The sequence below is a fragment of the Elaeis guineensis genome, chromosome 8 (assembly GCF_000442705.2).
Source record: "Elaeis guineensis isolate ETL-2024a chromosome 8, EG11, whole genome shotgun sequence".
Lineage (NCBI taxonomy): Eukaryota > Viridiplantae > Streptophyta > Magnoliopsida > Arecales > Arecaceae > Elaeis > Elaeis guineensis.
Window position 1 is genome coordinate 119738403 of NC_026000.2, and position 144179 is coordinate 119882581.

The following is a 144179-nucleotide window of genomic DNA, read 5'->3' on the forward strand; positions in this document are numbered from 1 at the left end:
ATAATTTTTTTTTGCAAATGTAGCTACTACTTCAACCAAAAAAGGTCATGGAAAAATAAGAAAGTAGGCCTAAAAAAGTTGAATAAAATAAACAAGAGAAAGTTTGCCATAGATGTTCCCAAGGAGAACGAAAAGCCAGTTCATTCTGTGCAATCAGCCAAGCTATCTTCTAAGCTAGATATGAAGCTTTATTCCAATATCAGAAAAATGGAAAGATATGAATCAAGATGATCTGCAAGTAGCTTTTCATAGACTCGAAGTGAAAAAGATTATCCTATTATTTTCTTTTGTTTACTTATTTCATTTTTATGTATTCTATTTTAATCTTCTTTATTATATTTTTAGTCAGCATTTGAGATTAATTTGGATGAAAGCACTTTAGAATAGCTGTGAGGAGATAATTGAAGTCAAAGAGTAGGAATTAGTGGCATAAGCTGCATAAGAAATTCAAGAAGTGGAGTTCTATGAAGGAAGCATACGAAATAAGGCTGAAAATGATAGCAATTAGCAGTGGAATAGTCTTTATGACATGTGGGCAAATCCATATTATCGAACATAAAATAATTATATCAATTATAATTATTATTATTTGATACTTGGATAAACTTGTATATCAGATATATTTATTATGATCTTGTGAATTTTATTGCAAACAAAGTGTGAAACAAATAAATAAAATAAATCTAAACTGAAAATTAATCATAATAATGGATTAAAGGCATTTGTGGCAACTTATAATATATGAAATGATACAAAATTATAATTATATAAATGATTATTAATCTTTGAAGTTAAAAATTTACCTAATAATTTTGCAATGTACAACGTGATGATGAGATCCAAGAGGAGTCTATTAAGATTGAATTCTTTTGATTTACTCATTACAAAGAAGGAAAGGGATGAACATCGATAAAGATGGATTTGAAATACATAAGAACTTATCATTTATAATAATATTATTATAATATATTTTTATATTTTTAATTTGATATTTATTTTTTTATTAAATAAAAAATTAAATGATAGAGCTACAATTATAACTGATGCCAGAAAATAAGGTCCTAGTGACATCAGACAAGATAGCCAATCATGTACTTGATACAAAGTCAAGATATATATATATATATATATATATATATATATATATCAAAGTTCTTGAATATAATCTAAAACCAAGGACTTCAAGGTCTACTCAGTACTTATTGTTAGAGTCTTAACAGTCATAGATAGAAGCTCAAAATTGGAAGTTACAATTTCAACCATCAAAATTAGAGAATCAACAATCACAAATAGTGACTCAGAATTTCAAGATATACTCTTCGCTATCATAGATTGACAATTTGAAGTCATAACTAAACTTAGTGTTAACCAATCAAATTGAGATACTTTGAGCTTCGTGCAATGGTTAATTTATCTCATTGTTAGTCATTGATAATATACTTATATTTTAATTACATGCTAGGATATACTTTTAATGAATTTTTTAAAATATTTTATGTTCTTTATCTACTTGTTTATTAAATAAATCACATAATATATGATATATACTATTGACTAATTAAATCTTATCACTCTTATACTGAAAGAGCATGAAGAATTTGTTGAATTATGGACTAGTTATAATTGTGATGTTTCTATTTATGAGCTTTAATTTTATTTTAGGAATATAATTTTAGTGAATAATACAAGGTGAATGGATGATTGATGTTCTTGAATTATTTTAGAGCTGATTTTCTATTTAATAAATTTTATAATTTTAGATTCAAATGTATTGTTGTATGTGATATTGATAAAATATACTGATATATCTAGCAATCATATATTACAGGAGCAATGAAAAAAAAATATTTTTAGAAATAAATTAGTTTTATCAATAAAATAAATTATCTATAAAAGTGATTCAATGTATGATGATCAATATCAATATCATAGTAAGAAGATCGATTGCTTTACAACAAAATATAGTTAGTCACTCCAAATGAAAAATAGGCAATGAAAATACTGAAGGATATCACACATCCGGGATATGCATGCAGAAATTTAAAACTAGCAGCAAAAAAATTTTAGATCTAGATTAAAATACTTTTAATCTATCATGCACACAATAGATCTAATCTATTGATGCCCTACAATGTATCACATGCAAGATCAAGATTTTGAAAAATAAAAATCAAATTTAGATTAGATCATTACTTTTGCATGGGTGGAAAAATATCGCAATCCGATGATCATGGTATACTTCGAGGTTCCTTGATCAGCCACACATGCGTCCGGTCTCTACAGATATGCACACAAAATCTTGATCCAATCAGAGGCTCTTGACTTCATCAAGATGCTAGCTCTCTTGCAAAAAATATCTCCTAATAGTTGATGAAGAACTTCTCTGTTGTTTTCTCTCAAACCCTCTCAGAGATGATGAAGAACAAGAGGAGGGAGAGGAAGAAAAAAAGATCCTCTATCTCTTTTCTTTTCTAGAACCTACGCCACAAGGAGAAGAATAGGAAGATGAAAAAGAGGAGAAACACCTTTTGCTCTCTTTCTTTTTCTCTCTTCTCAAAACCCCAATGTCCAAAGGAGAGCCCTAAGAAGACCTCACACCTCTTCGGAGAAAAGCCCACACCCTCTTCTTATTTTTCACATTAAAAATTGATTTTTCTAATTAGTTTTTATGCCCCATATTCCCTTTCAATTGGCATCCAAAAAGGGTGAAAAGATAAGGTAAGTTAGGGTTTTGATAAGATCAAAAACAAATCAAATTTGAATCCCAATTCAACTTGAACTCATCCTTATCCAAAAGGGGAGAAAAGGGAAGCCGTGGAGAGGGAGTTAGCATGGAGATATCTCATGCAAAAAATCAATTTTTGCATGAAGAAAAATATGGCTTTCTCCTTTGGCATGGTGATGATGTGGGGTGCTAGGAGAGAGAGTGTCCCATTAGATTGGGACTCCTCCTTTTGGTGCTTAAATAATTCATAACCAATTTAGGAATTGATTACACCCAAAAAAGAAAATAATCTTAGTCTAACAAGGAATCCAATCTCCTCAATAAGATCCTAATCTAATTAGAAATTAACTAAATTCAAGTTCTGATCAAATCAGGAATTAGTCTTCCTTGTAATTGAGTTATCTTATAACTCAATTAGGCTTGATCTAATCAAACCATATCGAATTCAATTTAATTAGACTTGATCTAAACCCCATTGCTCAATGAAATTTAGTCAATTAGCAAATCAATTACTAATTAATCCTCCTACAACTTACTAACACTTAGTAAGTTTGACAATTGTAACAATTGTATTAGATCAATCATTAATCATATTGACAATTAGATCCCTCTATAATTCATAATCATAGATCAACCATCTGATGGATTGGAATGATTCCAACTCTGCCCATCAAGGATCATCGTTCATCAAGATGACACTCGACGAGTCTCACAATTTATCAGTAACATCTAGCAGTATATAGTGGCAACCTAATAGAATTGAATATTGAATCTCTAAGTGTAGTTATTATGTAGTTCGATTATTCTATCATGGTCCCAACAAGATGCAGATCAAGAAAAACTCATCAAACTCGTTCGTCCCTCATACGTTAGATTCAGTCGACTCGAGTCCATGTGAAACTTTATGAAACTTCTTTCCATCATTCACCTACCATGGTCATAGATTTTAAGACTCAGTCTTATGAACTATATAGGATCTCTCCCTATCTACTAGGATCGACAAATTCCATCTTGATGTACACCCTATTTCTACAATGGACCTACTGTAACCAATATATATTGCAAAATTTCGAATGGCTAGATAACCAAGTAATTATACAGTCAAACTACAGCAATCCCACTATGCATAGCTGAGGCACCGCAGATTAAGAACTATCTACACAACTGTAACATTGAATAAGTCACTGACAAGTAAGTAGCCATCTAAGTGACTTCTCATGCTGGTCATGCTCAATATTCTTGATCTCTATCAAGCACCTGCACTCTCGCTCTAGTATCTCTATATTGTAGACTCGAGACTCATCTATTCAAGAAAAAAAATGATCCGTGTATCAATCTATCTGGATCATTCACCATCTCTGTGATGATCCATCAATCGAGAGCATGTAGAAATTGATCCCAAATGATCCATACCTCAAATTATCAACTCTTGAGAATACATGTCATTATTAGATCAATCCCTTGGACAATTCATGGATACAAAAATACACATAAAATGAATGAAAAAATAATTCAATTTTATTTATTTCAAAATTTTAATTATAAAATTATGTTCAGAAAGTGTACATGTGTCAGTCAATTTAGTTTCTAAGACATACATATAACAATCACCCACTTGACCTAAAGCCAATTGACCATAAACCTAAATCTCATCTTCTCAAGGTGAGCTTCAGTATTTTGTTGGCTTAACAGCTTGGTTAGTGGATCAACCATATTATCTGTGGAGTCAACTCTCTGCATCTTGATGAACTTCTTCTCAAGGTATTCGCAAATCAAATGAAATCATCGCTCGATGTGCTTGAACTTCTGATGAGACTTCAATTTCTTAGCAAGCACTATGGCACTATTGCTGTCACAGAAGAGTGGAATGACATCTGATGGCCAGTTCTACAATGAATTTTTTGAACCAAAATTCTTCTTTAGCAACCTCTGACGCAGTGCTTCCATGATGAAATCTACAATGATCGGTTGTTTAGAACTCTTCCAGCTAACGTACCACCATTGCATAGAAACATAAAATCTATTGTAGACTTCTATCATCAATGTTAGGTATGAAGTCTAAGTCAGTGTACCCCTACACCTACAAGTCTGCTCCTTCAGAGATCAAGAATAGATCTTTAGTCTTTCTCAAGTACTTAAGAATATTCTTTACAGTAATCTAGTATTCCTCCCTTAGCTTCAATTGATATCTACTCATAAAACTTGCAGCAAAAAAAGTATCAAGTCGAGTACATAGCATAGTGTACATGCGACTCCTTATAGCAGAAGCATAAGGGATCTTGCTCATACGTTGAATCTCCTCAGGTGTGCTAGGGTATATTTTCTTGGAGAGATGAACTCCATGCCTGAAAGGCAACAGATCTCTCTTGAAATTTTTCATACAGAACTATTTCAACAATTTCTCTATATATAGTTGCTGTGATAAACCTAGCATCCTTTTAGATCTAACTTTATAGACCTTTATGTTAGAAATTTTGCGTAGGGTGCATGCATGTATGTTTCAATTTTTTTTTTTTAAATAATATAGCAGAATTAAGATTAAAATATCTTTTAATCTAATTTATGTATGTATAAAATAAAGAACATAAGGATCTACTTTATATGCTGAAATTGAATATATGCTAAATTTTATACTGAAATTAAATATGTGATCGAATCAAATATCTGTTTCATAATTTTTTTTCTCGAATCTAGATTTAAAAGAAGATAGATTTTTTCTTAGCTGCATAAATATCTAACCTCTATAAGTATCTACTCGAAATCAGTCTAATTAGCTCTTTATAGTGTTAATCTATCTTCTCCAAGAATGATCACCCTACGAATCTGAACGAAGCTTGAATCGCAATCAACTCTTTGATCCTTTTCTTGATCTTTTTCTTCTCCTCTTTTCTTGACTCCTTTCCTTGATTTAGCAGCAACCAGGGACTTGAGAATCAGCAAGGAAGATAGCCACCCAAATACTTTTGGGTGTTGGAAGAAGATGGGCGTCCAACCTTGTTGGATGTTGGAACCAAGAAGGAGAAGAAAGGGAGGCGTGGGGAGGTTTTTGGAGACTTGAAGCTTGCTGGAAATCTAATGTTAAGATTCTTAGAGAAAGGTCCTTTAAATAGATAAAAGATTTGAATCCTAATCAAAGCCAAACAGCCGCTTAATGTAAGTCCTACTCACATTAGGAATCCTTGGAGTCCCACTACTTTGACAACGCCTAGGAGACCAAAGGGGGTGCCAACCCTTGGTGCCCTCTACGGCATTCTTCCACATGCTATAAGGAAGATATGGGATGCCCCTTGCTAGTCCATCACGCCATCTATATGTGGGCACGCCCTAACTTGATCAAATCAAGTAGTGCCCTACTAAAAACAATCAAGAAATTAATCAAGGGTTTGAACCCTTAATTCATATGATCCAAAATCCTAGGTACCTAACTATTAGAGCCCAATGAATCAATTTATTTAAATTATTAGCAAGTAATTAACTCGAATTAATCTTATCAAATAAGTAATTCAAGTACAAAAAAAAAAATTGAGTTCCACCATGTGCTAGCAAGGTTATCTTAAATCCAATAGAATTTTTTTAAATCTAATTGAGACTTCATAAGCATAATTGCTTATTTCAAATCTAATCTCTTTGTTATGTGACCTTATAGGATTGATCTCACCAACTTGAAGTATTTCATCCTTTATCAAATTTGATAATTTCATGATATTATCGTTAGAATATCATGATTATCAAATTAATTCTGATTTTGAACAATATTAAAAATATGTAGAAAGTAGTAAGTCGAATTGAATCCAAAGAAAAGATAGTATTTTGATTTGATAACTTTGATTTTTATAAAAAAAAATAATTTGAGAAAGTAATTTAAATTAAAAATAAAAATAAAAAGTAAAAAAAATAAATTTGATACTAAGATCTACTATGTAAATCCTAACTTTTACTTACAATAAAAATAAATAATAAGAATTTAAAAAGTATAAAAATAAATTGATACTAAGATTTACTAACTAGATTTTAGTATCTACTTGCAATAAAAATAAAGAGTAAAAATTTAAAAATATAATAAAATAAATTTTATATTAATTGAAAGAGAAGTTTAATTATAAAAATTTAAAAAAAATAATAAAATAAAATAAAATAAAACTGTAACAAAATCTGAAGTTGATCGACGTAGTCACATTGGGAAGATGATTAACGACCTCTCTTTTTTCTTCATACTCTATGGAGCTGACAACTCTTCTTCTTCTTCTTCTTGGATCCCTAAATTTTTTTTTTATTTTTTTCTTAATTTTCTATAATTTTTTTATGCTAAAAAGATAAAAAAAATAAAAAAAATAGTAAGCTATATTCATAAGAAAATCAAACATTAAAATTGATGCCTTTTCCAGGAACGGCACCAAAATTTAATAATTTTACGATATTATCATTTGAACACCATGATTATCAAATTAATTTTGATTTTTAAAATAATATTAAAAATATATAGAAAGTAGTAAGTCGGATCGAATCTATAGAAAAGACAGTATTTTGATTTGATAACTTTGATTTTTATAAAAAAAAGAAAGATTTTGAGAAAGCAAGTTAAATTAAAAAATTAAAATTAAAAAATATGAAAAATAAATTTGATACTAAGATCTACTATTTAGATTTTAGCTTTTACTTGTAATAAAAATAAATAATAAAAATTTAAAGAGTATAAAAATAAATTAATACTGAGATCTACTAACTAGATCTTAGCATCTACTTGCAATAAAAATAAAGAGCAAAAATTTAAAAATATAATAAAATAAATTTTATATTAATTAAAAGTAAAATTTAATTATAAAAAATTTAAAAAATAATAAAATAAAATAAAACTATAATAAAGATCTAAAGTTTATCGATGCAGTCTCATCGAAAAATGGTTGACGACCTCTCCTTCTTCCTGTGGAGAAATTCAGTGCAGAGGTAAAATGGTAATTTTAAAACTTTTTTAAAATTATGATTTTACAGCAGAAAAATATTAATTAATCTAATTAATTAATATAAATTTATCCTACACTAGGATCTAAAATGATATATAGCATACATGCATTTAAATTTGAAATTCGAATCTGAACAATAAACACTTTATTGTAATATGTTCAGAACACAATACCTTTATGCGGGAAGTAGATCGCCGCAATCTAATCACCGTCGGAAGAGTCTGATCATCGTGACACAGCCACATAGCGTGTCTGACCTCTGTGGATCGTCCACATGAAGTTTCGATCTGATCGACTCATCACGAGTGCTAGCTCGTTGTAGAGCCCTTTTGACAGCCGATGCTGATCGAACTCCTTCGATCGATGTCTGTCGATTTTTTGGATGCTCTGGATCATCAACAAATGTGCTTGAGAGGATGTTGAAGATCTTCCTAAAATTTTATGGGCTCACGACACTCGTAGCTCACTTTCTCACTTTTCGAACTCCAGGCTAAAACTCTAGGGAACTCACCGAAAACCTTGCACCCACTTTTCTTTCTTTTCTTTCTTTTTTCTTGGAAGGATATGGACTTTCTTCTCACAAATAAGACTTCTCACGCCCCAAAATTTTTTCCAAAAATTTTCATCTTGCACGCCCCACTCTTCTCCTCCTTTTATAACAACGTCAAACATTTTATCCAAAAGAAAGGATAAAGATGAGTAATTGCACATTTGAATTCAAATCAAATTTTGAATTCAAATGGATACCAACTCATCTCTTATCCACTAAAGGTGTGAGGCATGGCTTAAATTATGCATGGAGTGATTTCATGAGAAATATTTTCTCATGTAATAAATGGGACGTAAAAAAAGGGATAAGGCGCAAAGATTGATTGCCCATTCAAAATCAAACTTTATTTTGAATTTGAATGGCCAACCAATCATCCTTATCCATTCATATGGCACATTAAAGTGGGGCGTGGAGGGGCTTGGTGTGAGAAAAAAATTCATGAGAAGTTTCTTCTCATGAATTCAAATGGGTGCAATGGAAGTGAGGAAGCGTATGGAGATTGGGTCAAGGTGGTTTAATTATTTAAACCAACCTAATTGAACCAAATAAGTTAGGTCCAATTAGACTAATTTAAACCCAACTTAATTAGGCTTAATTAGGCTCAATAAAATTCTAATCAAATCAGGAATTGACTAAGCCCAACCCTGATCAAATCAGGGACCAAACCATCTTGACGATTAGGTCAACTCTTAACCTAATCGGGTCAAATCCAACTGAATCCAATTCAATTGGACTTGATCCAAAAATAATTACTCAATCAAATTGAGTTAATTAGTGATCAAATCACTAATTAAATCTCTCATAAATACTAAGTTCAAATCCGATGGGCAATCGGGCATCAGAATTCATCAATATGTAACTCCGATCGAAAAGTCCCAACCAATGGGACTCTTGACCCCGGTACCCATAATGTGTGGAACTCGGATCAGAGAATCCTGATTCTCGATCACTGAGTCCCAAACATGTAAGATTCTATATCAACCATCAGATCAGATTGGAACCTCTAATGTGTGTGACTCCGCAGGTTCGAACCTAAGCTGGTAGCACAGGAACCAATTCCTGTACTAATTGAAGTGACCATCTAGCAATGGTATCCGACGTTCGGATAGGTCGAAGAGTCACAATTACAACACTCAGAACCTACATGAATATGGTTACTGTATAATTCATCCTTTTGACCCCTGTGTTTAGGACGACTCAGGGTTAAATTATCAACTCAAATAGTCCTGTGACTCCTCACAAGGACTACCCTGGCCAAGGTTTTGCTAAATTGAAACACGACTGTACACAGCTCCTAAACTGGAGTGGTCAATCCCATCTTGACACACGCACCGACAAGTCAAGAACTTGACTACACCCAGCAGCCTTCCATCACTGAATTAAGAATTCAGGTAGTCCAGTGCCTAAGTGCAGTGAGTTGCTTGCAAGTCACCATGGTGGTCTCAGGTCGGAGGGATATTTATACCCATATTCCATCAGAGCAAATCTTGACAGCAGAAATAGCTCCGGAGTCGGTCACGTTCAGTGCAGATGTACTCTTACATCTCACCTATATGCCATACCGGTGTCTCCACACTCATTGGTTAAGAGGACAACCAACCTATATGGCGCACAACGACCTATGCTTGATAAATATTATCGTCCTTGGTAACAACGTATCATTTGTCGCGAACAGATTTAAGGACTAAATGACAAATCCTCCTTGGTCGAGTCTAAATAGTCCTAAGGACTTCACCACAACATAAGAATTCATTAGAAGATGAAACATTTTGTGATGAAAAATATCAAAATAATTTTTATTAATTCATAATTCATGTACAAATACAAAAATGAGCACAACCGTCAATAGACTGACGATTGGCTTTGGGATACTATTTCCAACAATCTCCCACTTGGCCTAAAGCCAATCGGTGCAGTATCTAATATCCATCTTCGACTTGTAGTTGTCGAACTCCTTCACCGCAATGGCTTTAGTGAATGGGTCAGTCAGGTTCTCCTTCCCGTCGATCTTCTGAAGATCGACGTCACCTCGATCCATAATTTTTGGATGAGATGGTAGCGGCGCAGAATATACTTCATCCGCTAGTGTGCCTTTGGTTCCTTCGCTTAGCAATGGCTCCAGAGCTGTCACAGTAGAGCAGAACTGGACCAACAAGGGAGGGTGCTACTCCGAGCTCGGTGATAAATTTTCTCAGCCACACCATTTCTTTGGCAGCATCTGATGCGGCGACATACTCCGCCTCACAAACTGAATCAGCCATTGTGTGCTGCTTGAAACTTTTCCAGCAGATAGTCCCACCATTAAGGGTAAAAATAAATCCCGACACATTTTTGCTGTCATTGTGATCAGACTAGAAACTAGAGTCTGTAAACCCTACAAGTCTCAAGTTCGATTCACCATAAACAAGCCACTGGTCTTTAGTATTTCTTAAATACTTCAGGATGGTTTTAACAACCTTTCAGTGATTCTCCCTTGGATCAGATTGGTATCTACTCACTACCCCTAGTGAGTATGCCACATCTGGTCGTGTACATGTCATGGCGTACATGATAGATCCCACTGTGAAGCATATGGAATCCTACCCATACGCTCTCTCTCTTGAGGTGTTGTCGGACAATCCCTCTTTGAAAGAGAAATTTCATGGCCTATCGGAAGATAGCCTTTCTTGAAATTCTCCATGCTGAATCTTTTCAGCAAAGTATCAATGTACGTGGACTGAGATAAACCAAGCAATCTTTTAGATCCATCCCTATAGATCTTCATCCCTAGGATGTAGGAAGCTTCTCCCAGATCCTTCATGGAGAACTGTGACGACAACCAAATCTTTATTTCTGTAATGCAGGGACATCATTCTCGATTAAGAGAATGTCATCCACATACAATACAAGAAATACTACTACTGGACCATTAGCCCACTTATAAATGCATGGCTCTTCTCTGTTCTTAACGAAGCCATACGTCTTGATCATCTTATCAAAATATATGTTCCAACTCCGTGATGCCTGCTTAAGTTCATAAATGGACCTCTGTAGCTTGCACACCTTAGACTCATCTGTAGATGTGAATCCTTCAGGTTGTATCATATACACCTCTTCATCCAGCTCTCCATTTAGGAAAGCTGTCTTCACATCTATCTGCCAGATTTCATAGTCCAGATGGGCAGCTATCGCAAGCATAATCTGAATGAATTTGAGCATTGCCACAGGAGAAAACGTCTCATCATAGTCTATATCATAACGTTGACGATATCCCTTGGCAACCAGACGGGTTTTATAGATTTTCACCTTTCCGTCTACGCCTCTCTTCCTCTTGAAAACCCACTTATACCCTATGAGTTTTACGCCTTCGGGTGGGTCAACCAATGTCCACACATCGTTGACCTTCATGGACTCCATTTCGGATTTCATGGCCTCCAGCCATTTCTCAGAGTCAGATCTCTGCATTGCATCCATGTAGGTGATCAGATCCTCATCATTTTTATCAAGTTCGATAGGATCGCTGTTCGGACCAAGAAACCATAGTATATGTCCAGTTGACGTGGTACTCTACCAGATCGCCTTAAGGGTGCTTGAACAATGGGCTCCGGATCTGATCTAACCAAATCCGATTCAGGTTCAGCAACTTGTGTCAGTTTTTCCACCTGTCGAACTTCGTCAAGTTCGATCTTAGAGGCAACAGTCCCTTCACCAAGAAACTCCTTTTTCAAAAAGATTGCCTTAAGGCTGACAAACACTATTTGCTCATCAGCTAGGTAGAAGTAATATCCTTTGATCTCTTTTGGGTACCCTATAAAATTATACTTGTCAGACCTAGGTCCAAGCTTGTCTGTAATTACACGTTTAACATAAGTCGGACACCCCCAAATCCTAAGGTGCGAGAGTACTGGCTAACGTCCTATCCATATCTCATATGGCGTTTTGGTTACAGACTTACTCAGAACTCTATTCAGAAGGTAACAAATCGATTCGAGCGCATATCCCTAGAGAAAGATCGGTAGACCAGCAAACCCCATCATGGATTGAACCATGTCCAACAAGGTCCGATTCCTCTTTCAGATACACCATTATGTTGTGGTGTTCCAGAAGAAGTCCACTGAGAGAGAATCCCATTCTCCCCAAGATATGTCAGAAAATCATTGGAAAGGTATTCACCTCCTCGATCAGATCGAAGAGTTTTAATACACTTTTCAGTTTCTTTTTCTACCTCATTTCAGAATAGTTTGAACATTTCAAACGACTCTGATTTATGCTTCACTAAATAGACATACCCATACCTCGATAGGACGTCTGTGAAGGTTATGAAGTAGAAATATCCACCTCTTACACTTAGCTCATGGGTCCACATACATCAGAATGTACCAAACCCAAGAGTTCACTGGCTCGCTCACCTTTTCCAGTAAAAGGTGATTTGGTCATTTTACCAAGAAGACAGGACTCACAGGTTGGAAGTGATTCACAATCACCTACTTCAAGAATTCTTCTTGAGCCAACCTATTTATCCTGTTCTTATTGATATGACCTAGCCTACAGTGCCAAAGGTGGACTTCTGACACATTATCTATTCTAAGGCGTTTACCATAGGTTTGAACCACATTAACAGGTTGTGATAGAAAGTAAATTTCATTATTAAGTTGTCCAACAAACATTGTAACACCATTCAAAATGATATTGCAAATATTTTCTTTTATTAAAAATTGATAACCGTTCATAGCCAAAAGACCTACAGAAATAATATTTAATAAAAAGCTTGGACAATAGTGACATTCACTCAGAATTATATTTCGAGAATTGATTACAAGGTTCATGATTTCTAATGCTAGAACTGAACTTTGCTTCCATCTCCAACGTTCAGGAATCTATCGCCTTCATCAAATCTCCTACTGACCTCAGACCCTTCATCGAATTGCAAATATGATAAGGGCTTCCGGTATCCAATACCCAGACAGTAGTATCACAAATAAAAAAGTTGCAAGGTGTTATCATATAAGTATCTTGCTTCTTCTTCGGTCTGTCGGATCCAGGGAGGCAATGTATAGAGGACAGTGCCTCTTCCAGTGCCCCTGCTTCTTGCAAAAGAAGCACTCCGCCTGGCTCTGGACGGGCTTGCGTTTCTTGGTCTGACCCTGTGCAGACGTCCCAGCATGCAGCTGCACCTTGTTATTCTTCTTCTTCTTGTTCTTCTTCTTTCCTTTCTTAAAGGGTCGACGACCAGAAGAAGACCCTCCCACAACATTCACCGACTCCTTATGGAGCGGGTGATCCTTCTCAAAGTTCTGCAGCAACCCCAACAAGCCGTGGTAGTTCACTGCAGGCTTTGTCATCCAAAAATGAGTAAGAAAGGGGAGGAAGGACTTGGGCAATGAATTAAGGATCGCATCCTTACCGAGCTGCTCGTGCAGAGAAAGCCTAGTTTACTTAGGTGCTCAATCATTTCGATCATGTACAGTACATGATCAGTGACTGAGGCTCCATCCTCATCCGAGCATTGAAAATGGTACAATTAATTTTGTGCCTTTCAACGTCGTCAGGCATGCTAAAGGAGTCGTTCAACATTTGAAGCATCTCCTATGGCTGAGCATTCTCGAACCTGCGGCTGAACTCATCATTCATTGCCCCCGCATAATGCACCGAACGGTGGTGCGATCGTTGAACCACTTCTGATAAATGTCTCGGACCATCCCTCTAACGTTCGAAGCTGGCTCCTCAGGTGCGGATCCATTACTACATAAAGGATCTGCTCATGCTGAAGGATGATTTTTAATTTTCGATACCAGCTATCAAATTAGGTCCCATGAGCTTGTCATTATCTAATAATGACCAGAGGGACAGGGTAGTGGCCATAGCTGCATAAAGGAAAATCAGACCTCTATTAGTGCATAAACTATAAATACTAAAGACTTGGACTTTAGTCTAAAGTTTCTCCCAGTATTTTTACGAACTGTAGCCTCAACCTCCAATTTGAGGAATTACTTTAATTCCTTAGTGGGTACTAGAATCCACACAGACTACACATGAGTCCAACTTTGGTTGGTCAACCCATGTGCATCTATGGGTATGTTCATAACCAGTTGTTTCTCTAAACAACTTCAAGTAATTGATTTTGCCCCAGAACCTAATCAGTAGGCTTTGGCCTCCATTGAAAAGATCTGGTTAGGTCCAACCATTAACATGATTTGATTTGATGAATCGGACCAATAAATGATCAAGCCCGACTTTGACCAGCCAACCTGATCACCATCAGAAAGACTCAAACCAAATTATCATATTATGAATGATAATTTCATTAGTCAATAAGCACCAGCCTTTGGGCCTCCAATATTATTAAACTAATGGACTCATTATCACTCACTTAATAGGAGGCTATGACTTAGTTATCAATATAACTTAATCATTTTTAGGGATCTAATAATTTTTTTGAGATTTTATTAAAGGATAGATGAGAAAAAAATATCCAGCCAATTTCAATCTTCCCACTGACTTCACCAAGTCAGATTAAAAAAGATTTAATTAAAGCTGGCATTAGGAGCACCTAAATCAGTCAAACTGATTTACCTAATGACATGGGTGAGCCCTCATCACCAAGTGATCTAATCAAAACTAATTCACCAGGTTGGCCAAGTAAGTGAGATCAGTGGTGGGGATAAGCCATTAACTCGTCAGAGATCCAATCACTGCGAGTAGCTCCCGCTTAAAAATCACTGGTCAAACTTACCTTAGACACCAACCAGTTCATTAGTTTTAATTTGATCAACTTAGTAAATAAGGTTCCACTGTGTAGCCATGAATTAAGTCCATCTTGGTTAGTTAAAGATATGGACCCATTCAATTACAACTATTGGAGTTGAGTCTAGAGTATCCTTGACCTAATCTAATTCAACTTTTGATTAGATTTGACCAATTACTCTAATTTAGTCCATTTCTTTAAGCTAACCTTAGGTCTAACCCAATTATGGACCTAATCCATCTAACCCATTGACCCACAAGTTTATGCAATTGTCTTAGGTCTTAATTCACAATTCTAGACCTACTAGACAACACTTAATTCTTTTAATTAAGTATTTGGGCTGATGGGTCAGGGTTTGGCATTTTGAAAATAATTTTCAAATTTGAAAGGTTTTATTTTTTGTTCATCAAATATGTTGGCTCATTTCACAAATAGATCAGCACATTTCATAAATAGCAATCCTATTGCTAATTACATAACAGAAAATAATCAATCAAAATAAATCATGAATATTCCTTTAGATCTAATCTAACACATTCATGATAAATTTCACAATTGAACCTTTACAATTAATTTCTTTCGCTGCTTCATCTGCATGGGATATAATTGCAGCAGCACTCCTACCGCCATAGGAGACCCCATCGAATGGGAGGAGAGGGCCTTTAAACCCTATTTTCTCCTATGACCGAACGGCCATGGCAACCAATCCAATTCGATGACTTGCTACTTGATCAAGTATATCTAAATATACCAATTTCAAAATTTAAATTTCAAATTTTAAATTCTAAATTTTAAATTTTGAATTTCAAATTTTAAATAAATTTTAAATTTTAAATTTTTAATTTCAAATTTTGAATTTTAAATTTTGAATTTCAAATTTTGAATTTTGAATTTTAAATTTAAAATTTCAATCAAATTTCAAATTTTAAATTTTTAAATTTTAAATTTTTAATTTTGAATTTCAATTTCAAATTTCAAATTTCAATTTCAAATTTTGAATTTTAAATTTTTGAATTTTGAATTTCGAACAACTTTCAAAATTCAAATTTAATTTTTGAATTTCAAATTTAAACTTTTAGATTACAAGTTAATTTACACTTGCAAATATATATATCATATCTAAGAACCCACTCTGATATCATTTTTGTGGAGAAATTCAGTGCAAGGGTAAAATGATAATTTTAAAACTTTTTCAAAATCATGATTTTACAGTGGAAAAATATTAATTAATCTAATGAATTAACATAAATTTATCCTACACTAGATCTAAATATGATATATAGCATGCATGCATTTAAATTTGAAATTCAAATTGGAACAATAAACACTTTATTGTAATGTGTTCAGAACACAATATCTTTGTGCGGGTAGTAGATCGTCGCAATCTGATCACCGTCGGAGAGTCTGATCATCGCGACATAGTCACACAGTGTGTCTGGCCTCTGTGGATCGTCCACATGAAGCTTCGATCTGATCGACTCCTCACGAGTGCTAGCTCGTTGTAGAGTCCTTTTGACGGTCGATGCTGATCGAACTCCTTCGATCGATGTCTGTCGATTCTTTGAATCTTCGGATGTCAATAGACGTACTTGAGAGGATGTTGAAGATTTTTCTGAAATTTTGTGGGCTCACGACACTTGTAGCTCACTTTCTCACTTCCCGAACCCCAGGCTAAAACTCTAAGAAACTCACCGAAAACCTTGCACCCATTTTTCTTTCTTTTCTTTCTTTTTCTCTTGAAAGGATATGGACTTCCTTCTCAGCACAAGACTTCTCACACCCCAAATTTTTATCCAAAAATCTTCATCTTGCACGCCCCACTCTTCTCCTCCTTTTATAACAACGTCAAACGTCTTATCCAAAAGAAAGGATAAAGATGAGTAATTGCACATTTGAATTCAAATCAAATTTTGAATTCAAATAGACACCAACTCATCCCTTATCCACTAAAAGTGTGAGGCATGGCTTAAATTGTACATTGAGTGATTTCATGAGAAATCTTTTCTCATGTAATAAATGGAGGTAAAAAAAGGGATAAGGCGCAAAGATTGATTACCCATTCAAATTCAAACTTTATTTTGAATTTGAATGGCCAACCAATCATCCTTATCCATTCATATGGCACAATAAAGTGGGGCGTGGAGAGGGCTTGGCGTGAGAAAAAAATTATGAGAAGTTCCTTCTCATGAATTCAAATGGGTGCAATGGAAGTGAGGTGGCGTATGGAGATTGGGTCAAGGTGGTTTAATTATTTAAACCAACCTAATTGAACTAAATAAGTTAGGTCCAATTAGACTAATTTAAACCCAACTTAATTAGGCTTAATTAGGCTCAATAAAATTCTAATCAAATCAGGAATTGACTAAGCCCAATCCCTGATCAAATCAGGGATCAAACCATCTTGACGATTAGGTCAACTCTTAACCTAATCGGGTCAAATCCAACTGAATCCAATTCAATTGGACTTGATCCAAAAATAATTACTCAATCAAATTGAGTTAATTAGCGATCAAATCACTAATTAAACCTCTCATAAATACTGAGTCCAAATCCGATGGGCAATCGGCATCAGAATTCATCGATATGTAACCATGATCGAAAAGTCCCAACCAGTGGAACTCTTGACCCCGGTACCCATAATGTGTGGAACTCATGATCAGAGAATCCTGATTCTTGATCACTGAGTCCAAACATGTAGGATTCTACATCAGCCATCAGATCAGATAGGAACTCTAATGTGTGTGACCCCGCAGGTTCGAACCTAAGCCGGTAGCATAGGAACCAATTCTGTACTAATCGAAGTGACATCTAGCAATGGTACCCGACATTCGGATAGGTCGAAGAGTCGCAATCGCAACACTCAGAACCTACATGAATATGGTTACTATATAATTCATCCTTTTGACCCCTGTGTTTAGGATGACTCAGGGTTAAACTGTCAACCCTGATCAGATCATCCGAATCGTGCTCAACTCAAACAGTCCTGTGACTCCTCATAAGGACTACTCTGGCCAAATTTTGCTAAATTGAAACACGACTGTACACAGCTCTTAAACTAGAGTGGTCAATCCCATCTTGACACACGCACCGACAAGTCAAGTACTTGACTACACCCAGCAGCCTTCCGTCACTGAATTAAAAATTCAGGTAGTCCAGTGCCTAAGTGCAGTGAGTTGCTTGCAAGTCACCGTGGCGGTCTCAAGTCGGAGGGATATTTATACCATATTCCATCGGAGCAAATCTTGACAGCAGAAATAGCTCCAGAGTCGGTCACGTTCAGTGAGATGTACCCTTACATCTCACCTATATGCCATACTAGTGTCTCCACACTCATTGGTTAAGAGGACAACCAACCTATATGGCACACAACGACCTATGCTTGATAAACGTTGTCGTCTTGGTAACAACGTATCATTTGGTCGCGAATAGATTTAAGGACTAAACGATAAATCCTCCTTTGTCGAGTCTAAATAGTCCTAAGGACTTCACCACAACATAGGAGTTCATTAGAAGATGAAACATTTTGTGATGAAAAATATCAAAATAATTTTTATTAATTCATAATCATGTATAAATACAAAAATGAGCACAACCGTCAACAGGCTGACGATTGGTTTGGGACACTATTCCCAACACTTCCTTCATACTCCATGGAACGAATTGGCTTCTCTCTTTCTTCTTCTTGGATTCCTATATTTTTTAAAATTTTTAATTTTTTTTAATTTTTCTTGATTTTTTTTTTTTTTTTTATTTTTGATCTTTATTTATAGATGAATTTTTTATCTTTTTCTAGTAGAAAATAGAGTCTTAAAACCTCTCAAAATATGTCCAACCTGCGTACAATATTTCTGACTATCAAATTTGAACCAACCATGAGATCTCATCAAAAATCCTCTTCATGTCTTATTACAATCGGATTTGATACCAACCATCGGATCGTGTGATGGATTTGATTTGGATCGTTGATCAGCAAAAAAATCTCCTCCGTTAACCGACAGCAAACCAGGATCGTTAGATCTCATCCCGGATCAAAACTCAACCGTCGGATGGTGCAATGAAGCTTTTAGAATTCTTTTTTCAGTCAGATTCTTTGCTGGCCATTCAATCAAATACCAAAGTGAACCATAGCCGTTAGATCGTGCAGTTGATGTGGGCCCCCATCAAAGCATATAGGATAGCATGTCCTCAGCCATCCGATCCCCTATTTCAATCGATCTCAGCCGTTGATCAGCGCAAAAGCCAGCAATCGCCCTGTGGACTGCGATGTGGATTGAGCAAATTTTTGTGGATCGCGTGGCTGACTCCGTGGACCGAGGCTTTTTAAAATTGATTTTTAGATATTTTTGCTTGATTTTGCTCGGATTTTATGCCTGTAAAATTAAAAAAAATATATAAATTAAATTTTTATTAATTCTTCAATTATTTTAGTGCTTAAATTGCTTCATTAGTCTGACATCTATTTTTCATAAATATGCTCTAATTTTATTTTTTTTTAAATTATTTATTTTTATAAAAAAATTAATTTATTTATAAAATTAACTTTTTTTAGAAGATGTTAGCATCATTAATTATCAAAAATATCTAAAATAAATATACAAATATACAACTTATCATGGATAAAAATGGATGACCTTTAGGTTGATCCCTTCTGAATGGCACACCAACATGCATGATTTTTGGAGTGGCACGCAAAAGGGGTGATCCCTGGGATGTCTCATATAAAAAGGGCAACCCCTAGGTCATTCCACGCTGTTTCTGAGCCGAAATAAAAAGTCATTTTTTTGACTGAGAAAAAAGAGGCAACCCATGGGGCGACCTTTTTTTAGGGGTCGACCTAAGGGATGCCCCCTGCTATAAAAAAATCTACAATGGTGATGCTGTAGTTTTCCAGGCCAGTTTTGGACAGGATAGCGATATTTTTGGGCTTTGGGCTCTTCATAAAAATTGTAGCTCATGAAATTTATTTGAATTTAGACATTTGGACCACCTCATTTGGACTTTCTGGAAAGATTAAGATGTCCACGACAACTTTCTGAAGACCATTTCTTCCGATTCAAATATTAAGCTCATCAAAAACCTGCAAGAAGCCCAGAAGGTTGAAATCACATAATGCTGGAAATTATGTCTCATACATGAACATAAGCATTAATCATCATAATAAGATACTAAACATGCAAAATAGACTAAATGTAGGGAAAAATAAAATGTAGAATTATGCCTCTATCAAATTCCCTCACAGTTAACTTTTGCATTTCTTCGAGCAAATTAGGCTAGACAATTAACTAAACAAAACCAAACACAAACCACAATTCACTAATTCCCCCAATGACACCATACAGATATTATACACCATAATTCTTAAACAAAATCAAGAATTTAAACACCATAACACATCACGAATTAAACACACTCAACAAAATTAAGCTAAAAGAAACAAGAAGCTTTCATTTAAAAAGCAATTAACAAGTATGGTAGACACTCACACATCGCTCTTAATTCATTCAAGTATTTGAAAAGTAGAAAAGATTCACTCAAGATTCAATTCAAGCTAAATCACTACCATAAGCTTGCTTGCTCATCCAATCTCCATCACTTGTATCACATGCCACACATAGATCCAATGGTCTTTCATCAGGGTTGTAATGGGGCTTAGGTTCAAGCAGGAATCAAAGGATAATGAAGTTAAAACCCAAGAAACTAATAGAGCATTAAGACAAATTGGGTAAATTAAGACATTAAAGGCCCAAACATTCAAACATTCTAGTTTCTTTTTCTCATTCCTTCCTCTTGAAAACTATGTCTTGCAACTTTATTTTCTTTCTTTTTTTTTTTTTTCTTTTTTTTTTTTTTTTTTTTTGAGTAAATACATAGCAAGAACAACTTACTCCCATTACATTCCATTTTTCAAAATACAACATAACAATCAATAATAGCACCCCCACACTTATTCAATACACATTCTTGTCTCAAAATCCATTAAACAGTTTCCAATGCTCTACTAGCCTTGAGGTAGGTAAATCATAAGGAAAAATGCTTCAAGGCTCGTAAATAAGGGTTTCAATCAACAAAAGAGTTTAAAAGCTCAAAGTGGTTTCACTAAAGTCAGTTGATTCAAGGTTGGCCATTTAAGCTAAGTGGTTCAAAATCCTATATGCCATTATCATTTCTATGTGTGCAAATGAATTTAGTAATTTTGACTAGCATTTACAAGCAAGTTCTAGAGTAACCTAGCATGAATGAACACACTCACAAAGAAAATATGAGGTTGACATGTATGTTTCAATCTAAATCGGCTCAAAAGCTCACCCAAAAATGTTTTTGATCTACCAAAACAAGTTAATACTCTTCAAAATCAAGCTCAAGTCAAATTTAGCCTAAGTATGCAAGTGATTTGTTCAATCATGTTATGGCACTCTCATCTCAATTTAATCTAAGTTTATAGCACATGAATCCATAAACATCATTAGGGAAACAGCCTAAAAACACTCAAATACGAATTTTTTTTAAATTTTTTCTTTTTTTTCAAATAAATCAAAAATATGCATAATCCTCTCCCCCACACTTACAACTTACATTGTCCTCAATGTAAAGCTCAAATGCCAAAAATAAAAATAAAAACAAACACAATGCATACGAATATAAAAAGAGAAGGCATAAAGAAAGCAAATCCGATCATGGCCAGTTGGCCACTCTTGGGTTACCCCCCAAGCAGTGCATTTATTTAACGTCGTTAGCCTGACATTGTAATTCTCCTCAATCTGAATAAACTAGATCCTTCAGTTGCACTTCATTTATCGTATGCTCCTGAAAACCTTCATAAAATGGCTTGAGTCTATGTCCATTTACCATGAACATCTTGTTAGTTTCTAAGCTTTGAACTTCAATTACACATAAGGAAACACATTAGTAACCTTAAAGAGTCTAATCCAATGAGAATGTATTTATCAGGTATAATTTAAGTCACAAATTGTGAAGCAAGACTTTCTGTCCAACCACAAATTGCTTCCTAGCAATCATCTTATCATGAAATGCCTTGGTCTTATCCTTGTAAATTTTGAAATTCTCATATGCCTCAAGTCGTATCTCCTCTGATTCTTGCATTGCAGCTTCCTTTGCATACTGGCTTCATCCATATCCACGTTGCAACTCTTCACCGCCCAATAAGTCTTGTATTCTAGCTCGACGGAAGATGACATGACTTACCAAAGACCAACCTATAAGAAGACATCCCAATAGGTGTCTTATATGCTGTCCTATAAACCCATAATGCATCATTAAGTCTAAGGCTCTAGTCTTTTTTGTTCAGCTTCGCAGTCTTTTTCAAGATGGATTTTACTTCTCTATTGGATATCTCAGCTTGACCATTTGTTTGGAGGTGATAAGCTGTAGATGTTTTATGAAAAACACCACACTTCTTCAATAAAGCTTCGACTGTCTGATTGTAGAAATGAGTTCCTTGATCACTAATCATTGCTTTTGGTATGCCAAACCTGCTAAAAATGTTAGACCTGATAAAACCTACAATAGCTTTAGAGTCATTAGTTTTGGTGGTCTTTGCTTCCACCCATTTCAAAACATAATCCACTGCAAGCAATATATAAACAAAATCAAAAGATGAAGTAAATGGACCCATAATATCAATACCCCACAAATCAAAGATTTCACATACAAGTATAGGGGTTTGTACCATCTCATTCCTACAGGTTAAACCTCCATTCCTTTGACAATGTTCACAATTCTTGCAAAAAACATAAGAATCATGAAATAGTGTAGGCCAATAAAAATCACTATCTAATACTTTCCTAGCTGTTCTCTCAGGCCCAAAATGACCTCCACAAGCATAAGCATGACAAAAGATAAGGACGGACTGGATTTCAGAATCAGGCATACATCTTCTAATAATCTGATCTGAACAGTATTTCCACAAGTATGGATCATCCCACACATAATATTTTGCCTCGCTCTTAGGTTTGTCTTTCTTAGCTCTACTTATGTCATTAGGTAAGGTCCTACCGACCAAATAATTTATCAAATCGGCATACCAAGAAACCATACCTCACAGAGCAAATAATTGCTCATCAGAAAAAAAAAATTCTCGCAATGGCTCAAGATTCTTTTTCTCACCAATCTACTCAAATAATCAGCAACTAGGTTCTTAGCTCCCTTCTTGTCTTTGATTTCAAGATCGAACTCTTGCAAAAGAAGAATCCATCTGATTAGTCTATGTTTCGACTCCTTTTTTGTGAAGAGATGTTTCAAAGTTGCATGGTCAGAAAACACAATAACTATAGAGCCAAGCAAATATGATCAAAATTTATCTAATGCAAACACAATAGCCAAAAGTTCTTTTTCGATCGTAGAATAATTGCACTGAGCCGAATTGAGTGTTCTAGATGCATAATGAATCACATGAGATTGCTTGCCGACTCATTGCCCTAAAATAGCTCCTACTGCATAATTACTGGCTTCACATATTATCTCAAATGGCAAAATCCAGTCTGGAGGTTGAATCATGGGAGTTGTAGTTAATGCAGATTTTAACTTATCAAAAGCTTCCTTGCACTCTTAGCTGAACTCAAAGGACACCTCTTTTTGTAGTAATCTAGATAATAGCAGGCAATCTTCGAGAAGTCCTTAATGAATCTTCGATAAAAACCTGCATGGCCAAGAAAAGAATGCACTTCCCGCACACTTGTGCGGTATGATAAATTCACAACTAAATCAATCTTAGTCTTATCTACCTCTATACCTCTACTTGAAACAACGTGACCTAAGACACTTCCTTGTTTCACAATAAAAGACATTTTTAAAATTCAACATAAGGTTTGTCTCAATGCAACATTCAAGAACACAAGATAGATTATCCAAACAAGCATCAAAAGAATCACCATACACAGTAAAATCATCCATGAATATTTCAATGTAATTTTTTATTAAATCTGAACAAATACTCACCATGCATCTTTGAAATGTTCCTAGTGCATTACAGAGCCCAAAAGGCATCCTTCTAAATGCAAAAGTTCCAAATGGATATGTAAATGTGGTTTTCTCTTGATCCTCAGGTGCAATCACTATTTGATTATAACCAGAATATCATCAAGAAAATAGTAATGAGACTTACCTACTAGCCATTCAAGCATCTGATCGATGAATGGTAGAGAAAAATGACCTTTTCTTGTCACTGTGTTCAGCTTGTGGTAGTCTATCCACATACGCTATCCATCCTGAATTCTTATTGAACTAGCTCATTATCTTGACTCCTAACCACTGTTACTCCAGACTTTTTTGCACAACTTGAACTGGACTCACCCTTATGCCGTCTAAAATTGGGTATATGACTCCTACATCCAACAATTTCAAAATCTCTTTTTTGACCACCTCCATCATCATAGGATTCAATCTTCTTGGAGCTTCTCGGCTTGGTTTGACACCATCTTCCAATAGAATTCGATGCATGCATATTGATGAACTTATACTTTTAATATCTGCTATAGTCCATCCAATGGCGTTTTATGGTCCTGTAGCACTCTTATAAGCCTCTCTTCTTGCATCGAGGTCAAATCCTTTGTGATGATAACTGGTAATGTCTTATCACTTCTCAAGTAAGCATACTTCAAGTGAACAGAAAGAGGTTTCAGATCTAACACTGGTACCTGCACCACAGTAGGTAATAATTTTGAGTAGGATAGTGGCAACTCAATTTTACAAACATCATACCTTTTAGAAATTGAAGGCAATGATTGCAACGCCATAATCATCTCTTTAACTTCAGAACTCAGTTGCAACACTTTATCAGACTCCCTCAAATTTTGACTAAGCACCACCTCCAATTCATCCTCATCTCTTAATTCAAAATACTCTTATGTAAACACATCAACCACATCAATAGAAAATGCAGATTGAATATCACTAGGGTACCTCATTGCCTCAAATATATTAAATTTGACAATCTCTCCATCAAACTTATTGTAAGGGTACCATCATGAACATCAATCTTTGTTCTAGCTATTTTGAGAAAAGGCCTTTCTAACAAAATTACAGCAGGATTTGGAGAGGTACTGTCCTCCATATTCAAAATATAGAAATCAGCAAAAAAAATCAGCTCATTCACCTGCACCAAAACATCCTCAACTACCCCCTCAAGGTATGCATTAGAACGATCAGCTAACTGGATAACTACACTTTTTCTTTCAATGGATCCAATTTCAAAGATGCATAAATTGAATGTGGCATGACATTTATGGATGCACCTAAATCTAACATGGCATGTTCAAACTTAGTATTACCAATCACACATGGAATCGTAAATGTACCTGGATCCTTGCATTTTGGGGGTAATTTATGTTGAATTACTGCTAATATATTTTCTCCCACACTGATCTTCTTATCACCCCATAGCTTTCTTTTTGTAATGCATAACTCTTTAAGAAACTTAGCATACCTTAGGACTTGCTTGATGGCATCTAGTAAAGGAATGTTACTTCTACCTTCCAAAAAGTTTCAAGGATCTCCCTCTCTTGATCTTCCTTTTTAAATTTGGATAACCTACTAAAAAAAGAAAGAGGAACAGAATTAGTAAAATTATGCACAACAGGTTGAGATTTTACCTTGGAAAAATTCTTAGCATCATTTTTGGCCTCCTCCACTTGATTTTTTTTAGCCAAATCTAAAGGGTTTTGAATGGGGGCTTCATTTCTTTTCCACTTCGTAGTGTAATGGCACTTGCATTTTCACGTGGGTTTATGATTGTTTGAGAGGGCAATTTTCCAGAGCCTTGAGCCTCAAGCTTGGTCACTAATGTTGCCAGTGACTAATTTGCTTCTTCAAATGTTGAATGTTATTTTTTTGTCTCATATTGAAACTGTTGTGTATTGGTTGCTAGCACCTTAACAATCTCATCACATGACATATTTGGAGCCTGATTTGCTTGCTGCCTAGCTTGAAATGAAGGTTGGTACTGATTCCGAGCAGCTTGATTCTCATAGCTCAAATTTGGATGATCTCTCCATCTAGGTTGTATGAATTGGAATATGGATCATATTTGCGTTGGGGCTGTCCTGGAAAGCTCCTATGGCATTGGCTTGCTGGACTGATTATTTTTCTTGCAAAGTTGGACACATATCCATATCATGATCAATAATCGAGCAAATACCACATGCCTTGACTTACTGCATATTTCCTACAACAAATTGATGCATAAGAAAGGTTAGTTCTTCCACTCTTTGTTCAAGGGAAGATGTGCTTACCTCATTCACTCTCTTAGGTGTAAGATCCATCTTATCTCAAATTGTTGAGAATTTACTATAACATTGGAATCAGATTTTTCGCAGCTTCGATATTTTGTCCACCAAGGCACCTCCACTAGCTGCATCTATCATACTCCTATCCATTGGTAGCAAACCTTCATAAAAATATTGAATTAAGAGCTGATCACTAATCTAATGATGTGGGCAGCTCGCACATAATCTTTTAAATCGCTCCCAATATTCATACAATATTTCTCCATTATTTTGCTGAATACCACATATCTCCTTCCTTATGTTGGCAGTTCTGGAAGCAGGAAAATATTTTTCTAAAAACAACCACTTCATCTCATTCCACGAATCAATGGAGCCCGATGGAAAGTAGTACAACTAGTCCTTAGCCAAGTCTACTAAGGAAAATGAAAAAGCTCGCAGTTTGATTGTCCTTCTGAAATTCCTTATGATTTCATATTTGAACACACCACATAGAACTCCTTCAAGTTCTTGTGTGGATCCTCCCCTGCAAGACCACAAAGGTGGGTAATAAATATATTAATCCCGATTTTAGTTCAAAAGTAGCATCTAATGTAGGGTACTCAATACACAAAGGCTGTTGATTTAAATTATGGGCAGCCAACTCATTTAAAGTTCTATTATTTGCAGCCATGACTTCCTCTACTTCTGAACCACTAGAGGAACCGTTAGAAACTGATTCAAGAGCTATGTTGATACCTGATGAAGAAACAAGCGCTCTCTTAGGTGTTGAAGCTTGTTCTGCCGAATTTTGCCTAGCTTCTCTCCTTAATCTGTGCAAATTCTTTCAATTTCTGGATCAAATTTTAATTCACCAGAATGAGAGGTTCGAGTCATAAAGCATAAACACTCAGAAAATTTGCCATTGAAGTGCTTAATTTAGACCTGCAAACCGCAAATCTTCACAAACATAATTAAGGCAGCACTATTTATTAATAGGAATCACCAAATTAAATTATAGAATCAATGAGAACACACAAATTGATCAAAAATCAGTCCCCAACAACAGTGCCAAAATTTTGATGCTGCGATCTTCCATACCAGTTTTGGATAGGATAGCATGTTTTTGGGCTTTGGGCTCTTCACAAGAATTGTAGCTCATGAAATTTATTTCAATTTAGACTTTTGGATCACCTCATTTGGACTTTCTGGAAAGCTTAGGATGTTCACTATAACTTTTTAAAGACCATTTCTTCCAATTCAAATATTAAGCTCACCAAAAACTTGCAAGAAGCCCAGAAGGTTGAAATCATATAATACTGAAAATTATTTCTCATACATGAACATAAGCATTAATCATCACAATAAGACATTAAACATGCAAAATAGATTAAATGTAGGGAGAAATAGAATGTAGAATTATGCCTCTATCAAACGGTTAGTTTTTCTGTCCGATTTTGACGCATTAAATGCTTTATAAATCCTCTCCAACGGCTCTAAACAACTAGTAAACCCTCTCTAACATTGATTGAGGAGATAAAGACATTCAAATAAGGAAAAAATCAAGACTTATTAAGAGAAAAAAAATTATTCAAAAGAGTTTTCAGCTTTAAGTCAAAAGAAAGCTTTCAATTCAAGTTCCACCATCTCTCCAAGACTCGTTCAACTCTCCATTCCATCAGAGGGTGTTCATAAAAGCTTCTTCATTATTGTGTAAAGTATTTTTACTATTTTATTGTGCTCATTGAGGAACTAATTTATGTTTATCATCGTAAATCAACTTTCTCTTGCTTGCTATTTTGAGTTTGAATTTTACGGGATTTCAAAACTTGAGAAGGTTGATCCGAATTTGAATCAAAATGTAAATAGGCATACAAATGGGTCGGGTCAAACTGGATCCTGAGTGATCCCGCTCGGATCCGATTTTTTGATCGGGTCTTGATATTGGATCTATACCCATCTCGATAAAAAATTAGATTGGATCAGGTCCATGGTTGAATTTATTGACCCATTAGATCATTCGAATCGGGTCAGATCTATATATAATTTGGTCCCAATCAATGAAATGCGGATCCAGTTTGGGTCAATCGGATCACGGGTGTAATTTATTTGAAACCTACCATCAGGAATACTAGTGCTAGATGACAACTAAGAAAAGCCTCTTTTCTTTTTTTCCTCCAATCCTCTAACTGTAGCTTCTAATAATTAATTATATTGGAAAGCAGAGGAAAACAAGCATTTTTTAGATGAATCAAGATTCCAAAAGTCCACAAAAAAAAAAAAAAAATATATATGAATTTTATATAATCATATAATTGTCCCAATCTAAAACATCATACAAGGAGAATACTTATATATGGTTAAAAATTAGACTGCATATATTGTGGATGACACAATATCTGTGCACATTAGAGCATGCTCTAAAATTTCTTAAAGTCAACAAAACAAAGTTAAAATTCAAGAAGCCCTCTTGCTTTTGTACCTCATGGCACAGTAAACATAAACCAAAAGGTTTAGAAAACTAAGCTCAACAAAAAGTCAGAAGAAGTAATCGAGATGCTTTTCATTTAAGTTATCAGGAATCCATCTAGTATTTTCTCCTCGGTTGTTATAGATATTACAACGGTCAGAATAAAAGAACTGAATGTTTCGAAAAATTTTTAGTTTTAGAGATTTTTGGTTTGAAAATTGGATGGGGAAGACGGAAGGATTTGAAAAATTTTGGCCCAAGCCCAAATTTTATTTGGGTGAGTCACTCTAAGTGGGTTCGAGTCCTATATTTAGATCCGATCGGGTCGGATTGGATCGGGTCATATATCTTAAGATCCAAATTAACCCAAAAATCTCATGGCCGGACCAAGTCGGGTCGGATCAGGTCCAAATTCAGAAAATCCACACCCGACTCAGAAAAGGGAACATGTCCAATTTTTGAACCCAACCCGGCTCCATGGATCTTTTAAATGGGTTCGAATTGGATCTAACTGGATCGGATCTGGTCAGATCACAAATCAACTTGACCCATCTGCAGCCTCAAGTGTAAAGGGTTGGCTTGTATTCAAAAAATAAGTGTCTAACTTGGGATAACTAGGATTGATGGGATCTGATGGTGTAATCATTGAAAATGATTAGTAAATTGAAATTTTCAAGTAGGAGCTTGGAGAGTGAATGTATGTACAAGATTGACACCGAATCAGTATAAACCTTCTTGTTTGTGATGTGTTGATCTTTCTTATTATTTTTTTACATTAATTTCTTACTTAATTGTATTAATATCCGACATATCTTTTGCTTTTGTCTTTGCACATCACATATCATATTCAAAGCATAATTTTTGTGATTCACTCCTCACTTAAATTTTTAGTAACCCAACTCACCTCCCCCTGGGGTTGCATAGTTGGACAACATATGTAAATGATCTTTCAACAATTAATTCAATCATATTACTCAATCTTTATTTTAATCTTTTATTCTACAAGTAGTTATAAATTTTCAATCATAGTCTATACCATACTCCTACCGTAGTTCAATATTATATCCTATTGTAACCCAGTATTTTATCATTCTATTATAGTCCAGCACTATACCATATCCAATTCCATCTCCTTTGATGCTTTGAACGATGGTGTAATGTAATAAAAGTCCTTAAAATTCAATGCATAGACGCATGCTATTCTCTATCTTCCATTCAATCAATATCTTTCCGACTAGTACAATACTGATGGCACACTTATGCATACATCCACCTGTTACTAGAAAAAGTTTGGTAGTGCATCCTCTACCAATCAACTGAGTTTCTTGGAATTCCAAATACATCCACCTGTTACTAGAAAAAGTTTGGTAGTGCATCCTCTACCAATCACTGAGTTTCTTGGAATTCCAAATTCTCTGACTCATGTCCGAAACAAGGCGGGAAGGATGGCAATAGGAGATCAGAATATCTTAGAGACATCAAAGAAAAGGATGTGATTGCCTTTTGCACCACCTTATATGCAAGTTTTGAAGCTTGATGGCGCCTAGTGGGACCTTACAACTAGTTCCATCCCCACCACATCCCACTTCTTCCGAGTGATGAAATGTCTCACCAAGAAAGAAGATTGCACCGGTCCATACCCACCGCTTCCCGATTTTTTCAAGTGACGAAATATTCCACCAAGAAAGGAGATGGCTACCTCCCTCTCTATATCCAATGCCACTTCTGTCACACATCCAAACTTCCCGTATCCCACTCTTGGAACCATCCATGGCACTAACTCCATTATTGCTGTTGGTCAAAGTATTTTGTAATTTGCCACCATTTGGCATAAAAAATCTAGACCAGCGACTGATAAAAGTCTTTTGCTCTTCATGTGACATTCAAAGGTGCTATGCAAAAGATAATTTTGCGCTTTTGAAGCAAGCAGTTCACTGATGATCAAGGCTTGGATGGTGAAAGTATTTGAATAGAAGAATTCTTATAGTCAAGATGCTTGGATTATCCACAGTAGAAATAACAAATTGTGCATAAACAGGTGATCTTGTCATTTAGGGCTTGTATCTGTTTGTTTTCATGCTTGCAGGCCTCAACCTCACAAGAAAACAAAGATTTGTTTAGAAGCCATTATATTACATGGAGAGATGTTTTCTTGAGAAGGGCCAGTTTTGGCAATTTGAAACTACAGTGCATCCTGCTAAGAATTGCAGATTAGCTCTGATGAAGTTCAATTTTAATATTAAGATATATTCTTTCTCATCTACCATTTTTTCTTTTCTTTTTTTCCCTATGTGCTACTCCATATAATGAAAAATATGGATCTACTTACCATATAATGAAAAATATGTGCTGCTCCATTATGAAATGGATTTTGAAAACCAAATATTAATGCTAGAACAACAATTATTAGCCATCGAAATAAAAAATAGCAAACAACAAAAAAAGTTACTTATATAACAATTTTAAATAAAATATTAAATTTGAAACAAATACGAAGGCTCTAACTATTCTAATATCATTTTAGTTAAATATGAAATGGATTTTTTGCATATATACACCCTAGATGTTTGAATTTATGAGAATACCCTTTTAAAAATGATATTTATGTATATATCCTGTGAAACTTTTGTTTAATGTATATATCCTTCTTTTTCGCTCTTCTTGCACTTGTGCTCATGCTATCTAATATTGTCAACAAATTAATGATTTAAAATCAAAATAAGTAAAATACCTTAGTGGGTAGATATACAAAAAAACATTTACAAGGTATACATGCAAATCGCAAATTTGTAAGGATATTTTTATAATTTTCTATATTTAGTAAGGTAAATATGTAAAATATTTTAATTATATTTTTATCTATTTTAATTTATTTAAACACTTAGACTAGTAAAGTGCCTACTCCTCAATCACTACTAGAAATCAGCCTTTCTACGAGGGACAAAATCCTTGGTGAAATAAAAATCCCTTGGTAAAGAGATTCACCGAGGATTTCTAAAGAAAATTCTTCTTGGAATATATGATGTTGGTGAAATCTCCCTCAAAATCTCTTGTAATTACTAAGGAACCGAAAAATTTTAGCGAGGAAATTTTTCTTGGTGAAACTAAAGATCATTTGCCAAAAACCATCATTTTCCAAGGGATTCACTAACCAAAATGCACTCAGAAATCCTTCAATAATTGCTAAGGGATTCTTCGAGGGAATATCCCTCCCTAAAAATTGAGCAATTGGATGATTTGTGAGAAAATTATCCCTTGCAGATCTCTTAGTAATAACTCTCAACAGTCCTTAGTGATGGTTTGAGATTCGTCAAAAATCCCTTGGTAATCCCTTGGTAAAGTTTTTATTTAATATTCTATTTTTCTTGCAAATTCTTTAGTATAACTTTCACTTGGAAGACTATTTTACAAATACATTAGCAAGCTTGTATATATCTAATTCTCAATATATCAACCGCAACCCAATATTTTATGACACAAAATAACTTATCAACACATTTGAGCAAATACATTTCTATAAAACTTCACAAAACATAAATTTAGTATCCATCAAGATTTCAATTTATAAATAAACACAACATAATAAAAATTAAACAATTCAACTTCAATTAGTATCTAGCATTAAACATAAGACTACATCTAATAAGTTCATAACCAAGCATCAATCACATAGAGGATCAGTTGGAGGGATATCTGATTGGGTTCCTTCTTATGGAGGAGATGACAACTGCTCAAATGATGTAAAATCAAGATAAAATTAGAGATCGCAGCATCTCTCTATTGACGATTCATCAAAGCCGCTACAATATGCTTCTGTATCATCTTCATAGCTCTTGGAGTAGTAGAGTAGCAGTAGATGCACTCTTGAAGGACCACCTATTTAGAAGTAGAGCATGATGTAGGAGTTCTTGCGAGTACACTAGATGAATGTGCATTCGGCCCAAATCCATACATTTTATTCTTAGAAACACCTCTCGTGGCTTCCACCCACATATTAGCATCAAATGAAGGCTACAAATCAGTCTTTGAGCCATACTTTTCTGTAAGAACAGTCTTATATACCTCCTGCAACCATACATTAAAAAAATTCAGACTTTTAAAAAAAATAAATAAGCGAATATCTCTATTTTATGAATGATATGCATAAAAATAAGATAAATAGAATAATAATAATTTATCTGTTAATGTAATATCCCAACTCTATAAATTTAAATATCTAAAATCTATTAGATATTATTTAAAAAATTTAACAAAGTTTATCTTAAAATTATGACTTTCTAAAATAGCAAATATATAATATGTTAATAATACAAACTAACCATTCAATTTAGTGCCCAACTATTCAATACTTATTGATATACTTATGGTATATACATATGTCAATATATATTAATATATAAATATACTTAGATAAAAAATTGAGAACCTATGCTAACTTTTTGGATTTTGCATCCACGAACTCTCATGTCTCTTTTTCTTATGGGTGGATCAAAAAGCATGGCAATAGTAGGTTTTGCACCATTCTTTACGTCTACAATAAGTTATTATATCATAAATATATGATTGAATACAAATATCAAGAATAAAAAAAAATAGTTAATAAATTACCATCCTCCTCTTGTGCATCACAAAACGAACAGAACCTCCTAAATGCTTGGTAATAATCCTCCTTTTACTTCATTCAATTTTTCCTACCAACTTTAGACTTCTGTTGTCATTTATCTTAAGCCAATGCCTATAACATAACTCATCCATATCTCTTACTTCATCCAACTTGGATGAACTTTACCGATCGTGTCTAAATATGGCTTGCAGATTTGTCCTTTTAACTTATCAATATATTTTTTCACTCCTCCTTTCTCCACATAAATAAATTGAAAGATTTAGATTAAAATAAAAATAAAATAAAAACAAGAAAAGAATGTTGAGCAACAAAAAACAAGATAAGTTATGAATATATGAGGATAACACTTTGATGAATCATTATCAACACGTAAACATTTTGAAAAGGCTGAAAAGTTGAAAAATAGAGAAAATGAAAGAAAGTCGGTTGTAGTATTTATAGGCATTGTTTCTATTTTCTATCACATACATAATATTGCATCTAAATTTGGTTTGTGTTAATTTTAAGATTTTCTTATCAGTTTTAATTTGTTATTTAATATCATTGATCATATTAGAGGGCAGACCTTCATGTACAACAAATGGCTTGCGATAGGAACTAGATTTTTTTTTTTTTTGGCATGAGCTAGCAACTCCCTATATCCATTTATTGGCCTAGACCAATGCATGATCAAGGGTGGATTGATATCAGGATTTTAATAATGCTATTCTATCCATATGTGAAGCCTTCTAGCTTATCTATCAAAATTTTGATTAAAAAGATTCATCTTTATTGTTGTTAAGCTATTTGTCTCAGAAAAGATCTTAAATTAGAGATTTTTTGAAACATGTTGTAGTTAGCTAATTCTCTAAGTTACAAACAAAAATTAAATTTGTACCAAAAATAAACAACCTTGCAGTAGGTTTGGTCTCATATGAAAGGACATAAAATTTGGAATTCTATATAGGAAAATAAGCTACTCACCAACTCTCCTTAACTAGGGCACAAAATTAAGTACAGATTTTATCTTCTAAGGTTCAAGATAGTGGGCAACCTTTTTTTCATAAAGATATACCAGTTCCATTTAGAAACATCAAGTGTTATATTAAATTAGAAGAATATCTCAATAGTAGAAGACTATGCATTCCTCGGGAGCTTGTTATATGATACATTACCTTGGACTAATTCTATGTAGAAAAATAGCAATAAGTTATGGAATATATCTTGCACACTTAGATTTCGATATTATAAGATATATACTTCATAACTTTGACAGTGCTGGCACAGATCTTAAATATGAATCTAAGAACTGCATATGCTTAGATAACTTAGGCAGCAGACAATCAGGAAAACACTAATCGACCTCAGACACTAATAGTTGCAATCCATCATCTTTTTTCTTCGGCATGACCATTTACTTCATTACATACTTTATCAGTTTCAAGAGCACATAATTTTGTAGCTCACTTTCTTAGACTAACATAACTGTCCACCCTCTTGAAAGTTATTCAACATCAATATATTTGGAAATCTCCTCATGGCTCAAAACGTATCATATATCTTCAACCAAATGAATCATGATTTCACACAAATTTGCCCATTTATTTCTTTATCAAAAAAAAAAAGCAACAAAGAGCCCAGAGCCCCTCCATGAGAAAGAGCAATCAAAGTTCAATAAGAAATCCCTCCCATCTCTCGTGGGTGCTCTGCTTTCCCATAGATGCTCTGCTTTTCCACAGATCTCCAAAGATAAAGAGGAATGAAATTAAAAAAAATGAAAAAAGGAACAAGATCAATCCATATGGGAAAACTAGTATTACTCAATGTCTCAATCCATGGAGGCTTAGAGCTCAATCAAAACTTTCCCAAATCCCACAAATATCATGCTTCTACCAAGATTAAGCTCTCAAAATCTAAAGAGACCAACCCACACGCCACAACTCCCACAAAAACCCATATACTGAAGAAAAAAACTTAAACGAAAATCTAAGAAACCCCTCCCATCTCCCTTTGGTGCTCTCTTTTACCAGGGATTTCCAAAGAAAAGAAAAAAAAACTAAAAAAATAATTAATACACATGGAAAAAGTTCTTACCTCTCGATTTTCTATTTGTCCTATGTTTTTCAACCAATTTCTGCTGATCTTCCCTCCATTTTCTACTGGTTTTTCCTAAGTTTTCTCCATCTAAGAGTCTCAATCGGTGGGAAGCTTGCAACGGCTGAATAGGGAAGCACGGATGTTAGGATTTCTATAGAAATGCGAAAGAATTTCATTGGGTGGAGGCTTAAGCGGCTGAAGAGAATAATCAGAAAAAATATAGTAAAATTGGATGCACCAGTCCAAGTGAGCGGGGCAAATCTTGGAGCACATGCATGCCAAATAGCGTGCAATCAAGAATTGGTAAAATACAATGGTTAACGTGGCTAGTTATCCACCTTGGGATTTGGCACGATCCAATTACAGCTGGTGTATACAATATCTAGACCATTTTTTTTTGAAGATATGGAAATAGTATGATTTTTTTTCAAAAATAAGTGATGGACACAGAATAAGCATTAATCAGATGGATAAAAAAAAAAAATCAATTTTCATATGAGAAATGGGCTCAAACCCAAATTAAATCACTTTAAATATTGTGTTCAGTCTGATTTAAATCTCCTATAGATAATACATAGAGATATTACTAAAATTGATAGTGCTAACTCCACCCAACAAGATAGAAATACCTCAATTAACTCTATGGATCAGTACTAATATAAATACAAGACACCTCTACATGAGCTATATTGAAATTATGAAGATGAATCTGGTCAAGCTTAAGTAAGGACATGTTTTGTCCCATGAATATAACTATGTAACTTAATTGTAAATGAACCATAAAATTAAAGAGGATATAAAAATTTTTTTTTGCCAATTCTTGTATCTTTTTCTTTTTCCTAATTGGATCATAGGATTTCTTTAGTAAAGGGTTAAATGCCTCATTTGCTCTATATCTTATATATATCTATGTTATGATAGTGGATTAAATGCCATAATTTTTTCTATAGAGGTAGAATATAATTTTTCATATAGTGAATTAAAAATTAACTATAAAGATAGAATATAATTTTTTTTTATTTTTTTCTGAATATGATATAATTTTAAAATTTAAAATTCATCTTCACCGTTCATTATCTAAATAATTATCGTTAGAGTATCGTCAAAAAGATCATCTTGATCTGACAGCCCTAGGTACATCGATCATTAAAATTTATTTTGACGATCACGAACGATCGTGTGATGATCTGATAGATAGAACCATCGATAGATCCAAAAATTTGTAGATGATCTTAGTGATATTTGTATCATACTATCAAACTTTTACTTCAATCAGACATCATTATCATGATCAATTTAGTATGAGATGATTTGAGCCGTTAAATAAAAAATGAGTGATCAAAAGGCCAAATGGTATCTGATTATAAGATAATTTTTTAGGTAAATAATCTTTATCACTATTTTGATCATTTGTACGATGGTAATCATAAAATTCAAACCGCATATATATAAACGATTCAAAACTATATGTCTCTTGATTCTCATTCTTAAAGTCTTAAGTAATTATACTTATACTTTTATAAGATCTGCTTAACATGGATGGTTCATATATATATATATAGTTTGAATTTTATGATTATCATCATATAAATGATCAAAGTAATAGCAAAGATTATTTATTTAAAAAATCATCTTAATGGACATCGTTTGATCTTTTAATCACTCATTTTTTATTTAACAACTGAAATCATTCCGTGCTAAATCGATCTTGATAATGATATCTGATTAAATCAAAATTTTTATAGTATGCTACAAATATTACTCAGATCATCATTGTAAATTTTCAAATCTATCAGTGATCTCTATCTTTTAGATCATCACGTAGTATTCGTGACCGTTGAAATCAAATTTTATTAATTGACATAGCTAGAGCTACCAGATCAAAGCGATCTTTTGTGATGATACTCTAATGATAATTATTTAAAAAATAAATGAAGAAGATAGGTTTAAATTTCAAATTTATATTATAGAGACAGAATATAATTTTTTTCTATTTTTCTCTGAATGTGATATAATTTTAAAATTTAAAATTTATTTTTACCGTTCATTATTTAAATAATTATCATTAGAGTATCGTCATAAAAGATCATCTCAATCCGACGTCCTACATATATTGATTAATAAAATTTATTTCGATGATTACAAACGACTGCATGATGATCCTCATTTGCTTTGTGTCTTATATGAATGTATGTTATGATAGTGGATTAAATGTCTCAATTTTTTATATCTCACTATTATGTCATCACTAATACTCTCAATTCTTATAATGCCTGCATGTCATATTTGCTTGATACTAAATTTTAATATCACTAAAGAATTTCTAAGAAAAAATCCCTCTCTAACATAATTTTTTTAATTTAAAAAAATCTTAACAGCACCATTCCTTGGTAAATCTCTAAGGGACACAACTTCCCTTGCAAATCTCTTGGTAAAAATTATTGAAGTAATCACTTATTGATCTCTTGCAGATTATTGAGGGATTTCCAAGAGATTTACCGAGGATAATAAATCCCTTGTAAATCGCTTAAAGATTCCTTAGTGAAACTAGATTTTGAAAGTAACTGAACATCCTTTGAAAATTTCCTTCTAATCCCTCAGTGATTTTCTGAGGGATCGATCTCTTGCTGATATCCCTCACTGAAAGGCTGATTTTTAGTAGTGAATATTATAGAAGGACTTCAAAACCTTTCGAGCTTACTAACACTAATAGCCTCCATGCCCATATGATAGAAGGCCACCTTTTATCTTAACCTACGAGCTTCAATTTTATGGAAGTAGAAGATACCTAATGTGTGGGACTTGTCTTGTTATAGCGACTCTAAATCAAACACCTATTTATATACGATAAATTTTCTAGTTCAAAATAATAAATATTGTAAATTTATACACTAAAATTTTTCATAATATTTTTTTCCAAAAAATTTATAAAGATAAAGACAAGACCTATCATTTTCATGTAAAAAAATATACAAAAAAACTCTCACAATAATAAGAGAGATTTGAATTTTGATGATGAGAACTATGTAAAGAAAAGAGAGAAAAAAATGGATGTAGTTTTGATCTTAGATGGAGATCAAAAGAAAGAGATTGAGAGAGGTTTAAAAATTTCTTAGAGGGGATAAAGGGATTAGGATGAATTTTGAACGAAAGAAAGTGATTTGTATGAAAAAAAAAAAAAAAAAAAAAAAAAAAAAAAAAAAAAAAAAAAAAAATCGGAAAAGTTCTCAACAGAATGTATTAATCTGTTGTCCGCTCTCGAAATCGAAAAGCTAAATTTATGTCAACATATGATACTACAATCTCCATAGCCATAGCCATGATGACCCTGAATTGGCTACCAGAAACCTACCAAGTCATGTACCCAAAAAAAACCTACAAGTCATTCCGGTGGGTACTACGTGCAATAATGGAGTTAATCAAGGACATAGCTGTAATTGAAGTAGTACGGCCCATCGTACATCGGAACGTCACCAAACCTCACGTCCTCGAACGGGTCCACCGATCAGGGCCACTCGATCGATGTGCCCGCAAGAGAAAGTTTAGCCGGTGGGGTAAAGCTGAAGTAGGGACGATGCTGTCACATGGGAACCGGGCTACAACATATACAGCGATAAATTTAATATTTATCCGATCTGGTCCCATCTATCAGACGGTCCAGATCTCTTGATTTTCCGAATTAGAGACCGCTCTGCGACGGTGGGTCCCGCGTACTAAAAAGAGGAGGGAAGCCCGAAAACCATGAACCAGAACAAAACCAGGAGGGTGGAATGATTTCGTCTAGGTGGCTGACCGACGTACGTGACGCACCCCGATTGACACCCACGCTCGAAGCGTGGTGTGGGATCCGGGTACCACCGAGCGGTGGGACTGTGGGTGTTTCGCGGCAGGTGTGTTGGGAGACGTGGGGCCCGAAGACGGTATCCTGGAAAGGCGCGGGGGACATGTTTTCTTTGAGAACTGCTCGCTCCGTGGGTTGTATCTTTGTACTAAAAGAAGGATTCGCCTTCCTTCGCCCGAATCCACCGTTGAAACGTGTTATGGTAGCTTTCAGATCTGTGCCAAGCATGATCTAACGGTTGACGTCTTGGGAAAAGATCGATCATTCTTTCCGGCGATAGATGCAACCCGAACCCCACCATCCAAACTGTCAGGTCGGGACTCGGGGCAGTGTGCCTTTCATAAATAAACTACAAATTATTATAATTTCACGTCATAATTACGGTTTGGATCTGCTCACCTTCACCGGTACATGTACACTCTTATTCTCTCTTTTACCACTTATTTATTAATACTAGTAAGTATCAATATTTTAAAAAAATAAGAAGGAAAAAATGTTACGTTTTAGTTCGTCCACAATTAATAGTTAATGTATTTTAAAAAAAATTAAAGAGGAGAAGATAAATTTTTTTTCAAGAGTAGCATTATTTTAGATGAATTCCAAATTACTGATGTATATTATTGAATTTTTTCACAATATATGCAAATGATCTTAAGCCCTTCAAATAGTTTTATTTAATTTTTTTAGTATGCTTTAAAAATCTATCTCTTTTCAAAAACAATCTAAGATTTAAAATATAATTGTATTTCACTCAAAGGACTTCGTAGCCATCAAGACTTTAACATGTTATCTAAAGAAAAATACTTATTTTTTTGAGCCATTGATTTTTCTAAAATATTTTTTATAAAAAATTTTAAAAAATTTATGTTTCTATGGTCATAAAAGTTAAACCTTAGATTCTTCAAAAAACAAAGAAGAAGATCATGATTTGTGATAATCATCACTGGTCATGACTTTTTGATATATTTGACTATTAGCTTTTCTTTTTTTCTTTTGCTGTTGCGTAAATACATGGAAAATAACCAACAGTTTAGCTATTTAAAAATAATACATTCCACTACATTACTTATGTTTGGATTGGGGCTATTTTATTTTTTATGAAAGTATAATTTTTCATATTTTTATTAAAAAAGTAGCAACATTAAACCAAAATTTGACGTTTTAAATATTAGTCCACAGGTCTTTAAATGCTACAATTTTGATCATTAAATAGTGCAAGATTTTCAAGACAAAGAACCCTAGGTGCTACCTATGTATTTTTTTCTATGATCGAACAAATTATAGCAATATCCATTTCTCCTAACATTTGATCTCTATTGATGGTATCCTATCACTGAAACATGTGTATAAAATTTGACTTTTTATATAAATTAAATCCTATATCTTGCATTTAACTTATATGAGATTACATCTTTTATGCAAGTATATCATCCTATAATATCATGTGTATCTCTCTTTGTATCCTATGTGCTACTGTTCAAATAATATGCACAAGCATTGAGCATTAGCATGTAAAATGTATGAAAAATTAATCATAAAATATTCATAATCATCTATTATCATATCATTTGTAATATGATGAAAACACTTCTACATTAAACTGATGCACTTGTGCTCTCTAACAAAGATTATAAAGGATTTATTTATAAAAATCAGGAAAGTCTATACATACATGAAGGCCAATTTATTAAAAAGGTGAGGAAACCGGCAAATATACGAAGAACAAAGGCATAAGGATTTGATTGTTAGATCGGATAAATCAATATTATAATAATAAAGATAATTAGCTAGATATCATTTAGTTAATAAAAACATCATTAGAATACATACTTTGGAACATTATCATATAAACATGACAAATATTTATTATATTTTTCCTATCATCTGCAATTTTTGACCACTGTTCATTTGTATAGCTACTCCTGTCATGGTATTATCTAATCTTTAATAAAATAAAGCATTTAGCATATAGCATATATGCAACACATGGGAGTTTTTGAGTAGAGAATAAGAAGACAATACGTGAGGAATATTTTAGAAAAATAAAAACAAAGGCATGTAAACTTATGTTTGACGAAGAAGGATATTGGATTAATTTTATTTTGACAGTAGAACAGTTAAATATATCTATTTATATTTTTATAATAAAATTTTTTATATATATAAAAATATAAATAATAAACAATATTATCTATCAAAAAAAATTGGTATCGGCTATGTCGGAGTCGCACAGGATAATTAAATCCGAACATATTACCATCACTATGGCAAAATTCCTAACAAGTTGCCGCTAAAGAAACAAAAAGGAAACAGGAAAAGCTATCTACCGTTTTCGGAACTCGCTCACCGGGCGGTGACCGCCTTCCATCCCCACAAATAATCAGCGCCTAGAAATGGCGGTCGGGACGCCCCAAAGCCTCGACGTTTAAGAGCTAAACTCCCCTCTAAATTCAGTTAGTAAAAATAAATTCTTCCCTCCAAAAAAAAAAGTCCCTTTTTTTTTCTTTTTCTCTCTCCTCCTTTTTCGCCTCCCCTCTCTCTCTCTCTTAGGTTTCTCCCTAAACTATTCCCTTCGATTCCCCAAATCTCTTCGATCAGAGCTGCGTTTCTTCCTTAATCCCCTCATTTCGTCGTGTTTTTTCCTTTGTTTTTCTCTCTTTATTCGAATTTCTAAATTTTCGGAACCTTGAAGCTGAAGAGCTTGCCTTCTGTAGGTAGGAGGTAGAGAGACATAAAATCGAAGGGAATGCTGATGGGCTTCGCCGGAAGAAGCTTTTTGTGATGATCGGGGTGGAGAAATTTGAGTGGATTTCGATCCATGGTGGGTCCGGATCTGACGGAGCGGGATTGATGCGTTGGGAGTTCGGTTTCCCTGGATTCTGTGCTTTCTGAGGGATCGGACTGGTTGTTGATTGTCCGGGGTTGGATTGGAGGTCGGATTGGGCAAGCTGGGGATTGGAGGGTGGGCGTTGATGAGGATTTGGTGCGGGGAGGAGGAAAAGTTTGCGGCTTCACCATGTATTTCACCAAGCTCGATGATTCTCCCATGTTTCGAAAGCAGGTGAGGGGTTCTCAGCCGAGTCTGGCTCAATTTTTTCGTTTTTCTTTTTTCCTTTTTTTGAGGCCTTTAGATGTTTGCATGATATTTTTCCTTTTTGTCGATGTAGATGTTCGAAAGGCCATTCCTTTGGTTTCAATATCTTAATAATTACTATATTTTTAAGCATAATCTGCCAGACTGCCACTTTATACGCATTTTAACTTGAATGATGTGCTTTTTGGAATGAGCCTGGTTTTTGGAGCATGATTTACCTGTATTTTCGAATTTTGTTTGGAAATTAGATGATTGTACTCTTAGGTCATTTACAGGCATGAGTACCTTGAGAGCTGCTGCGAGCACTTACATGATACTAGTCCGCTGATTATAGAGTAACACATGGAATTCCTTTGACTAGATACTAGTGAGAGAAGTTAGCAACCCGTTGGGAACATGTCCTATGGGTCACCTTCATTCTTGCAACCAATTGTATTCAGTACAAGCTGCAACAAATTGGCTATAGGGTTTTTCTCGCAATTTACAGCATGTTGTGACAAAAAGGTGGTATTTTGAAGTCCAACATGTTCATGCACGTACACACATATTGATCAAGGGTAGTTGTTGGTTTAATTGATTGTGAGGTTTCATCATCGATAATGACCAATCTTTTGGAGAGAATATTCACCAAGTACATTCTCATGTCACATGAGAAAGTAGCATGATGTGTAAAATTCTTTAAAAAATAGTAATAGCTTCTAAAATTGGTCCAAAACCATACTCAAGCAAACTCTGTTCTAGACAAATATGTGCCCTAATTTCTTATTAACAGTAAAACACAACAAAAATGTGTTAAACTTATGTTTGAGGCTAGAATAAGTATTTAATTGGGAGCCCAAGGAAATGCTGCTGGTAGTTGTGGGCCACAACTTTAGCGTGAGAGAGTTTTTCCCAAGGGAAATTAGTGTCATACAGCTATTCACCTCTTAGAAGGAGTCAACTAATTGTTGGAGCTAATGATATCTGTTGACGTAGAAATCTGTCTCAAGATCAGCTCGGCTGGAGTTGGGCGGTGACGGTAGGACCTGCAAGAAAAGTTCTTGATCGGAGGTAGCTCTGGCAGAGACCCTTCGACGCTCAAGTTAGAATTCTGACAACAGATGGGAAGGAGTGAGCATGTTAGGAGCGAAGAGTTTTATACCTTGAGGGTCCCTCTTAGCCCTTTATTTATGGGTGGAGGCTGAAGAGCCGCTTTGTAGGTCAGTAGGCCAGATCACGATCTATTAGGTTGTTAGGATAGACTGTCCTTCCACTACCTGATTGTTAGTCGTGGGTGAGCACAGGAATATTGTCAGAGATTCTTGTCTCCCATTAAATGTCCTAAAAAATCAGGCCTGGCAATGTCACCCCATGGTATGTGGAGGGTCCATCTATTGATGGCATGGGCTGACAAGCAGGAGCTGAGAGTGTGGGAGGGGCTTGCTTTACTCTTGATTACCTCCATTTATTAATGGGGTGATGTGATGGAGCCATAAAGAGGTTTTCTGGGGGCTCAATGGCCAGAGCTGAGAGTGGAGGCCGATGCTGGGATGTGGCCGAGGATTGGTTGGCTGAGAGTTGGTTGGCAGCAGATGCAGGGGCCAAGGCCGCCATGGGGTCAAAGGCCAAGGCTGAGGACGGATGCGCGAGATCAGAGGCCGAGGCAGAGGACGGATACGTGGGTGCATTCTCTTCCCCTTTCTCTCCGCCACCTTTTCTCTGTCGTCCACGTCTTCCTCTCTTTCGCTATGATGTGATGCCCAGGGAGGATGGAATGAGAAGGGGAGGCAATTAATGCCTCTGTCAGGTCTAAATGACCCATGGCATATGCTTGATAGTTGGCGTGGTTTAGAGTCTTTATCCCACATCTTCGGCCAGTATAAAATCACCCCCAACAATATCAAACCCCAAGGGTGGGTGGTTTGATGTTCCAACGTCCAAGAAGATCCAATACATTTTTGTGATATGCTAGTTATGATGTAAAGATTTTTGATTTAAGGCAATTCTACTAAATTCTAACCTTTTTCCCAAAAACCTAAATTCTAATTTCAAAATATTGAAAATTAATCAATTATTAACTTTTAGGAAAAATGGGTCTTGGGAGTAAAAGGATCATGGGTTTCCAAACCAATATTATTGAAGAGCTTTTAGAATTAGTGTTTGTGCAAGGTGGAGAGCGATCAAGGATGCTAGGTAAGATGATTGTCAAGGACTCCTAGTGAGAACAGATCTAGGACTAGGAAGATTATGCCAAGGTTAAGAGCAGGGTCGCTAATGGAGAAATCTAATTAGGGATATTATGGGAATTGAGAAGTTGGGAAATATTGCTACTTTTATGTAATAATGTCATAATAACTGATTTGTTGTACACCCTTTTAAACTCATCGAAACTTATGAACAAAATAGTTTTTGTCGAGTGTTGGTTGCTATACATATGAAGTGACAAAGTATTATGGAGATGATGTGGCTTCCATTATTCATGAGTCTTCAGATTTCAATCCTTTTTTATTCAACATTATGGGGTGCCACCATGACTGGATTAAATGATGATTAAGAATCCTACTTTACAAATGTTTTGATAATTTTTTTTTTAAAGCTGAAGTTCAGTTTTTTCCTGTTTTCTTTTTAACATGCTTGGAAGCAAACTAAAGCCAACATTGAGAATAGGTGGGATATTTTGATGGCAACCTTTCAAAACTTGATAACTCAACTTATTCTAATCAAACAAAATAATGTGGCCCATCAGCCTACTAACTACAGTGGTTTATCAAGCAATGTCCCAATCAATCTAGGTTTAGCTTTATAAACCCTTCGTTGCAATATTTGTTGTTGAAAGGTACATCACAAACCTCTGCAAATCTTTTGTCACTATGTTTTTTCTCTTAGGTCTTCAGTCTTTCCTAGGCCTTCTTTTACAATTTGGAGAATTTCTCTCTATAGGAGCTTTTTTCAAATCTTCATTGTACATACCCTTGCCATTGTGCTTGATTCTTCATCACTTTGTCATCCAGGGATGTCATAATGGTTCAGTGGCCATCACACAATTTTTGGCATTTACTGATCAAATGGATATATGCGCTTACAATGATTGCTAAATGGATATGTATGTATGCATGCTAGCTAGCTGGCAACAAGAACAATAAATTGTAAACTAGCTGGGAAGAATAAATTGTTATTTAAAAATTCTTGACAATATGTATTTTTTTTTTATTTGTTTCGGTGTAACATCATCATCAACTAGAGGGATGGAACTTAAGAAGATAATAATTGACAAGCAGATATACAAAGCTATTGCTGCTAGAAAACACATAATAGAGCCTTTAAGCATAAAAATGTGAAAAATGAGATAAGAAATAAAGTGAACAAGAAAGCATGTAAAGACAGAAAGGAATATCATAAAAACTAATGCACTACAAAACTGTGCCATACGGGCCACATGATACATAATCCTGGATCATATTATAGTTTGGTCTGATGCTTTGAAATTTGTGGCTGGCACAGCAATTAGTTAAATTGGGAAACAATTTGTTTGAAGCATATTTGTTGACAGTTGCTGTTTGCTGCATTATGGTCGCACATAATAGTTGTGTTGTTTTGCTGCCTTTTACATCCGAAAGAAATCTCTTTGATTTGTACCCAAAATTGTCTCATTGCTCACATCTTTCACAGAATTGTTCCTTGCTTTTGGAGTATTTGTGGTTTGGACCAACAAAATTGGAAGCTATGAAGCTATATTCATGTTGGAATACTTCTTTTTCTCCAGTGGACAAAATACACAGCTACTGCATGAATCTTTTTATATTATTTATGGCATCTAACAAGATAGAGATGTGCATTATTTGTGAGACACTAGGTCGAGCCTGACTAACATATGGTTCTCTTTTGGGGATATACTGCTATAGTACCTAGATCTCTTGGGTGGAGTACCACCTATGAAATAAGAAATTGATTACAAATTTACAGGAGTTCCTGTCTGAGATTCAGTCCCAGAAACAGCAATTATATGCTTTACTAAGGGGATGATTAGATCTGGGAAGAATTCTACTATTATTTGGATATATCAATGGGTAAATTCTATGAAGACAATGCTGAGGATATTTTCTGCTGTTTTGAATTAAAGACTTGTTGAAAGAATACCAATAGTAGATGCAACTTGTGGGTGACATAGGCCGTGGGCTGGCTCTTGCCAAACTGATTAAGAAAGAGGATAGTTCTAATGTAGTCCCAGATAAAGCCTAACCCATTATCATAAAACTAACTAGAATGCCAGAAATTCAGCCTGGCCACAATTCTGATCAGGTTGCTTTTGGAATGGTTGGAAGTACAAGAGAGAAGACTAAAGAGTGTGTATATGTGAGAGAGAGAGTTACTGGCTTACTACAGGTGCTATGGAGATGGTCAAGCTTGCCATCTTATTCAAAGTTATTAGATACTAATGTTTCATTCTTGAAGGAAAACCGGCGACGAGACCTGCTGGAGTCAAACCATACTGACAACTTCAACAAGAGTATGTCATGACTGGAGAAGACAATATCAGATTTCTAGATAGTAGGACTCAATGATGCAGAAATAGAGTAATGGAATTTGGTGAGTTGAGGAGACTAAATGGAGATTCTGAAATAGGGAGAGATAAGAGAAGGCAGCCCCAAACAACATGAAACATGACAATTACAAGTGAAGATTTCTATGTTTATGTTTGCAACTGCTAGAGATGAGATTTAATACTTCTGTATCTGTATATATAATTCAAGCAGTTAAATGTCCCTGTGAGAGAGTAATAAATTCTGGCTCATGTTTTAGTTGTGTTAGGTAGTCCTATACCTCAACTTGAACTCAGACAAATGTTCTTGGTGCCGTTTTCCAATCTTAACTCAATCATCTGCATATGTATTTGCCAGCACTGCAAAAACTTCTGGATTGGTTGGGGCAGCTCACCTTATCCAGAACATGCTGCATCCCTGATATCTAGTTTATGGTGAATTGAGTATGGTAAGCTTCCTAAGATTCTAGATGACCTTGTCTGCTTGGTTCTCCAATTTTTTGGTGTGCTGCTACTTTTCATGTCACTCTCCAGACTTTTTTCTTACTGCCATATTTCTTATTTGCTGGCCTGGCGTAGATTGTTTCTGCTGCACTGTTGCAGTGGAAACTTTCCATTTTATCAGTGAAAGAGTGCCAGAAAGGGAAATGCCATGTAGTGCAGTATTGCAATTTTGCATTCCAAATTATAAATCAGTGAGTAGGTTTCGAGGAAACTTCAACATTTTTGACTCCAGTAGTTCTTATTCTTTGATCTTATTTATGAAGGTCATGGTAAATAACTCACAACAATAAGTCAGACAGATGGAAGAATAGGAAATTTATTTGCAATTACATACGTCTTGGGGTGGTTGGTTGCTAAGTGAAATGCATGGCCAAAAATCATTAAATGGTTACACAAAAAAATTGAATAGAATAATAAATTATTTCACTTTTGTATCATTGATTTTATGTATGTTATGCATCATCGAGTTTGATTCTTTCTCCATGATATTGACAACTGGTTTGTTTTTCATGATAAACAGGTTCAATCAATGGAAGAAAGTGCCGAATCATTGAGGGAAAGGTGTCTAAAGTTTTATAAAGGCTGTCGCAAGTATACGTATGTGAAGATTTTTGATTCTTTGAACTGCATTTTGAACTCAATCCTGTTTCTTGGAATTACCTTTTGCATGAGAGAGTAGGTATATACACTGAGAAAATTATGCAATTTTTATGGTTTAAGACATAAACTTCTGTGAGTCACACATTATCATGATGTTTCTTTTGAAATTTTAGAAAGTTTGTCTCTTTGGATAAGTACACAAGAAATGCCTTTCATCAGAATAGAGATTTTTTTTCCTGTTCATAATTAGTCTCTTTAATTAGAATCTAAGAATAATTTTAATATAATTACCATCTTTTGATCTTGTACATTTTTCCACTTGTGATTACATACGTAACATGCAAATGAAATGCATGTCGCCACACATTGTATTTTGCAAGTATAGATAATTCTTTTTGTGATTCTTTTTAAGTAAATTAAGAGAAATATATGCTTTAAAATAAATCTTGGAGCTGATGCATCTGTTATATAATTCTTATGGAAGGAATCTATATCCCTAATTTATTTTAAACACCTTGTCTCAATGGGATTATGAAAGCAACATACACCGTCCAAAAAGGCTTATTATTTTGGTCACTAGTATTGAATATTATCAGCTTAAAAGAAAGGGTGGGGATAGGGACATCTACATATATATATATATATATATTAAAACAGAGGCATTAGCCTCCATCCACCACGTGTTATTGTTTCCCAAGGTAACATCCGCCACGTGTTCACGAGGATTTTTTTTTTGCTTCCGCGGTCTCCTGTAGCTTCCGCATCCCCCTCCTCTCTTCTATCTCTCCTGAAGCCGGTGAACTGGGTGTGGCGATGGAGATCAGGGACTTTCGGGGACAGGGGAAGGAGGCGCACTTCTGAGGGGTGAGGAAGCGACCCGGGGGGGGGGAGGTTCGCGGTGGAGATTAAGGACCCATGGAAGAAGATGAGGAAATGGCTGGGGACCTTCAACATGGCGGAGGAGGGGGCCCAGGCCTACGACGGGGCTGCCCACAGCCTCCGTGGTCCCAAGGCCAAGATCAACTTTGGCTACTCCGTTAATGCTGTCGAGATCCCATCCTCTGGTGCCATCACCATCGCCCACTGGCGGCTAGTTGAGACCTCTAGCAGTGGCGATCGGCCTACCCGGACGTGAACGAGTGTCGGTTTGGGGAAGTTGGCCACGTACTCCACTAGGGATCAAGAGTGAGAGAGAGAGGCATTTTATTGGAGCTTAAAACGGCAGCCAAAATGACCCAAGGTCTTGCTTGTCTTTTGCTTGGATAAGACTGGGTGGGGGTATTAGATTAGACTGGATGTTTTTTTTTTTAACGGATAATAAATGAGAGAGGGAACCCGAGGATAGAAGACAAAAAGAGGGGATCGGACCGTACAGATCATTTGTCTGACTGCGGGAGAGTGAACTGGCACCACGAGAGTACACATGACAAGGGGCTTTCCCTGAGGCTATGGATGTGAACGGAGTGTCAGTAATAAGACTACTAAATGAGAGGTGATCGGAGTCGGATGGAGGCTGTGGAGGTGGCGGTAAAGGGCGAGCAGGAGAAGAAGATTATGAAGGCGATGGCCAGAAATGAGGATGAGACCAAGAAGAAGCCCTTAGTCTTCGATCTTAACCTCCCCATCCCGCACTTCTAAGATAGATCCGGCGGTTCAGATGCCTCCTTTCGACTTTCATTTTTCCGCTCCTACTTTTGTTTATTTCTTTCGTCCTTTTCCATCCAACGATTTATCCGTCTTCATTGCCTTCGTGTACAATTTAATTAAGCGCTACCTAACGAATTTTTATCTTATAAAAATTACGTATATAATTGATAAAATAAAATTTTAGAAATGATGTATATTCTCATTAGTTTTTTTAAAAAAAGAATCCCACGCATTGCATGGGTTATATGCTAGTTAGTCTCATGATGGTTCCACAAATCATCTCTCTGAAGAGTTTTTGTTAATATGCTACTACTATAATTGACTTGGTTTCTATAATCATAACCGTAAGCAACAAGATTTAATTTAACAGTTTAGGGCCAATGCGTGAAGTTCTTTTACCTCCCTTCCAGTTGAGATCTACATTTTCTGTCATTGCTAGCTTTACCAAATATTTACAACTGTTCTCAATCTTATTGCTTCAACACATCAAAATTGCTTTCTTAATAGAGTCCTCCTTAGATCTTTGCACTTCATGCCTACCATCTCGGTTAGTATTCCACATGCTTTGTGCTCTAAACCTGTACCTCCTTTAACTTGTTTGTAATCTTATCTAGCAAGGTTCCTGTATTGGTACCAGATGGTGTACCGGTGCCGGATTGGTATGGTATAGTACCGGTACCATATCGGTACGGTATTGGTAGCATACCGTATCGACACACGGTATGCTTCGGCGTACCGGTTCGGTTCCAGTACAAATTTTTTTTCCTTTTCATTTTTTTTGGGTGTTCAAGTTAATAATTCATAAATACAATCTCAAAATTGCATTATATTGCATATTATTGACATATTTGGGTTCAATTTTGAGTTATGTAGCGGTATAAAGATTTTTGATCCAAAATTTTAAATATATATTTATTTATATTATATTACAACTATGTCATCTTAAAATTTAAAAAAAAATATATAAAATATGCATTAAAATGTATCTAAACCTTTAAGTACAAAGCACAATAACTGATATACCAACTTCAAGATCTACTCTGCATTTAATTTCTCGTCGAGTGGCTGTGACGCTCGTAGATATCTGAATGATCAACATAATATGGAGGGACATCAGTCCAATCTTCTATCCAAGCTGCATCGTACTCTTGAATATTCATCCTATAAGGCATCCTTTCTGGATTGTAAGACATCTCAGATCTCTCACTCAAACTCTGGTTCTGAAAAGTATCCTCAGGATGATGGTACGACTGTGGAGGAGTCCATCCAAATATGTCGGTAGTAAAATCTGATCTGTAAGATGCTTTAGGCTGCATAGGGCAGTAATCACTAGAAGACGATGCCTCGGATGCACCATATTCATATGGATCATAAGGTGGCTGCGGATAATAGGATCCATAATGTGAGGATGATCCAGATACATCCATGGATTCTACTCCACATGCAAGATCGTCTGCAGCTGCATCGTATGCTGGACGATTTTTAGGAGCCCATCGTTTATATGAAATCGGCTCTCTACGGTATCTACCGACTCATCCACCATGATCCCTATCTTGTGTGACATGTGTAAATTGGGACTCGCGGGTGAATCGAATATCATTCTGTGGCTGTCTCATAAACAATGGTCTCCTGTCTTTCAGTTTCTCCCTGATCATCAGATCCATGGCTACTACTATCTGTATCATTCTCACTCTCTTTGGTGTCCGAATCTGAGTCAGATAGCTCCTGTACTCTCGAGAGTGGTGCACGTGCAACTGTCTTTTCTTCTCCCCTCTTGTGTCCTTCTATGACTGAGTTTTCTGTGATTGGGAGGACGGATGTCTTCTTGCTGACTGCCGATTTCGTCTATACATCTGTCGCTTGAACTTCTGGGAAGATGTATCAGACATCGAGTCATGTGATGAATGAGTCTCTTGTATCCCCTCAGACTGTGGCTGATCAGTTGGAACCTTATGTGAAATATTTCTTTCTGCCCATTGCCCTGGATTTACCCTGATTTCCCTAGCTATCACATTGGCTGGTCGTGGAAGGGATCCCGGCTCATCAAGCTCTTGCTCCTGCTGCTGACCTGCAAGCCATCCGATGATCGGATTGTCATCCTCGTCAGCATAATCATCTAGCGTCGGATCAATGTACTTCAACTGTACTTCCTCTTGAATGCATTTTAGTCTCAACCTCAGATTGTAGTGAACATATACTAGATCATTGAGGCATTTTTGTATTAGACGATTTCTCTGTTTGTTGTGGATAAGGGCGAAAGTCGACCAATTATGCTCACAGCTACTAGCAGAGACTGTCTGAGAAAGAATACAGACAGCCACACGTCTCAAATTTTCTGCCGACATTCCAAAATGAATCCACCATTCAGCTGTAAAAGCAAAATTACATATCAAATTTGATGATATTATTAAGCAAAATTACATATCAATCTATGCTTCTTATCATTGATACTTAATTTATTTGGATTCATCTGCTTTTTGCTTATAACAGCCGATGGGACTCCAAAGCTGTCGGATCTCTTTCTAAACTGTTTTGTCTGAAAGAAAATATATTTATTAAATTTATAAATATATCGTTGAGTACAGATCGAATTCAGTTGAATAATCACATCTGTTTTAAACTAGCATACCTCTTGCAGACACAACGACGCGATTTCTGGATCAGGCACCATCTTATATATGACATTACGAAGAGCAGCAAGAAGCTAATTGTCCATATCTATCCTAGGAATGGTATGTTGAAATCTCGGATTCAAATAATAAGCTGCATATAAATTTCAAGACTGATTAAGTACACTTTTGGAAGCATGCTTCGAAAAAATATTTTAAAATATTTTTGAATCCATGCTTACCGGCTAGGTGCAAATCTCTACCCATCTGATAGTCCCAACGGCGCTCAATGATGTTAATGAATTCTTGAGCATGCTTCGGATCATTCTCACTGATTTGTTTCTTTGCCCTCTCCATCATGTAATATAAGAAGCCCATCTGGAGGTATCTCTTACTGTCCACGGTGCGAAGCACCTCATATAATGGCTTAATAGCTTTTACTACCTTCTCAGTCCGCTGTCAAAATGACTGACTCGTCACCAAGTTTTTCACATGATTTCCATCAGTGCCAATCCTCGCATATCTGCTCTCCTGCCACTCGGCACTGATAACCATCTGACGTAGGGCTGCTTTCTTTTGAAGAAGACTATCAAGTGCTATGCAGTTGGTAGCAAATCGTATGATACCTGGTCTTAAGATCTCCCCCCAGTATACGTCCGCATCAATGAAAGAATCCATGTGTGATTGTAGATGAATCTAGTTTTAGTTTGGGCAATCTCCACTACTTGTTGCACCCTGCGAATCTTCCCAATATCCATCAATATAAGATCAATGCAATGTGCAGCACACGGAGTCCAGTATATCTACGGTCGTTGCTCCATCAGCAACTCTTCGGCAGTCTTATATTGTGGTCCATTATCTGTGATGACCTGCATGACATGCTGCTCACTCATTAAATCAATCACCTCCTCCATCAGACCAAGGATATATGTGGCATCGTGCATCTTATCTGAAGCATCAATTGATTTGTGAAAAAATATTTTTCCATCACAGTATATCAAAAAATTAATGATGCTCCGTCTAGTAGGATCTGTCCAACCATTACACATCACTGTCAGTCCGTATGTAGGCTATTTATTTTTGTAAGAAGCAATCCATCTCTGCAGATCCTCCTTGTTGCTGTCAAAAAGTTGACCATAGATGTCTTTAGGTCCGGGCGGATCTACGCTCTGGCCGGCAGCCTTTATGGCTGAAATAGCAGATCGGTAGTAAGGATTGGCTGCTGCATTTGCTGGAATATGACTGAAATGAAACTATGATCCAATAACTCGCCACATATCCTTCTTCTTATCTTTTTTCAGCATAGTGTCAATCCTCTGCTGCTTTGAATCCTTGCTGGGCAAAGCATGTGGATCCAAATGATGGATGGTAGCTCCTGTTGGAATATCTCTAGAGGATCTTCTTCTACTGTCAAAAGCTCCCAACAAAGAAGACATGCTGCGTCTGCTCCCTCTACTACCAGGCTCTCTGACTGAGGTAGTCTTCCTTAACTCGAATTCTCCCCCACCGGTCACTGATCCAGATTCCGATTCGTAGCATGATGGTCCAAATCGCTCTCTATACTGGGCCATCTCCTCCTGTCGGTATTGATATGCTAAGCTTGTTTGAATGGTAGCCTTAATCTGTGCCTCCTCATCATCTGGAGCAGAAGCCTCCTCTGACTTTCTAAAGTGATAAGAAGGTGGCTCTGCAGTTTGACGGTTTACTTCGATCCTTTTCTGCTTTGTCCTTTCCTTCGCTGCTTTTGAATCAGCAAAATATTTTTTCATCAATTGTTGGACCTCTTGCGGACATTTTCGACACATGGACATATCAGGATAACCACCAGCCAGGTGCTGCTTCAACCTAGTTACCCCTCCTCCCTTGAACTCTGTGTTGCACCATTTGCATCTCCAATGATGCCAAGCCGAGAGCATCTCGTCATGATCTCAATCGATGTCACGCTCTGGATCTTTTTTCTTTCTCATTTCTGCAGGTATAACAAAATACGGCAGTTTAATAATTATTAAAAATATATTATATATAAAATAAAAATTCATGAATTCAAAAAAAAATATTATGTGCTTCAAATAATTATTTTGAATTAACTGTAATATAACACTAATTTTGTATATTTTTATTTGATAATAATTTTTACTATTTAAATATTTACAAAAAAAATTTTAAAAAAATCTCAAGTTAGATTTAAATATTTCAATTGCTTGAATCATTCTAAACATTATTCTCAATTGCATACCAAACTCTAATTTTTTTATTTTTTTTATTTTTTAATAATTTTTGTATAAATAAATATATGTTAAAAAATAGTTGATTAATTAAAGTCAACGAACGTCATGCTCTAAATTTTTTTTCTTATAAATATCTGCAAGTATAACAAAACACGATAGTTTAATAATAATTAAAAAATTATATATAAATTTAAAATAATTTAATAATAATTTTAAAACTTATAAATTGAAAGTAAATATATTATATGTTTCAAATAATATTTTTAAATTAACTAAAATATAACACTATTTTTATATATTTTTTATTTTATAATATTTTTTATTATTTAAATAATTATAAAAATATTTTTTAATTTCAAATATTTCAAAAAAAATTTGAGGTTAGATTTAAGTAGCTTGAATCATTTTAAACATGATTTCAAAACTCTGATTATTTTTCTTTAAATTTAATTTTTTATTAATTTTTAAATAAATAAATATATAAAAATATTTAAAAAAATATATAATTAACAAAAAATAATTTTGGTGTCATCATGTAGATCTTCCAAAGATCTATCACATATAATTAAATCATACCAAAATCATAAAATTTTGGCATGATTTCTTCTTATTTTCATACTTTCTCATTCTTATCCTATTTTTAACAATAAAAATAAAAAAATAAAATATTTACTAAGAGAATAACACATTATCTTACCTCCGGCCAAAGATTAGTCTCTCCTCGAACCACTCTTGCAATTTGATGGAGTTTTTTCTTTTTTTTCTAATTTTTAGGAGGTCTCAACGGTTTCATTGAGACCAAAGCACCTTCGGGAGTTCTCTGAGACTTCTCAGGGAACTCTAGGCACTGGGCTGCCACTTAAAAACAGCCAGGCCCCACTCCCCTCACCCCCCCACTTTTTCACGTGGGGTTGTCGGCACGGTTCGGTTCACGTCGAACCGATACCGAACCGCTTCATACTGTCCGATTTTGGGCGATATGGACTGGAACCGCACCGAACCGCCTGGTTCGGTGCGGTTCGGAGGGGTTTTCCGAAAAACCCCCCGAATCGGACCGGCAGGGCGTCGGTCCGGTTCGGCACGCCCGGTACCGGGCGGTTTGGCCTGGTACGACGAACCCTGCGTATCTAGTTTGTTTGATTTAACATTCACCTCAACATTCATATATTTATTGTACATCTTTAATACTTTTTGATCATCTTTATTGCGTATAGGAATTATACAACATTGCAAGTCACAGAACTAGGCAATAAATTTCAAAGATGATCCTCATCCGATATAGAATTATATTGAAATAGGACCCAATAATAAGGAAACATGTTAGAATTATTCTACTACAACTATAGAAACTTGGCTAAAATTTGATATTTTCTCTAATGGAAAATTTATTGGAAAATTTGGATTCACTAGCTCTTACAAAGCTTGGCATGGTCCAGTTGGTCATGGTACTTGTGGGCTGCACCCTGTGCTGCATCAATATGGGCTTAAGGCTGACCCTTAAAGTAGCCTGCAGCTTGAAATTCATCTTCTTAGTCGCAATTGATCCATATTATGTCCAAATAATTTTGTATGACTGTAAATAGAACTGTTCTTGTTGTCACATATTATCGCAGCCATTTATGCCTTTTGTTTTATGGGTTGATAAATTGAGCAATCCCATTGAGTGTGCATTATCATCCTGGGTAAGAGAGGTGTCCATGACCAACTTATAATGTATTTATCTTGTTGCTCTTATTGTACTTAAAGTTGGTCAATAATTGAGTATTAGTAGACTGATGTATCGAAATCAAATTTATGAGATGAAAACTATGCAACATTCAAATGAAACATGATTACTAAAAGGAAAAAGCCAGCTGTTGTATTCTAAGGAAGTCATCAGAGCAATATGGTGATAATCATATCTTGTGTCAGCTTGTGAGCAATGCGCATCCTCAACATGGTACATGTTCAATGAAGCATATAGCAAAATTATGTTGAGTAGAATGGAGAATGTTCCGGTGAGATGTCTAATGGGACACTAGTAGGGCTGGTAATTGGCATGCAAAAAAATGCTTGATACGATCAAAATGAGAAGGTGAGGATTGAGCATGGGGTGCTTATGACTATAATTAATCTCCTATGGAAAGATATGCTTTTGTGTGCCTTCATGCTGAATGAAATTGCCTGCTGCCTGCATGCCTATTTTAGTGCCTAAAAAAAACAAAAAAAGTACTGACTGCTAATACTTTATTGTTGTTTGGTTCTATCCAAGTGCAAGCATAAATCATTTATGTAAGTGTGCATCATGAAGAATGCTGAAAGGGTGTCATATATTTTCATATATTCAAATGTATTGATAACAATAAGAGTGTGTTAATTCAAAGCATGTTATGCTGGTATCAGGACCTATACCGGTGTTGCTTGGCAGTACGGTGTGGAACGGTACCATGCCATTCTGTTCCAGGTCTATGTTGATACAGCCAAAGCTAGTGAGTGTGGGGCAGAGGAAGAAGGAAAGAAAGGAAAAGAGAGAGGGAGGCAGAGAGGGGCTGGGAGAGGGCTTCTGAGCCCCCTCCTTCGGTCGCATGAAAATAGGGGTGGTCCCTTGTTTCGTTGAAGAGGAAGAGAGAGAGAGAGGGAGAGGGAGAGCAAGGGAGGGAGAGAGAGGGCTTTCGATCTCCTTCTCCAACCGCACAAAAACAGAGCCCTCTTTCTCTCTCAGTCTCTCTCTCCCCTCTCCCTCTTCTTTCCTCCCTCTCTCTTCCTCTCTCTCCTCCCTCTCCCATGTTTTGCTGGATTTCTTGAAGTCGGGGCAGATTGGCGATGGTCTGCCCTTGGTATGGCTTGGTATGCCATGAATCGGGCAGTTCAGGGCAATACAACATTCCATGAGTTAATTCATGGTGATGTTCCTTCTAATTCTATAACATTGATAAAATATTAAGTTGAGCTATACAATCATATGTATCCTTTGGAAAATGTGGTCACTTGCAGTACTATTTTTCTTGGGAAGTATTGGTGCCACCAATGTGACAACTCCATGATAATCACCACTATCTTCCATGATAGCAACTGATATATGCCATCTATGTAACTCCTGATCATCTATTGTTTGGTTGTCGTGATTAAATGTAAGCATGGTGACTTTCTGATCAACTCCAACATCATTCCCATTACGGCATGATTTTTGCCATTGCCATTGCCATCAATGGTAACATTGTGGTTGTTTGTCAAACTTGATGGGCTCTTATGTCTATGCATGTAACCGAATACCACTACCTTTTCGATAACAAAGCCCTACCAAGGGATTAACCCCGTTGGATTGATGAAACAATAGCTAGCCCAATAGTTGCTTCAGCAGCCACAACAGCTATAACAAAGATTGAGAAAATGTCGTCTTTTAATTGGCGACTGTCAATCATATCAGAAAATTTTACGAGATGATATTAACTGAATTGAGTATAAGCAGGGAACTCGTTTGAAGTGATTTGCTGCTTCTGCTTCTCTAGGGTTGCTGCTCTCCCATCTCCCTGATTGTGCCACACTTCAGAAAGGCCTGTAGGGGATCCTGCACTTGCTTGTCATTCAAAAGCTATGAGGTAATCCGATTCAGAGGTCAATTCTGGCCATGAAATCGCATGAAAGAATCTTGGCACAGGAGATAGAAAATGGAAGTTTTTGTGGGCAAACTTTGAGTACCTTCATTTAGAACAACAAATATACCAATCAGACTGGACCAAATACCTTTGAAAGACCAGATAAAGTGCCCTTAAGCACCCTGCCAACCAAGTGCGTAGGGCGAGAAGGGTGCTCGCCTAGCCTATCAAGAAAAGTGCTCACCCTTGGCTCATTATGTATACCATCTGTACTGTCACTCACTGTAAAACAGCTGAATTGTAGTAGTGGAAGTGGAACTGGATATACCCTATCCTTTGGTAGATGCTTGTTCATATTTTTAGTCAAATACATATGGTGAAGTGTTCAAATAGTTTCCATATACAGATATGGAGGTGTAGAGATGAGGATACAAAACATTTATTGGATCCTTATTCAGCTATACTCGAGTCTGAATTGCAATATCTGATAAAATCCACACACCTACATATCTCCATACATGAATAAACATATTTGGAAGCCCATTCCAGCAAGGACTTAAAGCAGTTCATGATCCCAAAAACAATCTTCCTGCACTACTTGGTTCTTCCCTGTCCTTCATCCACCAGTCTGCTTCCAAGATTAGAAAATGTGCTTCAAATGTAATGGAGTTCATTATCATATTTATTAATTTCATAGATCTAACCAGGTCTCGGAATTCTGATGAGCCTTATCTTTTACTTTCCTGAAGGAAAGGAATTCATATCCATACATCCCAATCATTTTCGGTGGTGTTACTTTTCTAGCTTGCAAAATCTATCCTTGTGCAGGGATACCACAAAGTTTGCTAGTTCTGCCAAAATCAAGTTAATAATTACAATTCCTATTTCATAAAGGATCTAAAACAAACATCTCAAAAGAAACCAAGGGTCACTCTTGTTGCACCTTATTCCAAATGCAGTATTTAAATAACTTTATGCCACATTGCCTCAATCATGAGGCTGGATTTTCATGTCCTATTCTTCTCTTGTGACATCTCCACTAAGGTGCATGCTGCACCATATTTCACCCTTTCCTAATCTCAGTTTAGGAATAGGTTCCAAACAATTGACCAGGATTTACGTTAACATTTAATGGGATATAGAAATTACCCGGAAGAGAGTTTTGTTTCCAATCCATAAGGGACAAGTTTGGTTTTTTAGCACTTTCTGATGACAGTCATCTGTGATCCCTTGCTATAATGCATGAAGACCATTAACACACTACATGCCTACTTATTTCAATTGTCTGTGTTGCTGGATTAAAGTTGTCTGGAATCTCAGATGGCATAGTTGATTCAAATTTTGCCGATGTACCACTGGTATTTGAATGGAAGTTTGTGGTTTCAGGCCTGTTGCATGTTTTGGAAACTCTTTTTGCACCATCTTTTTTTGCTGCTTATAGCATCACAATTATTTTCTTATGTAAAATTAGTTATCTTAGATCTAATTTGGAGCTTGAGATAAATTTTGTGAATTGCCTTTTCCCCACTTTTATCATATTGTTTAGTCTGAATTGTCTGAAGTCTGAACTATGAAAAAAGGTTATGCATTTGGTGCAGTGAGGCATTGATAATGGGGTTTGTGATGATCTAACTTTTTGTGGTAAAATATTTGATAATGACTTGATTTTCCAATTCCCGGTCATTTTTACTAGCAAACTTTTTAAAGTAATGCAGTAGGCAATTCTAGTCACTGTGATTGTGTATGTGTGCACTGTGCATGTGCATGTTTTTTTTTCTTCACCCTATCACAGTGATGCTTTTGATTGACATATGATTACGTATTGGAATTCTTTTCATGCTTCTGTTCTGCCTCCTAGATCTTTAATATTTAATGGTGTTTTCTCTTGACTTCCAGAGAAGGACTTGGTGAGGCATATGATGGGGATATAGCTTTTGCAAGCTCTCTTGAAACATTTGGGGGAGGGCATAATGACCCCATTAGTGTTGCTTTTGGAGGTTAGTCTTGTGTTGACATTTTTTGTATAATACCAATTATATTTTATTAGATATTCTAGAGTGCAGCTTTTCGGTTTGATCCTTTCCATTGCGGTGTTTGATGATACCTTATCATTTTGGTCCATTGCTATAAGAAAAGCAATGATTGTGCCGATCTCTGTAATAAACGCCTGTTTGAGCAAAATGTGGGTTTGAATATTAAACTATTCATATGGTAGAATTCAATCTGTAGATTGTATACATGTTAAAGATCAACTGATAGGTTCCTTTTGAGTTCTGTTTGTGTTGCATGTTCCACTACCGAATGCATGTCGGTGTTTTTTTCCCACTCTGTCTTTTCTTATGCCTTTTTATCTGCCATTCATTTATGGCTCCAGATAGGTGTTATTGCAATTATCTATATAATTTATGAAAATGAAAGAAAATTTGGTAACTTTGTCATGTTCTGTATTATTATGGTTTGATAACATAACTTCCCATGTCATCATACAACTATTAGTCTTCTTGTTGTGGTATAGCCTCTCTTTTTATTTTTTTGGGTCCCATTCCATGCATCCTGCAAATTTTTGTTCAGTTTTGTAATATTTATTGTCTTCAAATTTTGTTTGCTTCAAACTGATGTTTAGAAAGTATAAGATTACCTGATTTACTTGCTTACCAGTTATCTGTTTCTTATTCAGGACCTGTTATGACCAAATTTACAATTGCCTTGAGAGAAATAGGGACGTATAAAGAAGTCCTACGGTCCCAGGTAAAGTGCCTAAATTATATGCTTCAAGAAAATGGAAATAAATTCACCCTCATTAGTTTCTTCTCGCCTGAGTAACTATCTCTATGATAGTGTTTTAATCTATCATCGTACAGATGTGTCTAAAAGATGGAGCTTTTGTCTCATGTTTTATTTTGCTCCACAATGCCAAATAGTATAACATTTATTGATAATATTAGAGTTTCCAACCAGTTATTGTAGAAATACTATTATGTTAGATAGTTAGAGATTATATGTCATGCCTTCGATCTGAAATCACAAGCTAAAGATCACGGCAATTGTTGCATACTCACAGAAAACTCTTTCTACAAGTTTGCAAGGCATTCCAAACACGATATTAATGCATCATAGTGGAATTAATTTAAATAACTAAAAGTTGAAATTCAATTAATTAACCAATCCAACGGATAATTAAATTTAAAAGTCTTGCATCAAATAAATTTTCAGTAAAAATTTAAAAATGACAATAATAGATGTAAGTCCAATGATATTGATAGTGCTAAATCTCGATTTTAATCTCATTCTCAAGTATAGTATTCCGTATCGATCCGAATCGATCGGCACATCCTGTACTGTACCGGTGGGAAACTGGTACGATTCATGTCGGTTTTTCGGTATATGGTCCGAATTAGACTGTATCAGTCGGTTCGGTATAGTATGGGCCCGAACCATGCGAAACTAGATGGTTCAGTCCGGTTTGGTGCGGTACGCATCTGATTCAGTATGGTTCAGCATGGTTTTTTTAGTGGTGGGTGGAAATTTTTTTGATTTTTTTAATATCGGTGCGGTCGGTACGGTAGGTACGGTATCGTATTGTACTGAGCAGGAATCGATATCGGTTCCTAAAACCTTGGTCTCAAGTGATACCCACGTCCGCAATTAAGTATCTGAATATGAAAATAAAAGGGAGGTAATGAGCTTGATAGTCTAGCAAGTAATAAATATTTCAATTAGATATTTCAGATATTATTATAAGATATGATATTTAAAAATAAATGCTATAAATAAATATAAGAACATATTTCATACTAATTTATGCAAATCAAATTCTTTTAGCTATTCATATACATATATAATTATAAAATTCGATTCGAAACAAATCATATATAACTCAACCGCCTTTGACTATGACCATTTCTATACCTTTTGACGGGGTCAAAATAGAAATGATGAGTTCAATGATAATTAGAGTGCTAACGGATAACCCCTATCGGTAGTATTCACTGAATATTAATACATAACCTCTATTGGCAGGGTCGATCGAATACCAATGCATAACTCCCATCGACAGGGTCCATTGAACATAGTTAAGCTGAGAACTCAAATCTGATGCATACAAAAATATCTTTGCAAGATAACATATATGTCATAATTTTAGTCAATATATGCATATTCCATAACAAATTAATAAATAATAATTTTTCAAAAATCTCAAATTTACAAATCACTCTCCATTCAAATACAATTTCATAAATCACATATAAATCAAAGACTAATTATTTGCTTTCAAAATAAAATTATTTAAATGAAATATCTCGAAAAGATGGTTCATTATTTACCTTTATAAGAACAATCAACAGACAAATTTAATCAATCTTGAGATGGTCCTTCAGAATCTATTATTCAAAATATATTCTTTTATCAAAATTTAATCATGATTGTTTAGGAAAAAAAATCCTAAATTCTGACATCTTCATAACTTTGGCAAAGTGGTAGCACCTGGCATCTCGGTCGGTTCAATAAATATGATTTTATCTGGTCATGATTAGAGTATGATATAGGTAGTTCAACAGAGATCGAGGATGATCAAATCAGTAGTATCCGATGAGAGTCAGATGGAGGTCAATATGTTGTTCGGTAATTAGAGGTCAACTCAAATTCAAAGTGACAGGGCTAGGAACCTTTCATTGGATTTATAAAATAAATAGAGAGAATGTCAAGAGGAGAGAGAAATCAACAAGATAGAACATTGTTGATCAGGTAACACTGTCCAGTATCTTGATCGGTCAATCAAGGTGATTTTATCAAATTATGAACTAGTATACAAATGGTTCGGCAATAAGAGGTCAACTCGAATTCAAAGTGACAGGGCTAGGAAAAGGTTTATAAAATAAGTAGAGAGAATGTCAAGAGGAGAGAGAAATTAACAAGGTAGAACATGGTTGATCAAGCAACAGTCTAGTATCTCGATCGGTCAATCGAGGTGATTTTATCAAATCCTGAACTAGTATATAGGTGGTTCAATAGAAATTATGGATGATCAAATCTAATGGTACCGATTTGGTCTGGGTGGACGTCGATATGTTGCCCGATGGCCATGAGTTAGGATCTCTTCACCGAGGTCAATCAAACTCATCGAGACAATATCCTTGAAGATCGGGAAAATCCTCGATGAGAGAACCAATCTAGAGAGAGAAAATTGTAGAGAGAGAAATTAGAGAAATTTGTAGATAGGGCTAAAATCGGATAGGATATGGATAGATACCGGCATTTTCATATCCATATTTGTCTTGTTTGATGAATACAAATATGGATACGGATATTATTCGGATTATAAAATTCATATCTATATTTATTTTAAATGAATACAGATATAATTCGGATATTGAAAGTATGGATATAATTATGGATATAAGTTGAATAATTAAACTTTATGACTACAGAGTCAGATATTCCTGAATAGATGATAAATTAAGTTAATAGTATGTTTATATGGTTGTATATTTCTCTTAAAAATTAATAAATGCTATATAAAATTATATAGAATTATAGATAGATTTGGATACGGATCAGATAGTTGTCTATCCTTATCTATATTCATTTTTCTTTGACATATATGGATATGGATACGGATATTAATCAGATCCCCAAATTTCTGTCCATATCCATATTGAATTGGATACAAAGGTGGATCCGAATGGATATTATCCATTCCACTTTCACCCCTGCTTGTAGAGAGAATCTAGATAGAAAAAGTGGGGAAGAGAGAGGAAGGAGAGAAGAGGGGAGAGAAATTTCCTCTCTCTCTCTCTCTCCCTCCCCCCTTTTCTATTCTTTTTTTCCTTCTTTTCTTTGTTTTTTTTGTCTTCTTCTTTGGTTTCCCTTGGCAAAACAGGAGAGCTTGCCCCACCCATCTCTAGAACATAAAAAAGAGAAGGATCCTCATGAGTCCAGTGTTGGCGTGGCTGGCAAGGTGCGGCAGTGTAGCCAACCACCCGACAATAGTCGAGCAAGGTGCGGCCGGTGGCGATGGGTGTCCGGTGGAAGAAAGCCCAAGAAAAACAGGGGATCAGGCTGAAATCAAAAGGAAAAACAAAAGGATTTGAGGTTGGATTGTGGTGGTGAATGAAGGCCATCTGTGGCATCCATGGGTGCTGCCAGCGGCCACTACTACTGACGGTAGTTGGGGAAAACAAAGGAATCAACTAAGAAAAATATGATGAAACAGGGAATTTTTCAGCTGGAACTCAAGATTGCAGGACTTAGAAAGGTAGTAAAGAGGATCAAGTAGAGAACCAGTTGGTCCTCGCTTTCAGTCCGGCAATCAGGGACCCTGATTTCTGGCAGCACAAGGAATTGGAGAGTTGGCTTTCCGAGGGGAGAAGAAAAGAATAGCCGATTGATGGTGTTTTCCGGTGGCTACTTCAAGGAAGAGGCCAACCCTTTAAATAGAGGGCCAATTGAGGGTGGTAGAAGCCAAAAACTTGACTCCCGAATGGAATTGGAGTCCTGGTCGGAGAAGGAAAGAGAACTCCTTCAGGGGTTCTGTTTCCTGGTTCAAGGTCTCCAGCACTTCTGCACGTGCTGGCTTTATTTTTTTATTTCCTAGTTGGGCTTTCACTGTGCTTCTGGGCCAATCATATGGACCAGGCCCAGTTTATTTTGGGGCTGGGTATTACATTATATCATATTAAAAATTTGAGATTACACTGGAGAAGGAAAGTTCCTGAAAAGCACAAGTGGAAAATGAGTTCTACCTGAATCTTGTAAGAGCGGGGGCAGATGTACTAAGCAGAAACAAGGTTATAAGACATAATGCTTGCAATAACTGGATAACAATATTTGCCAATTTGAGGTTTAAATTTAATTAGTTTGCACTATGGCGATTTATATTACCTTCTGCTGTCTACACAGGTCAACTTGCTAGTTTATTTTACCTTAAGTAATGTGGAAGGATTTGAAGTAGTTTAGTTTCATGCTGGATATGACTTCAGAACTGATTGGTGAAGTAAGATCTAGAAGGCAATTTATACATAGTTTTGTTACATTTACCAACTAAAATACTGGTTCATCATCCACAAAGATATATGTGAGCTGTTTTGTTTCACCTTCTGGTCAGCCAATTAGTCATCTGGTGCCAACTTGAGCTAATATGATATTTTTCACCTTCACCAAGCCAAATCCTGTTTCTCATGTTTCAGTGATATAATTTCATTATATTTTGTATTATGCTTTATGCTGCTTCTTCTAGTGCTGATTTTCTAGTATTCTTGCATACAGGTCGAGCACATGTTAAACGACAGATTGCTGCAATTTGTAGATATCGATCTACATGATGTCAAGGTATGTTTATTATCTATTGTTTCCTAGAGCTGTGCATTGTTAAGACTGCAAGCAACTTTAACCATACATTATATACTTACAGTCTTACACATCTTGTTTCAGGATGCTCATAAGCGTTTTGACAAGGCTAGCCTTCTCTATGACCAGGTTAGTTTGTAGGATTGCTATTTTATATTTTAATCATATCTTTGACAAATTATTATTTTTCTTGTACGAGATGGTTATGTAGCTTTACTGTAAAAGTGTGAAAAGAATATAAATTGATCTATTATGGTAGTACATCTGTCTAGCCATGGCTGATGGTTTATATTCACTTTGTGATGATATGTTTCTTTAGCCTACAAATTTCCTCATTTTTTTATGTTGAATTAGTCATTGTTGCTTTTAAATGAAGTTGAGATTTGGCCCAGAAAACTTTGGCTGATTGATGGTGGTTTATTTATGATTGTGCTTTAAGTGGAGCTAATGGATGGAAGTATCCAAATATTCATCTTAATAAAATATCTCCAGGAACCAGCACATATAGGTACTTTTGTTTTAATAATTAGATTCTGTACTTAACCTATTAATCTGAACTGGAGATGAACGTCTGGCTGACTTGTGGAAGACATAACTTGGGGCTACCATGTCATCTTTTTTGTTATAATTTAACTATTTTAATAACCACATTAACAGTCATTAAAGATGATAAGATTTGCCTGCCTTAATTTAGAAATGTTAAAGAATTAAATTGATAATTAGACTTTTTAAATAACTTGTAGAAATAGGAGCTTGTTTAAGCCAAATTCAAAATTCCTTCAAGGTTGGATTAAAATGAATAAGGCATGAAGCATAAATCTAACCATATTTATTTAATAAATAAATCGTGGCACTTTATTAAGATTACAGATATCCAGGATTCCTAATTGTTCACAGAAGCCAAATTTTCTTTTAATCAGTTTAAGTTATGCAAACCTTGTGAAATACAAAATATGAACCTGGATCTCTTTCAAGAAAACATCAAGTGGATTAGCCTACAGCAGCGGCTGATTGTAACAACTCTCCATGTAAATACTCTCCTGTTGGAACAGATAAAAAAATATTAATTACATTTTTGATGGATCTATTTGATATTGCTTAGCCCTTATGAGTTACTTTCATCATTAGTGTAATTGATTTTCAAGGAGGTTCAAGAAATAAGCTTTTCACCTATGGAATACCAGTAGATTTTGATGGTTTTATTGATCCTGGAATATTGTTTATATTTTATTGTGAATCTGACATTGACTGTTTTGGGTGTTTGTGTGATAGGCTCGTGAGAAGTATCTATCACTGAAGAAAGGCACAAAAGCAGATATAACTACTGTTCTAGAGGATGTAATTACTCTATACTTTACTATCTTAAAGTGATTTTTTTTCATATAATGAGGGAGTAATTTATCACAAATTCTGCATTTCTTCCTTGTGAGTGTCCTCCTATTAATTAAGGAATTAATTATGGAAATAATCCAGGAACTCCATAGTGCAAGATCATCATTTGAACAAGCCCGTTTTACTCTGGTATTTACGTCACCCAATCTAACTTATTCTCATCTACTTAACGTGTTTGCAAGTCTCTACACACACACACACATGTATGTATTAGAGAGAGAGAGAGAGAGAGAGAGAGAGCTGGACTTGGCTATACTCAAGGAGATCTCCATTCTGGTCAAGAGCAGATTGGACGATGTAGGTGTATATCGATGATCTGAGCTATTGGATGTAATCTATATTTGTAACAGCTTGCACACTAAAAATTATATAATTTGGAGATCGTTAGCTTATGCATCAAGTGATCGAAACAACATATATAAGTTGATGTTATTTGGATTGTCCAATTTTTTGACCACTTGACGTATAAGCTAGGGATCTCTAAATCACATGAATTTTGTTGTGTAAATAGTTTATAGCTAGTAAGTTGATTACATCTAATGGCTTGAATTATCAATGTGGGATCTCCATTGTCTAATATAGACTTAGCCTAATCTAAGTGGAGATCCGCTTGAGTGTAGCCAAATATAACAATATCTATCTATCTATATATGTATATATATGTATATATACATGTACACACACGTATGTATGTATGTATATATACGTATGTATGTATATACATGTAGGTATGTATATACACACATATATATACGTATATATACATACATATATGTATACATATATATATATATATATATATATATATATATATGTATATATGTATATATGTATATATATATATACGTATATATGTATATAGAGACATACGTACATACCTACACACACACATATACATATATATATGTGTACATATACATATATATGTATATATGTACACATATATATACGTATATATGTGTGTGTATGTATATAGGCGCGCACACACACAGATAGATAGATAGATACACACACACACACACACATACACACATACATACATACATACATATATAAATATATACATACATACATACGTACATACATATATATACATACGTACGTACATACATATATATATATATATATACATACATACGTACATACATATATATATACATACATACGTACATATATATATATATATATATATATATATATATATATACATACATACATAGATATAGATACATACATACATAGATATACATACATACATACATACATACATAGATATACATACATACATACATACATATATAGATATACATACATACATACATATATATATAGATACATACATATAGATATATATCTATGGATGTATGTACATACATATACATATATCTACATACATACATACATACATACATCCACACACACACACACACACACACACACACACACACACACACATATATATATATATTATATTTTGTCATGTTAAGATAGATTTCTTATGAATGCCCAGGTTACTGCTCTTTCAAACATCGAGGCAAAGAAGAGATTTGAATTTTTAGAGGCTGTTAGTGGAACAATGGATGCTCATCTTCGTTATTTCAAACAAGTAATTCTTGTGGTTGGATTTATTGGGTTTTGTTGCTCATCTTAGCTATAGTGATTTATAATCTTTTATGGCCATTTATGCAGGGATATGAACTACTGCATCAGATGGAACCATACATCCACCAGGTTCATTTTTGGCACATGCCTTCCAATTCTGTGCTACTTTTGCATTCATATGTTGGGAGAAATTGACTATATTTATAATCATGCAACATTGGCCTGATGCTTGTAATGGCTTATAGCTTTTGACTGAGAAATCTTCCAAAATGCATGTATAGATCCTCACGATAACCATTTCTTGTTGTAAGTTTCCCAAAATTCCATTGCCAGTGTCAGTTATCTCATTCAACTTTTATCTGATATTGATTTATATCTTATGAATTGAGAGCAACATTTCAGAATTATGCTGTATGTATTATGCATGATGAAATTGAATTGCCCACCTTCCATATTCGAACTAAATTTGGTTATGTGATGCATCTGCTGCATTTTGTTTTGATGAAAATCATAACATTTATAATCACTGCCAGAATGGCATACTTAGTAGACGGTTCTAATCACCACATGAATGTGGATATTGGAAAAAATAGCTTTTTACTAGCTTTCTTGCTAAAACTTTGGGAAGGAAGGTTGGACACTTTGATGCTTATATTACCTAGGCTAATCTTTAGATATCTCTGGTTGGTCGTCATATATTCATATATCTTGTCATTATCTAAGAAGATAGAGAGGTTTGTTAAAACCTAGTAGCCTAGTGCAGATCATGAAAGGGTGCTTTAAAAAGGGGAAGAGCACATACTTGTATTGAATCACATTAAATTTCATAGAGTTTCCCATCTAAGACTTATATTTCTATTATATAAACTGGCTATATAATTTTGACTTTTTGAGGTCATATATGCCAAAGCCTTATGAGAATCGTTCAGTGGTCTGGACAACTTCAGTAGAGGATTTGAGCTTCTTCTTATCTGACTTCTGAACTGGACTCGAGACACCCTGTACCATAGTTGTTATGAAAATATCTAGAATTGATGGTTTCTTTTATCATTTTGGTTACATGAATAGTTTATGGATTTTAGAACACCAGAAATCAAATCTGAAATAAGATTTCATAAAGAACATGATAACCCTGAGAGGCAAATAAACAACCAGCACCAGTATGCCACATACTTGTTATTGCTAAGGGAATGGTTAAGCTATTATGATTATTTTGTTGAACGATTTAGAAGGCAAGGTTTTAAATCTTGGTCCTTGATCTGCCATCGGTTAACAGATGGGTCAGGATGGATTGGCATATCAGTAAGTACTGGACACCATTTCTTTTCCATACTTTCTGTCATTTTTTTTTAATGATTGCTTAGAGGAATTTTTAGAGTTTGTTTATCATGTTTAAGAATTAGGGTAGGTTAGTTGAGCTGATGATTAGGCTTGTGGTGTTGGTATAGGCACCAATTTGCTGTTGGGTTTATGGTGCCCTTGATCTGCACTCTCCATCTCCTTTTTCTCTCTTGTAAATTTGTAATGTTATGTCTTATTTTCAAATAATGTGCTGGTACAGAACCCCATCTTGGATCTTTGGCCAGGGCTGGGGCCCACTGTCAAGATTTTTCTTGAAGTTATATATATAGGTGAAACAAACAGGGAAAAGAAAAGAGGCCTATGTCTCTCTTTTGTTTTTTCATGTGTCCTGGCTAGTCCTGGTAACCAACTTAGTCGGTACGGGCCAGCACGAACTGATACCAAGTGGGACTACTGGTTTTATATGTAGCAGGGTCCTGGACCTGTCCCAAGCATGGGATTCTCACAGGTCTAATCCAGGACAGCAAGACTGGACTGCGTCTGTAAACATAAAGGTCCTTGTAAATTTCTGGTATAATTGTTTTGGTGTTACAGTCATCAAATCATAGGTCGTAGCTTTCAAAAGATTTTCAAAACTTCAGATTGCAGGCACAATGCAACGTCAAGGAAAAGCTTACTGTACTTTTGCAAGTTCTGATGAGTAATTAGTAATTATATTCTGTGTGCGCATGTAAGATGAGCAGTCCTGACTGTGATTAACCATATTAAGATTTATCATGCTCTGTCCTTTCGGAACTTCTGTGATTCTTAGCTGCATATGTTAGGTGTCCCCTTTCCTAACCATGTTCATCATCCTTGACTAGACTTTGGGCCAGTTTAAGTTCTCATGTCTAAGCGATGAATTTTGTCTGCTTGGTTTCCTACTTTTTTCAGCCACCCAAGCTAACATTTAACACCAAGATACAAGCAGATTTATTATATAATATAAAATGTGGACTACTAAAATCCTTGTGCACATATTGTCTAAAGGTTCTGGCTTATGCACAACAATCAAGAGAACGGTCTAACTATGAGCAGGCGGCTCTTGTAGAGAGAATGCAAGAATTCAAAAGACAGATTGACCGAGAAAGTCGATGGTCTTCAAATGGGTCACATGATTCTCCTAATGGAGATGGCATACAAGCTATTGGCAGAAGTTCTCATAAAATGATAGAGGCTGTGATGCAGTCAGCTGCAAAGGGAAAGGTGACATATTTTGATTAAATTCCAATTTTAATAGCTCTGAGTACATTATGTTTTGGCTAAAAAATTAAACTGGTTGCTACCTTAACTGCATTTGAATGCCATGATTTTGAAACTTTTGATGCTGCTTATTCATGGGCTAACTAAATAACTTTGAATTCCTCTTGCTTAGGTTGATGTTAGTTCTGTTTGGCTAAATACTTGTATTTTGTAAATTAATGGCATTACCACTATTGATATGATCTTGTAGGTTCAAACTATTCGCCAAGGTTATCTTTCAAAACGTTCCTCAAACTTGAGAGGTGATTGGAAGAGAAGGTTTTTTGTCCTTGATAGTCGAGGAATGCTGTACTACTATCGCAAGCAGTGGAGCAGACCATCTGTAGGTCCTTACTGTATTTAATGAAATTACTGAAAATAATTTCTTTTGTCATTTTCTTGACCTGACATGATTTGCTCTATTTTAACTCTTTATCTTTCATGTCTATTCTTAACATGCATCGTGTAACTTTAGGGAGGTCATTCTAGTCAGAGAAGTCACAACTCATCCGAACAGGGTTCTGGGTTGCTGAGCCGGTGGTTCTCCTCTCACTATCATGGTGGTGTACATGATGAGAAGTCTGTTGCACGCCATACTGTAAATCTGCTCACTTCAACAATAAAAGTTGATGCAGATCAATCAGACTTACGTTTTTGCTTCAGGATTATTTCACCGGCGAAGAACTACACTTTGCAGGTTGAATGCTAAGTCATCATAAACCATAGAATTATAATTCTTTTACTACTTGTTACAACTACATTCTGTTAAACACTGGTTCTGGAAATTCTATTACTTATTAGATTACTTATAATGAATTTATGCTGTAGATTGTGTTTGTCATTGTTAAACATCAAAATTATCTTGAATTTATCAAAATGGAGTCTATATTTCATCTGCTAGCTTATTATGTATGTTGATGCAGGCAGAGAGTGCAATGGACCAGATGGATTGGATTGAAAAAATAACTGGAGTTATTGCTTCTCTACTGAGCTCCCAGTCACCTGAACAGGTTAGTGAAGAGAATGTTTATGTCGCTGCATGACTGCATACCTCATGGCTTCATCTTAATTTCTTGTCGAAATTCATTTCAGCGCCTCCTTGCCAGCCCTACAAGCAGCGGCCATCATCGAGTTGCCAGTGGAAGTAGCTCACTTGGTAGCTCATCTGATTTTGATCACTTAAATGAAGACTCCTCATTGGACAGGAACTTTATGAGTGGGCATTCTGAGCGTCCTGGCAGAAGCTCACAGCAGCATAGGTTTAATGCAAAGCATGAGAAACCAATTGATGTGCTAAGAAAAGTATGTGGAAATGACACTTGCGCTGACTGTGGTGCTTCTGAGCCTGACTGGGCATCCTTAAACCTCGGCGTCCTGGTATGCATTGAGTGTTCTGGGGTTCATCGAAATCTTGGTGTGCACATATCTAAGGTAAGAAAAATATCAGCATCATACATACGTATTTTGAAATTTGTTCTGGAGTGCTCCCACTTGTATTTGTGGAGTCAGAAGTGCATTTGCATTCAGACACACATAATTCAGACACACTTCCTTCTGTGCATGCTTAACCTGTCATCACTGTACAACTAAAAGTTTTGCCAGCTGGCTTAAACTGTTCTTTAAGTTTTTATTCCTGAATATGTTAGGTCTTTTGCTTTTCTTATCCCATATCTTGAAACTCTTGATTCGTGATATGATAATTCATTCACCTTTTGCTCACATCCTTATATAGATTGTCAGAGTACTTGGGCTGTTCCCAAGTGGAGAAGGCTAATGGTAGGATTGACCTTAAAACTAGCAAAGATGCCGATATTTTAAAACTAATTGCCGGTCTAATGGTAGATATGGATGGGTTAGGAAGAGGAAACATCAAGAAGCCAGTGGATTCTGACTTATAGAGGGCCAGTGAAATCCTATTTTGAAGTAGAATTTTATGGCTCATGAAGGTATGAAAACCTAGCAAATGGAGTCTAGGAATGACTTTGCCAAAAGAAAAGAAAGAGATGGGAAACCGAAGAGTTCCAAGAATCTGATTGCCAGATTGTAAATCCAAGATTCTCCAAAAGGACAAAACAGAGGATAAGATTTTTCTTCCCCATCTTTCTTCCTTCCCTTTTAGGAAGGGGGTTGCCATTTTCAGGCAAATAGATACTTTGGATTAAGAGATATTAGTCATTTAAATGGAATTGCAGCCACTTTGGATTTCGTCACTTGAAAACAAATCCAACACATTGCCATTTTCAGGCCAAATGATTTTGCTGAGTAACATACTTTGGATTAAAAACTGTTAATTAAGTATGTAATCCACCAAATTGGAGATATCACTGTGTGGAAAAATGATTAAGTGGAAGATATGTTGTGCTGTTATTTTCCTTTGAAGGTTATGAGAGCTATATGAAACTAAACAAAAATAGAATTGCAAATGGAATTGGATATTCAGATATGGATCAAGATATATGTATCTATATTGATATCTGCTTTTATTTTTGATGGATACAAATACAGCTGTGGATGTTAGCTTAATGCTATCATTTGTGCCCATATTTGGATAGATTCGGATACAGAAACGGATTTGGGTGGATATTATTTGATCCACTTTCACCGCCACACTGCGGTGAAAACAGCAGCTAGAGTGTGGGGGCAACATAGGTACCAGGATATTCATTCCAACTGCAAGCAGGACATCACACTTATGTTGCAGGTATGGGATTCACATGAAGGCAATATAAGAAGCAGCCATGCTAACATTTTCTAACTCCGTTGATTTATTAACTTTGGACTCACATGAACGCAATATAAGAAACAGCCATGCTAACATTTTCTAACTCTGTTGATTTATTAACTTTGGACGTTCTTAGATCAAGTCTACTCTAGTTTTTGTAAGCGTGTGGTTGTGGCATTTTCTGTTTAGAAACTATTGTTATTGTAGTTTCATTGTTACATTTGGCTTGTATGAGATTCACCTCATTTGAGGTGATGCTTTCTGAAAATGCATCATGGATAACGATTTAGATTATGTTCTTTTAGGATATGCATACCACATAAAGAGGCTAATGTAGGGTTCATACCCTTTTGACATGTCAAGTTCTTCCACTTTTGAATTTTCTTCTTTTAATGACCAATTATTTGGAATATTTTGAATTAAGGAAAAGAACAAGATTAAGATTTTGAGATGTAATTGTGGCAGCACTATTCTTTTACTTAAAGAAATGGAAAGGGTATGATTTAAAGTTCACCAAACCGAAACTGGAGGGCGTATCAGCTAGTAACTAGTTCAGAATGGGTCCATACCGTGCCATTCTAGGGCATACTAGAAATAAGAGAGGGGGGGGGGGGGTCCTGAGGGTTTACCATTGATGGCTGAGAGGGAGCAAGTCCAGCGCCATTGAAGTCCTTGAACATTTTATAAGAGGTATAGAAATGCTCTTGAACTGTTGCGAGGACACTCTTGAATGATTTCAACCCTTGAACAGTCGCAGGCAACGGGGGGTCGGTGTGCTCACAAACTGTCAATGGGGAAGGGGGAGGCTCGAACCATCATGAGCCCTTTGGTGGGGGGGGGGGGTGTTAAAACCAACCAGGGGTGGGCAGTTGGGGAGAGGTTTTATCACGGTGAATTGGGGATAGGGGAGGGTTTTTATAACCTAACTGATTGGACCTGGTTGACTTGGTTGACGTTGGTTTGGTTTGGTATGGGTCAATCCGCTTGGTTCAGATTGGTTCGGCAAACCATGTTGCAAAGTATGAATAATGTACTTTTGTTGCTTCTGAAATGGCAAATGTGCCAGTTTGTTCAGGACAGAGAAGTAATGCATTCAAATTCTAGTTTTGTCTAATGCAAAAAGATTACTCCCTAAGGATAACAGAAAAGAAGGTGCTGTTAAATTGTATTTTTCTGGTGGCCTGTTGTTTAATTAGCTTTGCCGTTCATCTTATTGCCAGTCTTGTTTTTCTTTTACGGTGGAGGGTTGCAGGTAAGATCTTTAACTCTTGATGTCAAAGTATGGGAACCTTCTGTTATCAATCTGTTTCAAGCTTTGGGCAATACATTTGCCAACTCCATCTGGGAAGAATTATTGCCATCAACAAGTAACGGAAAATGTGAAGACATTTCTAGGTAATATTACACTGACTGGATAATAATTTTGTAATATAGGTAGGCTCACATTTCCTTCTATAGTTGGAGATTGACTGAGAGAAAGTTAACAGAAATTTCTTGCATATATTCTTGTGATGCAGTTTCAGTAAGTTAGACAAGAAACAACATCAGACATGTATCAGCAAGCCCAAGCACTCAGACCCTATTTCAGTAAAAGAGAAGTTCATTCAAGCAAAGGTATTGCAAAGATGATTATTTATTTGTCATCATTCATCCAACTAAGATGTTTCTCCTTTTTAAGTGAATAGTTGATCTGTTCTTTTGGTCTATCTTCAAAGTTCAAACTGATCATTAGAAAAATCATTTTTCTAATGGAACTAGTCTTTACAAAAATGAGCAGTTGGGTGATAATGCTTTTTTATTTGCATGTAGCGAGTTTTGCAGTCATGGAGGGTTTTACTATAGATAGGAAGATCCTTAAGCTCTTGAGACAAGTTGAGAAAAGTTAGCCTGAAAAAGAATGTTACTAATACCTGGAAACAAAACCTAAATTGTGTTATGTGGAAACAGGATTACACAGCCTTGATCGCAATCATTAAAAATTCTCTATACAGGAAAGGCTTAATATTCAGATTACGACCGACCAAGTTTCAAGAACATTTCATTATTGGCTTTCAACCTAGTTAGGCCTTCTGTAAACTGATGCAGAATTCTTGGACTGGGTAAATTTGGATAGAGGGAGTCCTGTTTTGCTTGGATGTGCGGTTGGCAGGTAGAGTAACATAATTAAAAGTTAAATATTAATCCAGACAAGTTGACAAGAAAAATATCATCTGGTTGATGTAGTGTAGAGCAACATTGTTTGCATTAGACTATTATTAAAAGGCTTGACCTAACAATTATTATTTGGTTAGTTGACCACCTATGCAGTCACTGAAATAATCTTCATGAATTTGTGCTGGCATATAACAATTTTGTATGAGCTAAGCTGCTGCATCACTATCTCATTGTCTTGTCATGCATCAGCAAGAGGTTGAAGTGTTAAAAGAGAGTTTTGTGGATAGCATTTATTTACCAACTCTCGGTAACAAGTTAGTGAAATTACTGCAATGACTTTACCTGAAATTTTGATTCCATGGCACCAGGGCCCAATATCTTTATATCATGAGCAAACCAACAAACTGTTGTCACTCTTAATTGATGGTTTCAATTAGTGTTGTCCCTTCTTGGCCCTCATACACTTTGTGGATGTTGCTGGCAAGGTTTTATGTCCTGATAGGATGGGGGGTGCCCCGGTCATGCCGTCCCATTTCTTTGAGACAGAGACCGGAAGAGGCTCTGGACTCCGAAATCCATCTATGCAGGGAGAGAAGAAGAAAGAGGAAAGGTGTTGGTGTTTATGGATCCGAGTTGGGCACCCATGATGGGTCGACCCTATTTGTTTGAATTTGAATAGATGAGGAAGTTGGTGTCCCATCAAAATGAAAAACTACCATATAGTTTTTGAATGTGATAAAACCACCCCTTTGGATATATGAGAGGGTTTTTATGGTGGTTCTCTAACTTATCTCTCTCTTTCTCTAGATGCGCAATCACCCTCTATACACTTGTCCATACAAAGGCATTTAGATTGTGAATCAAGGTGTATTTTTCTCTTGTGATTATACTCTAGACTGGCAGTCGGTAATCCAACACTAACTGGTGGAATTTTTCTTGAAAGAATCTTGTAAATTCATACTCTTATAATAAATTTTATGTTATATTTCATTCTTCAAATGGTATTAGAGCCATGTATAATGTATTATTGTTTTCTGTCTAATCTAGTTACTGATTATGCTATAGTTTGAATTTTTTAAAAGTTTGTTTCATGTATTTTCGTCATATAAGAATTTGATCACTCAACAATTGTAACTTTATGTACATGATGTTTTGTGACATGATATTTCACACATGCACACCATATAGCCGTTAGAAAAAATGGTAGGCAGCATGTGTAGATTTCAAAAACTCTTTTTGAATGCAGCGGAAAACAAACGGGTTAAATCCTTTAACCCACATGCATAAGATCATATCTAATCCTACCCAAGCTCAGGAGAAAACATACATATAATCTGAAATTTAAAAACAAGTATGAGATCGAATCTCAATACCTTAGTGCGGGTAGATATTCACCGCTAATGATGATCACAGATTCGTAGATGCTTGAGCCGCACACGTATCCGATCTTTACGGATATCCATCGGGATCAATCTTGAACTGATCTTCTCGTAGTAGATTCTTCTTCTCCAAATAGAATCTCAGCCTTAGAACTTAGATCAACTCTTTGATCTAGATTGCGGGATCAACTCTTTGATCTGCAGTCTTCTTCTTTTTCTCCTTGTTCTTCGCTCTTGAAGAAAAATCACCTCTACCTTTTTGGCATGGGGAAAGTGGGACACCCAACCCTTGGGCGTGGAAGAGAAGAGAGGCAGGAGGGGAGGAGGGGGAGAGAGACCTTTTTTTTTTTCATAAAATTCTTCTTAGAAATCCTAGAGACCTCTTTATATAAGCTCTACCTTGACTCATAAGAGGAATCCAATTATCTCAAAAAGGTACATCCTTATTTCATAAGAATACTCGACTTTTTTAATCTAAGTTTTTTCCTAATAAAATCAGATCTAATTGGCATATTATCAGCCCCTTTAGGTTGGTACAAGGGGTGCCTCATGGAATACAAGTTAGGTAGTTGTTGGCGCCCCACATTAGGGTTTTGATCAAGAGAGAGGGCGTGGCCCCTTTTTCTCTCGTCTACGTCAAGCCATAAGAGGGGGCAGGCCCCTTATGCAAAATCTTGGGGATTGGCATCCCTGGTCCTGCCAAAAATGAAGGAAGGCACCACCTATTCTTCCCATTTATTCCATATACACTTAGAGATAATTAGGAAATAATGTAAAGATAATGTTAGGATAATTTGTGTCAACTCATTGACATTATCCAATCCTTTTGGACTCACAATTAAGAGCGTAATGAAAACCCAAATGATTTAGGTTAGGTTCAAGACTATGGACTTGATCAAATCGAAGTTTCGAGAAGAATTAGGTTTAACCATATGCTAGCATGGTTCTCATTAACCTAATAGGATTTCAATAAATCCTAACTCAATTGGAACTTCATAAGCCTAATTGGCAAATTCGAGATTAAATCCCTTAATGTGTGATCTCATAGGTTCCATTCTATCTGGTAATGAGATATATTGTGATCTCCATCACAATATCATCGAAACTCTTTTTGATGGATTGGAACATTTTCAATTCTACCCTTCGAGGGTCATCGATCATCAAGACGACGTTAGATGAATCTCACAATCTATCAGTGACACCTAGCAGTATATAGTGACAACTCAGTAGAATGAAAGTACGAATCCTTAGGTGCAATTATCGTATGATTCAGTTCTATCGTGAGTCTCGATTTGACAGGTCATAGAGAACTCGTTACTCCATTGTCAGTCATATGCTAGATTGGCTCGATTCTGGTTCATTTGTGAATTCCGTGAAAACTCTTTTTCAGTATTTACACTTGTTTTGGCCAAAGATTTTCTGAACTCAGTCTCCCAAATCGCATAGGACTTCTCATTTTCTATCAAGATCGATAGATTCCATCTAAGTGCATCCTACTCCAAATAGCGAACCTAAACCTACTGAAGTCAATATACACAGCAAGGATCCGAATGGCTAGGGACCAAGAGAACGTGCAGTCAAACTCAGTAGCTTCACTGCGAATAGCCAATGGCACCGCAGGTCAAAGGATCACTCATACTACTGCAGCATTGAGAAGATCACTGACGAATGAGTAGACATCCATGTGGTTCTCGTATTGGTCATGCTCAGTGCAAGTTCTCTAACAACCATCCGTATCCTCACCCGTATTCCTACACCGCAGATCCAAGACTCATCTGCCCACAAGGGAGGTGAACCATGCATCGATTTCGAATTGATTGATCACTGTTCTCTATGACGATCTATTGATCGGGAGTATTTAGAAATTAACCACTAATTAATATATGTCTCAAATTATTAACATTTTAAGAATGTACAAAAATCATCTTTATTAATTTATAGGATAAATTATGGACACAAACATGATTGAAATAAAAAAGCTCTTTATTGATAATGAAAAATTATAAGTACAAGTTTTAGTTCTGGAATTACATAATGTGTCAGCCAACAATTGGCTTTAAGGGCACAAATCCAATAAACTCTCATTTGACCTAAAGTCAATGGCCATATACTTAAGACTCTTCTCAAGGTGAGCTTCAGTCTTCTGCTGGCTGAGAGGCTTGGTCAGCAGATCTGCCACATTCAATGCGGAGTCGACTCTGTACCTCGATGAACTTCTCGAGGTATTCGTGTATGATGTGAAACCACCACTCTGTGTTTGGACTTTTGGTGAGACTTGGGCTCCTTAACGAGGGCTATGGCGTCATTGTTGTCGCAGTGCAGTGCAATGGCATCTGATGGCATCACACCCAGCTCGGCAACGAACTTTTTGAACCAAAAGGTTTCCTTAGCAGCTTCAGAGGCGGCGATGTACTCGGCTTCCATGGTCGAATCTGCAATGATTGACTGTTTGAAACTCTTTCAACTAATTACACCACCATTGTACAAGAAGATACATCCCGATGTAGATTTTCTATCATCGACATCAGTCATGAAGTCTGAATCGGTGTATCTCTTAATTTTCAGCTTCAATCCTCTACCAAAGACCAACATCAAATTCTTAGTCCTCAAATACTTAAGGATGTTTTTAATAGCAATCCAGTGTTTTTCACCTGGATTCATCTGATATCTGCTCGTGACACTCACGACAAGTGTTATAAGACGTGTACATAATATGACATACATGAGGCTCCCTATTGTCGAAGCATAAGGGATCTTGCTCATGCGTTGGATCTCTTCAGGTGTATCAGGGTACATCTTCTTGGAGAGATGAATGTCATGTCTAAGGAACAAAAGACCTCTTGGAGTTTTCTATGCTGAACCTCTTCAGCACCTCCTCAATGTACATTCGCTGTGATAGTCCTATCATTCTTTTAGATCTATCTCTATAGATCTTTATACCAAAAACGAAGCTTCTCCTAGGCCTTTCATGGCGAACTCTTTCGACAACCATACTTTGACCGACGTCAGCATGAAAATATCATTTCCAATCAGGAGGATGTCATCCATGTACAATACGAGGAATATAACAGTGCTCTCACTCACCTTTTTGTACACATGGCTCCTCATTTTTGATGAAATCAGATGTTTTGATCACATCATTGAAGCGAGTGTTCCAACTTTGAGATGCTCGTTTGAGTCCATATACGGATCTTTGCAGCTTGCAGACCTTGTGATCACTATCACTGGACGTGAAACTCAGAGACTGCTCCATATAGACATCTTCAAGATATCCATTTAGGAAGGCAGTTTTTACATCCATCTGTCAAATTCATAATCATGAAAGACTGCTATCGCAAGCAGAGTACGGATGGATTTTAGTATGGCCATGGGCGAAAAAGTTTCATGATAGTCAATGCCTTTGCGTTGATTATAACCTTTCGCAACTAACCTTGTTTTATAAGTCTCTACCTTACCATTTGATCCAATTTTTCTTTTGTAAATTCATTTACATCCAATAGGTACAATATCTTCAGGTGGATCTACTAAGAATCAAATTTGGTTGGAATGCATGGAGTCAATTTCTGACTTCACTGCTTCCATCCATTTCTCGGAGTTTATATCTCACATTGCCTTATTATAGATTTTGAGATCATTCCTAATGTCTCTATCTCCCACAATGAATGCTTCCTCTAAATCCTCTATAAGAATATCTAAGTACCTTTCAGGAGGACGGGAGACTCTATTTGATCTACGAGGTGGAGGTATCACATCTACTGGTTCATTATTTGGTTCAGATTCTTGGACTCGATGCTCCTCAAAGACTCTTCGAGCTCAATCTTCCTTCCACTGCCTCCATCTTGGATAAACTCTTTCTAAGAATACGACATGACGGTTCACAATCACATTGTGATCTTCAGAAAGATAGAAGTAGTATCTCAGTTTTCTTAGGATACCCTATAAATTGAGCCCTAAAGAACCTAGCCTCTAATTTGTCCGCCTGTTGTTGCTTGACATGGGTCAGACATCCCCAAATCTTGAGGTACCCAAGAGTTGGCTTCTTATCATGCCATAACTCATGGTGTGGTGGAAACGGATTTAGAGGAAATTCAATTCAAAAGATGAATCACAGAAAGTAAAGCATGTTCTCAGAGAAGGACAGAAAGATCTGTGAAGCTCATCATAGATCAGATCATATCTAATAGGGTCTGATTCCTCCTTTCGGATACCCTGTTGAGCTGAGGCATCCCTGGAGATGTCCACTATGAGACTATGTTGTTATTCTTGAGATAGGTCCGAAATTTTTCACTAAGGTATTCCCCTCGATCTGATCGAAGAATCTTTATGGATTTTTTGGTTTATTTTTCTACTTCACGTTTGAACTCTATGAACTTTTCAAAAGCTTCAGACCTTCGGTGCATCAGATACACAAACCTATACCGTGAATAATCATTGATAAAAGTTATGTAAATATAGCCATCCCTGGCTTGTACATTGAATAGACCATACACGTCAGTGTGTACTAGGGCTAATGTCTCAGTGGCTCTTTCCTCTTGTCCCATAAAGGGCAGCTTGGTCATTTTGTTTTGAAGACACGATTCACAAATTGGATAAGACTCGGAAGTCAATGGTCCGAGAAGACCATCTTTCTCCAGTTTGTTTAGTCTGTCCTCTCCAATATGGCCTAGTCTAAGGTGCTACAGATACTTTTGGCTAATTCTATCTCTAAGTTTCTTAGATCCTATAGCATTCACAACTTGCTCGTTAATATTTACACTCGCATCCATTTGCAAATGGTAAAGACCGTCAATCAATAAAGCACGTGCAACAAATTTATTTTTGAAATAAATTAAATATATATCTTTATTGAAATAAAAATTATAGTTATCCTGTGCCAGCACAGATATGGAAATCAAATTCCTACTTGTTAAAGGTACATAATAACAATCTTTTAAAATTAAACTAAGTCTTAACGGTAGTCGCAGAGGATAGGTTCCGACGGCCACAGCAGCAATCCTTGCTCCATTGCCGATCCGGAGAGTGATCTCGTCTTCCCTCAGTCTCCTTTAAGATCCTGTATAGAAGTGCACAAATGAGCACTTGAACCAGAATCAAGAATCCAAATAGAAGAAGAGCAAACCATTAGATTAGTTTCAATAACGAGCAATTCAGATGTATCTTCAGAAGGCCCATCCTTCTTCCTGCTCTTGACAGTCGCCAGGTAGGTCGGACAGTTCCTTCTCCAGTGGCCTTCAACGTTGCAATGGAAACACTTTTTCTTGTCGTCGGTCTTTTTTGAAATTTGTTTCCTGGGCTTGGCCTCATTCTTCTGCTTCTTTGCATGCTTTTTTCCTTCTTAAAAAAAGATCTTTTAGAGGAAGTCCTTTTCACAGTCAGAATTGTACTCTTTGAACTCTTCAAGATGTCCTCTGCTATTACCAGCATATTCAATAACTTAGACAAAGTGGCATCGATTTTATTCATATGATGAACTGTCCATATGAATCAAGAAAAGATTGGAGGATCAGATCCACTTATAATTTCTTGTCCATGTTCATATCGAATTTCTGAAGCTCCTCTATGTCCTTGATCATTGTCAAACAATGATCATTGACGGACTATCCATCACGCATCTTCGCTCTGAAAAGTTTCCGAAAGACCTCAAAGCGAGCTGTGTGACTCTGTTCACCATACAACTCTTGCAGGTGAATCAGCATCTCTTTGGCAGTCATGTCTTCATGTTGTTGCTGGCGATCATTGGACATGGACGCTAAGATGAACACTTTGCCTTGTTATCTTCGTCAATCCATTTCTCAAGTGCAGCTCATTGATCAGGGGATGGACGAGCAGGTAACATAGGCGCTTCCTGGTCAAGGACATGGGTCAGCTTTTCGGAATTGAGAACGATTCTCAGATTTCGGAGCCAGTCTTTGTAATTGGTGTTGGCCAACCTATTGGTGTCTAGGATATAGACTAAAGGGTTGGAACTCGATATGGTTACCTGCAGAGAGAACAGTTTCTAGTTAGATGTTTGTACTTATAAAATTGTTTGTTCTAGAGACTTTAAAAACAAAGGCTAACTATTTTCTCAAATCTCCCATACGGGTGGAGAAACGAAAATCTATATGCGATCGATTTCAAGTGGATACTGCGGTCTCATTAATCTATACACACCTCACTCAATAGTTATTGGTGAGTATAGACCAATGAGTGGACAACACTGTCTATTGCTTCATTAAGCAAGATGCAGTGGGCTTAGTTTCTAAGTCTTGTGGCCTCACCTAACAGTTATTAGTACATTTCTTAGTTAAGTTAGACCCATCGTTCACTAGCAGGTGCAAAGTCGTCATTGAGATCTTCACCTAACAGTTATTGGGCTCAATCCCATCTCTATCCTGGGACATCAGATGTCAATAGAGTTGTTGTACTTTTTCGATGCAATCGAATCACTGTAACCAGCCGAGAACGATCAACGTCAGGAAGGCACCCGTATTTCTATAACGATGGAAAACCTTTAGACTTAATATTTAATGAGGAGATCTAGGTTTAGGTTTTTTCTAAATCAGCAGATCTGACATCCAACTGATTAAATTAGGTTAGCACATCAACATGTCTAATCAGTCTAGTCGGCATGGATGAACTCGAGTCAACAAGTAACCTAACACGAAACTGAATTTTTCAAGATGCCTAGGTAAGTTAAGATGTGTGGGGGTCCCCCTGTTACTTTCCTTAGACACCAATCAAAATTGGTCAGATTAGATAAAAGAATCAATTAAATAACCACCATCTAAATATTTGCCTTAGACATCAAATTGGTCGATTAGAATCGATCAGGTTAATCTATTGAAATGGATCTGAACCACTGAGCCAAATTCGGTCTTGAGTCAATCAACTTACATCAAAATGTGAATCGATGCGATCAACTACAATTAAATACGACTTTGAGCCCTTTTGACCTAATCCTAATCAGCCATTGACTAGGTTCAATCAACTGCTCAAAATCGAAAACGGATTCTAGTCTGATCTAATCAATTTGATCTTAATTGTAATATGATCACTAGACCTAATTTGTTCAATCCATACTTACATGCAACAACATAATTTCAGATCTAAAAATAATTTTTAGATTATGTTTCATTGCATGCATTAGTGATTTATGATCTTGAACTGTTTCAGATCTAAACCTAATGTCATATATTATATATATGTAGTTTCAGATCTAAATTAAATATGCATCACATATACATCAAATTTTAGATCTAAAACTAAATTTACACATATCAAATATATATAAAAATCAGATCTAAAATAATGATTAAAATATTTTGAAAATATTTTTTTAAAAATCGGTTCGCATCAAACTAGGACAACCTTTTCAATATAGGGGGTAAACCCTACACCAAGACAATCTTATACCAGTTTGATGTGAACTTTCAATCATTCTAATTTCAGATCTAAACTTAAAATTAAACATATCACATATGCTAATTTTTAGATCTAAAATATTGATTTAATTACTTTGAAAATAGTTTTCAAAATCGATCAATCTTGTGCTAGGACAATCTTTGCAATATAGAGGGTAAACTTTATATCAGGACAACTTATATCAGCATAAGATTAATTTTAAATCATTAAAACTTTCAGATCTAATAGAAAAATCAGATCATATGTGTTTTAAAAAAATCTGGCTCTGATACCACTGTTAGAAAAAATGGTAGGCAGCATGTGTAGATTTCAAAAACTCCTTTTGAACATAGCGGAAAATAAATGGGTTAAACCTTTTAACTCCACATGCATAAGATCATATCTAATTCTACCCAAGTCCAGGAGAAAAACATACATATCATTTGGAATTTAAAAATAAGTATGAGATCGAATCTCAATACTTTAGCGCGAATAGATATTCACTGTTAACGATGATCATGGATTCATAGATGTTTGAGCCGCACATGTGTCCGGCCTTTACGGATATCTACTGAGATCAATCTCGAACTGATCTTTTTTTTAGTAGATTTTTCTTCTCCAAGTAGAATCTCAGCCTTAGAATTTAGATCAACTCTTTGATCTAGACTGCGGGATCAATTCGATCTGCAGCTTTCTTTTTCTCCTCGTTCTTCGCTCTTGAAGAAAAATCACCTCTACCTTTTGGCGTGTGGAAAGTGGGACTCCCAATCCTTGGGCGTGGAAGAGAAGAGAGGGAGGAGGGGAGGTGTGGAGAAGGGAGAGAGAGACCTTTTTTTTTCACAAAATTCTTCTTAGAAATCCTAGAGACCTCTTTATATAAGCTCTACCTTGACTCATAAGAGGAATCCAATTATCTCAAAAAGGTACATTCTTATCTCATAAGAATACTCTATCTTTTTAATCTGATTATTTTTTCAATAACATTAGATATAATTGGCATATTATCAGCCCCTTTAGGTAGGTATAAGGGGCGTCCCATGGAATACAAGTCAGAGAGTTGGTGCCCCACATTAGGGTTTTGATCAAGAGAGGGGGCGTGGCCCCTCTCTCTCCCCTCCACGTCAAGCCATAAAAGGAGGTGAGCCCCTCCTGTAAAATCCTGGGGATTTGCGCCCTTAATCCTGCCAAAAATGAAGGCGCCACCCATTCTTCCCATTTATTCCACGCACACACTTAGAGATAATTAGGAGATAATGTAGAGATAATGTTAGGATAATTTGTGCCAACTCATTAACATTATCCAATCCTTTTGGACTCACAATTAAGAGTCCAATAAAAATCCAAATGAATTTAGGTTAGATTCAAGGCTATGGATTTGATCAAATCGAAGTTCCGAGAAGAATAAAGTTTAACCATATGCTAGCATGGTTCTCATAAATCTAATAGGATTTCAATAAATCCTAACCCAATTGGAACTTCATAAGTCCAATTGGCAAATTCGAGATTAAATTTCTTAATGTGTAATTCTATAGGTTCCATTCTATTTGGTAGTGAGATATATTATGATCTCTATCACAATATCATTGAAATTCTTTTCGATAGATTGGAATATTTTCAATTTTATCCTTCGAGGGCCATCGATCATCAAGACGACGTCCGATGAGTCCCACAATCTATCAGTGATACCTAGCAATATGTAGTGACAATCCAGTAGAATGAAAGTATGAACCTCTAGGTGTAGTTATCGTATAATTCAATCCTTTTATCATGAGTCCTGATTTGACAGAGGTCATTGGAGAAGTCAGACCTTATTGTTAGTCATATGCTAGATTGGCTCGACTCGAGTTCATTTGCGAATCTTGTGAAAATTCTTTTTCAATATTCACACTTGCTTTGGTCAAAGATTTTCTGAACTCAGTCTTGCAAATCGCGTAGAACTTTTTTTTTCTATCAGGGTCAATAGATTTTATCTAGGTGCATCCTACTCTAAACAACGAACCTGAATCTACTGAAGCCAGCATACACAGCAAGGATCCGAATGGTTAGGGATCAAGAAAATGTGCAGTCAAATCCAGTAGCCTCGCTGCGAATAGCCAATGGTACGGCAGGTTAAAGGATCACTCACATCCCTACAGCATCGAGAAGATCACTGACGAGTGAGTAGACATCCATGTGGTTTTCGTATTGGTCACGCTCAGTGCAAGTTATTCTCTAACAATCATTCACACCCTCATCCGTGTCCCTACACCGCAGATCCGAGACTCATTTGCCCACAAGGGAGGTGAACCATGCACCGATCTCGAATGGATTGATCACTGTCTTCCGTGACGATCCTTTGATTGGGAGCATTTAGAAATTAACTACTAATTAATGTATGTCTCAAATTCTTAACACTTTAAGAATATACAAAAATCATCTTTGTTAATTTTTAGGACAAATCATGGACACAAAAATGATTGGAATGAAAAAAATCCTTTATTGATAATGAAAAATTATAAGTACAAGTTTAAGTCCTGGAATTACATAATGTGTTAGTTAATAATTGGCTTCAAGGACACAAATCCAACAATAGCATGAAACAGTTCCGAAAATTTTGGGATTATGGTATTGAGTATGTTAAGAGAAAAATAGAATCCTAGTTAAATGACCCGAAAATTGTTTGTCATTATTTTTTTAGTAGAGTAGGTTTAAAACAATAAGATTTATATGTATCTATAGAGTTTTTCACGAGCTTCGAGACGATATATGGCTGGTGAATTTTGGTTAAGTATAAAGAGAGAACTAGAAGTTTACAAAAATCAGGTCTAAAAAAATCCAAAACAAATAAGGAAGAAGACAATCACATGCATTCACGTGATTATGTTGGCGAGCGCGACCATCGTCCTACATCATTTTTGCATCCTTAAAACATCTTGGCTGGTCAAACAAATTCCATTTGTATTAGTTTGCCCCTCAACTCTCATATCGAGTCTCTTTAATCATCCGGTCATTTCTAGAAAGGAGTAAGGACTATTGTCGCCTCACCTTTTTCTTTCGATTTTGGTGACGTGCTTTGTGAATGGGTATTGACGGTCTTTAGGATCCTATGTTTAGTGTCAGTCTCCCACGAGGAGCCACACAAGCTTTTGGGACCCTATGTTTAGTGTCAGTCTCCCACGAGGAGGCACACAAATTTATTGGATGCACTACACACCGCTATAGGATTTGAACCTATGCCCTCTTGGACTAGTGCCTAAATCCATGGTGCCTTAGACCACTCAGCCAAACTATTGCAATGCTTTTGTATTAAGAAAAAAAGATCCATTGTGGGTTCGGGATTTTGAACCCAATAGGAATCGAACATGCAACCTCCTAATCTGGAGCCAGACGTGCCACTCGGGATTTTTCTTTTTGAAAAGTCATAATAGATTAAATCAAGATTTTTGGAATTGGTAATGGGACCTGAATCGGTTCTTGACTAGTTCAGTATGGTACCAGTATTGTGCCGACATTCGGTACGGTGAAGTGTGCTGGTTCCATACTGGCATATTTTTTTTTTTTTTAGTTTCTTTTCAATCTAATCATTTTTTTATTTTTGAATTATTTTAGGTTCAAATTAATGTTTATTTATGTTATATAATGTTTCTATCACTCCGAAATAAAATAAAAGAAATTTAAAATAACGTATTAAATGTATTCAAAGTGCAAAATATAAAGTATAATGTACTAACCTCAAGATCTCTATTGATCTAATTATTCGTTGACTGTCGATGTCGCTCGTAGATATTTGGATTGTTCGCATAATCAGAAGGGATATCAATCCATCCCTTTAACCAAGCAGTATTGTAGTCTTGAATGCTCATCCCATAAGGCATCCGCTTTGGTTTGTAGGACATCTTAGATTTCTCGCTCAAGCTCTGGTTCTGAAAAATATCCTCGGATTGATGGTACGGTTGTGAAAAAGCCCATCTAAATATAGCAATAGCAAAATCCGATCTATAAGATGATCTGGATTGCATAAGATAGTGGCTACTGAAAGATGATGCCTCAAACATACCATATCTATATAGATCATAAGCTGTCTGCAGATAATATGATCCATAATGCAAGGAATGAACTTGATATATCTATGGAATCTACTCCACGTGTGAGGTCATCTGCAACTGCATCGTATACCGAACGACCTGTAGAAGTCTGTTGTCTATTTATGAATCGTATCCTCACGGGCTTTATCATCTTATATACTGTGGTTCCTATCTTGTGTGGCATCGTATATTGGGACTCATCGATAAATCGAAGACCATCCTGCACTGCATCTAAAAAATGATGGGTTCTTATCCTCTAATTCCTCTATGATTATTAGATCCATGACCATCAAAATTGTCATCACTCTTCTTGATCTCGTTATCAAGGCTGCAACTATTTTTTCTTTTTCTATTTTTTTGTCGAGCATTTGTTTGGCCTCTCCTCATGCTCCTCTATGGCTGACTTTGCTGTGTCTGGGAGGATGGATGTCTTCTTTATGATTGAGATGACCGATCTCGCCTAAATATTTCACTCAAATCTCTGGAAGGATGTCTCGGATATGGAGTCACATGGTGAATGACTCCCTTGTGGCACCTTAGACTATGGTTGATCAGTTGGAATCTTATGTGGAATATTTCTATTTGTCCATTGCCCTGGATTCACCTTAATCTTTCTAGCTATCAAATTAGTTAGTCATGAAGGAGATCTCGGCTCATCAAGCTCCGACTCCTGCTGTTGCCCTGCAAGCATCCGATCATCGGATCCTCATCATCAAGAGCATAATTATCTATCATCGGATCTGTATATTTCAGTCGTACTTTCTCTTAGATGCATTTTAGCCTTAACTTTAGATTGTAGTGAACATTTACAAGATCGTTAAGGCGCTTCTGTGCTAGATGGTTTCTTTGCTTATTGTGGATGAGGGTGAAAGTCAACCAATTGCGCTTACAGCCACTAGAGGATATCGTTTGGAAAAGAATGCATATAGCTACGCCTTTTAAATTATTTGCGGATTGTCCCAAAATGAATCTATCATTGAGATGGAAAAATATTAAGCAAAATTACATATTAGATTTAATGAAATTAGTAGACATATAATGGCAATAAAGTCTTATCGTTATTGATATCTAATTTATTTGGATTCATCTTTTTTTTACTTACGGCAGCCAATGAGAGTCCAAAGCTGTTTGTCCCCTTTTTAAATTATTTTTGTGAAAAATATATTTATTAAGTTAATAAATATGTTATTGATTAAAGGCTGGATTTAGTTAAATGCTCTCACCTCAGTTAACCTAACATATCTCTTATAGACAGCTGTGATTTTTAGATTGGGTACCATTTCTTATATCATATTACGAAGAGTATTTAGAAATTCGTTATCCTTATCCATCCCAAATATGGTGTACAGGAATTTTGGATTCAGATAGTAAGCTGTAAATAAATTTCATAAATGATTAAATAAACTTGTACAAGTACAAAAGAGAAAAATTTCTAAGGATGTTTGATTCGTGCTTACCTGCTAGATGCAAATCTCTACTCATCTGGATATGTTTCGGATGCTGATATATTTTTGGATATGTTTTGGATCTCTCATTGATTTGTTTCTTTGCACCCTCCATCATGTAATGTAAGAAGTCTATTTGGGGGTATCTTTCACCATCCATGATCCAAAGCATCTTGTATAACGGCTTGATAGCCTTTACTATCTCATCGATTCGTCATCAGAATGACTGACTCATCACCAAGTTCTTCACATGATTTTTCTCAATGTCGGTCTTTGCATATTTGATCTTCTGCCACTCGATGCTGACAAATATCGACCGCAATGCTGCTTTCTTGTCCCGAAGGTCATTAAGTGCTATGTAGTTAGTAGCAAATCGTGTGATATCCAATCTCAAGATCTCTCTAGTGTATTTTCGCATTAGTGATAGGACTCATGTATGATTGTAGATGAATCTAGTAATGGTCTGGGCTGAGTTCACTATTTGTTGCATTCTACGAAGCTTTCCAATATCCATTAACATGAAGTTGATGCAATATGCAATACATGGGGTCCTGTAAATATGCAGTTGCATGCCATCAGTAACTTTCTGATGATCTTATATTGCGATCCATTATCTGTGATGACCTGCACAACATTCTATTCTCCTACCGCATCAATCATCTCCATCAGTCCGAGGATGTACATGGTGTAATGCACCTTATCTAAAGCATCGACTTGTGAAAAAATATTTTTTCATTACAATATATTAAAAAATTGATGATGCTTTGTCTGATAGGAATGGTCCAACCGTTAATATCACCATCAGTTTGTGTGTGGGACATTTATTCTTATAAGAAATCTATCTCTGTAGATCCTCCTTGTTATTGTCAAGAAGCTCACATAGATATCTTTAGGTTCTGAAGGATTTATATTTGGGCAGGTAGTCGATGAGGATGAAATGGTTGAGTGATAGTATGTGTTGTCTGTTGCATTCGCTGGAATGTGGTTGAAATAAAATTATGATTCAATGGCTCGTCACATTCTTTTTATCCTTCAGCATACTATCAATTCTTTGCTGCTTTGAATTCTTGCTTGAGAGACTATGGATCCAAGTCATGGATGGTAGTTCCTACTGAAATCTTTATGGACTTTCTCCTACTGTTAAAAGCCCCTAGTATAGATGAAATACTGTGTCTGCTTTTATTGACGGTCTTCCTGATTGAGGAGGTTCTTCTGAATTCGGACTCTCTCCCAGCGGTCGCAGTGCCAAATCTCGATTCATAATATAACGGTCCAAATGATTTTCTATGTTTGGCTATTTCTTTCAGTCGGTATTGATCATCCAGACTTATATGAATCACAGTCTTAATTTGTGCCTCATCATCTATAGTAGAGACCTCTGGCTTTCTAGAATGATAGGAAGATGGCTCTATGGCTCGATGATCCACCTTTGTTTTCTGTTGCTTTGTCCTCTCCTTCGCTGTTTTGAAATTAGCAAAGTGCTTTTTCATCAGCTGTCGGATTCTCTACGGATATTTCTATCAGTCAAGTGTTGTTTCAACCTAATCATCCTTCCTTCCTTGAACTCTATGTTGCATCATTTGCATATGCAATGGTACCGAGCTGAGAGCATCTTGTCATGATCATAATTAATGTCACGCTCCGGGTCCTTGCTCGATGGATTCATTTTTGCAGATTTAACAAAGTATGTCAGTTTAATAATTATGTAAAATAATAAAATTTTATCATCCTAAAAAAAATTAATTTTTAAACTTTAGAAAATACATCTGAGTAATGTATTTTATACTTCTAATTTTTATTTATATCTAGTTTCTTTTGTATTGAAAAATAATTTTAAATCTCAAATTCAGAAAAAAAAATATGCCGTGTGCTTCAAATAATACTTTTGAATTAGCTAAAATTATTACTAATTTTAGATATTTTTTAAATTTGATAGCATATTTTTTATTATTTAATTAAATAATTTTTTTAATTTTAAAAATTTTAAAAATTCATTTGAACTTAGATTGAAGTAGAAACATATTATGGATACTACATATATTTTTTTAAGCTCGTGAACATATGTTAAATGCTATTTTTTTTAAAATTTTATTCAAAATTAGGCCTAAGCTATTATGCACATTATGCATCAAAATATTCACAAATAAACATCAATTTTATGTTGAAAGTAACTTGATCGTCTTAAACAATATTCCGATTTTACAGTTATTTTTGAATTTTATTTTTTTATAATTTTTATTCTAAAAATATATTTTAATTTTAAAAATATATAGTTAACAAAAATTAATGATTTTAGCATCATCATGTAGATCATCCAAAGATCTATAACGTATAATGAAATCATATTAAGAGGATGTTTGGTTCGTAACCGAAATCGAAATGAGAATAGAAATCGGAATGGCTTAGATTGGAATCGGAATGGTCAGATTTTTCGAAGCGTTTGGTTCGTGACTGGAATTGGAATCGGAATTGGAATGAAAATTTGAATCCATAAAGGAGAGTAGGGATTGAGTTCTGTATAGATTGAGTCATTCTCATTCCATCCTGGAATCGGAATGGGACTCCTCCCAACCAAACGGTTGGAATGGGAGTCATCCATTTCGATTTCGATTTCAGACCTCCACTTCTTCCAACCAAACACCTCCTAAAATAAAAAATTTGGGCATGATTTTTTCTATTTTTTTATTTATTGTCGATTTACGGTCAAAAAACATAAAAAAATAAATGGGAGGGAAAGTTGGATTACCTTGAATTCAGTTGGAAAGGTTGAAATATCTTGATTTTTTGATGAAATTGCGAAAAATTTAGCGATTTGGGGCATTTGTTTTTTTTCTTCTGTTTAAAACTAAACAAATGAAGAGGCAGAGAAGCCTCTTTGATAGCTTTTAGCCTAAAAGCTACCCACCCCACACCCCATCCCACATGTTGGTTGGTTTGCTAGCAAAATCGTGTGGTTCGAAGCTGTACCATATCGAACTGAGCGGTTCGGTGCTGTTTGGTTGCATTTTTGGGGATTTTTTGAATTATAGCCCCGAACTGGATCGATTCCTTATCGATCCGGTTTGGTATGGGGTGTATCGGGCGGTTCGGCCTGGCATGGAATTCCATGGATTAAATACAAATGAAAAAATGTATTTCATTTTTTTTTTTAAATTGTTTGTTTATATGCTTCACATTCCCATGTTTGTCTGGAAAAATTTCACACTATATATATTTGGAATTTAAAAATAGTGATTTTGCCAATAATTCTTTGACGTGTGTATGAATTTGTTTTGTTTAGATGGCACGCCTAAGGATGACTAAAAAGGTTCTTAAGACACCTCACATAATTAGGATTTTTGACATAACTTAATTCTTAAGTATAAAAGGGATGGTTTCAGATTTCGATCTGATTGAGCATATTGCTTTTTGGACAATGTCGGAAATGTCGTGATGGCGTCGCCGTCTGTTTGGAGGTCTCTAGATGCCCGATAAGGACCTCCCCCCTTCTCTCCTTCCCTCCCTTCACCCTTATCGAGCTCAGATGGCCTCTCGTGGCCCTCTCTTTCTCTTCCTCTTTTTGTTTTCTCTTCCTTCGAGACGACTGTTGTGCCATTTTGTATTCTGGAATCATACTGATTTTCCGTCGATACGGTTCGGCACCGCCTGAACCATCTGATTCGGGATGGTTCGGTGAACGATGAATAGTAGCCTTAGAATTTTCAATTGTTTCTTGATTTTTCAGTTTAGTGGAAGCTACTTTAGTATGCAACCAATGACCTTGATAATATGGTCTATGAAGCATATTTGGGAAAGCTGCTAAGTTGAAATTGAGGGATTCAAGTTGAAAAGGAAGACTATTTTGTCTACATGTTTATATTCACCGGTCGATCAATTATGTCATTGTGAAAGTTTGAGACATAATTGTGGATATAAATAGTATCTATGGTCTAGCATGCTCTTATGTACATTATAATTTATTGAGGGATTAGAGATGTTGAGATCGACGTAACAAAAAGAATCTGGGGTACAACAATATATTTTTTGTTTAGGGTTCGAGTTGCTATTTATTCCTAATAGGTGAATAGCTATAAAAAGCTCAAATATGCTTGCTGGTCATACGAATCTATTTACCAAGTATGAATGCATGGATATGAGTAGTGTAGAGAGTGGTACATGTTTATGTATTGTAGGGACAGTCGAGCCTATCATGTGTGAGTGGGAATGTTGGTGTTTATGGATCTGGGTTGGGCTCCCATGATGGGTCGACCCAATCTATTTGAATTTGAATAGATGAGGAAGTTGATCTCCCACCAAAATGAAAACCTATCATGTGGTTTTTGAATGTGGGAAAGCCACGCCTTTGAGGGTTTTTGTGGTGGTTCTCTAACTTCTGTCTCTCTTTCTCTAGACACTCAATCATCCTCTCTATATTTATCCATACAAAGGCATTTAGGTTGTGTATCAAGGTGCATTTTCCTCCTGTGATTATACTCCAGACAAGCAGTCAGTAATCCAACACCAATTCTTGAGATTTTTCTTGAAAGAAACTTGTAGGTTCATACTTTTATAATAAATTTTATGTTATATGTCATTCTTCAAAAGGAAAGGAAGGAAAGATGAAAAAAAAGGAAACAAAGAAATGAAAGAAGAAGAAAAACAAAAAAAAAAGAAAGGAAGGGAGAAGAAAAAGAAAGAAAAAAGAAGGAAGGTAGAGGAAATGAAAGAAAAGAAGGAAGAAAGAAAAAAAGGAAAAAAAGAAAGAAAAGAATGGGAGAAAGATAGAGGATATTCATTGAGATGCATGACCAAGACTGTTGTCGGGATGGGACGGGATGGGACAGCAGGTTGTTCCATTCCATTGGGAAATCGAGATATTTTTGTCTCATGGGATTTAAAACCTTGCTTGCTAGACGAATCTGCATTGAATATTTGTCATGTCTTTGATGAACCACTGAAAGATTTATCTAGTTTCAGCAAGCAATAGGGTTCTGGTTTGGTTTTCATGGGGAGTTTGTATCTAAACCTTGATTCTCTAATGGGCGTCAGTGCTCTGCATTTGGAATGTGATCAATCGTGTTCTACAATTTTTAGTTGTTTAATCTCTTCCCCATGAAGGGTTTTTGAGTAGAGAATATGCAACATCACCAGTTGAACCATTCTTTGTCAATTTGCTTCATCCCTCTTGTGCATCTCTGCAGTTCTCCTTGGATTATGACTTCATTTCCTGTTTTCATGAAACTGTACGAGAGTTACTGACCTTTGTCTGCTGCAAACCCGATGTAAATTGGTTTTGCTGTTCATCCAACTCTAGCTTTCCACCCTATATGACATAACCCTCCCCCTATATGGGGTCGTGCTGTGTAAGTACAACAAATTAGTCCTAATTATTTCAATACAGTATGTTTTGTTAACAAACCATTAGAATCCAGAATCTTAAGCTGATAGGGAATGGGTCAACAATGTATATGAGGGTTGACATATTTGATAACGTCTTTCATGCTTTCCCTCATCTAGCAAGCTGGTCTGTGATGTAGCTTGTCTCAACCGTTGTTGAGATTTCCCCCTCTTTCTCATCTCTCTTTTTTGCTCTTTACTTTTGCCACTTGGTTCTTTTATATCACTAATTTTGAGGTATTTGAACTATAAATTTGGTGCATCTTAGCATATTTTTGTTATATTTTAGCATTATTTTATGTTCTTTTCTACCATGAATACCTCTAATTCAATTGTCATACATCATTAAGGGTAAATAACTCTGCCTAGTTTGTACACCATGTGCAACCGGATGACCGTACGTTGTGGGGTTGTGTTTATGAGAGATGCCCAAAACTTGGATCCTGCTTTGGCTTCTTTCGAAGCTTCTTATATTGTCCTGGCCAAGCCCCCCTTCATGCTTCAAGAAGAAGTTGATTGTCAGATCATTTGCTTCTATTTCTGGCGATGTTGATTACTTCTTTCTACATCATCCTGAGCCAATGCTTTTTGTTGCTTTATTCTTTTAAATGCAACTTATGTTATCATGTCCTATGGACCTCTTTTCAGATTCTCTATGGCTTCTCCATATGGTGTATTTCACACACGCTCATAATTTTCTTTCTTTAGTATGTATGCGTGTACTTATGTATTTGTGCATGCAGGCAAGTGCAACTTGTGTTTTCTGGTTATTAGTATCTATAAGGATGAGGTACATATGCTTTTGTATGTTGTAATCTTCTTATGTGGACTTACCTTGAAGGAGTGGTTGAGTGTACATGTTTGCCCTATCCTCGGTGCTAGTAGCATGATGGGTGTTTTTTGGAGCATATGTTACTCCTATTTGCATACCTTTGATGTGATGCTATCTAGTTCTATGCACTGTTCCCTGGTTCTGTTAACAGGTTTCATATATTTGCAGAAATACATAATTCATACTCTCTGCAGAATATATATAAATCATGCTTTTTGTGTCATTGATCTAATCTTACTTTGGTTTGACATATCATTGCTATAGCCCACTGGAAGTTGTAAAAGTATCTCTTAGTAGCAGGTTTCTAGGTTCTTCAGGAATGTGATACTGAAGCACCTTTTCTGTGCCTCCAGTATGTAGAGAAGGATTTTGTTCGTCGAGCAAATAGAGATCAGCATACAGTGGCTCAAGAGATGTGGGACAGTATCTGTGCTAATGACAAGAAAGCAGTATATCACCACATCATTTCTTCAAATGCTGATGTCAATGTTGTATATGGGCAGGGATCTTTCAACTCACCTCTAACTCTTGCAAAAGCAATGCTTATGCAAGAGCAGCCAACTGCAGTACTGGATCGAAGTTCTAGCTGTGTGGTAGGTGATTCCCTGCAGAAGAATTCCACCATGAGCTCTTTTAGCTCGGTAAGCACAAATGAGGACAGAAGTGAGTTGGATGAATGCCTTGAGGGCTTCTCCCTACTTCACCTTGCATGCCGAACAGCAGATATGGGTATGGTAGAACTCCTTTTGCAGTATGGTGCCAACGTAAATTCTACTGATTTTAGGGGAAGGACGGCACTTCATCATTGTATTCTTAAAGGAAGACATTTGTTTGCCAGACTACTTCTTTCCAGGTGATTTCCTTGTTGTTAATTGTTGACATCTCCATTAGATCATAAATACCCCTAATTTATAAGTAGTTTATGGCAAGTCTTTAGTAGTTCCTCATTTGTTCTACTCCACTTTAAGAGACTGCTTTCAAGAAAATTTGCACAATTGATTGAATTTATTTTAACGGATTATTGTCTATTATTTGTTTAACAATATATTTTTTGTATGAGTACTTTTCTCCATTTGATATTCTTCTCCTCATTCTCTCTGCAAAGACACTTATTTTTCAGTAGCGTTTCTGAATTTGAATTGACACCAATCATGAACAACTATCATCCATAGGCGTCATCATTAGGTTATTGTGCTTAAATACCATTCTAAGTATTTTTGTGGTACAAAAGCTGTGGTCTGTGCACAGATGTTCTTTTTATTCGGTCATAGCTGTTTGGTTTGCCTAGACAATTTGTAAGGTCACTCCTAGGAATAGGAGTGACTGTAACGTTGTGAACATGTTCTGTAGTTGCTATGGACAAAACTCTTGCCTCCAAGCATATTGCATGTGTTAAGAAAACTTATAGTACACACTTGGGAACCGGTCTGTCATTTGGGTGATCTACTTGCAGTCTTATCTAATGTATATTCTCTGATGTATGTCTCCCTGAACTCTTGCCTCCAAGCATATTGCATGTGTTAAGAAAACTTGTAGCACACACTTGGGAACCGGTCTGTCATTTGGGTAATCTACTTGCATTCCAAACGTGGAGTATTGCCTGTACATGTTTCCCTGGTTTGTCTGTACATGTTTCCAAACGTGGAAACAGTAGAATTTTGTTGTCTATATGCTACAGTGTATATTATCTATAGCAAGCAACCAGACCTAATGGCCTATTTGTTGATTGTTCTTAAAGTAAGAGGTCACTCTCAGTGCCATGCAAGACCGTATTATTAAATTCTCATCTTCAGAGTGAAAAAAAGAAACAGCAGAAGGAAGGTGAATCCGTGGCTATCTTGCTGAGGGGCAATTCCCTATTTTTTGCTTAAGGGGAATTCCATATTAAATTTCAAGATTTTGTGCTGTTTTGTTATTTGTATAGACCTTATGGTCCAGTTATATCATCTTCATTTGTTCGATTTCTTGCATTCTTAATGAAAGTGACCTGAATCACTCCATGACTAACGAAAAGAGGCTGGAATTTTTTGTACTGGATGTCCTCTAGAGTAGCTCTAAGACGACTGTTGCTGTGGAGTATTGAGTATTGATCTCGGAATCTAGTGATTTTTGGAAGTAGGTCAGAAGCTTCTAAACCAAAGATCTTCCCACATCTGTCAAAGGAATGTCACACAGTTTTGTGATATCTTATACTTGCATTCTGGTGGATGTCTACACCAGGGCTTTGTAATGATAGCTGCCTTTAAGAAAAATAAAGGTCCTTCCCACGTCAGATACGATAATTGTAAGGGTGTAGGTAGCAAGTTTATGCAACTTAGTTATATTTGTTCTTCTGAGAGCACATTAAGTGGAATGCAGCTTTGTATGTTCCAGATAATATATGCTCTTGTAAGTTGTATTACCATAAAGATGGCATGTTCTTGTGCTATACTACTCGAGGCATTCTAAGCGGAAATTACCTCTATAAATTGGAGCTGTTGCATGGCTTCAAGCATCAATCATCTATTTAATGTTCTTTTTATGATTTTTTTAATATATAAAACAATGAGGAGATATAAAACCATTATGTGATCTTCTGTTTGCAGAGGGGCCAACCCATATGCTACTGACAGAGATGGCAAAACCCCCCTGCAGTATGCATTAGAGACTGGAAACATTGAAGACGAAGGGGTTCTTATTCTCTTGGAGGACCCCGGCAGATAGTGTGAAAATCCAGAGGATGATTTACTTGGAACTACATTTCAAAAGTTTTGGGTCAATCACAGCTAAAGCATTTGGCCTACAGGCGCAGATGGCTTATCACCCATGATTTGTGGATGCCCATGCTTAAAAAATCAAATGGCTCCTCTGGTTCTGGGGATGGAAAGCAGGATATGGTTCTGGTGCTTCTGTAATGGAAGGTGTCTGCTTATTTATTCAGTCTGGTTTTGTTTGCAGCTGCATGCATTGTATGAGTCTTGTACATTGCCTTGTTTTGTTTCCCAAGTTTATTTAACTTGTTCTTTGGTCGACCTTGATTAGACACCCTCCTAGTAGTGGGAATTTGTATATATCTTTGTTCCATGATAACCTATAGATTTAGGAGAAATGCAGTGTTTGTTATCATTTGGATTTCTCCTTTGATTCAGTATAGGAAGCAATCTGGTTTATCCAAGCCAACACTCTTGGTGTGAACTGTGATCCTCTGCTCATAAAAAAAAAAGGATAACATCTATGTTTGTGCTATTTTTTGATAGGTCAGCAGTATTAGTGTAAACATATAAAGCTGGTGAAAAGAAGAGGAAACTTGATGCCTTTATAACTAGCTTGATATTTTAATTTTATGGGTGTATCTTGATTGAAATATCCACTCCTTGACGTTAGTACCTTACTTTTTATGAACCAAGTGGCAAGCGTATCAAATCAATTCTATAAGTGCCTCATTTTCTGCTACTTAATTCTGCCAAAGTTGATTTTAACAGTTGCACGGTTCCAACCAAAATGAAATGGTTGTATGAAATATTAGGCAGGATATCCATCTCAATATCTGGCAGCTTGCCCAACGCTAGCATGCAGCAGGGCTTGAAGCCAGCATGGCGTTGGCACCGTAAATGGTCTTGGCGGAAATAATAACCAAATGACCTCCAGGATTCGTGAGCCAAATACTGCTGAAAACAATATACGAGAATAAATTCGAAAATTTCTTGTGTGCATGCAATATCAGAGGGGAGCTACTTGGTTAGATCCAGTTTATTGCAATAGCATTTTTATGTCATCACACTGCCATCACCACTACCTTGTGATTTTGTGTTTAGATTTTTTTTTTTTAAAAAAAAAATTATCACATTCAAGATTTTGTTGAAATTATGTATAATATGTCTCCTTATCTCTATTTATAAATCAATCTGGGTAATGTTAATTTAGTTTAGAATTAGGCTCCCCTTGTTTTGAATAATTATGGCCTGTGCTTAGCCGGGAATGGTAAATGATTATCCTATTCTTGGTTGCTCTCAATTAGGAGTTATAAGTAGAGAGATCTCCCCTTCTCACTTTAGGCAAAATCTTTTTTCCATTTAGGGTTATCCATCTTCGTTCCTCGTGCTGCCCTCAATGTCATCGCTGATGCTCCCACTTGAAGATAATTCTGTATTTGTGCTTGACAATATTCATGTTATTATGATACTAAAAGTCGATGGTCAAACTTCATTATTAGGAATGTGGGCAGTGCAATGCTGGCAGCAAGTGGAGTAAGATTGTTTGATACTATAATTTATGTGTTAAGAGTTGCTGACTGCATGGGAAGGTATGCCATATGCAATTAAAATTTTGAAAGCTTCTCATTTAATTTTGGAGAGGGATTCATTGGCAGTTATTAAGTGGTTAACTGATTTAGTTTTTTTAAAATTTAAGGATCATCCCCTGATGTAAGATTGTTGTTGTATAGCCAATTTGTTCAAAGTTTTGAAGTAAGAAATATTTTTAGAGAAGTTAATAGTACTATGAATTGGATGGCATCATATATTGCTACTCATACAAGGTCTATGTTGTGGTTGATATTGTTGATTTTCTCATTTAATTATTAAATATTTTATTTTTTTGATTCCTCATGATTGTATTTATTTTAAACTAGTTTAATAAAATTTCACTTTACCCAAAAATAAAGCCAAGCAAATTAATACATATGGTTGAACTTATTTTTTTCCTCTTCTCTCTTCCCTTTCTTTCTTGTTGGTAGGTTCACAAGAGTTATGAAAGATCAGCAAAGATCTAAGTTGAACTAAATCTTAAATCTTTACATAATGAATTTTGTAGATTGGAGTTCTAGACAAAATCCTAACACCTTGCCTAATAATTAGTAATTGGAAGGAGACATAATGGTTGCAAGAGAGAGGCTGATTTCGCTTGGTGAAGAACCCTAGCACCGTAAAATCAGTACTTTAGATGGAGTGAAGAAGGGGATGGAAGGAACCTTTTAAAATGGGGATAGGTAATTTTGTCCCTAATTTACAAGAGTCCACCAAACGTTAAGACAATTTTGTCTACCAATTTGTTCGAGTAAATCCAATATGTTCGTTGCGAATAAATTCTTGGATATGATATGCAAAAAACTAGATCCTAATCTGAAAATTAGACTTTCCTAAATCTGTTAGGTTTGGTTTCTGAGAAGAAAAGATTGGAAGGACAGAAAATTGTAAGATGACAAGGAGGTAAAGAATGTATTCGGAAAGATTATGCAAAGTTGAAAATTTCAATTTCATGATGTTATAGCTTCCATAAAATTATGTTGCATGATCAAAATCCTGGTATTATAGAATCAGAGTTTTTAATTCTAAAAATATAAAATCATGAATCTCATAATTACATAGTGCATTCAACTGCACGCTAAGAAACATTTAAAGGACAAAGGCTGTCCATGGTGTACAAAACTCTAGAGTACATATCATATTCTTAAAACTTAGCAAGTTTAATACTTTGGCTAGAAATAGATTTGCCCGAAGAAGATGCAACAAGTGTAGCTACAGTTCATGTGGCGCAACATCAAGATGGTTGGTATAGGCTTTGGTAGATACAGTTGAAGGCTTTGGCGATGAATGAAATTACTTTTTTACAATTAAAAATAAAAGAGAGAATAGAGAGGACCCAGAAAAGTGGTGATCAATACTCAAAAATCATTTAAAGCATAATCTTAACTCATTTACCTGGTGCATCTAATGTTTGGATCTAAATCTAACGCATTTGCTTTAAAGTAGATCGAGTTCAATTTCCAGTAAAAGCCAGATTTGTGTTGTAAGATTAAAAGCATAACAAAGCTTATATAAATTTTCAGCACAACGATCAGTTCAAAGTGGAGAAGAGCACCAAAACATCCTCTAGAAAGCATGCCCACCTCTCTCAATGGGAGAAGTGGCATAATGGCATCCTTTTCTTTGCTCCTGTCATTTAACAAGATGTCCAACCTTAAACTTTTAAGCATACATTAACATGCTAAAAAAGGCTTCCTACCTATGCGCAGCTAAAAAAGTGTCAAGTAATTAAACTCAGAGAAAAAGATAAAAAAGTGAAGAATATTCTGGACAATAAAAAAAGGGTCATCTAGACAAACAAACCTGAAATTATTCTTCTCCCATAAGTACACTTTAGCCATGCAATAATATATGAAGAACTATAATTATGAAACCACATCCTAACTACACCTTGAACCACATCCTTTCATATTGCCCATATTTTGCTGGAGTCGGCTTTCTCAAATGTAGCCGATAAGTTTTCTTGCGCTCTGTAAATTCTGAGTATATTATTGTCTGTTAGCTTGTTTGGTATTGATAGATGTCTCAAGTTGCTTAATTTTTATCTTTCACAAAGCTCTTTACTTGTGTCCAAAACAAAAAGAAAAAAACATGTCCTCTCTTATGAGATGGTATATGTATGTGTCTATTGAAGTGTCCCAATTGGGTCTTGTGGAAAGTGGGTGAATGGAGTACTGACTGTTCGTTCCTAAAATTTCCCCAGTTCTTCCAATTTGTTTTCAAGTCTGTGGCCCTGGCATGGCCAGACTAGTTTACGAGACAACAGATAGATCATCACATCATAAGGCTTGCTTCAAGTTGTGGAAAATATTACTTTCTTCAAATTAAGGTTTGACGGAGCAACCTGATACAATAGCATGGAAATGGTTCAGTGCTCATGAATTCACAACAAGAAAATATTACTATTTTCTTCAAGATGGAGGAATAAGACAGTTCATTAGCTCTACTATATTGGAAAATATGGGTACTAGAGAAAGCCGAATTGTTGGCTTGGTTGAGTGTCAACACTAAAATCCCAATAAAAACTAATCTACTTGGGAAGGGATGGCTCGCAAGCAATAGTCGCACATTCCATGGAGACAGCACGGAGACCAGTGATCACCTTGCAAGGACCCGTCCTGATATAATACCTTTCGCACTACTCTTGAAGCATTCAAACCAAAAAATCAAACCTAGCCTCCACCGTCTATAAAACGCAAGATCCCCTCTTGAGGGGTCAAAGGTTCGCCATCTTATCCTGTTTAGGGCCTCACCTCACCGGAGATATGGTACCAAGCCCCTACCCTCCTTTGGCCTCGCCTCCACCGAGCCATCATCACCGGCCGGGATCTCAATGGTAGATCGCCGGATTTCAAGGCAGCAAAAAGGAACCCGTCCTACCAACCTTTGATTCCCTTTAATGGCCGATCGGATCTCCGACCAAACTTTTTGGGTGCTCTCCTAGACTCGTGTGAATAGGCCTCAGTCGCCGGCAGGTGATCCAAGTTCCGAACGAAGTCCAGCCTCTTGTTTTTTCTTGATTTTCTTCTGTCTTTGTTTCTCTTCAGCTGGTCATTGCCGCCGTCGCCACTACTTGCCACCACCGCTATCATCCCGGACACCACCAATGGTCGCCGGATGCCGCCGTAGGTCGCCGGCCCTAGCCTTTTTCTACCATCTTTGGGAGAGGGAGAAAAGGGGACATCTCCTATTTTGAGGAAGAGAAAGGGGTTTCTCTCTCTCTCCCCTCATCTCCCCTCATAACCTTTTGCTCCCTTTCTATCTTCGCTTGGTTACGTGGACTCCAGTGAATGATTCCATGATCCTTGCACTGGGTTCAATTGGATCTCCGTGAATGGGGATTTGATCACCTTAGGGGACATGCAGCATGTTGGCTCCCAACCTAACCTTGGCTAGACACCGATAGATTCCACCGTTACCAATTCTTATTGAGCTGCAATCTAAAACTATAAACTATCGGTCCTATAATGACCCTCGTGAGAGGTCTTGGATGATAATGTAGCAATCACCCAACTTATCAATTTTCATTGACTATCCATAAACCATTGGCAATCTCTAACTTATTATCTAAATCTTAATTGGACACCCATTTATTGATCTGAAAAATTTAACCACACCATTATGATTGATTAAAACTGATATCTAGTCAGCTTCATCTTTACTGTACCTATTTCCCTTCATGATGAGTATTGGTTTTATGTAGAGACGTGATTGGATAAGAAATGCCGAGCACAAGATTTTATGCTCTAGGCTGTCAATCAAGGTAAAAGCCCTAATTTTTGATTTAATTATTTAATTTAAAAATAGAAATGATAGAAAATTAGATTTAAGATTTGTTCGGGTATTAGATTTTTGAAATTAAAACACTAGTAATAATTTATTTTTTTTTTCTATACCGTTGGTTGATCGAAGGTGAGTTCGTATTATGTGTGTTGATTGAATATGCTAGGCATGGACTGATAGATCCTATAACCGAATTTGATTGACAATAGAACTAAGGATCTTTATATATAATTGTCATTATATATGTTATTTTTATTGTTAGATTTGTATCATTGGTTTTATATTATTGAATTCGTGTTGATGGATTTATCATATTGAAAAACTATTATTTTTTATATGATTTTTCAGTATGTATATATATATATCCTATTATTTTAGCCAAATCCAGGTTTTGAGTTGACTTCTAGTTCTGGACCGATGGGAGGTTGAGCCCTGGGATTTGACGGCGGACTTATCTAATCAGTATTTGTAAAATCTCGTAAAAAATAAAAAAATCATTGGCTTATCAAATTATCTATCGAGCCGTAGGAATCTAAGTCGATTTGCTTTATAAAAAGAAGCCAAATTCTGGCCGTCACCAATCGGGTGATGGAAGATGTGATGGAACGAATAGAGATAGAATCAGATCGATTCCCGAAATACCTTTTTGGATCTTCCTCAATGTCCCTTTTTGGAGGAGAAACTATGCGCTTTTTGAAAATGGTCGGAAATCGATCTGATTTAGTATTTAGTATTTAAGCACTTTTTGAAAATGGTCGGAAATCTATCTTCCTCAATATCCCTTTTTGTAATTCCTATGATGTACTTGGAGCTTATCGACAGAAATGAATCAGTTTAGATAGTCCATTGTGGCTCCGATGGAGACTAGATCAACGTATCGTCAGACTCAATAGAATTTGCCTTTTTTCTGTTGTTAAGGTGGGCAATTTTGTACCCAGAATTCTTCTCTCATTCGGAGAGGCTTTCTCTCCTATATATATATATATATATATATCAGTAATTGATGATACGATTATGTGAATATGACATACCTATTTTGATCATACTGTAAATTGGAATTGATTTGCTGAAATCAACATGTAATAATCGAATGAAAAAGATATGGTTTGAACTAGTTTCATCATGGCACAGCCCATCAGTAGCTTATACTTAGGATAATTCGTCAGGAGCTTATATCTGGGATAGCCTGTAGGTGCTTATATTTGGATCAGCTGGTCCAGAGCTTATGTCGGGGACAGCCCATTAGGAGTTTATGTATGGGACAATCTCTATGGGCTTTTATATGTGGGACAGCCGGATAGGAGCTCATACTTGGGACAGTCCATCAGAAGCTTATGTTTGGGACAACCCCTATGGACTTAGATGTGGGATTTTGGGTTAGATTAAGATTGAGGTATGATTTAGGATAGTCCAAAGTCAGAAAGAAAAAAATTAAGAAATTTAGAATTGTGGTAAGAGAAACAAATGACAAGACATGAACTAATGCTGATAAAAGATTTCACTTGTTGACATATGATAACACATCTCTTTTGACAAGACAGATAATTGACATATATTTGGTGGATGTTTGCAATATTCTAGATTTTGGATGTGAGATTTCATACTATATTGCTTATTATTATTTTCAGATTATATTATTATAATGATGTGATATGTAAAATTTTTACTGAACTATGAAGCTCACCCCCTTCTTTTCTTTTCAAAGTTGCAGGATACATGCAATTGGCTATGATTTGTGTTCACGGATGAGTGGATAAATAAATAGAATGTTATTGTTATCTGATCAGATGATTGAAGGAATTCAATATATAATTATGCAAATTTTGCTGACTGTTATGAAAGAAGATCATTATTATTTATAGATATTAAGGTATTCTAAGAATTTTATAGGCTTTATATATTCTTTAGGATTTGTTTTAGAAAGTGTGCGATTATCACGTATCCTATCCGGATGATGGATTCGGGCCATGACACATCTACTATGTGATTTGCAACTACCCAAGCTCCCTTCCATGCTCAATGCGCTCTGGAGCATATGGAGGGACAATATTCAAAGTCTAGAACTAAGGCATGGATTGGGCGCTCTTCCTATTCTAGATTTGTGGTGCCTTTGGAAAGAACATATAACAGAGGATTTTTGAATTCCATGCCTACTCCCCAAGACCGGTTGCTTGGAGAATAGCTGCACTCTTCCTCTCATTATTGACGAAAGAAAATCAAAATAAACATCTTGCCCCTATGAGAGGCATTTTCCTCCGTTGGAGTCCGGAGCCCAACTCGTGGAATGTGTAATGAGCTGAAACAGGATGGCCTCCCTATTTGGTAACGTCGAACACGGTTGTTGATGGCGAACACGGTTCCAATGGAAGCTAAGGTACCACATCGAGGTCGATGAAACCCGTCAGGTTCTTCAGGAGTTTACTCTTCCCACTCGTTCATCCCGATGTCCATCATGACTCCGTGGTGTAAGCTTTAGAGTTTCTAAACTCAAGGTTCACGTTTGTTGGTGGCAAAGTCCTGCCTATCAATAGACAACCCAAGAAACTTGTGTGTTTCCCTCTCTGTTCCCTTTCATACCTTAAGATTGCTATCGTTACAACTTGAAAACACTACACTTATTAATAAATAATGGAGGAAAAAAATATGCTTCAAGGTGTACATTGTTGTCAGACTTCAGAGCTCATTTTGAGGGTCTCAGTTTGAATTATCTATTTTAGGCAGAATAATGTCCTAGAAAAATAGAATCCGAAGCACATCAAGAATACATTTTTTTCTGTTTTATTTAAGATAACATTATTTTTTTTGGTGATCGATATGTATGGTTTATGAGTCTCCGAGCTTTAGGAAACTGAGATTTGAGCCAATGAGTTTCGTATGAGGTGCAGCCCAGATGCTGACTTTTTGAGCAAAATGATCATTGCTCAACTAAAAAGAGCCCTTTTTGGTTTATAAAATAGAAGGCTAGCCATTACGTTTCAGTAATAATTCATATTGGTTCTTACTTTGCATTTATCATCCTTGTGCAGTGATCATGCAAATTTTCCTTTTATCATTTAATTTTATCAAATTTCTCATAAGGGACATGCTTTGTAGTGGCTCTTGCTCCTCACGTTTATCATTTTCTAATTTTCTTATTATCTTTCTAAGTTTAAAACTCGTTCTTTTTTCTTCCTTTTCACACCTTGCTACTATATTGTGTCTGAAAACTCGTTGATTATATGTGCACCAAACTTCAATCCAAATCAAAGATTTGCTAAAACAAATCAAAAGTATATATGAAAGTTGACCGCCTATACTTTTATATGCATAATATAAAGTATGTACCTAATGTAAAGCCTCTTTTGGGCCTTTTCCAAAAAATGTTCATGCCACCGAAAAAAAGAAGAAGAAGTGTTTATCTTTGTATGTGGCCCCCTTTCATGTCTTACTTATATGGCAAGAGTCTGGTAAGTTCAAGCGAGCCAGGTTCCATGCTTATAACCGCATGTGGCAAACACCAATTAATAATGAGTGTATGATTGGCCATATCAAATCCATGCAGCATAAGTTTGGAGATTTTTTTTTTTTTTCCTTCTTTTGGATATGATAGTTTAGAGTCGTTGAGCTACCAACTTGTAGCTAACTAGTTGTTGAGAAGAAAAATGGGCAGAAATGTTCATCCCATTTTATTAATTCCATGAAGCATTCTGATACACCATGGGACGGACTATCCACTGTGGTGCTGATGACTCAATGGTAGCTCGATACATGTCCTTGGTAGAAGATTGTGGAGCAATCATCTAGCCTCCGTCACTTGGTCTTTTACGACTATGCCGGAGGAGTTATAGAATCTTCTGCCCATAAGACGATAAGTAGCCTGTCCATTCGCTGCTCCACTTCCTTCTTCACCATGTGAGATCCATAATCTCAGTAACTCTCAAACATGTGAGTTTTTATTTCCTAACAACTAGAGCATATCTCCATGACCACTGCTTTCTGGCAAACGATGCACGTTCTCGAAGATGAAAGGTACCCACCTTCATGTATATAATTCTACTCCTCGGGACCCTCCAAAGAGATTGATTCCGGATAAACTAGAACCTGACTCCTTCAAAAAACTCTAAGTTCTCCTGACTTCACATCTATTCTCCGTTTTCTATATGGCATCCTCTATCTCTCAATCTCCACTTTCTTGCATCGATCTTCCACACTTAATATTTGACAATACCTCTGATCTGCTTTAAAAGCTCATACTTATTCTATTTGCTTTCGTGAGAGATTGATTTAGGCATCGTAGGGTCCATTATTGAAAATCCCCTCCAGCATGAGGACTTTTCTATTTTTGATGATTTTGCAGGACCTGGCTTGAGGGATTGATTGAGGATTCGATGTCAGTATCTAACTTGGAAGATCTCGATTGATCATCCTATGGCTATCACTTTCTTCCGATTCTAACTCAGCGGCCTAAGCCAGCCCAATGCTCTTGGCGGCAACACATACCAACTCACAACATTGAATCAAGCTGTCAAAGACATCCAAAAGATGTAGGGTTCTTGGAGGGTAAGGCAGAGATTCAATACAGTAAAATCTATCTCAATTCAGAAATGTCAATGAACTCGGTTTTTTCTCAGAATTATATGTCCTTATCCTTCCCCCTTCTCAAATAATCCTCCACTGCAACAACCGCAAAATGTACCATCCAAGTCGTAGTCTTAAATACTGTGAGTAACAATTCTTAGAGACGTACAAAACAAATTAACACAATCATCACTATTCAATCAGGGTGCCGAGATCAGTTGGTGCCACAACATACATCATGTAGCAAATAATTTGAAAGGGGCTGGCAGTACCGCCATACCGGCCAACAAGAGTGCCATCTAATTTGTTCCAAGCTACAGGTCCTGAAGGAGTAATGATCAGGCCCATGTACTTAAGACTGTTCCCGGTACATGATATGAGGCCCCCACAGCTCACAATTGATTGGCATGAACCCATGAGAATTTCCTTTTTTTTTTTTTTTTTCCTACAACAGAACGGAGTAATGAATAACAATAATAATGACTGTGATGACGATTGAATAATGATAATGATGATAATGTGTCTCTTTATAATAGGCCATCTTCAAGATCATCATTTACCATTAAGATGAAAATGAGCAATGCTAATCCAAATTGAGAAGAGATGAGAAATAGTGGAAATCATGGTCGGCACTCTAAACATTTTTGCTTGTAGGGGAGGCTCATTCACCTCCTAAGTTGGCACTCAGGATGGTTCTTGATGGTTAAATTTTATTAATCTAATGTTGGTTTAGCATTTTGTTAATAGTGTTGCGATTGCAACCAATTGTACTAGCAAACTGTGAAATAGATGATAGAATAAAGTAAAACAACTAAATAGGAGATGCACAAATTTCAGGTGTCCCGGCTTTTGGCCTATGTCCACCGGCAGTGAAAGGTGGTAATTTCATTATAACAAAAAGGAGAGAAATCACAAAAGTAGCTTACAAATCTGAATAAGAGAAAAAACTTTAGAATAGCCACTAAAGAAGGGTGGTGGCCGCTTTCTTCTCTCATGTGGCTAAAAAAGAGTTAAATAAAAGTTTCAAACCACATTTGATAGAGCTGGTGGTAATGTTAACCGATAGACTATCTCCTGACTCGGTCCAAAATTTCAAATGGACCAATATATTTAGAGCTCAATTTGCCACGAACCCCAAACCTCATCACACCTATAGTAGGAGATATTTTCAAAAAATATGATCATCCACTTAAAAATCTAGCTCTCTTGTTCTATTGTCAACATAACTTGTTTGTCTGCCCTGAGCTATGTAAAGTTGCTTTCTAATCACTTGCACCTTATCTACCATCGCATTATTTTTGGGCCTAATAATTTTCTCTCTTCTATATTGTCCGAGCTAGGAGATTTACACTTTTTACCATATAATATCTCAGAAAGAGCTATCTGAATGTTTGCTTGGTAACTGTTGTTGTAGACAAACTAAACTAATGGCAAATGACTATCTTAGGCACCTCTCAGGTTCATGACACATGCTGTCAACATATGCTGTAGAATTTGAATGGTCCATTCTCATTGTTCATCAGTTCAGGGACGGAAGATTATACTGAACTTTAATTTAGTACCAAGAATTTTATGAAGACTCCTCTAAAACTATGAAACAAATCAACTGTCTCGATCTAACACTATAATAACTAGAATCTCATGCAACCTCACTATCTATTCTATATACAAGCTTGTCAATCTTTTCAAAGAGAGGCCACCTCAAAATGGTAAGAAGTAAGTTGATTTTGTTAATTGATCAACAATCATCTATACTGCATTATTACTTTGAGATATTTTAGGCAATCTAGTCATAGTAATATGCTCCCACTTTCATTGAGAAATAAAAAAGGATTGTAATGGTCCAGTAGATCTCTGATACTCAATTTTTACTTGCTGACATATTAGGCACTGAGCTACATATTGTGTAATATCTTTTTTCATAACAGACCACTAGAAATTTTTTCTTGAATCTCAGTACATCTTAGTACCTTTTTGATGCATCATATAAGCTAAATTGTGAACCTTTTCTAGAATTTCATATTTAATTCTAGAACTTTAGGTACATAAAATCACTACAACAAAATAGATTATTAGCGACGAAAAATTTTCGTCGCTAATAATCTATTTTTATAACTAATAATTATTAGCGATGAAATATTCGTCGCTAATTATTCATCATAAATAATCGCATCGTTGATAATATTTTATAATAAAAAAATTATTTCATCGCTAATAAACGATATTTACGATGATTAATTTTCATCATTAAAATATTTTCATTAAAAATTTTTAATCGTAAAAAAAAATATTTACGACAAATTATAACATCGCTAAATAATAAAATATTAATAGCGACAAAATTTTTTTTATCGCTATTAATTTAATTAAAATATTTTTTAAAATAAAATTTTTAAAAACTTTTAGCGATAAAAAATTTTCGTTGATAAAAATAGTTTTTGCAATGAAAATCTTTTATCACTATTAATTTAATAAAAAAATTTTTAAAAAATAAAATTAAATAATATTAGTGACGAAAACCTTACATCGTAAATAAGATAATTTTTGATGAAAATTTTTATCGCTAATAATTATTTACGATGAATAATTTTTCATCACTATTAATTATATATAAAATTTTAATAATTTTATATATATTAAAAAATTAAATTATCATACTAAAATATTTTTGACGATCAATATTTCATCAAAAATAATTCTGTCACTAGTAATTAATCATATTTTTTTAAAAAATAATATGCGAATATATTTTTTTAATTTATATCTATAATATTTTTTATAAATAAAAAAATTAAAATAAAAAATTTACATAATAAATAGATAAATAAATTTTATTATTTTATTATATTAAATTAAAATTATAAAAAATTTTAAATAAAAATAAAAAAATACATGAAGCCGTCAAGTGTTGGCATCTGGAGAATGAGTTGGGGAAGGAGAGTGCTTGAAAGAACTTGGACTGACCTGCTACTGCCTCATCAGCTGTATCGTTTGCTCCATCTGCGTCATCCACTTCATCATTTGAATCTGGAGCTGTTGATACTCGTCGACGCATGCAGTGAACTTCTGAGCTCGCTATTCAGCCTGCCTCTGCACCTCCATCAGTCGAGCCTCGCACGTAGAATGGATGTCAGTCCTAGATGAGCATGACGATGAGAGAGCAGTGATCCCATACCCTAGATCCCTAACATAACAGGATCTCATACCAAGCATTTGATCAAAGATCTCATCATCTGTGGGTGCGGTCGAGTCCTCAGAAATAGGCTGGGATCTCATGTCTGTCATACGATCCTGAAAATTAAAGTTATAGCTATTTTAATTTTGTAATAAAAATCAGACTGTAAATAAAAAAATAATTAAAAAAATTTACAAACAACTCCTGACTTCTCGTCGTCCACTCCCCTGACCGTTGCTAATGGGTCCGCTGGTAGATATCGATCATACCAAGAAGCTCGCCACTCTCAATATCTCTCTGTAATTGGAGAATTAATTAATTTTTTTTTTAAATAACTATAGAATTATATGCTAATTAAAAATTTAAAATTACCTACCATATGCTCCATGTGACGAGCGAACGACCTCGAACCCCCATAATGTGGTAGATCAGTCTCGTCCGATTCGCAGCATTCTGGGCACATCTTCTCTGTACAGTTACTAGTCAAATTAGTAGATAACAAATTTAATTTAAGAATAAATAATTCAATCATTAAACTCTAAAAAAAAAATTTGTATGTGTAACCTGATAAGCTGAATCCTCGTAATGCCGGCATATGATAGTCTAGTCATCCATAGTGATGCTGTCATAGGGCTGTTGTCGCGCTGCCTCCTCCCCATGATCCTGCACCACATGGTACCAATGCTGATGCATGTGATGGCAATAATCCCTGAAATGCAATGATAAATGAGTATCTACGGCTCGCCTCACAGATCCTCCTCAAAATCAATGATGTCGAATACACCCTGCCAATAATAAATATTAAAAAAATACTATACAAATTAAATATTCATAATATAATTTATTTTACCTATAAATGGATGTAGAAAATCTCTTTCTGAGCTGGTAGAACGTGACGCCAATCGAAGAGTGTCACGAGGGCATAACTATGGCATATGATGCCCAGCTCAGTTTGCCATGGCTTGCACCATCCCCTAATGGGTCTAGTGTAGCTGGTTGGTATCTCGATCCGGAGACGTTGTTCCAAGTACTCGTGTCTCCAACACTCTAAAGTGAGGTTCTTCGATGGACCTCGCCCTTGCCTCACTACTGATGAAGACTGATCTGAAATAACAATAAATAAATCATTAGTATGATCCAAATAAAAAAAATAAATTTTATTATTTTAAAAATATAATAATGCACTCACTGGGATCCGCCTCACTGGGACCTGTCAGTAGAGCTGGTGCGGCAACAGAGATCGGTGAAGGTGCCTCAACCTTCGAGGTAGACTGTGAACGCGAACGTCGTCGTCTGTCTCTTGATGCCATATCTGCAATAATTGAGATATAAATAAATATAATATTAAATAATAATAATAGAAATCAAATAACATTCTAATGAATACAATTATATCGCATACCATTATTGTAAGAGAAGATTGAACGAAGAATATAGATCTGCTCATCAATATTCATATCTTTCTCGATGTATAGATCCTTCTCCGAATTACAGTAATCGATATATGTGTCGTCTTTTATCTCATCATCATTTATGAACTGATCGTCACCCTCCAACTCATCAAGATTAAATAAAAAATCAGCTTCAACTTCATTGGATGGCAGATCAGCCCTATTCAAAGGTGCCGTTACAAGTTCTTCATCAACTAAAAGCTCAGTTAATGTTTGTTCTTCTTGTTGAAAAGCTTCTTCTTCATGTAAATCTGAATTTTCATCCATCTCTAATCAGATTGGTATGTCATATACACCTCTAGATATTATTTTTTGTACAACATGTCAATTACCTCAATACTTTAGATCCTTCAAATATATTATTTGTTTCGCTTAAGTTGCTAATATATACGGCTCATTTTGGTACCATGTTCGTATAAAATTTATACTGATAAATTGTGAATTGATATGAATATCGATCTTTGTATTACTAATATCCCATCATTCACACTAAAATAAAAATATAAAATTATTGGACCTATACTTCAGTTCTATGATATCTACTAGTAAACCATAATAATCAATCTCTTCTTCTCCTTCATATCCTGTTGTAGCAATCCCACTATTCTGGATCCATCATTGCATCTCAAGCTTCCTTATGTAAAATTTTATTCCTCCAATGATACACGATGTGCAGTGATTAACCTTTCGCTCGAGACCATATGCTAAATCGTGCAACTCATCGGTCGCACCCACTTTTTTATTGAAATACTTATGTTTCATCTATATCATAATATAAAAAATTATATTGATTTAAATAATATTATTTATAAGTAAATAAATAATGTATCACTAATGCAACTTACAAGATCACCAAACTATTTTATAAATTTTCTCTTATGTCGATCATCGGCATCCGTATTATTCTCTCTATATAGTATACTCTTGTGCTCACTGCAAAAAGTTATGATTTTTAATTTTACATTGACATGAAAAATTTATTTAAAATATTAAACAGTATGATAAGATGGTACTTACTCAATAAAATCTTTAATTTCTTCACAATTATTTAGAATGTAAAAGTGTGCCTTGGATAGCTCGTTCATGTTCATAAATTCATCTCTTTGCACCAATAGGTCGAACTGTTTGTTTAAATATAGACAACATTGGTTCATTGTCACCCCATTTACGATCTGTATTACGATCTGTATGATTGAATCTTGTTTCGATATCATCAAGATATATCAAGCAGAATGTGACACACTCGGTAGCTACATATGCTTCCGCTATAGACCCTTCAGGCCTTATTTTATTGCGCACATATTTTTTTAAAGTACACAAAAATCTCAAATAAAAATAAATTTAAATTTTAAAAATATATTTATATCTTATAATTGATATGATAAAGTACATATAATTTTTTTACCTTTCAATAGGATACATCCATCGATAATATACCATTTCGGCCAAAAGAGCTTTCTTTGGAAGATGAACAGTCGATGCACCATAACATAAAAAATGATGGTAAAAATATTTTTTCTAACTTACAAAGAATGAGTACGATATCCTTCTCTAATCTCTCAAATAAGTTAATCTTCAATTTTTGACAACATAGTTCTCGAAAGAACACTCCCAACTCAATCAATGCAGTTGGAACATCACCACCCAAATAGCCACATATGATCACAGAAAGCAAACATTGCATCATCACATGAGAGTCATGACTTTTCATATCAGAGATATCACCGTCGTTGTTCCTAACACACCGCGATACATTTGAAGTGTATGCATTAGAAAATTTTACAATTTTGAACCATCCATAAATTTTTTTTTTCCCTCACCAAACAATGAATAACATACAGGTGGCATAAAAAATCTTTTACTTCGATGAACTAAATGCAACTCTGGTCGGATTCTCATTTTCTACAAATCAAGATGAGCTTTTGTACCATCTTTTATTTTTTCTGGGATGTTCAATACAGTACCGATGATATTATCACAAATATTCTTTTCAATGTGCATTATATCCAAATTATGATGAAGTAGTAGCTGCTTTCAATACGGTAGTTTGAAAAAGATGCTTCGCTTCATCCAATTCAGCTCAGCTTCAGTATGCTTCCGCTTGCGAGTACCCAATGTTTTTCCAAATTGGACGTTTTCAATGACTTCAAGTTGTTCTAAAATTTTTGCTCTACTTAACTCCTTAGGCGGCGGACGTCGGTCGGACTTACCATCAAAATATTGGTGATAACGGGTCCTCCAAGAATGATTAGCAGAAAGAAACCGTCAATGACCCATGAAACATATTTTTCATTCGTGCTTTAAATGTAAGGAGGATGCATCCCTATTACATATTGGATATGCAAGATATCCTTTGGTGCTCCATGCAGATAAGTTTTAATATACAGAAAAATCATTTATGATCCATAGAATTGAAGCATGCAACTTAAAATTACTTCAACTCATAGAATCATATGTCAGTATCCCATTTTTCATAGCTCTTTCAGATCATCGATTAAAGGTCGTAGATATACATCAATTTCATTGCCTGTTGCTCTCGGACCTGGAATCAATAATGATATAAAAATAAATGATTCTTTCATACACTTCCAAGGTGACACATTATATACAACTACTATCACAGGCCACATACTGTAAGAGGTACTCAGATTGCCAAAAAGATTAAATCCATCTGTCGCTAGACCAAGCCGAATATTGTGTGGGTCACTCGCAAAGTACGGATGCTTTGCATTAAAATCTTTCCATACTAAAGAGTCGGTCGGATGGCTAAGTATGTACTCCTCCAAAATCTACTGCTCATAATGCCATCTCATTTCTTCAGCTATCTTTGCGGACATATACAACCTTTGAAGTCTTGGAATCAATAAAAAATATCTCAAAATCTTTTGAGGTATCTTCTTTGCTTTCCTATTATCGATTTTGTATCTAGGCTCATCGCATTTTGGACATTCAGTTGTTTGTTCGTTATCCTTATAAAATAATATACAATTATTTTTGCAGGCATATATAGGAATATAGCCAAGTCTCATTTTTCACATGTACATTTTTGCTTCAGAATATGATTTCGGAAGTCTCTCTCCATCGAAAAGAGCTGCTTTAATCAATGTTAAAATTTGATCAAATGACTTCTAACTTCATCAATTCATGATTTTAATATGAAGTAATTTTATCAAAAATTCTAACTTGAAAATTTTGTACAATTTGGATAGAGTGGCTCTCATGCATCCTTTACAAGCTTTGCAAACTGTTCAGAAGTCCCTTCTACCTCAAGCCGGATATTATGATCATGATTAGAATTGCTTTCAGATGTAGTAGTACTCATGCGTACATTTGAACTAGCACCTTGATGTAAATCATCTAATAATTTTTCTATACCACTATGTTTGATAGGTCCAGCAGCATCACTATCATCTTCAGTATCGTCATCGTCATACACCACTTCATTCGGATCACCCTCTCCATGCTATATCCAACAAGTATACTTCTTATCTATATCATATTGTAGCAGATGCTTCTCAATAAGTGTTATGTGACGATATACCAAATTGACATATCTCTTACATAGATACTTTATTCGACTAGCACTGTCAGCCTTATGCCGTGCAAACTCAGTAAAATCTCAAACTCCTTTTCGATATTCAGATAAAAAAATATCTCTAGCATTTATCTAATTTTTATTGATATCCATCTAACAATAAATACAAAATCATTAACAACCAAAAAAAAGTTCGGTGGTATCAGTGGTATTCATTAACAACCAAAACACAGATTGAACAGTAATATAGAAAATATCCTTCCATCAATTTAATAAAATAAAAATGCATGATCCTATCCATTTCAAATCATTACTAACAAGTGTGGCCCTATCTCTTTCAAAAAAGTAATAATCTTATTATTGTTATTAGTGGATATTTCATCTCATTTTTGTGAAAATTTTGGCAGCATCTCTCTATGGTTCTTCAAGTATACGATGTGAATATGGTGCCTACGCACCCTATCCACCATATACCTGGAGAACAATAGATAGATAACTACTGAATACCACATAATGAAATGAAATATCAACTATTAACAATAATAATATTATTACTTTTTCAAAAAATCCGAATACGGAACATCAAGATTCGATCTCGATGAAGATCGACTCTTGAACGGAAATCTACAGCTCAATACAATTTAACTACCATCTTTGAACATGCATTTGAAGATGGATTTCTAATTTATCAAAAAAAAAAAACTTCGTATTAAAATTTTTCATCAAAAATTTCAATAGAGTTTTATCTAAAATAAAAATATTTTTTATATTTATAATTTAGCATACAAAATAGCACATAAAATAATTAAATTGTAACAAGTAACAGTAATGTGTATGGTGTTAGTGAAAATAAATAATTAAATAATTTCAGCAGTAATACTAAAAAATAATATATAATAAATATAATTAATTAAATAATTAATCAAATAATATGCATCTCCCTATCCCCACCGGCCCCCACGTCGTCGGTCCCGGCCTGACCCCGTCCACATCGATCCGGCCCCATCCCTGCCGGCTCGACCAGGTCCCATCCCCGCCGGCCACGGCCCGATTCGGACCCATCCCCGCAGGCCCTGGCTTGACCTGGAATCGACCCGACTTGGATCTGACCCGACCCAGCCCGACCTGACCCGTCGGACCGGCTCGACCCCGTCCCATCCCCGTCGACCCCCACCACATCGGCTCGATCGGACCCAGCTAGCCCGACCTATCCTAGCCTACCCGATCCTCGTCCCTGTCGGCCCCGGCCCCGACCCTCGACCCCATCCCGATCGGCCCGGCCCTATTCCCGCTGGCCACGGCCCGACCCGGACCCACCCCCGCAGGCCCCGACCCAATCCGGACCCTACTCGGCCCGGACCTGAGCCGGCTCGACCCAACCCAACCCGACTAGGCCTGGCCCGATCCAGCCCGGCCCTCCCCAACCTCGTCTCTGCCGGCTCCGACCCCATCCATGCAGGCCCGACCCAGCCCACCCGTCCACCCCGACCTGACTCGACTCGCCACCTCCCCGTCCCGATCCCGATGGCCTCGGCACTATCCACACCGGCCCGACCCAACCCGACCCGGTCCACCCATTCACACCGGCCCGATCCGGCCATGACACCGTCCATGCCGGTCCAGTGACCCGACAAAAGACCAAAAATAAAACAAAAATGATTATCAATGGCGGACGCAGGCACTGCCGACTCGGCCCATCCCTGCTGGCCTGGCCCGGTACCATCCCCGTCGACGTCTCCCCCATCCCCGATGGCCCATCGGTGGCCCGAGAACACACCAAAAAAAACAAAACAGCTTACCTTATTGACGGACGGCGACTGCGACGACGACGGTGGCGAATGCGGCAGTCGGGAGAGGGGGCAGAGTAGAGAGGGGATGCGGGGTGGGGAGAGCGTGCGAAACCAGAGTGGGGGGGCATCGGGGAAGAAAATGGGTTTCAGACGGGACTTGACGGGACGCGATATATTAGCGACGAAAATTTTTGTCACTAATAACAAATTTTCATCACTAATAATTTAAAAAAAAAATAATTTGTGATGGAATAAAAAAAATTCATCACTAATAATCTTATTAACGATGGAAATGACTTTCCTCACTAATACTTTTTGCCAAAAAAAAAAATCCCGCTAAAAGAAAAATTTCCCCCACAAAAATATTATTTGCGATGAAAGTAAAAATTTCATTGTTAATTATTTTATTAGCAACAGAAAAGCTATTTCATCACTAATAATTACTGAAATTTTTTTTAAAAAAAATTTACGACGAAAAAAAGCATGAGCAATGTGATGCTTTCATAAAAAAATAATATATATATACATACATATATATATAATATATATATAAATATATATATTTATAAATTTATATAATATATATAATAATCTAGAATCTCATTCAAAAGGCATAGCTAAATTGATGTGTAGATATATTTATATATATTATATATAAATATAAGTGCATGGCTATTGTGGCATTACCGAAAATAATTAACTTATTTATTCAAGTAGATGCACAATCATTACTGCTCCTACAAAAGGTATAGCTTTGTTTATAAATTTATTGTAAATTACTAATTTGCTAAAAATTGCGTACAATTATTGGAATATTTTTAGTACAAATAACTCTACTCGATAGAGATAAAATATTCAATTTAAAATGAATCATAATTTAAATCAATTATTAATAAGAAGGGTTCAATTCACATTAATATACAAAAAAATTTAACAATGTGGAGGACTTTTCTTCTTGTACTACATTAGTATTTATTTTTTTTATAAAGAAATAATATTATTTTTACTTTTGTAAATATACAACTCGCCTCATCTCAACTCAACTAAGCTATGATCCCAAACTCATTAGGATCGAATATATAATTCCTTTTTCTTTATTTCACTTAGTTTAGAGACATTAAATATCAATTCTTTTCTTACCACTTCATCTATATGTTGTTTGGTATGTCTTTTTATTTTTATATATAAATCACTCATTTGTACAGATGCATATATACTTTGGTTTGTATTCTATATATCTGAAGTATCTAAAATCATCGTTCTCTAAATTTTATCTTTATTGATATTAGCTTTATTTTTTTACAAACAACTTCATTTAATTCTATTTTTTTCTTATATTAGTACATATTCATCTTAATATTATACATACTTTTCTTGTGCATATATTATTTTTAAAAATTATCTAATATTTATTTTTATAAATATAAAAAAAATTATTGCAATATATCTAAACATCCTTCAATAGAAAAGTTTTTTAAAATTTATAAAAATTTTTAAATATTAGCGATGAAATTTTTTATTATAAAAAAAGGCATTAGAGATGGAAATCCTATTTTTTTGTCACTAATAGTCTAGTTTTTGAAATGTTAAATTTTTTTATTTTTCAAATATTGATGATAAAAAGTATTTATCTTAAATAAGTAATGATTTTGTGACAGATATTAGATTTAACATCGTAAATAGTGAATTATTTAAGATAAAAAATTTTTATTGTAAATTATCTTTTATTTTTAAATTTTTATAACAGGTTTATTAGCAACGAAAATTCATGCTTCCGTCGCAAATGTGCTTGATGATTTACGATGAAAATTTTTATGTCGCTAATAGTGTCATTTTTGAAAATTAAAAATTTTTTATTTTTCACATATTAGCGATGAAAAATATTCATCGTAAATAATCAATAATTTTTTGATGAAAAATAAAAGTTTTATCGTAAATAATAGATTATTTACAACATAAATTTGTTCGTCATAAATATTTTATAATTTTTAAATTTTTAGTTTTTCTCATTATTTGTGATAAAAAATTTCATCATAAATAGTGGAGTATTGGTGATAGAAAATGACTTTCCATCATCAATACTCAGTATTTGCGATGCAATATTTTTATCCTAAATAATTTATAATTTTTAAATTTTTTAAATTTTTTATTTTTTTCACATATTAGCGATGATAAATTTTCATCGTAAATAATGAGGTATTTGTGATGAAAATTTAATTTTCATCATCAATACTTCATTATTTATGACGTAATATTTTCGTCACAAATAATCTTTAATTTTTGAATTTTTGAAATTTTTTATTTTTTTTCAAATATTAGTGAGAAATTTTTTTGTTGTAAATAACCAATATTTATGATGAAGAATGAGGTTTCATCATAAATTTTTATGTTATTTACGATGAAACTATTTTCATCATGAATATTTAAAAATTTAAAATTAAAATAAATATTTTATTCTTTATGATGATTAATTTTATCATAAATAATCGATATTTATGATGAATTTTTTTCATCGCAAATATGAAGCTATTTGCGATGAAAACTAATTTTCATCGTAGATATTTCGTTATTAGCGATGAATTTAATTTTCATTGTAAATAGTCTTATTGGCGATAAAAATATTTTCATCGTCAATAAATTTATCGTAAAAATACTTTTTTCCTGTAGTGAATTTAGATTAGGCACCGGACACTACCGCTTCTTTAATTTTTTGTAATTTTGAATCCTCCTTTTGAGATGACTTAATTCTTTCGATTGGAATAGGTTACACCACAAGATTATCAAGTCAAACTTCAAAATTATGCAATTGTACCTCAATTTTAGATATTTCCAAATCTAACAAAATTTACTTTTGTGTAGTGATTGAAGCCGCTAATGCACTCAAAGATTTTTTGCTCAAAGCATTAGCTACAGTGTTTACTTTCGCTAGATAATAATTAATAGTCAGGTTATAATCTTTTAGTAACTCCAACCATCTTTTTTGCCTTAAGTTGAGCTCTTTTTAAGTAAAAATATACTTTAAACTTTTATGATCTATAAAAATCTCACAATATTCACTGTACAAGTAATGCCTCTATATTTTTAGAGTAACAATCATAGCTTTTAGCTCTAAAATATGAGTGGAATAATTCAACTCATATGACTTTAACTGTCCAAAGGCATATACTATTATTTTTTCGTTCTGTATCAAAGCACAACCAAGGCTTTTACGAGATGTATCACTATAAATGGTGAAACCTCCTATTCTAGATGGAATTATTAACACGAACTATCACTAACCATCTTTTCAATTTTTGAAAGTTCTGTTCACAATCATCTATCCATTCAAATTTTACTTGCTTCTGGGTCAAACGGGATAGGGACATGGTGATACGAGAGTCTTTTAACAAATCTTCGATAATATCTCGCCATTTCCGAAAAGGTATATTAGTGGGTCTGCTACACTCAACTATTGTCTCGATCAATGGGGACGCCTTTCTTGGAGATGGCGTGCCTGAGAAAAGTGACACTATCCAACCAAAACTCATGCTGTTGTAATTTGGCATATAGCTTCTTCTCTTGGAGAGTTGGTAACACTATCCTCAGGTGTTATTTATCTCTTTTGGATTTTTTGAATAGATCAAAATGTCATCAATGAACACTACTACAAATTAATCTTGATAGAGTTTGAACATCTGGTTCATGAGATCCATAAAGATTGTAAGTACATTTGCCAAACACAAGAGCATGACCAAAAATTCCAAATGTCCATATTTGGTTTTGAAGGTTGTCTTAGGCACATCCTTGGGCTTTATCGTCGGTTGGTGGTAGCTGGAGCGGAGATCAATTTTTGAGAAGACTTATACTCCTTGCAACGGATCAAATAAATTAGCAATACTCGATAAGGGGTATTTATTTCATACTATCATCTTGTTTAACTCCTAATAGTCTATACAAAGCTGAAGACTGTCATTTTTTTTTTCACAACCAATATCGGAGCACCCTAGGAAGATACATTAGGTCTGATAAATCCTTTATCTAGCAACTTTTGTAGTTGATAGCTGAGCTCCTTCAATTTGGTTGGAGCCATCTTATATGGAGCTTTAGAGATAGGACTAGTGCTAGATATCAGATTAATGGAGAACTCAATCTCCCTTTCAGAAGGTAATTTTGGTAGGTCTTTGGGAAAGACATCAAAAAAATTCTTCATAGTATGAATATTTTTTTTAACTTGAGCTCTTTATATTGAGTGTCTACCACGGTAGCTAGGAATCTTTCACAATCCTTTCTAAGGAGTCGCTTGACAAGAAAGGCTGAGATCATCTTCTGATGAGAGGATAACTTGTTGCCCATAAGACTAAACACTTCGATTTGATCCTTTCTAAGGAGTCGCTTGACAAGAAAGGCTGAGTTCATCTTCTGATGAGAGGATAACTTGTTGCCCATAAGACTAAACTCTAACTGGCTGGGGACTTGAAACTTCACCGCTTTCTCAAAGTAGTCCATGAAGGCATAATATGTTGTCAACCAATCCATTCTAAAGATCCAATCGAAATCTTTCAGCTCTAGGAGTAATAAACCCACTTTTATCTCTCCATCCTCAACACCTAGAGTACAATCTTTGCAAATTGAGTTAACTAATCTGACATCTCCACTTGGTGTAGAGACATGAAGATTGATTTCTAGTGGCACAGGTGATATCGCATTATTCTTTCTAACAAAACTGACTGATATAAAGGAGTGAATAGCAGCAAAATCAAATAGAACATAAGTATTATTAGATGATATTTTAATCATATCTATCACCATTGAATTTGAAGCATGGGCATCCTACTGTGTGAGCATATATCCACCCTTTTATTTTAAGCTTTGTTGTCCTCCTTCCTATTGTTGCTCATCTTAAGGTTCTCAATTTGTAGTGGCTCACTGAGAAGTTTGAGGTGCTTGATGATTTTGTGACTCTATTTTATTGTGACACATTATAGCTTTGTGATCCTTTCAACCATAGTTATAACACTTCCCTTCTAGCCATGTGCAGTCTCGTTGATAGTGAGGCCCACCACATTTATAACACTTAATGATCTTAAATTGTGGTTTACCTCCTGTAGCAGCTTGGTTTGATCTTTGAGTTTTTGACTTGAAGGATGTATTACGTTAATTCTGAGTGTTATTAGATTTGTCTCTTTTCTTCAAATTTTTCTCTTTTGTAGCTTGGGCATCTTCAGTCCTTTTTCCATCACTAGACCCTTATTAACAACTTTTTCATAAGTGAGTAACTCAAATATAGTAACCAATTGTTGGATCCAACTCTTAAGTCCATTTTCAAATTTTTTAGTCCAAATGCCATTCTCAGCTTCAGTGTTAGATAATATCTGGATAGTTCTTTAAATTTTGCTGTATATTAGGCAACTATCATACTACCTTGTTCCACTCAGTCGAACTCTTGTAATTTCTGAAATTGGATGCACTGAGAAAAATATCTCTCATAAAATATCCTTTTGAATACTTTCCATGTGAAGGGTGCATCATTTGGTCCTAACTTTTTGATTTCCACCTCCCACCAATCAGCCACCTCACCTTATGACATGAAGGTGGCAAAAGTAACCTTCTTCTCAACAAGACATCTTAGGGCTTAAAATATTTTCTTTATCACCTTCAATCATTTCTTAGCTTGCATGGGTCGGAGGTTAAATGCAGTGGTGCATACTTTTTGAAATCTATCAAATTGATTTGATGCTCCCATTAGTTTATAGCTCCTTGTTGTTAATGAGGTTGCTGTGCCTGCATTAGTTGTTGCATAATTTACTGTTGCTGTTCTTACTACGCCTCCATTATCTTCATCATATCTATCCTAGTAGCAACTTGTTATTGTATTGAGACTCATATTAACTGAGAGACAGTAATATATTTTTCGAGTTAGATTTTGGGTTCACTTGGGGTCCCCATCCCTTGAGTGTTTTCAGTGGGCTCATTGGGATGCTCTTGTTGATGTGTACTATTGATCGATGAGGGTGGTGTGTCTTCTTGTTGCCTAGAGGACTCTCCAATACTAGAGCCATCAGTAAATTGAGTAGGCCTCCTAATGCATCCATGTTCACTCTCTCGCACCATATCAACCTACATAGGTTATTGTTAGCATCCACAAATTATTTTAGTCTTAATTAATATATACATGTCAAAAATATGCCTTATATTAATTTATTCAAATCTAGAGGTTTATCCATGTACACCCTCTTTGAATTAAATCCTAGGATCCTAAAATTTAGGGTTTGATACCAACTGATCATGCCTCGAACCCAACACCTCATTCGGTTATGTACCATGGCTATATGAATGCTTGAGCATCATCCTAGAGATCATCCAAGGCCTTAAGATGAACAAAATTTAAATATTTTTAGAATTAATAAATAAAAATCAAACTTGTCAAATTGATAGTTTCATCAAGACAATAGTCGACTTGTTCAAGTATAATTATTTCAGTGTTCTATGGTATCAGAAATTGAATAAACTAGTGAACTAATAATCCGGCACTCGAACTTCACGGCCAATCCGATAAATGCCATGCATCCTATGACTCTGAAAAGAAAGAGAATCAAGGGGGGTGAGCTTTACAGCTTAGTAAGAAGCTTTGCACACTTACACCAGTATAACAATATGATTCAAAAATAATAATTAAATAGTAATAAAGAAAACCATAACCATAATATCTCATGTTATGCATCTGCTATAATTCAATAGTTATATAAGTATATGATATATATCATGCATAATCACAACACCATGTCTCATTAATATAATCCAGATCAATCAACATTATCTTTTAGGTTTTGGACTAATCACGGTCACACTCCAGCTCGTGATTAGCAAACTCAAGTACTATATTTTTGCTGATAGTAGGGCTATTCTCAATGCTATGTTCCTGTCTATAGTAGGCTATTCTCAGTACTATATTTCTATCCATGATGGGCTATTCTTAGTTTAACGTGGCTAGTCCAAGTATTTCTTTTTTATTCATCAATTTATAAAATTTCATAATATCAAAAAAATACTAAACCATATTATGTTCTTTGCAAGATTTTCAATATCTAGTGTCATAACTTGAATCATCCAAATCTATCAATATTTCATACAATATATAGCATAGGAAAATATCATTAATCATGCTGATAATCACAAAACATATACTAGCCATGAGAAATAAAAACACACAATATATAAATAACATATACATTGGTGATCATGTCCAAGAATCCTTACCTCTATTGACAACGAATGTAACATCCTAAATATCAACCCACACCCTAGTTTACAAGCCGGATGCTAAGGAACCTACTTAAAGATTTCTTGCTTGAAAGATTATTCTCCTATAAAATCAATCTCAAAGTTAATAAAAAATAATAAAGTATAAATTATTTGATTTAAACCCTCTATTCGCTTACCAGTAGTCCACCCCAATTCTCCTAAAATTTATTTATTTTCACAAATTTCTTAATCTAGCTAGAGAGAGAGAAAGGCCAAAACAAAAGAGGAAAGAGAAATAAGAGCTACGAGGACCCGAACCCCCTCCCCTCATCTCTTCATCTGACCATGGCTGAGGAATTTAGGTTGATGACTGAAGGCAGTTAGGAGATGACCCTAATTGCGGCCACAGCCATCGATGGTTAGCAAAACAAGAAAAAAGATCAAGAGAACAGGAGATACCTTATTCATAATAAATTTGACAGCTTATTGGACCAAATCCAGCGATGGTGATAGGAAGAAGGTTGGGAAAAGGAGAAGGGAAAAGGTGGTTACCTCACTTCAGTTGCTCTAACAGTGAGAGATCTAGCAATCTCTGCAAAATTCCAAGGAAAGGCTCAAAGAAAATCTCAAAAATCTCGAAAATCGACAATGATTTCCCAAGGAATTTCATGGTGGAAATCTAAGGAAGAGGGATGGCTACTTATAGACAAGAATTAGGGTCATTTCAGTCTTAGTTTTAGTGGTTTATTCTTGATTTTTGACAGAAATTAGGAGAGAAAAAGACTTCCGATCAAAATCCTCTTCCTCCCCTCCTCTAACATGCCAAGCATGTGATTTCAATTGAAGATGGGCCTAGGTATCTCTGGTCGATCCAAGAGCTTAAGGGGCTGGCTATTACAAATGATACCCCTTGAAAGGCCAACAGTTGGAATGAGATAAACCTCCCATCTTGGACCTAAAAATTGAGAAATCCGAGTTAGAGCACCAGTATGTACTCGGGTTTCAAGAAAGACAATATATCAGGCCTATCAATGTGTAATAACATTTTAAAATAATTTACAAATAAGGGCTTAGCAATACCTCGATAGTTCCTTTCAAAATTCAGAGATTTAATAGAATGTTTAACCACAGATTTTCAAACTTTAACCACATCAAACCTCTACCAAGATGAAGAAGCTAAAGGCCTCACAGATCATGAAGTAGTGATCGAGACTATGCTTTCGATAGAAATTTTACTTGAGGTGGAGAAACAGCTTCTGATGAAAAACTAAAAGATTGTCGCTTAATCAGGGACGTTTCTGTTTACTTTTTTTTGTCAGTAGTCCTATTGGATTGAGCAACAAAGACTGTAGGCTCGACATCCTCCATATCTTATTGGGGAACAATCTCCTCAGAGTAAAAACTCATCAATGGAGTAAAATGAGACTTGGTTGAAAGTATCTCGGAATTCACTAATCCTTGATCTTGTGGAGGGGATCTCTTGGCAAGTTTTTCGGGCAAAAGCTAAGAGATTCCAATCTACCAGTAGCAGTAGGCTTAGAGTTTTGTGAGATGGAAGATGGGACAACTAGAACCCTAGTTGCTCAAATTCAGGGACTAAAGACCAAAGGGTCATCAAAACCAATTGCATTGGAGCAACCATAGGACTCCAGAGTAGTGCCAATACGCCCACAAGCATAACAAATATCAAGTAAGTCTTTATAAGTAAATTGCTACCAGATAAAATCATCTTGAACTTTAACCCTAGCTCTCAGGCAGACAAGTTTAGTTAAATCCGTGAGTATACATATCCATGCATAAGTCATCCTAGTGGAACTAGGTCTCCATTGATCAAGAAACAAGGGATGACCCGCTTGGGCCACAATATTGCATATCTTATTAGATCCCATAATTCCAATAGTAACTTAGGCAATAGCACCTGGATTTTAGCTTTAGTAATCGCATCTCGACCCGGATGAAATTCTGGCCACCATGGTTCTAAAGCTAAAATCTGGCCGGCCAAGGACCATGGCCCTTAAGCAAGGATCCTAGCTTGTTGCTGAGTTGAAGAACATATAAAAAAGCAAAAACCCTTCAGCTAAGGCAGAGATATGAAAATTCCCAACTATCTGCCACCTAATTCACATCTCTTTCTGCAAATTCTAAAGAAAACCCACGACCAAGAAACTTACCTACCAAAGCAAACTTCTAGCGATCCACCAATCCTTGAATTTCTTCTTCACTGATGAGGACAATCTTCTGGAACTTGCTCTCCAGCAGCATGACTTTGGTCTTTGTTACCTGTACTAGGTGGGTCCATGGCTGCATCATCGCCCTTGATCGACCACCCGATAGTGAGGAAGAAGATCGTAGAAGTGAGGCAGCCTTTTCCCTTCAAAACGTGATCTCAAGTCTTCCCAAGGACCTTGTATTGATTTCTCCTTACGCTCCGGTGATTTGCCTTTGATCTCTGACGATTTCTCCCTTGGAGGGATGGAAACCCTAACCCTAGGATTTTGAGTCGCATCAGCTGTTGAAGAAGACATATTGGTCTCTCACTGCAACAGCTCAAGCCTTTGAATTATGGGTTTGGCTAACAGTGCCCTCACTCCCTCATGCGCAAGAGGGGGTGCTGTGGGCGTGCATGCTTGGAAGAGACAAAAAAGCCATGAGGAGAGCATGGGGCGGGCTAGAAAGAAAGGAAGAGAGAGGGAGAGAGGGGGGAGAGAATGTTTTTTTTATATATAAAAAAAAGGTGATGCTGGGAAGACGGGATGGCAGAAAAAAGAGACTTGATATCAAACAATTATTATCCCTAATCTGCTCCCTTTAGCCATTAAATTGCTCATACTCTTCTGAATATCTATTTATATACGCCAAGGAATTCTATTTTTTGATGTTTGAACCATCCGACTAAGAATGCATGACATCTCTTTAATTGGCAAAGCCTCATGGGTTTAGGATAATGTGTCGAAACATATAATCTAATCCACTATAGTGTGTAAGGCATGATCAAGGGAGTCTCAATGTTAGCCATGATTTTGTTGTTTTTGTTTTCTTCTAGATAAATATTGGCAACGGCATTATTCAGATTTGAGTTCAAGTTGTGAGAATGCAACTATCCAGGTTTTAATCCACACCAATGCGATGGTGGAGAATAGTGCCAACATTTGTATTTTGTTTATCTCTCTCTCTCTCTGGCACTATTTGCATTTGTTTATCTCTCTCTCCATGTTTATCTATCTATCTATCAATTTGTGTGTCTATCTATCTATCTTTTTGTTGCACACTATAAATTGAAAGGTAACTCTCTTCGGTAGAGGGGTTCAATCCTGTGCCATGTCTCCAGTTTGACTCTCTATAGTCCTTACAAGCAGGTTAACATTGCGGGCCTGATAGAAGGCACTAAAATTGCATTCCTATGTGATGAAGTGACAATGAATGGTATGTCAAACTTTTCATCAAAAAGATTCCTGTAGGTTTTGATATGGTGAAACATAAGCCACATTGAGCCAGATTGAATCAAAGAATGATTCAAAGCTTTCAAGCACCTAAGATGAATTTGGGTCTGAAACTCAAATTAAAGTAGGACTGAGCATGGGTCGGATTCGATTGGGTTGAGAGAAATTTTATCCAACCGAATCCAATCGAATCAAAAAAATTTAATCCGCTGCCGGTCGTTTATCATGTATAAACCGTTTGAAACCGAAGTACATGGTTTGTAGTGGATTAGGATGGGTTGTGTCGGTTTGGACTTCAATGCTGACCCAATATCGATTTTAAGTCCAATGTTGGCCCATTTAAGCTTATTTATTTTTTATCAATTTAATACAATAAAGATCTAAATCTTATAAGTTATAAATTTTAAATTTATTTTTGAATTTATATAAAATAAAATAAAAAAATAAAAGATTTACTCATCTAAAAGCAACTATATCTGAAAGTTTTCACTTTAGAATTGTCTCAAATTGATGTGCTTCCATTAACAATTCAGCATTAATATTTTCATGAATCCAAATAGGTGATGCGGTATTTTTTAAAATGAAGTATTGAAGTCTAAATGATGTCGTCGCAAAATAAAAGTGGGTTTGTGAAATACTACATAAGTTTGGTTCGATTTCATACAGTTTAAAAGTATAAAAATTGAATCCGACTATAAATAATCGATTTTTTATAAACTCCAACTCAATTCCATCCGATTTATGTCTTTCAACCGATTGAAACCGATGTTTATTGGATTAGATGGGATGAATTTCTTCGAATTTTGATTATTTGCTCAGCCCTAAATTAAAAAGATGCCATGCCCTCTACTTGAAAAGAGGAGATGTCATGCCCAATTAACTTAAACTGTCATATTAGATGGATGCAGTAGTAGTTTGTGCTTATTATGATTAATCACTAGCTAAATTTATAAATAATTTAATTGTGATAAATTACAAAAAGTTGGACTCTTTTTTCCTTTTGAGTAAGGAGGTGGGTTTAATTGAAAGTGTAAATCCAACAACAATTGAACTTGCGTGGTATATACCAGTCTAAAATGCTAACCTAATAGTCAAATTGAAGGAAAAAACATTCATCTATGAACTATTGACATGAAATTTCGTAGCACAACCTTGATGTGTCCTGAGAGTCAAAAATTACCACTCTGGTATTCACAAAAAGGGTTATTCCAATCAAGAATACATAATCGAAGAGTTCTAATATGACCTTGACTTCATGTTGTCCCGTAACCCTTATCATGTTGGTACTGTTGAAGCCTAGAGGCATTTTGGTCATTGCATATAATCAATCTAGTAACTTGCTTTTATGCATTTATTTCGTTGTTATAATTATTTTTGAATAGGTTATTGATTTCTAATGAGCTTTATTGGAGGTAGCTTGCTACACGAACCAAGTCATTATCAGGATCCAGTGGTCATGCTGACTCGCAGAGCCAAGCCAACCACGTATTGATAGTTTTTGCTTGAATGACCCGCAAAATAGTAATAGACAATTTCGGTGGATGTTAGTTAGAGTCGGCCAAGTCCTCAGAGATGCTACTACCGCTCAAGGCCACCAGCCGAGAACTTGATTCTGCATTACATTTGTTGAGGCTACGTACCCAGAATGCCGGATCTTCCCTTCTCATCGAAGTCACGTGAGGTATTGTCCGCTTCGGGATGGGGCGCGGGTTATTAATCCACTGAGAATCCTGCTCCTCACGATTTTGCCCCACAAAAGGCACATCACATGGATAAGGAGTCCACACTCTTAAGCAGTAGACACTCTCGACTGTGATCGATATGGGACTTTCGAGACTCGACCTTCCGATGCCTGACCCACAACAACACTAATAAAGAACAAGTTGGAGTCCTTGGATCTATTAAATTTATCCTTAGATAAAAGTTAAGTAATTTTCACTAAAATTTTGTTATATTATATATAATGGTCCGGACTCAATACAAGCCTGCATAGGCTCTTATTTATTTTTCTGTTTAAGTCTTGATATCCTTATCAAACTATGAGTATAGAATCCAAATCTAATCACAGGTTGGCTTGTGCTACAGTATTTTTTTAATTCACATGAGTTGTGAATTAGATTTGTCTGGTACTCTTAGCAAGCATGACCTCGCTCAAAAAGCTAGCTAAAGATATTTTTGGTAATCTTTGGCCATTATCTAAGATAATCAATGTGAGAGTAAACAAATGCCCACACGGGCTCTCACATCATTACTCCAAGATTCAATGGCCTTGGGAAAAATCACATTAAAATGATAATTGTTTGCTGGTTAATTTACTCTCTTGCCAATCTAATGTCTACAACTTCAGGTTTTCAGGCATGTTTAAATTGTTGATGCAATAAATCTTAAATATTTATATTCTAGCATTCTCAAAACCCAAGACTTCTAGATTTTAGATATTATAAATGTTTCAATATTACCCATTCATTAAAATAAAATTTAAAATAATAATAAACAATTACATATGAAAAAATAATATATAGCGATTTACATGGTTCGGTCTTTTAACCTCTGTCCACGGGCGGAGATGGGAAACACTCACTATATTTGGAGTACAAATAGTATACAATGGCTCCAATAACAAAAAAATATGATTATAATGTATAATTATTAAAATCTAAAATAATGAGAAAAGATAAAAAATATCCAAACAAACTGATTAAAGTCCCAAAAATGGATCAGATCCTACAACAAGCCTTATAAAAAATTCACTATCACCGCAGATCTCATGAAAAATTCACTCATTGTCTCCTCAAAATAGTTAGATTGGGTGATAAACTAGACCACACCAAAATTCAAGCCACAGTCAACAATAAAATCTGTAAAATAATTTAAAAGAGCATGCCACATCAAAATTCCATCTTTATTGACTTTATTCAATGTGCTTCTTGTGTAGATAAGGTCCAAAATCCCAATCAATCAGTTCCATTCATGCGATGCACCTTTCTAGTATTCCTTCTTACATCAATGGACCATTAGAGAACACCATGTTTATGTGATTAAATTGAGGTGCTACCATGTCTTTTCCATGAACCAAAAAAAATCTATTAGATGAGCACAGAAGGGACAAATCTTACAAGCTGATTATGTCTACCTACTACCACTAGAAATTGGGAAGGGAAAAAGGTGGAAAAAAATCAGAAAGAAAAATAACCCAGCTACCTTATCCAGTCAGGGATGTCTTGCAATCCTATGGAAAGCGATGGGTTCCTTATCCAATCCCATGGACATGCCCTCTTAAACAGCTAGAGCTCCAGCTCAAGAGTCATCCAAAGGAACCCCAAGAGCCATTGATCAGGATGCAAGCAGCAGCAGCAGCAGTGTGTTTCACAGGGCCACTGCCATTTAAAGGCACCAAGAGCTTGGTGACAAGGAGATCATCCAGGCCTCGTAGAACAGTCCTCTTCCCTCGGGCCATGGCATCAACTGCTCCTGAGACCTCCACGGTTGACTACAGCTCCTCAACTTCGTATGTCACCCTTCTTCCCTTCATCTAATGCTTCTCATTCTAGTGATGAGAAAAAGCTATATGCACTCCTCTTAAAAAATTCTATAGAAAACCGTACACAGTTCAAGAAATCATCAAGGGAACAATCATGATTGTGAAATATAGAGGTTTAGGTTACAAGATATGTCGTCGCATAGCGGTGATCACGAAGTTTATCCAATTATCAGTATGAAGTCAAATTAGCGTTCTGCATCTAGTTTATCGCATGCATGGATGCCTTATCTGCTCCTTAACGTAACCAAGCTGCATATTAGTGTTATTTCTCAGAATTCCTAAAAAATAAGATTCATGGAGACAGTCATACATACATGGACAACATCACACATATAAATGATGTACATCTTTCTCTCTCTCTCTCTACAGAATACTTAAAATGATGTATAAATGATATGTAAATCATATGAACATAAAAGTTCTCGAGTATTACTGTTAGTACTTTTGCAAAAAGCAAGTGCCATTATGCTTCTTGCAATATAAATAATGATGAAAGGACATGATTTTCTAAGTCACAAGCTTCACTGTCCAGGTTAGATATTGAATAAAAGAATGAAAATTACCTAAAAAGGGAAATGTTTCATGCAACATAAATATAAATAAATAAATAGACACCTGCATAAAGGCTATCTGTCCCATAGCCACATGCAAACAAACCATTTTTTCTTTTGAATTTGTTTATATTTCTAAAATATGTCTGCAAGTAAGGGAGCAAGGGGTGGTAAGAATCCTGCAGGTTTGAGCACAAGATGGATAAGCCTTTATCTATTGGGTTCACCACACGATCTTAAGATTATGAATTCTGATTCCTTAGCTACCGATTGACATATCTAGAGCATTTGGGAATGTCCACCTAGAAAACTAGAATCAAGCATAACCAATTGGGAATACACAGTGACAATAATTATACAAAGTAGCAGTTCCTCTAGTTCATGACCAATCAGCAAAACCAAATAAGATAGCATGCCTCATATATGTGTTTCCAGTGTCTTTCCTGCAGAAGCCTGTGAAACAATTGGTGGAGAAGCATGCGATGTGGAGATGTTTCCTGAAGTGAAGCCTGCAGCTCCAGACAGCAATATTAGAGCTAAAGTGGGTTCAGAAGAGGTTGAGCGAGAGTATGTGGAGTACAACGAGCCAAAAACGTATGTTGATTAAGATCTTAGACTTATACTAGCACAAGCAAGCAACTCGGTTATCAAACCATGTAATAATCTGTTGTCAATGCTGCAGGGTGTTCCCTGGTGAAGCATGTGATGATCTTGGAGGGGAGTTCTGCGATCCAGAATACCAAAAGGGAGTTTATGAGGAGAAGTCATTGCCCAGATAAAAGAATAAAGTTTAAATTGAGCTTTCTGTTTGTGAGAATACTAGAATCAAGAAAAGAAATAAAAACTTTCATGGTATGCATCTCTGTATATGTTCATGTATCATGGAGCTCAGATATGGCTATTGGTTTCAAAAGTTAATGGATATATTGAGTTTCATTACCTTCAAATTTATGAGTTATAAAACACAAAAAATCTGCATTTTATGTCTACCAATCTCCTAGAAGTCAATGTGTTCTGTTATATTTTTCATAGCTCCATGTGAAGATATATCAACAATATTTAATAGCCATAACAAAAATCAACTTCTTTTCTATCTCATTCCTTGGGGAGTGCTGATGCTCCGACAGAATTGCTTGCATGAGAGGAATAAGTAATGTGAATTAGCATTTCATCATCGACAAGGTACTTATGACATCAACACGTGTATGCTTTCCTTTCCCAAATATTTTTGTAAAATCAAACAAAAACTTTAGAGGGTTTTTGTAAAAATAACTTATGATGAACTATCTTAGTCAACACATCTAGGACACAAATTTGTACCTTTGTTGGATCATTGTTCAAGTTAAGAACCACATCCCCCATACCAGGTTCCTAAGGTCATATCATATAAATTTTTCCAGTATGCACTAAAAGAAAGCACCCTAGTTTAATATGTTGGAAAAAGCAAATATTAATTATATTGAAAAAAATCGAAAGATCATATTAAATTTTATAAACTTAATTGTAGTGGCAAAAACCAAGAGTCACATTAAAAAATTAAGGATCACATGGAAAATCCAAGAGCCACATGGAAAGTCTAAATGATAAATTTATTAGAGGAGTCAAAAGGTCATTTCTTATACCTATAAATAGGTGGTTGTTATAGAATGTATGGAGTAGTGAAGTGGTATCAAAGAAAAAAAAAAGAAAAAAGACGGCTTGTGAGAAAAAGTTGTACTGCTCCATTATTTTATATAATTTCTCATATTATTGTTGTATGTTCCACCACCATTACATATTCTATCAAAGTGGTATCAGAGCTCGAAGGTTGAAAACATATCTAACAGCATGCAATTCCCCATTCCACGATTCACCACCACCAATTATGAGAATTGGAACATCCAAATGAAGGCATTGCTAGGCTCCCAAGATATTTGGGAGGTTGTTGAAAAAGAATATGAAAAATCTCAAGATGACCGTGCACAAATGGCGGCACAACGAACGGCGCTTGTCGATCAAAGAAGAAAAGGACAAGAAAGCCCTTTATTTCATCTATCAAGGGCTAGATGAAGCCGGATTCGAGAAGGTTGCTTGTGCCACTAACTCAAAGCAAGCTTGGGAGATACTCAAGAATACTCGTAAGGGCGTTGAGAAAGTGAAGAAGGTGCGCCTCCAAATGTTGAGAGACGAGTTCGAGACTTTGAAGATGAAGGAAGGAGAATCCATCTCGGATTACTTCACAAAGGTTCTCTGTAATGTAAACCAAATGAAAAGAAATGACGAGAATGTGGAGGATAAGCGTGTGGTGGAGAAGATCCTTGGATCAGAAGTTTGACTATGTTGTGGCTGCAATTAAAGAGTCCAAAGATGTGAACACTATAATAGTTGATGAACTCATGGATTCTCTATAAGTCCATGAGCAGAGGATCTTGATGCGGAAAGAAGAATCCTTGGAGCAAGTCTTGAAGTACAAGCTCACCATCAATGAGAAGAAGGATGGCCCAACTAGCGAAAGTAATCAGATAAGTCACGGTCATAGTTATACCCGCAGATACGGTCATGGATGAGGCCATGAACAAGGATGAGGTTCCTTTGGACATGGCAGAGGAAGAGGAGGCATAGGAGTTTTACCTAATGAAGAAAGCACACAAGGTCCCTCTGGCGGAAGAAGGCAAGGAGGTTTCTCAAAAGGAGGACGAAGATATGACAAAAGTAAAATTAAATGTTATACTTGTGATAAGTATAGTCATTATTCCTCAGAATGTTACCATAATGAGAATAACCAAGTGCATGAGAAGGTCAACTATGCAAAGAAGGAGGAAAGAGAAGATGGTATCTTGCTACTAGCAGAGAAGGGAGAAGAAGCTTCTAATGAGAACATTTGGTACTTGGATATCGGTGCAAGCAATCATATATGCGGGTACAAACACATGTTCAAAGAGTTAGATGAGACAGTTGAAGGCAATGTTTCCTTCGGTGATACCTCAAAAGTTCAAGTGAAGGGAATAGATAAAATTCTAATTCAACTCAAGGATGGTTCTCAACAGTTCATTTCTAATGTTTACTATGTGCCTAATATAAAAATAAATATCTTAAGTCTTGATCAATTATTAGAAAAAAAATTTGATGTTGTCATAGAAGGTAGATACCTTTACTTAAGAAAACATGATCAGCTGATTGCAAAAGTACCTATGACCAAGAACCGAATGTTTATATTGAACATCAAGTATGTTGTGACAAAGTGCTTGAGTGCATGCATGAAGGATGACACATGGCTATGGCACTTGAGATTCGGGCATGTGAACTTTGGTTCCTTGAAACTCTTATCCTCGAAGGCAATGGTGAAGGGGTTACCTCTCATTGAGGATACCCCTGAAGGAATATGTGAAGGATGTATTATTGAAAAACACTCAAGAGCTAGCTTCCCAAAAGAGTTATTTCATCAAGCCCGAAGGCCTTTGCAACTCGTCCATACGGATATTTGTGGTCCCATCACACCAGCCTTATTTGGAGGTCATCATTATTTTCTAACATTTATTGATGATTTTAGCAGAAAAACTTGGATGTACCTCTTGAAGGAGAAACGTGAGGCCCTGGAGACATTCAAAAGGTTCAAAGCTCTTGTAGAGAACCAAATTGGGTGCAAAATCAAAGCTTTGAGATCAGATCGAGGAGGAGAGTTTACCTCGAATGCATTCGAGGAGTTCTACAAATCTTAAGATATTTGGAGGACCTTGACTACACCATACTCACCCTAGTAGAATGGCATAGCAGAAAGGAAGCACCGGACCATTCTTGACATAGTGAGAAGCATGCTGAAGATGAAAGAAATACCAAAAGAGTTTTGGATGGAAGCTGTGAATTGTACGGTATACATTCTCAACCACTGCCCAACAAAGAATCTTGAAGAAAGGACCCCTCAAGAAGCATGGAATGGATATAGGCCAGATGTATCTCATCTGAGAGTGTTTGATTGCATTGCCTATGCACACATCCCAGATCAAAGGAGAAGCAAGCTTGATGACAAGAGTTATCCTTGCATCTTTATAGGATATGATCAGAGATCCAAGGCATACAAACTTATGATCCAAAGATGAAGAAGATCCTCATAAGTCGTGATGTAAAGTTCAATGAAGAAGGAATCTGAAATTGGAGCACCAACATGATAGAGGTGCAAGAAGAAGAAGAACAAGTGAAGGCTCAAGTTGAAGATCCCACACCTCCTTCATCACCTAGCATGAGATCTCCATTTTCAAGTGAAGAATCCAGAAAGATAAGAAGCATTCAAGATCTTTATGAGGTGACAAGTCCCCTTAATCTTAGTTGTTTATATGTTAATGAGGATGTAATCTCTTTTGAAGAAGCGGTAAAGAATGAAAATTGGAGGACGGCCATGAATGAAGAGATGAAAGCAATCCAGAAGAATAACACATGGAAGCTTACTACTCTTCCAGAAAGTCATGAACCCATCGGAGTGAAATGGATATATAAGGTAAATAAGAATGCAGAAGGAAAGGTGGAGAAATATAAGGCTCGATTAGTAGCTAAAGGCTACAAGCAGCAAGTCGGAATTGACTATGAGGAGGTATTTGCTCTCGTAGCACGCATGGAGACAATTCGCCTGATGATTTCTTTGGCTGCATAGAATAATTGGAACATCTACTAGCTAGATGTGAAGTCGGTATTTCTAAATAGCTTTCTAGAAGAAGAAGTATATGTTGAACAATCCAAAGGGTACGTGAAGAAGGGACATGAAGAGAAGGTTTTGAAGCTAAGGAAGGCATTTTATGGTTTAAAACAAGCTCTAAGAGTATGGAACTCAAGAATTGATGGCTACTTCAAAACAAATGGCTTCAAGTAATGTCCCTATGAGCATGCTATGTATGTAAAGGAGAAAAATTCTAATATTCTACTTGTGTGTCTGTATGTGGATGATCTTATTTTTACAGATAATAATCCACTAATGTTTGAGGAGTTCAAGCATACCATGATGAAGGAGTTTGAGATGACAGAAATGGGGTTAATGACATATTTTCTGGGTTTGGAGGTCAAACAATATTAAGAAGAAATTTTCTTATCCCAAGAAGGTTATGCCAAAAAAATTTTGAAGAAATTCAAGATGAAAGATTATAACCCTATAAGCATCCCCGTTAATTGTGGAGCAAAGCTGTCAAAAGAAGATGAAGGAGAGATTGTGGACCCTACTCTCTATAGAAGCTTGGTAGGATGTCTGAGGTACATGATATGTACTAGATCGAATATTTTGTATGTAGTCGGTCTAGTCAGCAGATTCATGGAGGAGCTCAAATTAATGCACTGGAAGACAGCGAAGAGAATTTTTCATTACATCCGAGGTACTATCACTGATGGACTATTTTATTCTCATTATAGTAACTTCAAACTTGTGGGCTATTCGGATAGTGAATGGGCTGGAGACATGGATGATCGAAAGAGTACTTTCAGATTTATATTTTCTATGAGAGATGCAGCTTTTTATGGATGTCAAAGAAGCAACCTATTGTTACTCTTTCTACATGTGAAGCCGAATATGTTGCTGCATCCGTATGTGTATCACATGCTATATGGCTATGAAGTTTGCTGAAGAAAGTTCATTTTGAGCAAAAGGAACCTACCAAGATAAGCATTGATAGCAAGTCGGCTATTGCACTAGGAAAGAACCTGGTGTATCATCAAAGAAGCAAGCATATTGATGTGCATTTTCATTCAATCCGGGAACATGTGAAGAACAAAGAAGTAGAGCTACTGTATATGAAGACACAAGATCAAATTACCGATATATTCACTAAACCATTAGGAGCAGAGCTCTTCACCAAGTTTAAAAGTTCTCTTGGCATGATGAAGAAAGAACAATTAAGTTTAAGGGGGGGGTGTTGGAAAAAAAAAATATTAATTGTATTAAAGAAATTGAAAGGTCATATTAAATTCTGTAAACTTAATTGTAGTGGCAAAAATCAAGAGTCACATTAAAAACTTAAGGGTCACATGAAAAATCCAAGAGTCATATGGGAAGTTTAAATGATAAATTTATTAGGGGAGTCAAAAGGTTATTTCTTATACCTATAAATAAGTGGTTGTTATAGAATGTATGGAGTAGTGAAGTGGTATCAAAGAATAGAAAAAGAAAAGAGATGGCTTGTGAGAAAAAGTTGCACTGCTCCATTATTTTATATAGTTTCTCATATTATTGTTGTGTGTTCCACCACCATTACATATTCTATCATAATATAGCTTTCCATGTATGGACTACAAGACTTACGCCCACTACAATGATGCAACTAACACTAGTACTGCCAACCAACATCTCACCACGTTCTAGTAGACCAACTTCCATCTACAAGCAAACTTTTGCACCCAAGCTATGTGGTGGCTATTGGGTGGCATATGGGATAAGGAAGAACCAATGATATGACTCAAAAAACAAAACAAATAAAATGATCCGCTGAGGAAGAGGGGTAGGAAAAGTGTGAAAGTAATATTAATGAAAGTAAAGTCTGAATCTTAAATAATAATGAAAGGATGAAGTATGACTTCTAGTAAGTATAATGATTCCCTAACAACTCCCACTTCGATGCTTCTTCATTTTGAGACTTTCAATGGACCATTGGATTGAGCACTTGAATTCCATGATGCAATAGCCTGTATCGGCCCTACAAGGTACCATGACCATTTCACATCCTTCTAGCTAGGCTCAATAATGAACACCAGGTTAATGATCAAGAGCTCCACGAGGGCTCAGTGAACGTCCATCCCTCTAGACACCGATCAGTCATGCTCGTGTAGCGCAGCACGAAGCTGCAAACGAAGAAGATCAGATATTTGGGCCTAATAGAATCTGAGCTTAAATTGGAGGATCTACTCTTCATTAACTCACTCACCATTGCTGAAGTCAGAGCTCTGGGTAGACGCTGCGGCTTCATCTTCGGTGATCTGGACAACATAGACATCGACAAACTAAGAGACATGGAGCGAGTAAGGTGCAGCTAGGCTACACCTGTTACCATTGAATATGAATGGCCACAGCATCTTGGATTGTCAATGGCCAAGCAGACCTCAACGCATCTCATTGTCTCTCTATCCTACTTTACATCAAGATTCCAAAGAAAATGCTTCCTCTTTTGTTTCAACAACACAATACAGTACTGTCGACTTATTGTTCTTGGAACTCATCTCTTGAACTCTGTCTAATTCAATTACCCTTACTAAAACTGTGTTTGTTTGCTGTTCAAGCAACACTGCAAATTTTCTGTTTCTCGATACTGCCATATCAATACTATTCTGTAATGTAAGAGGATTAGGTAAATCCAACAAAAAAAATTGGTCTGTGACACAGTTGTGCATTCTTAGTGTACAATCTCTTATTTTCAAGAAATAAAACTTAATGCTAGAACTCGAGCTTAATCAAAGGAACCCGTTCCTACAGCACTTTACACAGTTCTATTCACCCTACTGCTAACAACTCTGAATGCTTACTCACAAACATTTATGGACCAAATGATCACAACCTATGCTAGATTTTCTTTGCAAAGCTTACCTTCATCCGTGACCTATGGCAAGGCCCTTGGATCATTGTTGGAGACTTTAACACCGCCCAGTTTACCAGGAAGGGAAGGGCATTGGCAGCAACATGCCTGTCTCTGAAGAATTCAACATATTCACAGATAATCATCAGCTCATAGAGATCAAACAAAAGTAATTTGCATTCATGTGGTCAAACCATAGAGAAATCCCCTCAATAGCAATGTTAGACAGATGCCTGGTATCCACGACTGGTTGGAGTAGAATCCTCTAGCAGCGCTTGTTCCTCTATCGAAAACAACCTCAAATGACTTCCCCCTACTCTTGGAATTCTGTCGACACCAGCAAGGTAACAAACCTTTCCACTTTGAGAATTTCTAGTTCCTTACTCTAGGCTTTGATGAATTGGTAAACGACTGCTGCTAGCGGCACCTATGTCTTTAGATGCATCAGCAAACATGGTTCACAAAGCTACAATATCTCAGAACAAAACTCAAGTCATGGAACCGATCAACTAACGAGAATATAATCCACTAGAAAAAATAGCACAAAATAGCAAATTTTGAGGCTTGATTTGCCAGAAGAGACTAGAAATTTATCTGCCGAAGAACTTCAGGAAAGAAGGTCGCTCAAACAATAATTGGAATTGATTCTAAAAGAAGAGGAAATTCTTTGGCGACAAAGATGAAGATCAACTGGCTAAAATTCAGAGACAAAAATACTAAATTGTTCCATGCATACGTGAATAATAGGTGAAGGAAAAATGACATCATGAGCATTGAGGATCAAGGGAGCATTATATTAGATCTGCAAGAAATTAAACACCTTCGGCAGAGTCTACTTTACTATCTGGAGGGACAAACGAAAACTCTCTACCTCTAGGCTGGTCAGCATTATATACTGAAAGTCTACGAATGCATCGACACTCGAGCAACCAGTTGCGGAAGAGGAAATTAAGCAAGCAGTGTTCAGTATTCCCAAGGGTAAGGCACCTGGACCGGATGGCTACGCTGCTGAGTTCTTCCAATGCTACTGGGAATTAATTAAGGTTGACCTCCTCAAGCTATTTGATGCATTATACAACCACGATACAGAATCTTAAGGATCAACTACACATTTGTTTCTTTGATACCTAAGAAGCAGGACTATAGAATGGTTAAAGATTATCGCCCAATAAGCCTAATGAATGGAGTTCTGAAAATCATCATAAAGGCTCTAAGCATTAGACTGTCCAAAGAAATTAACTTGCTGATATCAGATGCACAATTAGCATTCATCAGAGGTAGGCAAATTAGTGTTTGCTTCCTAAGTGTAGCCGAAATTTTAGCTATAGCATCAAATCCAAATTTCTAGGCTGGCTCTTAAACTAGACTTCGAGAAGTCATTTGACAACATCAGTTGGTTATTTATTCTTCAATTCTAAGAGCAAGAGATTTTGGAGATACATGGTGTAAGTGGATTGAAAACATCTTATCCTCCAATAAATTGGCTTTTCTGATAAATGGCGCTGCTACGCGATGGATAGTGCTAAAAAAGGTTTAAAGCAAGGCGATCCAATATCCCTATTTATATTCATTCTCATCACAGATTCATTACATCAAATTCTTCTATTGGTAGCAAGAAAACAAACTCATTCATGAGATTGCCTACTCAAAAACTACATCAAATATCTTATGTTTACAATATGCTGATGATACGATGATCTTAAGCAATGATGATCTAAAACATATTCAACACCTCAAGTTTATCCTTTACTCCTTTGAAATTATCTCAAGTCTGAAGATCAACTTTGATAAAAGTGCATTATATGGAATTAATCTACCTATAGTGAGGAATAAGCCGTTAGCAGCAATTTTGGGGTGCCCTCTTGCCTCCATACCAACCAAATACTTAGGGTTTTCTCTGAACAACAATAACGTAAGATCGATGGATTGGAACTTCTTAGTCGAGAAAGTGGAATAGAAGCTATCTACATGGAAAGGTAAGCTCCTATGCCTAGAGGCCATCTAACACTAGTTAATGTAGTTCTGAGCCCTCTATCCACTTATTGGAGATGGAGCACCTGTAAAAAATTCAAAGTTGGTGAATGCTACACCTTCCTTTGTCATGGAGGAATACTCTTGCCAAGGTGAACTGGTGCATGCCAATTCCAAGGAGGACAAAGGTCTTCAATTGGCTGGCATTCAACAACAAGATCCTCACAGCAACCAACCTCAAAAAGGAAACTTCCCAGCTCTAGTCCACTATGTGCTTTGTTACCTGGAAAAGGAGATCATCGACCACCTATTCTTTACATACAGATATTCCAAATACCCTTGGTCTCGCCTCACCCAATAGCTGTCCATGATGCCTCCACCACTTAGCATTCGAGATCTTTGGAGAGATTGGAGGAATAGTCTGCCTCAAAGCTTCCAAAACCTAAATGGGATTGCATAGTTGTTGTTAACCTCTGGTGCATATGGAAGGAAAGGAATAATAGGATCTTCAGATTTGAAGCTAATTTGGTCCTCAAAACAATTGAGATAACCTACTTTGTTTCGAGAGAATGGCTAACCCAAGAAAAATTTCGCACCAACTCTCAACTTTTGAGCTAGCTCGAAAATATAGGACGTTGATCATAGCAGAAAATCCCATGGACACCACAATCGATTGCTAAAATCTGTATACCTAAAACCTGCATGCACCAAAATCTGTAGACCTAAAATGTAACTCTGAAATCTGTATTCACAAGCTCTGAAAACTGCTAGCAGATGCCGCACCCCCTGCTTTTGTTGGGTAGGAACAAGCATTCTTAGGTTGATCCTAAAATCTGCATGCACCAAAGTCTGTAGATCTGAAATCTATATTCACAGGCTCTGAAATATGCAAACAGCCGCCACACTCCCTTGATTCTGTTGGGAAGGAAACAAGCTTTCTCAGTTTGATCCTCTTCCACCACATTGTAAATACTCCTCCACAAAATCTATTAATAAAATCAAGAGTGGTTTAACCTCCCATTTCATCAAAAAAAATAATGAAGTCATTGGGTCATTGGCAAATTTGAACTTAAAAGTGTAGTGCCCTTTCACCTTATGAGAGTTAATTTTTACTCCTCA

The 144179-nt window shown here is 35.8% G+C and overlaps 2 protein-coding genes, 2 long non-coding RNA genes, 1 other non-coding gene and 2 pseudogenes across 9 annotated transcripts; 3 read left to right on the plus strand and 4 right to left on the minus strand.

Moving 5' to 3' along the window:
• Window positions 1-22248: 22248 nt before the first annotated feature.
• On the minus strand, window positions 22249-30432 carry LOC109506166 (uncharacterized; annotated as a pseudogene).
• On the plus strand, window positions 26397-26503 carry LOC114914470 (small nucleolar RNA R71). Its single transcript, XR_003801727.1, has one exon. It is a non-coding gene; the product is annotated as a small nucleolar RNA R71 (small nucleolar RNA).
• Window positions 30433-41615: 11183 nt separating the features above from the next.
• Window positions 41616-99467, plus strand: LOC105049732 (ADP-ribosylation factor GTPase-activating protein AGD3). 5 transcript variants are annotated; one of them, XM_019852395.3, is made up of 20 exons: window positions 41616-41737; window positions 41902-42248; window positions 47825-47901; window positions 59860-59960; window positions 60641-60711; window positions 65230-65292; window positions 65395-65439; window positions 66583-66648; window positions 66784-66831; window positions 68213-68308; window positions 68392-68433; window positions 70636-70851; window positions 71099-71230; window positions 71363-71584; window positions 71811-71897; window positions 71980-72318; window positions 74862-75004; window positions 75127-75223; window positions 96596-97095; window positions 98828-99467. In XM_019852395.3, exons 2-20 carry the CDS (start codon window positions 42204-42206, stop codon window positions 98943-98945), a joined length of 2508 nt encoding a protein of 835 aa, XP_019707954.1. In that variant the 5' UTR covers window positions 41616-41737; window positions 41902-42203; the 3' UTR covers window positions 98946-99467. The 5 variants fall into 5 exon arrangements, with proteins under 5 accessions (XP_019707954.1, XP_019707955.1, XP_010927776.1 ...); XM_019852396.3 differs by having other exon boundaries at window positions 41623-41640; XM_010929474.4 differs by lacking the exon at window positions 98828-99467 and adding an exon at window positions 98290-98740 and having other exon boundaries at window positions 41661-42248.
• Window positions 50566-54100, minus strand: LOC114914422 (uncharacterized; annotated as a pseudogene).
• Window positions 99468-111828: 12361 nt separating the features above from the next.
• Window positions 111829-113354, minus strand: LOC140851107 (uncharacterized). The gene is made up of 5 exons (XR_012133913.1): window positions 113230-113354; window positions 112891-113144; window positions 112605-112749; window positions 112417-112508; window positions 111829-112337 (listed from the first exon to the last, which is right to left on the minus strand). It is a non-coding gene; the product is annotated as an uncharacterized lncRNA (long non-coding RNA).
• An 11815-nt stretch (window positions 113355-125169) lies between these two features.
• On the minus strand, window positions 125170-128731 carry LOC105049731 (uncharacterized). The gene is made up of 2 exons (XR_832880.3): window positions 128209-128731; window positions 125170-125371 (listed from the first exon to the last, which is right to left on the minus strand). It is a non-coding gene; the product is annotated as an uncharacterized lncRNA (long non-coding RNA).
• Window positions 128732-132666: 3935 nt separating this feature from the next.
• Window positions 132667-134516, plus strand: LOC105049730 (light-regulated protein, chloroplastic). The gene is made up of 3 exons (XM_010929470.3): window positions 132667-132985; window positions 134005-134163; window positions 134252-134516. The coding sequence occupies exons 1-3, from the start codon at window positions 132816-132818 to the stop codon at window positions 134346-134348; spliced, it is 426 nt and encodes a 141-aa protein (XP_010927772.2). The 5' UTR covers window positions 132667-132815; the 3' UTR covers window positions 134349-134516.
• Window positions 134517-144179: the final 9663 nt, after the last annotated feature.

Coding starts and splice junctions, on each gene's coding strand:
- LOC105049730 (XM_010929470.3), top strand. CDS start 132,816: ATGCAAGCAGCAGCAGCAGCAGTGTGTTTCACAGGGCCACTGCCATTT. Junction 132,986..134,004: donor GACTACAGCTCCTCAACTTC/GTATGTCACCCT, acceptor ATGTGTTTCCAG/TGTCTTTCCTGCAGAAGCCT. Junction 134,164..134,251: donor GAGTACAACGAGCCAAAAAC/GTATGTTGATTA, acceptor TCAATGCTGCAG/GGTGTTCCCTGGTGAAGCAT.
- LOC105049732 (XM_019852395.3), top strand. CDS start 42,204: ATGTATTTCACCAAGCTCGATGATTCTCCCATGTTTCGAAAGCAG. Junction 65,440..66,582: donor CTAGCCTTCTCTATGACCAG/GTTAGTTTGTAG, acceptor TTTGTGTGATAG/GCTCGTGAGAAGTATCTATC. Junction 66,649..66,783: donor TAACTACTGTTCTAGAGGAT/GTAATTACTCTA, acceptor GAAATAATCCAG/GAACTCCATAGTGCAAGATC.